A 144,179-nucleotide genomic window follows, 5' to 3' on the forward strand; every position below is an offset into this window, starting at 1 on the left:
TTGTTTGTGTTAAAATGTATCAACAGTGCACCCTGCTGGAAAGAAAAGAAATACACATGTACTATTGTAACTGAATTAAACGTATATGTTTTGACAAAGGATGCTGGAAGAGAAGATGTTAATCTAAAACTTCAAAAATAGTAAGAAAATTAAACTACTGGGCTTAGGCCATAAAGATGTTATCTCACAATTTTGAATGAAGCTAGAAATGCAATGTCTGCAAGAAGTATGGTTTATTAGCCCTGTAGGAAGAAGGGAAATGTTTTATGGTTTTATGACTTCCAGCAGCTGCACCAGATCTGAGCAATGCTCTTGTGTGTGTATTATTGACATGTAGATGTTAAAATCCTAGCAGCTTCTAGTGTTGGTGATAGCATGGGAATCAGAAGTCAGATGTCCAGATGTATGTGATGTCATTCTGTACAGAAATAATGTTTTAATATTAGAAGAGACTGAAGTCTCAGGAGCAGTCTGTTGTTGGAACCTGACAAAGGACGCAGATCAGTCACCAACCTCATCTTGCCTTGCACTCGTAAGTGACCAGAGATAGTAATTCTCTAAATCAGTTTGGAAAATATAGTGAGAATAGTTAAGTATTGTTTTTCTGTAAATGTGTGAACCTTTTCAGCTGTGTTATTTTTAATATTTCATGTGACTGAAACTCTGGTGTTTACTGTAAAGAGATATTTAGTATTTTCATGTTCTTCTATTATTTATTATTGAATATATTTAAACTTTACCTTGTGGCTGGTCCTTTTAGGAAAAATATTTAAGTTTTGAGAGTATTTGCACATATTTATTTAGTGATAACTCTGGCCACTCCTGAAAGCCTTGCTATTTGATCAACATTACCATTTGTATTAATATTAATTTCACTCAGTATAATTGGGTACCCTTGCAAGAGCCTTACATAGCTGGTTTTGTAGTGCCTGGTAGCAGTGATAGCTACCTTATAGTCTGGGCAGAAGGGGGCATAGCTAGTAAACCTGTTCCAGCCTTTCCCAGGTGTGTGTGTGTGTATGTGTGTGTGTGTGTGTGTGTGTGTGTGTGTGTGTGTGTGTGTGTGTGTGTGTGTGTGTGTGTGTGTGTGTGTGTGAGTGTGTGTGTGTGCACAAATCAAATCTCAAAGTGTGTATGTGTCTGGTACTTGGAGCAGGGACACAAAGCACTGGTTTCACAGAGAGAGTGATAGAGGAGTTCACCTGGCCACTCAACTGAGGACTTAACTCTGAAGTTGTACCAATGAGAAGTCTTACTGGGGGACCTGGAGGGAGACAGATAGAGAAATCCAGACCCCAGGCTGACTGTGTTCCCTGTGTGCTCTTAAGGGAAATTGTGCTTGATGCAGAGAGGCTTGCATCTGAAAATAATGAGTGTATCCATTTGTATTCCAACTAAATGCCCCTTTCCAGGGTCAGGGGTGACAATTCAGACCCCTTGATTACTAGCCCAGAGTGGGGACATCACAGCTCCATTGAAACTTTGTTCCTTATCTGTAACAAATACAGCACCAAGTTTCAGAATAAACCCCTTAGGTGTAAGCATAAACAAGTTGTACAAGAGACAAAAAAAATCTCATTATTGTAACAAATTGATCCACACTTCAGAACTATACTCAAAATGTTTAACAAAGAGCATAGAAACAAAATAAAATCTTACAAGGCCAAGTATGAATTCTAAATTTCCTCCTCTGTCAAATATTATCTTAAGTCCTTTTTTAACTATATCAAGCTATGAGATGGTATTTAATGGTTCTACCTACTGTTTCCTAGAAGATATAGCTGACCTTTTAGCAGATAAATTTAGTTTGAACTTTTCTCCTCTTCACCTAGCCAACATATTTTTGACATTGTGTCACTTCCCTCTCACCTTGTAAATATCACCCTGGAACAAGTCCTAACTGCTCTCCTGGAGGTGAAAATACTACCTCCGTGGGCTTGACACAATGTATCAGAATGCTTCCTTGCCAGCATAAATACTGTTTTATTGACCTGCTCCAGAATCTATTCAACTTCATTCTCTCATCAGGCTTTGCATTTGTGGCATGGAGAACTGTTGTGGTCATTCCTTTACTGATTCTGATAGCTATAGACCCATAAGGCTTACAAGTCTTAACTGTAAGGCAATGACTTGCATCAGTAAGAACCTCAGAAACATGGACATTGGCAACCTAAACTCTCTTCACCCAAATCAGCTTGGTTTAGGAAGTGTAGAAGTTGTCTGCTTAACCTGGTCAACTTCTTTGAAAAAAGTCACTGAGATCCTTGATAAGTGTAGTTCAGTACATAAAGCTCACCTCAACTTGACTAAAATGTTTGAAACCAATCCTCAATCTGGAATCATAGATACCTATATTAAACTAAATACTACCCTACCTTAACTTAACTGGCAGATAACAAACTGGCTTATAGACCAAACCCATCAAACGAAGATGGAGGCACACCCAGCTCAGTACTAGAGCCCCTTCTGTTGGAATTTACTTCTATAATATCCAAGTTGACATCAAAGGTCTTTGGTGACTAAGTCTGATGATAACTATAATCATAAAGCTTCCATCAACTCCACTGGGAGCTCCCTTATCCTACTGAAATACCTTTTCTCCTGCCTCATTAATGGTACAACCCACCAAACAGGCAAATTTATCAGAGAGCTGGGCACATTTTTGAAAATGAGCTCTCCTCTGACCATCGTATAATTATGGTTATTAGGACATTTTTCTATGTGGCCCAGCTGATTACTAAGGGTATCTCCTGGAAATCATATCTCAATATACCTGTCTTATTATGAATATAATTGAATACAGTTTTCTTGTTGGCATGTATCTGTCCAATCATATAACCCAATTCAAAAGATTCCAATGCTTTTTCATAAAGAAAAATGTGTCCAGTGTCCACATACATCAAACAGTGCCACTTCCTCACTCTTAAACAGCAAGAATTCTTGGCAGGCTGGAGCACAAAAACAAAAATGTGGTCACTTACAGATAAGATTTTTCTTGACATTAATAAAGAAAACCTTTTATGACCTTTACCAAAGCTTTTTTCTTATTCTTTTTTATTTTTTTATTCCTTTTCTTATTGACCACCTCCATCACTTCCTCCAAGAGATCAGAGTTAGCTCTGGATATGTTACCTGTTCCCAAGATTTCTGAACAAATATGTATGTTAGAGTCAAAACTGTCTCCTCCCTATCACCTCCACCACCCCTTAGCAAAGGAGTGCCTGAGGGCTTCATACTCACCACTATGTTTTTTTCACTCTTTAGTAACAAACTTCCCTCCAAACTCCTCAAGAGTTGCATTAGATCCTATACGTGTTGCACAGATGATGTGGTTATCCTTTGATCCAGTCCTTCAAATTCAGCTAGTTAAAATCTACTTCTGTCTGACCTCCACTCCCTTAACTCTTGGCTAAACAACCATATGCATCTCCTTAACCCAAACAAAACCAAAAAATATGATATTTGGAACCTCACAAAAGCCAGAAAACTTCTAAAAATCTTAGCAGAGCAGATGTCAATGGTACCCCAGTACAAACAACCATATCATTTAAATAGAGATTTATGACTAGACCAGTCACTTAACCACATTGAAGACACCAAGAAAATTATCAATTCTTGTTTATTCTGTTCTAGAAAATACCTCACTTTCTCTCCAAACCAGCTAGAGCTGCAGTAGACAAAGGAGTTCATAGGTTCATAGGTGTTTACTAGGCTAACAACCACAAGGGCCTTTTTAAGCCTACGCCATGCATCCCAAATCTCTGACAAGTTCTGATACCCTTGATAAGTGTAAACATGGGCCTGGGAGATGAACCATTTACAGGTTACCTGTTTGCATTAGAGACATAGGTGCCAAACCAGGGATAAATTTCCATTCTCCTTGCTCAACTTGAATACGGGTTTCTCATCATAGCCACAGCCTAAACAAACTCATCCACGCAAGTCCATTGAAAGATCCGCTAATTCATTTCTATCTCCTCCCCCTCAGGAACACCACTTCCCCACCCCCTCCAAAGCCAGATTTCTCCCAGTCTCCTACAGAGCTGAGCTACTGCTATGGGCTCTACTTTTCAAACTACTTCAGCCAGGACTGTTCTTCCCTCTTACTGCAAAACTCAGTAATAAAACCATACCCTCTAACCTCTGCAAACCCTCCCAATTAACTTCCTCACTTCAGACCTGCAAACCAAGACAAACTGCACTGTACTGACCACTCCTTCTCCATTCTTGCATCCAACCTCTGACAGCCCCCCCATCTAAAATAAACCTCCTCTTTTCTCACTTTCAGAGCACATCTGAAAAGACACCTAGATCAGAAACCTGACTGCAAGTGTTTTTTTCACTTCACACATTACTTAATTCCCCCACATACGTCATTTCTACTTTGCCACCCTGTTCTCTCCTGCTGCTTACCTTTCATATTTGCTACTAAAATTACTCCACATTTGTTTTTCTAGTCTGCTAATAATATATATGTTTGTATTTGTGTATGAATGCATGTATATATTTATTTATTTATTGATTAGCATTTGTTACCAACATGGCCTGATTGGGAAAAATCCCTTTTCAGCAGAGGCCTAGGCAGAAAAGCTCCAGATTAGATTACACAAAGTTTTACATTTTGTACATGGATACTTCATATATATGTTACAGTGTTATCAGTTTACATTACTATTAATGATAACATGACATAAGTGAAAATAAAATAGGTACCAAGTATGAGTAAACATGTACAGACCTATTTAAAAATTACTTTAGATTATTTATGCAGTATAACCAGCAATAAAACATTAGTGTGTTGTACTAAGTATGATAAAACCATCCATGGAGCTTGACAAAGGATGAGAGAGAGAGAGAGAGAGAGAGCATGGACAAGTGATTATACAATTGGAAAGCTTTTTTAGGTAGGTAAAAAAGAAGAGAGAAAGCATGCATAATACTTTGTAGAGGATCAAGGTAAGAGTAGTGCATAGAAAGCTACCTACAGTTTTGAGAAGTAGGGGAGAGAAGAGAGGATGTAGAGATCCAATAATGAAATGCGAGGTACCGAAGAGAGACTGTTATGAGAACAATCATGTGCAGAAGATGTAGAGGTTGCATTACAGGTTAATCAGAAAAGTATAATATAGTTAAGGGCTGTTATAGTTGAGATGTAGAGGGGGAGGAAGAAAAGGTACGGAGGTAGAGAGGTTGTACAAGTGAAAAGGAAGTGATGAAGTTTAACTGATTAGAGAAACAGAAGCAGCTATTTTAGAAGTTAAATAGTAAAAAGTGTGTGTTTATAAGTGAAGTCTGCCTGGGATAGGCACATGAGTGGAACCAAGGGTCTGTAAGGATTTCTCTTAGTTGGGTCTTAAGGACTTAGGGTTTTCTTGGTCTGGTGTCAATTATGGTGGTGCTCCATAATTTGGAGACATAGTTAGAATAATTATGTTTGGTGAAGGTCAGCAACATTTTATCACTAGGAATATAGTGGCGTACAAGTTTTTTTTTGGCTAGGGCAGTTACTTGGTTTATATTTAAGTTTAGAGGTTATGATTAGGATAGCTTAAGGCAGTGTTTAAGTTCAAGCCAGTTTAGTTGCTTGGAGGTCGGATTTTAGTTTTTCATCAAAGATAACACATAAAAGTTTTTTGTGGATTACTAGTTCTATTATTGTTTTGTTAGAGGAGGTTATAAAAATGTAGTTCTTTTGTTGAGATTGCTGTTTAGGGGTGAATATCAATGTTGGTTTCTTGGGGTTGAAGTTAGGTTGTGAGTCACTATAGCCATGCTTCAATAGCTGACAGGGACTCTTGGGTGATATGTTATAACTTATCAAGTGTTTCTGCAGAGCAAATAATAGTGGTGCCATCTACATAGTGGATGACGGTGGAATTTTTGGAAGCTGTAGACAGGTTATTTATAAATATAACTGGACTAAGGATGGAGCCTTGAGGGACCACAGTGGATACTAGGAGGAAAGAGGAGATATTGTTTTCTCATTTTACAGCTTGTTGGTGATTTGAAAAGTAACCAGCCAATGGAAGATGGCAGTGGTCATGGAGAGGATAGTCTATGATATAGTTTCTGGGTGTGAGACCAAGTCAAAGGCTTTACACAAGTCTAGTAACACAGCTGAGACAAGATTGAGACAAGATTACCTTTGTTTCTACTCTCAGTTGGTGTTGAGATGAAGTTAAGTTAGGCTGTGGTGGTATGGTGATGGGATGGAATCCATACTGTGTGGGAGACTGTAAATTTTTTTGTTAGCAATGAAATTCAGTACTACGGTGGTGGTGCTGCGGTAGCGTTGTCGCATCACAGTAAGACGTTGTCCCGTTCGATTCTCAGAATAACAAGGCAAACAGCTAGTAAAAACAAAAAACAGGTTCGGAAACAGCCAACAGTCCAAGTAACACGTTTATTACCAACAGAGTTTTAAGCGCATTTCATCAGCTCAATCAGCTGACTTTTTCAGAAACAGTTGAAACCAATACAAAAGTTTCCTTATTTATAAAACGTAAGCAATTAAGAATCTCATTAACATTTTTCCATTTAAAATCACAGTAACCAGCTTTTTTCAGACTTGAAAATGACAAACTGATAATGGAAGTGTACATCAATAAATAAAAATAGGAAGAAATAAAATAAAACAATAACCCACAGTTACTGATGTTAACCAGAGGTTTAAACAAACAATGCTAATATAGGTTCTATAATTATAATACATTAAATTATTACTACTAAAAAATCACTAAGAAGGGGTATTTATACCAAGTCACCTATTAAGGCTATTCAATTTCAGTACACTACTAATAAAACAAACGTAGTTTAGCCCAGGGTGACAGTAAGCATTTAACCTCACTTGCCAGGCTAGTTCTAGTTCTTCAAGTTTAAGTGGTCTTGGGCCACCCCTACACTACTAATAGAACAAGAGTCGTTTAGCCCAGGGTGACAGTAAGCATTTAACCTCACTTGCCAGGCTAGTTCTAGTTCTTCAAGTTTAAGTGGTCTTGGGCCACCCCTACAATCCATGTTGACATGGTCAATAGCCACAAATTTAAAGATATGGTTGTTGTAAGCAGAAATATGCTTTGCTAAAGCGTTTTCATGTTTACTTTTCTTTATGGCATATAGATGTTCCTACATCCTGTCTCTCAGTCTTCTCTCAGTTTTTCCTATGTAGAAGGCTGGACAGGATGTACATTTAGCCAAATATATAATAAATGAAGAATTACAGTTAAATCTATATTTTAATTTAAATGACATACCATTAATCTGAAAGGAATTTGTTTCCTCCACATGTCTAGAAAAGTTACAATTGTAACACTTTAACATCCCTGGATTTCGAACTAGGGGCAAGTTGTGATTTTCCAAGAGTGTTTTAAGGTTCTTTCTTTTCCTAAATATCACTCTTGGACTTTCCCCTAGTGCTTCAAATACGAGTGGGTACATTTTGAACACTTCCCAGTTTTTCTTTATAATGTCTAAACAAACGTGACATTCACTACTAAAAGTGGTGATGAAATTTGTTGTGTTTTTAGTTATATTCTTAGTTTTAATCTGAGTCACATCCTGACTTGTAGGTCGTGCTACGTTTGTTAGGTCTTCTTCTGACATTGAACCTGAGTTCGAAAAAGTCGAAGTGTTCTTTACAGGTAAAAGGGGCTTATAGACGTTGTCACGTCTCCTCCCAGTCACCTCTTGTATAAGAGTATCCAAAAGTGGTTTGGGATAACCCCGATGTAAAAACATGCTCTTAAGAACTTCACATTCATCCCAGAAGTCTTCGTCTAGGCTAATCATTCTGGGTGCTCTTACCAGTTGGCCTTTGATGACAGACCTCTTTTGATGGAAAGGGTGGCTACATGTGAAGTGGAGGAATGTGTTAGAATATGTCTTTTTTCTAAATATCTTTGCTGTAAAACAATTCATGACGTAATTTAATTCTTGTTTAAACATACATCCAAGTAAGCAATACTGTCTGGGTTAAACGTGGACGTAAATTGGAGGAAGTCAGTGGTACTATTGATGTACTGTAGTACTAGTTCACTCACACCCTCATCTCCATTAAACAAAATGAAAATGTCATCCAGGAATCTGGTGTAAAAAATAAACCTATTGTAAAACTTATTGTTGTTAAAAATGAACTCAGATTCCCAGTGTGCCATGACCAAATTAGCTATACTCCCCCCACACGGTGACCCCATTGCAACCCCTACTTTTTGTAGAAAAAACTCATTTTGAAGTGTAAAGTAGTTGTTTGTAAGAACTAGCTCACTGTGTACAGTGACTAGGTTGATTTCCCTGTTGGTTGCATTACTCTTCTTTAGCCTGAACGCCACCCACTCAAGTGCTTTTTCGTGTGGTATGCACGTATACAGATCCCTCACATCAATGGTTAAAAAACTGTAGTGAGGGTTAAATTCTAGAGATCCTATTTTTTCAAGAAATGTCCAAGAGTCTTTACAAATTTGAGGCTCATTGGGTAGGTACCTCTGTAATATAGCATCCACAATCTTAGCACATGAGTAGGTTGGTGACCCTCTACTGTCCACCAGTGGTCTCAAAGGGGGGTTCTCAAAACATTTATGAACTTTAGGGATACCAAAAATACATGGGTATCTTGGGAACAAAGTTGTTAACAAATTGTATGTCTTCTGTTCGATCCTACTCTCTATAAATAAGTCCTCAATACAATCCTTGATGTTCTTATACGCCTTGTTAACTTCTGAGCGTGAGCTACTGACATATGTTTCAGTTTTGAGTAACTTATCCATACGTTCTTGATAGTCTAAGGCACTAAACACAACTAACCCTCCTCCCTTATCAGGCTTACAGAACCTAAAGTTTTGTGTTCTAAAAAACTGTAAATAGTCATGTTCTGTTTGGTTTATGTTAGGAGCGTTAACTAGTGAGGATCTAAACATATTGGCATGTCTAATGTCCAGTTCACAACACTTCTCAAAAAGCTCCAATACAGGATGGAGGGGAGGGTTATAAGTGCTAGGAATGTGCAACTTGTCACAATAGCTAGGACTCGAACCATTACCCATTAATAAATTGAAGTTAAGCTTTCTAGTATACTTCGATTTGTTCGATTCTCAGCTAGAGCGTCTTCTGTGTAGAGACATGCATGAATGGGCGTACCTTCATTGAAGGTTGTGCGTCAGAGCTGGCAACTTGGCACGTAAAAATCTACTGCCAATCATTAGCGGACCGGAGTTCCGCTGTGGCGACCCCTAACCGGGAAAAGCCGAAAGACACAACAAGTAATGAAATTCAGTTTCTGAGTCTGGGCACACTTTTCAACTATTTTGGATAATGCTGACAGAATTGCTATGGGTCTGTAATTAGATAGGTTTATGGAGTTACCTCCTTTGTGCAGTGGTAGTATATAGGATTTTTTCCATAGAGTGGGGACATTAATGGAGTACTTTATTAAAACTGAAACTCTAATTTAAGGTATTCATCGGAGAAATGATCTGGACTAGAGTAGTATTTTTTTGTTCAGACAGACTTTTTTTTTATTGTTGAAGTAGGAATGGATTGGAGAGATTGAGTATTTGTTGTAATGTTATGTTCAGGTTGCTAATATTTGTTAGAAGGTTTGGGTTCATGTGATAAAATGATATCGGGGGCGGGTGTGTTACTAACAAGAGATGTTACTGTTTGTATACAGTTGGTGATGAATTGACTAGCTGGACTGTTAGTATAAATAGTGAAAGATAGAATATATTGGGTGGTTTGGCCACAGTTTAACAGCTGACTGATACAAGACTGGAAAGCTTTTTAATGTTTTATAATTAGATGTCTGAGATGTTGTGTACAAATGTTATCAGGTCTAGCTTTGCTCATTGTTTCAATTGTTTGCAAGTCTCTCAGCCTTATGTAATTACTACATGTTTGTGAATTAGTTCTGTTTTATTTTTTCATGAATTTCTTTACCTGGAATGTGCCTGCTAATGGTCTATTGAGATGAGTGTATTACCCTGGTAAACAAACTAAATAAATAAAAAAGTCATAGGGCCTGTATTCAATTAACTCTGTAGAATGTCTTAGAACTGTATCAATCTTCTTTGTCTGAAACTATCACCTTAGTAATGATCTCTGTCTGACCTACAAGGCCTTAACCTTTGCTTTAGCATAAACTGAACCTGCTGGTCTGATAGATACCTCTCTTAAAAAATTTCTGTCTTGTGGATAGACTCCCCCTTTATATTAAAGAAAGAGATTCTGACACCGTCTTCAAACACAACCTAGATGACTGAATTAGTAACCCCAAATATATTCCTTATTTTACCCCATAAGCCCTCATGGAAAGGTGTAGCAAGCAATGAGAATTATTCTGGGTAGGCTACAATAAATCTACCCGATCAATTGCCAACATCAACCTATTAAGTTTTTGCTGCTTTTCCCATTTTCTTCCTGGGTATCTCTTTTAGTACTATTTCTAACCCTTGAAGTATTATCAGCCTTGGAGTTAGTTCAGCAAAGTTAAGAAATGTAGAGTGGGTTATAAAAATGTATTTTCCATGTAAATAAGTTACCCTGGAGTAACACCTATTTACAACACATTATTCAGGCTAAATAACTCACAATGAGAAGTGAATCTTTTAGAATATCTAGTTACAATCATCACCTATCACTAAAACAAAACCGCACTTGCAATGTATGTTATTTATTTATCATTTCATTGAGTGGGATAGTCAGTTCTTTTCACGGGAGACACAAGATGGTATATATTCTACTGGGGGAAATTTGACCAGGGTATCAGGAAAATTCCCCTCCTCTTTTCAATAGTGCCATGGGATTTTTTACACCCACCTGAGCTAGCACCATAGCAGCTGGGACCTCGATTTAACATCTCATTTAAAGGATAACACACTTAGGAGTGCAGCACCTCCTTATGTTGCACTGCATTGTCAGCAATTGATCTACCTAGTCTGCACCAAAAGCAAGTGTGCTGCCTGTTGCACCACTGAAACTGCATATGGCACATGCATATTATTTTAGTGTGACTCTCTAGGGGTGTCAGTGCCAAGACAATAGATGGAAATTCCTTGTGTCTTAAGTTCTTTCTAGAAGGGAGTCAGATGTACAGAGATCCACACACATGCTTGTACTCTGATGAAATTACATGGCATAGAGTGTGACAATGCTCCACTTTCCTCCTTAGACTGACACCTACTCTTATGCCATCTATCAGTGTGGCACAAACTAGTGGGTAAAATGTTCACCTTAAAGAAGCAGAACTGTTCATAGAGTGCATAGTTTACTGGGATGGTCTGATTGGGCCAATCGCCTTCTGTCTTGCCATCAAAATCATGTGTCCTTGGAGCTTGAACAGTGCCTACTCAAGTTTACTGCATATGTGTTCCTCCTCTGCATCCCACAAAAATAATATTTGATAGTACTGTCATCTCCTCTTCCAAAGACTTCTCCTCAACATATTCTCACATTCTGTGTTACTTTCAGCTATATTATAGTTTCTTTCATACTTAACTATGTCTACAATCATCATTATATGCAACTAATATAAAAATAATATACAATAAAACAAAATTAAAATAAATGCCTTCATATACCAAACAGCACCACTCCACTGGCACCTACCTTCTCCAGCATCTTTGTTCTATAAGAAATTCATCAAAAGACTCAGTTGATCCCTTTTACAAACACCAGCTGCTTCACCTCCACAATTCTTGATAAAACCTTCTTACATGTTCTCCAGCACCCTGACATTTGCTTTGGCATCAACATTTATAAACAAAGTAGGCTTACAGTTCACAGGTCACCAGTACCCTCCAGTTTACCACTACACAACAACTCTAATTTCTTTCAACGATGAAGGTGCCCCTTCCAAATCCATGGAACATCTCTGTCATTATACCTACTTCTCATCTTCCAACCACTAGCTATGATTTGACTGGAAACTACCATCTGGGTCATGTGCTTTCCCACTTTTTGTGGATCCAAGCACATATAGTGCTTTGTTTCACTCTGATTTCCAATATTACTGTTTACTCTCCCTTTCCATAACCAGGCTTTGCCACAGTTTCTCAATTTTCCATTTCTCCCATTCCCTCTGCACATTTGTTCCTCACATATAAACTGTCATAGAATGCCATAAACATCTTTTACATTCTTAACTATCCCTAATTTCCTCCCATCCTTGTCCTATAACACTAACTCCATCTTTCCTTCCCCTTTCTCCTCCACCTTTGCTGGAAAATATTTTATATCCACCTTTCTCCTTTGTTCACACATCCTCCTCCTTCCTGTCCTATTTCTGTTGACTAATGTCCCTTTTCCGTGTCTCATACTGTAACGATAGATCCCTTTTCTCATTTCTCGTTTGGACTTTCTACCCTCTCCATATTTGTCTGTGCAATAATGGCTGCCATTTTTCTTGTCCCTCAACATCTTCTTTGAAACACTCTTATTTTCCATTATTCACCCTCTGTTGTCTCAGTCCTATCCTGCCAGGCCACTTTCTCCTACACATCTGCCTCATTCACCTATACTGCATCAATCATATGTCTGATACATTTCACTTCTTCTACTCCCTCCATTTTCCCCTGTTCCTTTAGCGCTCATCTTTGTTTTACTTGCACATGCTCTGTGAAGCACCTTTCTATTATTTATTCTTACCTATCTTCACTTCTCAACCTCTTTGCCAGAATTACCATTCTTCTCTTTCCTACCCTTTACTAGTTCCTTGCTCTGTTGCTCCCCATTGTCAACAACAAAAAAATCCAATCCGCTAGTCTGCCAGTTATCATATCTCATAAGATATACTCCCATGCTTTCCACACTGTACCCCTTATACATGTACCAAGATCTAATTCTGCAGAAAAAACTCTCCTCATTTTTCTTTGCCCTTCCTTGTGAATGTTTACCTCTCCAATGCTTCTGTAATTTGCTACATCTCGCACCAGATTAAAATTCCTCACTTCCACTGTTAGTCTTGTTCCTTTTCCTCCTCACATCTTAACTTCTCCCTCAGAATTTGCACCCCTTTCTTTCCTAGCCATTTAGATCAATCACAATCACTGTAAGCTCACTAGTCCCTTCCTTTCTTGCCTGTCTAACAGATACTGTTGTTTTCTGCATCATAGTAACTCTCACCTTTTCCCTGCCTTCTTCGATCTCTCTATCACCCTATGCCATTTGATTATATTATTACTTCCTGCACAATTACATGTTATTCAATACATCATTCACTCCTCCTCCCCAGCTTCATTTCCCCATATCCTTGAACTGCTACGATGCGACTTTCCTGTAGTTGAACCTATCATACCCTTAAACAGTCCCTAAAGGGATTTTGATATTAACTTGTGATGTGCGGTGCTCATATAACTGCCAGAGTTCATATCAGGCTTTAAATCAGTCTCTCCTCGCAGACTCTTACGTCCCAGGCTTCAATACCCAATTTACCTACACACTTGTATCTTCTGCTGATTCTTGTCTCTGAGCACTCTAATTGTATTACTATCCAAACATGTTCTCACCTCCTTCTACTGCTTTCTACCTCTCTCTGCTTCATCTTGTCACTCTCCCTCCTTAGCTCATATCCCCTCATCTACATCCCATCTTCTCAGTTATTTCCTAAAAGACACCTAATTCTCCTCTCTCATCTCCATAAAACCTACCATATCAGCTCACAAATCTCCTATCCAACTCCTATGGTGCACTAATCCTTGCTTACCATCCCTTTATTTCAGTCATACCCCCCCCAGTTTTTTTGGAATGCTGTTGAACTTTGGTCAGAAACAAACACATCACCACTATTAATTTAACATGACCATCCAACATGAAACTAGATCATACATTTTACATCACATAAATATTCAGTATGTCTATTTCATAATAATAACAATGCCGTCACCATCAGTGTTGCATTCCATGCTTATTATTATGACAGTACAAAGACAGCAATAACTTTTATTACCTTGCATCCATTACTGATAATGTGTAAACTCATGTCTACCATGTCTACTCCTGTACCCACTAACGTCATGAAATGCTTTTCACTTAATATCCACGGGCCATCTTCTTATAGCCACTGCATAAATGCCTTCACCCAGTCTCTTCTTACTCTTTTATATTCCCTAATCATGGTACCTGTAGTAAAACAGAAAAAAATGAAATGTACATATATATTACTTCATCTTTAGTTACACATACATGTTGTCCAACATTTGTCTAGACATTGCACAGAACACTTTATTTCTGTTGGAGGCTCTTCTAGACATGCTGCCTGTAATTCTTTCTGTAACTGCATACATACGTTACCAGGCTTTGACAAGTTTTGAGTCACAACTGAATACTCTTTTCAAATACTTTAAAACAAAAGATCACCACACATCATGTTACTTAAGTGATTTTATGTATTCTTTGTTGACCAGGTTAGTTCCACTAGGCTAGTGGCTTCTTTTCAGGTGAGAACCGAAGTGGTATTTATGCTACTAGGGGAAATTGGCCAGAGCATCAAGGAACATTTCCTGCTCTTTTTTGATAGGTGCAATGGGATCTTTTAAATCCACCTGAGCTACCACCATCTCAAGCAGATGGGACCTCAGTTTAACATCTCATGCAAAAAACAACACACTCAGGGGTGCAGCACCCCCATAATGCTGCAGTGCAATATCAGCAATCCAGTAACTTAGAATGGGAACAGAATCCATAGCCTTCTGGTCTTCAAGGCTCCCTTTGCCACTGACACTGCTATCCTGTACTTCTGTCTTTCAAATAGTGTTTCCCTCATTGCTCTAAAGGACATCTACAGCTACATAAAGTATTATATGAAAACAAATGTCCACAATTATTTGCTTATTTTTTTACTTTTCAAGTTCTTATTTAGGAAAATATCCCTTTGTCATCAATATCTTGTAGTAGTTCCTACCCTTATAAAATGTTTCTGTCAAGTCTGATTACATTCCTGTGAAAGTGTTTTAAGAACCCCCTGGACTGAATCAATGCCTTTCACTGGTCATTTTGTATTTTTGCCCCTTACAGTCAAAAAATAACAGTGGTCAAGACATCAAAGTCATAATCAATCAACTCCTTGATTAACTGATCCTTGTTTAATTGAGGAAGTTGATTCACTTGTTTATACTTCCTGATTCCCAAGGCAGCTCTTTTCTGGTCATGTTTGAGATTTATCATTCGCTGTCCTGTCATATTTTGTTCTTCTGCCTGCTGACTCTTAAACAATTATACTCCTCCTTCTCTACAATATCATCATGTCTATCCCATCACCATGTCTGAATGGAGAGATGAAAAGTCAGCAAGCAAAGGAGAGTAGTAGTGCTGAAATTGAATTCATTCTCAAGTCTTAGGGAGTCCAAATGGAGAGATGAAAAGTCATCAAGCAAAGGAAAGTAGTAGTGCTGAAATTGAATTCATCCTCAAGTCTTGGGAGGTCCGAATAGGGAGTTGAAAAGTCAGCAAGCAAAGGAGAGTAATAGTGCTGAAATTTAATTAATCCTCAAGTCTTGGTGAGTACCTTCATGAGGTGGACCCTGTTTTCACAAAATCTCACCAAGGCAACACTGATATATAGACTGTATTTATATAGCATATATCATGAACAGAAGTATTTCAAAAACTAAAAAAGATAGCTGAGTGCACAATACCCAGGATAAAAAAGTGCCCAACCCTGGTAGGCACACTGGTGCCAATACTGGAAAAGATGACAGTGTAGAATCCTCAAAATGTGGAAACATTACTACAATGGGGCCAGGCCCGGCCCAGGGGGAGGATGGCCCCCCTGTTGTAGGAAGAAGTAGCAGTCCACAAAAACTGATAGGCCAAAGAAGAGCCATAAAGACAATAAAATGGATTATTGAGGATAAGAAAGAAAGTATGTATTGTTATTATTATTATTCTGCAAAAAGCCCAGAATTTCCAGACACAAAATATACAAAATGATTAAGAGAGAAATCAGAGGAAAGAAAAATACGTCCACGAGGAAAACTATCAGAAGCTTTAAATGAAAATTTGTGTTCATTAATACAACAAATTTGTGAAAAGCAGAATATAGATCAAGAAACCTTGATCTGTTTGGAAAAAAGAAGCATCTGAGGAAGTGCACAAATATAAATAACAAAACCAAGAGATATTTGAAAAGGATAAAAAAGAAATATGGACATGGTAAAGAAAGAGAGATTTGATATGGTGCAATATTTATACAAAGGAGAAAGCCAAATTAATCAGTGTAAAGAAAGCAGTCCCAAAGATATTCGAAGAGAAATACAGACAAAAGATATGGCAAATTTCACAATAAACAAAATAATATCACGAAGATGGAATATAGAAAAGAAGATTATTAAAGTAGTAGTTAAAAAAATAGAAGTATAGAGTACCTGCAAAGTGAAAGATTTGGTGTAGAAGGTCTAACACAGGTTACATCATAGGAGGATGGAGTGAGTCCCCAATGTAGGGAGAAACACGAAGATCAGGAAAAATCTGATGAAGAAATATGGACATGGAAAAGAAAACAAGATTTAATATAGTGTAATATTTATGCAAAGGAGAAAGCACAACTAACCAATACAAAAAGAGCAGCACCAAAGATATTTGAAGAAAAGTACAGGCAAAGGAATCCAGACATGGAAAACTTTAGAATACAAAACATAAGAAGACAAAGAGGAAAAGTAGAAAAGGAGATTAGTAATGGAGAAGTTAAAGAAACAGAAACTGTGGTTATGGAGTATCTGCAAAGTGAAGGATTTAATGTATAAAATCTAATTCAGAAAGGACCACAACAGGATAGAGTAATGGACATCCAAACTAAGGGGTTACCAGTGGAACAAGAAGCAATTAGTCAAGTGCCATATGAAGATAATTTGGAGCCTTCCACAGGAAACCAGTATAAATGTTCACTTGAAGCTAGACAGCAAGGGAAGGAACACGCAACTGTGGAAACTTGGATGCCGTCAATGTTGAGGAGTGATAGGCCAGTGAGTTCCCATATGATAGAGCAACAGAAGGCATACCATAATGTGCCACAGGAAGATGCTATAGAACCTTCTATAGAATGCCTGCAGAAATTGGAAAACAAGGGATGTGCCCTCAGTTTGGAAGAAAATGAGCAAAGAGAAGAGTTGCATGATTTAATAGACATAGACAGCTATAGCAAGATCAATGAAAGAAATAGACTGCAGCAGATTAGTAAAACCTGAAAAGTCAGAAGTCTGAGAAAATAAATGAACACAGTAATTAGTACTGTTCACAGAGATCCATACGATATAACAGAAGTAAACAGGCTACATTACTGTGCAGCACATTAATAACTGATAAAGTTCTACCGCAAGAACAAAGGGTAGTGAGGGAAAGGAAGGGAAAAAATCAAATACCATCATGGAAATATCGAATAGAGAAAACTATAAAGCAGTTAAGGTAAGAAGTGTCACTGTTAGAAGATTATAGAAGAATGAACAGATCTACAAAAATACTAAGAAAGATAGATATGATGAAAGCAATATGCAATATTAGAACAGACCAGGATCTATCATGCACTATTGCAAATAACAAACTAAAAACTTCAGCAGAAGCAGAAAGACTTAGAAGGTACGAAGATAAATATAAAGGAAAAAAGTTTTATAGAGAATTGGAAATAAAGTAAAAGGAATTGAAAGACCACCAATAAAAAGAAGAAATCAATACATTTTGGAGAATTATGTATGAAGATCCTGTGGAACATAATGAAAAAATGAATAGATGAAGTTAAAGAAAGAATAAGAGGTTTAAAGGTACGGGATATGAAATGGAATGAAGTAACAGCCAGAGAGATTGAAACAAAGTTAAAAAAAGCCTCTAATTGGAAAACTCCAGGCCTAGATACAGTACCTAACTTTTGGCTGAAAGTATTAACATCTTTGCACGAAGATTTAGCCATGGGTAAGAACTATTCATATGCACACCCCGAACAGACACCAACTTGGTTAACAATGCTTCTACTTAAGAGTCAACCTACAAGCTATCCTAAAAATTATAGACCAACAGCTTGCCTTCTGACGACATATAAACTATACAAGAGAATTGATGCCGACAAAGTTTATAGTCATTTAGAAGAAAACTCAATTATGGCAGTAGAACAAAAAGTCAATAAAATAAAGTCATACAGAACAAAGGATCATTTGTTATTAAATAAAGTCATAGTGGAGAACTGTAAAAAGGGGAAGAATCTAAGTATGGCATAGATTGACTACAAAAAGCATTTGATAGTATCCTACACTGATGTGTAAAAGAGTGTTTAAAAATTATAAGATGCATGGTATGCACCCTACACTGATCGACTACATTACAGTGACCATGAAACAGTGGCAGGCCACTTTGCAATTAAGCCATGATAAAGGACAAATTATTATCCCAGGGGTAAAAATTCAAAGGGGGTATTCCAGGGTAACTCTTTGTCACCGCTGCTATTCTGTATTGCCCTTAACCCATTAAGCTGTCTACTTAACAGTTTAGGCCAAGGTTATAATTTGGCTCCTAGAAAAGAACAAAGTGTAAGGACTTCTCATCCTCTCTTTGTCAATGATTTAAAACTGTATAGCTCATCAGATGAGGAACTGAAAGCACAACTGCAAGTTGTCAAAACTTTTTCAGATGATATAAGAATGTTGCTTGGTCTTGATAAATGTGCAAAAGCAGCCTTTAAAGCAGGAAAACTGCAACACCAGGAAAACATCAGTTTGGGACGAGAATGTGATATAAAAGAACTTGAGCAAGAAGGAGTGTATAAATATTTGGGAATTGATGAAGGATTAACAAGACACGAACAGAAAATCGAATAAAACTTAGTAAGGAATACTTCAGGAGACTTAAATTAATCCTGAAAACAGCATTGACATCTAGGAACAAAATCCAAGCTATAAACCAATTTGCTCTTCCTGTCCTAACTTACAGTTTTGGAGTGATTGACTTCCCCCAAAATGTGTTGGATAGATTAGATAGGAAAACAAGAAGGATGTTTCATGCTCACCAAATGATTTATAAAAATCAGTGTATACCAAGATTATATATTCTCCATTCTGAAGGAGGTATGGGCCACCGTGAAATTGATTACATGTATAGAGCTGCAATCTTAGGATTCCACACATATCTGCTGACCTCATAAAATTCCCAAATGTAGTGAAAGTTTTGAAACACGAGGAGAATAAATCTAAGATGACTTGTCTGCTTAATCTAGCAGAAGCATATCAGTAACAAGCAGGAATGGAAATTAAATCAGAAGCAGATAAAAATCAGGCAGCAATGAGAAGACAAGAAATGTGGACAATGCATAAATATAGTAGCAAGTATAGAAAACTTCTGGAAGAACCTCATGTTCATCAGGAATGAATGCAGGAATGGTTAAGGAGAGGCGAATTCAAACCAAGAGATGAAAGGTTAATATTGCTTGCCCAAGATAGTGGCCTGCGTACATGTTGATCTACAAAGTCCATTGGACATGTGGGAGAAACAGACAGATGTAGGTTTTGTAGAACCAAATTGGAAACAGTCATACACCCCATTGCTGGGTGTGATATACTAATGGCAGAAGGACTGTATACTGAAAGGCATAATAATGTGGCAAGATTGTTGCATTGGGGATTGTGCAAACATTATGGTATTGAAGTGGCTGAAAACCACTGGAAACATGAACCACAAAGCATCATAGAAAATGATGATGTTTATATCACATGGGATCAGCATTACCACCAGTTCAAATGATAGCTGCTAGAAAACCAGATATAATGGTTTAAGAAAAGAAGATAAGTAACATTGATCATTGAAATCGTCATACCCAGTGTGTTGCGTACAGAGAGAGACACAAAGTCATAGAATCTCAGGATTTACAGGCAGAAACAAGAGCAATGTGGAAGAAAGATACTCAGACAGTTCTGAAAGTAGCAGGAGCAATGGGTCTTATAAAAAAGAATTTACAATCGTATTTAAATATGTTACCAATCCACATAACCCCATATGAATTGCAGAAGGAGTCATTACTGGGCAGATTGTGGGTGCTGCATTCAGAACTCCTGGCTGACATCAAAGATTGAAACAATGCTAATTTCATGAACTTTAACCGTACTTTGACTTAGGAATGGGGTCCGTTCCCATCATGGTATTAGAAACCCAAAATACTTGGAGAAATTAAAAAAGACTGAAACCATATCTCCTCATGAGGACAACCATCCCTCAGGCAATCAGTTTCAAAAACCCTGTTGTCAAGTTATGTTTCTTTGATTGTCCATCTTTCCAGGTTACCAATCTAAAAACTCTGTCTCTCTCAGGAAAAGCATTGTCTACTTGGACTCTTCTTTCCACATTGCAGGGCTTGTCAGATGCCTCATCCTAATCTGCTTCAATTTCTCCGCATTCCACATGGCAAGGCCCTACAGACACAATCATCTACACGTCCACCTCTTTCCTATACAAATGACCTTTTTTCTGCCCTCTCCACCTTATAAAATCATACTGTTCAGATGCATAGTGCTGAGTTCTTTTACATCACAATTGTGGGAAAATCAGGTGCACCAGTTTGCTATTTTGTCTCATGTTTTAAAAAGTGAATCCAGCTTCATTAACATTTGATGTAGCATTGATGTTAGCCAAGGGTCTCTTCTCAAGACCAACAATGTACTCAAATTACCTGTTTTTACAGTTCATACAGGGTTACATTCATTGTGAGCAGATTTAAGTACACTGTTAAATTTATTTGTATTAATACTGTTACTGCTAATGTTATTGAAACTGTAAGGGTATCGTTCTTCCACTTTGCTCTCATTTCTGCTAGTGCATCCTGGTATTTTATGACTTTGTATCTCTTGGTTCATAAGACACAATACTTGTTGGGTATAGCAATTTCAATGATTAACTCTACTTTTGTCTTTTTCTCTTGGACTACTGTATCTGGTTTTCTTGCATCTATTTTGATACCTGTTGGAAATAAGTGATTTCATATGATATAAACATCATCATTTTTGATGATGCTTTGTGGTTCATGTTTCCAATGCTCCTCAGCTACTTCTATATTGTAGTGTTTCCACAATCCCCAATGCAACAGTCTTGCCACATTATTGTGACTCTCAGTACACACACCCTCAGCCATTACTATACCCCACCCAGCAACAAGATGTGCTACTGTTTGCAGTTCTGTTTTACAGAACAGGCATCTGTCTGTTTCTCCCACTTTTATCATAGACTTTGTAAACCAATGTGTACATGGCCCACTGTCTTGGGCCACCATTATTACCTTTTCATCTTTCACATTCACTTCACCTTTCCTTAGCCATCTTGGTCAACATGTGATTGTTCCAGATATCCTCCATAGAAGCCACTATATGTGTAGACTTTCCAGTTTTCTTTCCATTTCTTTTGCTTTTCGGCACTTTCAGTTGCTGTCTGATTCTCTTTTACTTCTGGTTGGATTTTCATTCCCAATCTGTTCTGAAATGCATCTGCTAAACTAAGCATGTCATCTTAGACCTCTTCTTTTTATACTTCAGTGCTTTCACTATGTTTGGATATGATGAGGTCAAGCCAGGACTGCCAACATATAAGTGTAATCAGTTTTGAGGAGGCCCATAACTCCTTCACAACGAGAGAGAGAGAGATGATATTCTTGGTATGCACTTTTTTCAGCATATCCTTTGACAAGCATGATGCATTTTTCTTGTTTTCTTGTCCAATTGACTCAGTGCTGTTTGGGGCCAGTCAGTCACACCTAAGTTGTAAGTTAGAACAGGAAGAGCAAATTGATTTACAGCCTGAAAGTTATTCCAAGATGTTAGGGCTGTTTTCAATGTTATCTTTGGTCTTCTGAAGTATTCCGTTCTGAACCTTGTTTTCATTTGCTCTACCTTGAACTAACTTTGAATAAGTACCCTAGACTAAACCACAATTCAATACTTCATTTAACCCTTCAGCTACTCTTCTCTCATCTCTTTCTCACAACCTTTTTCTCTATTCTCTGACCCACTCACCATAACTACTACCTCTCTCAGTCTTTCCATCTCACTTTATCATTCTTACGTTCACCTGTAGAATCTTCCTTTCCCCTCCATCTCCTCCTCCTTCACATGTTCAGTCACTTCTAGTCCTTCTCCTTCAATCAGTCTCTTGTTAACTGCACCAGCTGCTAATTAGTAAATAATAATAATAATAATAATAATAATAATGATAATTGTGATGCCCACCAATATGTAAGAATATGTGATGGTCATCACTGGCACCAAAATGTGACATCCCCATGATGGGCCACTAATCAAAGAGCCTGAGACCATCACTGGCACCAAAATGTGACATCCCCATGCTGGGCCAGTAATCAAAGAGCCTGAATCCTCACCATTGACACTGGAGAGAGACGTACACTTGAAATAGAAATGGATAAACTCAGTATTTCCAGATGCATACTTCTCTACATCAAGCACAATTTCCCTTAAGAGCACACAGGGAACACATTCAGCTCGGGGTCTGGATGTCCCTATTTCTGTCTTGGTCCAGGAACTCACTAAGACTCCCTACTGGTACAGTTGTAGGGTTAGATCATGAGCTAGGTGTCCAAGCCAAGTCCTCCAGCACCTTCTCTGTAAACCCATTGCTTTGTGTCCCTGCCACAAGTAGCTGACATAAACATACACACACACACTCACACACGCACACACACGCATGCACACACACACACAGACACACACACACACACACACACACACACACACACACACACACACACACACACACACACACACACACACACACACACACACACACACACACACACACAGCTAAGACTGGTGCAGATTTACCTGCTGTGCTTCCTTCTGCCCGGAGTATAAGTTAGTTATCACCCCCACCAGACACTCCACAATCAGCTACTCTAAGGTCCTAATCAAAGTGTGTCCAATTATGCTGTGTAATATTAATGCTAATACAAATTGTAGTAGCTGACCAAGGTGGCTAGGCCTTCTGGAGTGGCTCACACAATGTCTCCAAATAAATATAAGTACTCTCAAAGGTTAGATACTTTTTAAAAGGACCCACCACCATAAATGCTTTAAATATATTTAATAATAAATAATAAAAAAGCATGAAAATATTGAGTATATATTTACAGTAAACCACAGAATTCAAATCATAGAAAATGTTGAAATTAACACTGATGTACAGAGTCATATAAATAAAGAAAAATACTCTCTAAACTAAGCTTCACTATATTCCTGACTGAACTTAAGATAATTTACTGTTCCCTAATAACTTGGGCAAGGCCAGATAAATACGTGAGCAGTCTTTCTAGTCAGGGCCCCAAACAGAATACCCAATACTCTGAAATGTCTCTTTGCAATATCTAAAATATAGTTTCCAAGAGGGCTGGCAGAATGGCCTCATCCGGTCCCCTGACTCCAGGTTCTCACAGTATTCCCCCTTGAAGCTGACACAGGAATTTAGCATAGACGGCTACAATACACATCTAAGTGTTTATGGCAGTGCCTGGGGCTTCCCCTCTTTTTGCTGAGCTAATGAACAAAGGCTTTTTCCCAGACTTAGCATCTCCATTCCTTATTCAGCACTATGGAGTGCCATTTTAATGGTTTATCCACTTCCCTTATTTTTCTTAAAGTAAGCTAGCTGGTGCATTTAATTCAGTTGCGATAATACATGTACATTTTTTTTTATTCCAGCAGGTTGGACTGTTGATGCATTTTAACACAAGTAAAGCTCACAAATAGATTTTCAGCACAGGCATCTGTACAAATCAGTTTGATATGCAAATGACATACAGTTCTAATACATTTTGTAACAAAAGCATCTTGTATAAATCAGTCTGAAATTCAAAGGACATATTATTCTTTACAAAACTTCAGCTGCCTATGCTGGCACTTGCCCATATCATCACATCTCTCCCCCCTCTTGAAGACTCAAGCTAGTTTTTCAAGTGACCCTTGAGAAATGTGGCTTGAGAGAAATAAGCCTATCTGGGAATATGTTACCCCATTCCCTGTCTTGAGAACCCATCTGTGTTGGTATTGCTGGCCCCACTTATGGTGTTGTACTGTTATGTCATATGCCTGAAATCTTAAGCTCCACCTTAATAACTTGGCATTTTGCTAGCTGGTTCTATGTAGCCATGTTAAAGGATTGTGGTCTGTAATTACAGTGAATTTCTTTCCATAGAGATAAGGCTGAAGGTTCTGCAGTGCCCATACTATGGCTAGACATTCCTTTTCTACTACTGCATAAAATTCCTCCCTGGGTTGGAGTCAATGACTGAGATATACCACCAGGTGCCTTGTCCCTCTGAGGAAACCTGGCTAAGTACAGCCCTCACCCCATGGTTTGAAGCATCCACCTGCACAACAAATTATTTGCTGTAATCTGGACTGGCTAACACAGGGGGCCCTCCCAACACACCTTTAAGCTTCTGAAATTCCTGCTCACATGCAGAGGTCCACACTACCTTATCTGGCCTGTTTTTTCCTTGTCAGATCTGTGAGGGGAACAGCTATGGTAATGTAATTGGTGACAAACTTCTATAGTACCCTGCTGTCCCTAAGAATGTCATCACCAGCTTTTTGGTAACGGGCAGACTACACCTGAATGGCTTCCACTTTGGCAGGTTCTGGCCTAATCTTACCACTCCCCACTAGATGTCCCAGGTAGGAGACCTCTGCCATAACCACCTGACACTTACTGGGGTTAATGGTCAACACTGCCCTCTGCAGTCTGCCCAGCACCTCCCTGATATGCTGAAGGTGCTCTTGCCAGGAATGGCTGTAAATGGTAATATCATCCAGGTAAGCAGGGGCATTTTTCATCCCATAGGGCATCCTCATGAACTCATACAAGCTGAAAGGAGTCACAAAAGCTGACATATCTCTAGCGCTGGGGGTCATGAACAACTGCCAGTAGCCCTTGGTAAAATCAGTAGTGGTCAGATGCTTATCCCCAACCAGCTGCTTTAAGGCTTCATCCTAGCCTAGGCATGGGGTAAGCATCTAACTCTGTGTGACTATTTGGCTTCATGTAGTCCACATAGAACCTGCTGCTGCCATCATGTTTTGTTACCAGCACCACTGGGGAGGCCCAGGGACTGCTGGACACCTGGATTAATCCCAGTTCCAACATCTTCTGTATCTCCTCCCTCAGAGTCTGTCTGGCTTGCTCAAGCACCCTGTAAGGGGCCTGTTTTATAGGTCTTTAGGGCCCTGTACCCACATGGTGCTGCACCAGGTGGGTGCACCCTGGTTTTCCAGTGAACATGTCCCCAAACTCCTGTAACACTGCATGAATTTCTCAAACCTAGGTAGGTGATAGCTACTGGGACATTGCTACTCCTTCCACTGAGGTCAGTCTAAGCCTCATTGAGGAAATCAGACATCAGATCCCCCTCAGACTCCTCCTGCTAGCCACTGCAAATACTCAGCACAAGGGCCTCCCTATCATGGTAAGGCTTCATCATGTTAACATGGTAAAATTTGTGCCCCTGGCTCCTACCTAGCAGTTCTACCATGTAGTTAACATCACTGATAATCCTTACTACTTACTTACAAAGGAGATTTGACCTTGGCTGCCTGCAGCTTATTGTGTCTGACAACAATGAGAACCATCACCTGCTCTCCTACAGCATACTCTCTGGCTTGAACATTCCTGTCATACCAGACCTTTTTTCTCCTGTTGGGCTCCTGCCAGAATTTCCTGGGCTGTGCCCATGAGCTCCCTAAGCCTTGTCCTGAGGTTGAGGACAAATGCCACAACAGACTCCTTGTGGGATTCCACCTCACCCCTCCACTCATCACAAATCAAATCTAAAGATCCCCTCACCCTATGCTCATACAACAACTCAAAGGGTGAAAAACCTGAGGATTCTTGGGGTACCCCTCTGTATGCAAACAGCAGATGGGTCAAATATTGGTCCCACTCTCTTATTACATCCAAGTGATGCCTCCAGGTGCATCTGCGGTTAACTCCTACTGACGCCTCTAGGCATCAAATATTGTTTGTTCATATTTGCATCAGTAATCCCAAAACCAAGCTGTGTAAAAGGTTTTAAAATATTTCATCTTAAAGCTTACACAATAGAAAACTCAACTGCATTAATATTTGACCTCTGTCTAGTGCAGATAAAGAGGTATTACCTGTTGTTTTTATGATATTAATTTATATAGATATAATTTTCCCATTTCACTAAATATCTCAACAACCAAGTAACACAGGCAGAACTCCTTAGCCTCATATGAAAGCTCTCAGCTAGATGAATAAAATGCTGACAGTATGTGTGTAACTATAATCGTTGCTGCGATATTGTAAGTTGTTTACAAAATATTATAGACATAATAGTTACTGTGTTTACTGTGACTTATAAAATTTAGTTTAAGACCTAGAACCTAAAGAATACTATCACTATAAAATAGTTTGTGCTGAAGGGTTTGCCTATAGTTCCAGAGATATGAACATTTATTTGAAATGTGAGGATATAATTTGCTTCTGTCAAAAGGCTTAGGCTCTGCCCATTGGAAGATACAGCGCAAGCTTCCTTAGCTCCATTGGAGTAAATGAGTTAAACTGCTGTGCCAATGCCTGTAGCATGGTCTTTAGTATAGAGTTTAACCTCTCCACAAGAACATTGGTCTGGGAATGGTAGGGGGTTGTCTTTAGGTGCTTCACCCCACAGCACTCTCACAGACAAGCCTGCAAGTCTGATATGAAATTAGCACCTCTGTCAGTCAGTATTTCTCTTGAGAAACCTACCCTGCTGAAAATCTCTAGCAAAGCATTTGCCACCTTCTCTGCTTTGATGGAGGACAGAGCCACCACCTCAGGGTTTCTAGTAGCATAATCTACTACCACTAGGATATACTTCTTCCCTGTGGACCTAGGGGTATCCAGAGGCCCCACAGCATCCATAGCTACTCTCTGAAATGGTTCCTCAATCACAGGCAAAGGCATCAAAGGAGCTTTGACCTTGTTTCCTGCCTTGTCTACTTTTTGGCACTGCTCACAGAACTTGCAGTACCCTGTTACATCCCTGGCAATCCCAGGCCAATAAACGTTCTGCATAATACATCTTTTGGTATGCTTTCTGCCTATATAACTTGCAAAAGAAATGTCATGGGCTATGGCTAGAAGTGCCAGATGGTAGGCTCTGGGCACTACCAACTGCTGTGTTACCTCAACTTCTATCCCTCCTTCAGAACTTCACTCTCTGTACAGCAACTCTTTGTACCAGTATACAGAATCCTCTTTTCCTTGAGAATCAGTTGCCTCCCTAGCTACCTCCCTCAATCCTTTTAATGTATGGTCTGTAGGGTTGCCAGCTCCCTTTGTGGCTTAAACTGGACTAAGGTCACACCCCTCACATCACCCATAACTCCACCCAATTCCACCCCCTCTCCCATCCATGCCCCATCCATTTTGTGACATCACTGTTACATCAGCTGATGGGAACGCCCTCTTTTTCTGTTCCTGATGCCTGCAGAGCCGTATGGTGAATAATCTACTCCTATTGGTATATTGAGAATAGGGGCACAGTAAGCAATGTTATCCTTACTTCATCATTAACACTCAGTACCAGATGGTACAATTTTTCCCAACACACACACACACACACACACACACACACACACACACACACACACAAAACAAAATACACGAGTAAACTCAATTACACAGAAATGTACACCGACACATACCTTACCTAACAAAAGTTGCGTCAGAAAGCCGTGTACAATATTTCTTTACCATTATCCCTTGTATGAGTTAAGAAACTGTATAAGGCCATAACATTTGGTTTTGACCTTGCCTGCATTCTGACTATTGCATTGTTATTTAAAGTTGCAGTAAAATGTAATTGTTTAAAAAGGGGAAACTGTATTAGAGAGTCATTACAATGCTAATCTGCCATATTATGTAACATTAATGAACTGCATCATCTAACAAAGGAACCAAAGTTGTTCAAAGTTCTAACATTCCATATCCCTATGCAAAGTTTACTAGCAAATCAAATGTCAATGTATAGAGCATCTATAACTGTTCAGACAGATTTACTGAATGTGTCTGATATAAAAAAGAACAGTCTTTTCTCTGGAGACTTATTAAACCTACTGCACAAATCAATAGTCAGACAACTGTAGCCTCCTAACATTCATAAATATATTATATGATGGTTCAGCTTTGATATTGGCAGACAAATATTGATTCAAAGATGAGAGCTAAGTTAACTAGACTCACTAAATAATGTTATTGGCTTTAGCTAGAGAATTCTTACAATGAGAACAGATATTATATGTCTTCAGTCACATAAAGATACAGGTACATTTATCCACCCTTGTTTGGACTTCTGTTACTCACAATCTTTTACATAAATGGATAGACAAGTAAAACGTGTGCTTGCTTCTGTCTAAACTTACATTCTACATAAATTGCCCTTTGCTAAAAAATATGAAACCCATGTCAAATTCACAGAATGAATGTAATCAATAATATATGACCCTTAGTGTCAATCAGGAGTCATTTTATACTAATTAGTTCAATTTATCAATCTTTATTTGCAAGCTTATTGAAGCTGAGCAAGTTTGTTAAATCAACCCACACTATATGATATGAATAACAGGCAATCAGTGAAGGTGAAGTTATCAACTGCTGTACGTTCAACATTAATACAGCAAATGGGTTAGCCACTGAACAACTTGTTAAATGAGGAAGAGGACAAACACTAATAAAGGTAACTGAATTTGGGAGAATGGGCAAGAATTTAGGATGAATGGCTATGAAATACATTTTATTTTACATGGAATCAATAGGCCAATGGATGCAAGGGAAGTGAACATAGAAATAATTAAAATAACTAAGAAAATGCAAAAGGATGAGAAGCTAAATAAGAAATGGAAAGAAAAAGAAGCATCTATCAAAGGTCAGAGAAAAAAAACAGCCATCATTAAGGAAATCAAGCTGAACATGGAGATGGCTAAGAGATATGAAAAAAATGAATATAAATTAATTGCCGATTAATGTAGGATAAACTCATTGACAAACTGAAGTACTTAAGAGAAAAAAGAAAGGGAGTGTTTTATGGTTGTAAACTGACAGTTAATGACTGTTGCTATTCATAAAAAACAAGAGCAGAATGCAATAATTGTTGGTGAGAATAAATGAACAAATGGGAAAATGAACAAGGAATGTGTAAAGAATGAAAGGGGATACTAGGAAACTAAGATGTAGAGACTGGATGAGCTGCCTCCTTCAGTATTTAAAAGAACTAGCAACAGTGCATATTCTCTCCTTAGAAACTAGGCTGGTATAGCAAGATTTGACAGCATCAATCCACCCCTTGCAACACAACAACATACCTCTTGCATGAAAGATGATCTTGATACATGGAATGAAATCCTGCAGACAAGCAACATAATTTTATATAATAAAAGATATTACTTATTCGACTTGATCACACTCTACTGTAACTTGCAATCCCATATCCTAGCTCCTGTGCAAAAGTCCGTCCATTACACAGGCATATTCTTACTCAATCAACTACTTACAAGGTAACCTCAACAGACATACATGGATTTAATACAGAAGTACACAAATCAGTGTAATTATTTCCAGCTTAATATTAAAATATGGAACTATGCTCCTGTAACAGTAAATGCTCTGGTGTATCTGTTCAATTCCACTTTGCTTCGTTTCTATACATATCAAGGAGCACCTTCATCCATCAGGTCTATTGCTGTGAGCTAAGTAATCAAGCAGAGAGAACATAAACTGATCAGCCAAGCTACTGATATGACAATCATGCCCCACTACAGAGTCGGCAGTTTGTGAACTTTTCCTGCCTCAACCACTCCCCAACAAACTCTAATGTAAAATAATAAATCGAACGCTGCTCCAAGTCCACAAACAGTGTTTTATTCAATCTGTGGTAAGCGCTAACTATTAGAAATGAAAGTGCTTACCACAGATTGAATAAAACAATGTTTGTGAACTCAGAGCAGCATATGTCAACACAAAACATCAGCATACCTCCCAGCAACTCTTACCTGGAAGCAGCAAAAACACTTAGGCAATCGGACAGCAATGGCATATGTAAACTCTCCATGAAAGCTGTACTGTTCTTTATTTTAAAATTACATGGGTGGCAGGAACACACTCAAACATAGATTTACTGGACTGTACTATGGTTTTGCAGCTGTAAAAGTTGGGGGGGCTCCTCCCCCCTCACTCTATGTGGTTCCTGCCACTGGCGCCTATGTGGCAGTGGCACAAAACCCGGACTTCATGTGTCCAGTTTTGAATTAAATTTGTAACCGGACATTTTGTCAGAAAACCGGACAGTCTGGTCAAAAAACGGACAGCTGGCAACCCTAATGGTCTGAGAGCTGAGCATGTCTCAACTCTCTCTTTGTAACCCTTCCCAGCTCACCTTCCACAGGAAATCTAGTCTCTTCTGAATGCTGTGCCTCACTGTCAACCTGGGTACTACTACTCACCTCTGCCCTTGCTGTCACTCTGTCCATGGGAACATCAGTACTCACCAGCAGCTGTGGATCACCTTCAATCTCACTGCTACAGGGTAGCTCCCTCCCTGTAGTAGCCATATCACAAGTCCTGGCTTCAGGTGTGCAGTCTACCTGGGTCTCTCCCAGGCTACCAGACCCACGTGCCTGTCTCTAAGCCTGACTGCATGTCACTGCATGCACACAAGGTACTGCATTATCAAAATCATTCCTATCAAGACATCTGCAGGGATATCCTCAAACACACCTACTTACTTGCTTCATTTTCCACCCTCCTAGACAAAGTTAACCCTGGTCAAAGGCATTTGAAATGGGATCCTTCCTAAACCTCTGACTGGGGTGGGCTGCCCAAGTAAGTACTGCTCCTCCTTAACCGCTGCAGGCTTCACAATGGTTATATCAGAGGATGTGTCTCCCTCCCTTGGCAGTGGCCTGCTTTCAATCCACCAAGATTGGATATAAATTCTGCTGATAGTTGACCCCTGTTTTCTCCAGACAATGTAACACTGGCATTATCTTATTCCAGCATGCTGGCTCACCCACCTTTTGTTCCTCACCTTGTCTCCATGAACATCTATGTGCTACATGGCCTCACTGATTACATTTTAAATATTTAACCCTTGATTCTGGCTGTGTACCTGAACTAGTGGCTTTCCCTGTTACTGGCGGACTCTGTTGGGGCAGTTTAGGCTGCCGACCAGTGGTTCCCTTATATCCAGGTGCAGCACTGGGTATGCCTTTCCTATGCAGTGATACCCTGCTTGCTAGGTTTAGATCCCCTTTTTCCCCAGTTCATCTGCAGAGTTGCATTTCCCTGTCTGCCAACCAGATTTTCATGTCCTCAGGCAAAGTGCTAAGGGCTTGTTCCCTCACCAAAAAGTCTGCCAGCCCTTTAAAAGTGGTGACCTGACACCCACTCACCCACCTATGAAAATAAGTGTTTAGCTCAGTAATATAATCACATACACTTTCATCTGCCTTGTGTCTATACTCACAAAACTTTTCTATAAGCTTCATGTGTTAACTTAAAACACTCCAATAAACATTTTTAACTGTATTATAATTTAAACAATCACTATCAGAGAATTTAGAAACAGCAGTTGCAGCTTTATCATGGAGTAAGGGGGTCAGGAACCATACCCAGAGCTCTTGCTCAACATTATACTTTTGCATACCCTTTCAGATATATGAATAAAACTATAAAAATTATCACCCTCTGTAAATTGTGGAAGAAATTTACTGACCTTTATTGCTTCTGGGGTTAGGTTATTCCCTACCCAGCTACCAGCCCCCAAATGTGACTCAAGATGCCCACTTCACCTTTCGGGACCTCTTTGAATCTATCAGGATTCGATCCTTTACCCTGATCCTGGGTGAATTTAACTACCCAAACATAGACTGGAAAAACTACTTATACCAGAACACAAATGCCCAGAAATTCCTCAATTTTATCAATGCAAAAATCTTGGAACAGCTAGTTGATACCCCCACAAGAGGTGATATTATCTTGGACTAAGTATTAACCAACATGAGCAACCACTGCAGCACCCCTACAGTATCATCCTCCCTGGTAAGATCCGACTATAAAGTAGTTACTTTTGAAGTCACCATCTACCCTGAACCCCTTCTAGCTAGGGTCAAACAAAAAAAAAAACTTCTCCAAAGCTGATTACAACATCCTGAGGGATGGTATAAACTGCTTCACAGCTCCCTCCCCCTCTATAGGAACTAGCACCAATGTCCAAATCTATACCACAGTACTATACAAGCATTTATATAGACTCATGGAATCAGGAATACCCGACAGGATAAAATCATCCATCACAAGGAAGAGTAAACCTGTCTGGTGGACATCTACAATAAATAAACTATACAACAAAATGAAAAAAATTGCTGTCCAGGACAAAGAAGGAGTAGGTGCCCAACTGGAAGCAATCTGTCCTTAGCCTGAACAAGCAAATAAGACCACTAGTGAAATTCTCTAAAGCCAATGTCTAGTCCAAACTGGCAACATCTACGAGAGACAATCATAAGGCCTTCTTCACATATGTCCACAATCTCAAAGGAAGCACCCAGATCTATTCAGAACTGGCGGTCAAAGACACCACATACACAAATGCTGTAGATATAGCCAACCTACTGACTGACAGATTCAGTGAAAAATTCACCCTCTGTCCCCCCATCAGTAAATCAGGTCATCCCCAGTACCTGCCCCCCTTATCTCTAGAGAACAGGTCATCACTGCCCTCTCAAAGGAAAAAAAAAACAGTCTCCATGGGACCCGATAACATCCTAGGCTGCATCCTACATGAACTCAGGCATGAACTCGCAGCACCATTAGGCACCCTATTCAACCAAAGCCTGGTTTTGTCCCAGCTGAGTGTAGGACAGCCACTGTAATCCCATTACACAAAGGTGGAGTGTCCACCTATCCAGAAAATCATAGACACATCGGCCTGACTAACCTGGTCTGCAAAGCCATGGAATGGATTATCATGGACCTTACTAACAGGGACATTGGCAAAATCCAAACACTCAACCCCACACAGTTTGGCTTTGTGAAGGGGAGGTTATGTATGTTAACTCTGGTCGACTTCTTTGAGACAGTCACCAAAGCCATGGACAAGGGGAAGATGGTGCACATCACCTACCTTGGCCTGGCTAAAGCCTTCAGCACTATTCTCCACTCTGGCATAATAGATAAACGCTCTCAACTAGGCATTAATCCATATGTTAACTGATGGGTAGTAAACTGGTTCACTGACAGAACCCACCTAATCAAAATAGGGGACGCCAACTCAAGCAGTAGACCTGTAACAATTGGCATACCGCAGGGATTGGTCTTGGGGCCCCTGTTATTCAGGATATATTTCTCTGAGGTGCAGGCCAAAACCAGTGGGTTATGGCTGACCAAGTTTGCAGATGAGTGCAAACTGGGTGTGGTCATCAATTCTCCAAGTGATGTGGACATCCTCCAATGGGGTCTCACCCAAACAAATGACTAGTGCCTGAAACATGGCCTCAAGCTGAATGCCAAAAAATACATCATCATACCCTTTGGGGAGAAGTGAAGGCCCCACATATTATCACATTAATAGCAACATCCTAAGCACGCAATCAGTGGTGAGAGATTTGGGCACCCAGGTTGATAGCAACCTGACTTTTGACCACCATGTTGCTTCGGTTGTATGCAAAGCTTTCTACATGGCCTACCTCATAATTAAGGGTATCTCATCCAGGGACAAGGAGGTCATAACATCTCTGTATTCTTCCCTTATAAGGCCAGTTATTGAGTACAGTGCCCCCTTCAGCATGTACCTCACAAAGCACATGCAGCAGTTGGAGAGACCACAAAGGTTCCTCACCAGAAGAATTCAGGGCTTCAAACATCAACCCTACACAGATAGGCTAAAAGTCCTGTCCCTCTACTCAGTTTCATAGAGACTCCTCAGAAGTGACCTCTGTCTGGCTTACAAAGCAATCTCAGACCCTGCCTTGATGGGACTGCTGCATATCCACAAGTCAAGCTCCACTCAAGTAACCTGCATGCACAACCTCAATCTGGCCTGTGACATCAATAGGACTTGTTGGTGGGACAGATTTGTGTCCCAGAGTCTTCCCCATCTGTGGAATAGACTCCCTCTCCACATCAAGCAGAATACCTCATTATCCCTTTTTAAGTGCACCCTGGATAACTGATTGGGAAACAGAAAACACACCCTTGGGATTCCACCTGTGTCCCTGCTGGACAGGGGCTTTGGGTGCTGACTTGTCTAACCATGGGCTAAAGTCTTGGCTAGGCCCCAGTCCTTTGGCTTGGCACATCTCAGCCAACTGGTTCCTTGTCAGCTTGCCATAATCCTCTGCTGACATCTTTGCCTGGTCTCCTTGACTAACTACGCTAACAAAAAGTAAATAAATAAAACTATTGTGATATGAAACTCTGTCTACTTTGTGGCTGCTTGAGAGTACAAACACCTTCATTAGTGACAGCTGCTTACAGGCTACAGTAATTCACTATCCATACCACTGCTCACCAATATGTGAGTATGTGAGGGTCCCACCACTGTCAACAAATATGTAAAACCTAAAAAATGTGAGAATATGTGATGGTCACCACTGCCACCGATATGTGAAATCCCCACACTGGGCCAGTAATCAAGGAGCCTGAATCCTCACCACTGACACTGGAGAGGGGTGTGCATTTAGAATAGAAATGGATACACTTAGTATTTCCAGATGCAGACCTCTCTGCATCAAGCAGAATTTCCCCTAAGAGCACACAGGGAACACATACAGCCCAGGGTCTGGATGTCTCTATATCTCCCTCCAAGTCCCTAATAAGACTACCCACTGGTACAGATGTAGGGTTAGGTCTTCTGCTGAGTGTACAAGGCAAGTCCTCCTGCACCCTCTCTGTCCACCCAGTGCTTTGTGTCCCTTCCCCAAGTACATGACACACACATACACACACACACACACACACACACACACACACACACACACACACACACACACACACACACACACCTGGGAAAGGCTGTAACAGATTTACCTGCTGAGACCCTTCTGTCTTGAGTATAAGATAGTTATCACCACCACCAGACACTCCACAATTAGTTACTCTAAGGCCCTTAACAAAGGGTGTCAATTATACTGTGCAATATTAATGTTAATAAAATGGTAGTATTTGACCAAGATGGCTGGGCCTTCTGGAGTGTCCCACACAGTGTCACCAGATAAATATAGGTATTCTCAAAGATTAGGTACTTTCTACAAGGACCAGCCAGAATAAAAGTTTTAAATATATTTAATAATAAAAAATAAAGAACATGAAAAATATTGAATACATATTTACAGTAAACCACAGTGTTCAAATCACAGAAAATGTTGAAATTAACATTCATGGACAGACTCATCCAAATAAAGAAAAACACTCTCTAAACTAAGCTTCAGTATATTCTGACTGAATACAAGAAAATGCTCTGTAATGTCTTACTTGGGCAAGGCAAGATGAAATACATGAGCAGTCTTTCTAGTCAGGCCACCAAACCGAATACTCAATACTCTGAGATTTCTCTTTGTAATATCTAAAATATAGTTTCCAAGAGGACAAGCAGAATGACCTCATCAGGTCACCTGACTCCAGGTCCTCACAGTATTCCCCTTTGAAGCCAAGTAGGAATTTATCATAGATGGCTACAATATACATCTAAATGTTTATGGCACTGCCTGGGGCATCCCCTCTTTTTACTGATCTAATAAACAAAGGCTTTTTCCCAGACCTAATGTCTCCGGTCCTATTTAGCACTAAGGGGTAACATTTTAATGGTTTAACAGCCCATTTACAGTTCCCTTATTTTTCTTAAAGTAAGCTAGCTGGTACATTTAATTCAGTTGCAATAATACATATACATTTTTTTTCATTCCAACAGGGTGCACTATTGATAACCATTTAACACAAGGAAAGCTCATAAATACATTTTCAGCACAAGCATCTGTACAAATCAGTTTGATATACAAGTGACATACAGTTCTAATACATTTGTAACACAAACATCTTGTATAAACCAGTTTGATATTTAAAGGACATATCATTCTTTACAAAACTCCAGTTGGCTATGCACACACTTGCCCATATCATCACAATAATAGTAATAAAGGATGCTGTTTTGATACAACTTTTTCTAGTTTATGTCTTTACTATGAAAATGTTTACTAATTTATACAATATTACTGGTCTACAGAAATGCATGTCTGTATATTCGATTGTGCTCATCATCTTCTTTTACTCAAAACAATTATCTTATTGTGTTTTATTGTAGTGCCTGCAATGATGACATTACTATGCAAACTTTTAAATGTCTTTATTCACTAGACAATGTATACACTTGTAAAATGCTTTGTTTTTCTTTTTGTATACTCTATATAATTTTAATATGAATCATATGGAGCTTTTTTCCCTGGGCCTTTGCTGAAAAGGGACTCTGTGCCCAGCCAGACTTTCCCAATCTACAAATGCAACAAATAAATACATTGTCTGTGTTTTATTGCAAATTGTTCACTTCTCTGGAAAATCTCCTACATTATACCAATACATAAAGGGGGCAGCTCCACTGACCTAACAAACTACCGCCCTATAGCTATACTTTCCCCACTGGCTAAAATACTGGAAAAATGTATCCACACCCGGGTCTTACCACATCTCCTCTCCAACAATCTTCTTGCCAAAACTCAACATGGATTCCGCCCCAACCATAGCACTACCACTGCACTCATATGCAATGCAACATTGGCCAACTAGTGTCTGCAGTTTTCCTTGACTTATCAAAGGCATTTGATACAGTCCCCCATACAAAACTAATAACATCACTCTCAGAATTAAAACTACCTACTATTATGGTTTCAAGATTATCTCTCCCAATGCCAACAAGCTGTTCAGTGGAAAAACTCCCTTCCCCCCTACTTCCTGGAAAACTAGGAGTACCCCAAGGATCAGTCCTAGGACCCCTACTTTTCACTATATTTACAAATAGTCTTCACAAAGCCGCCCCTCTAGCAAACCTGATTCGATAGGCTGATGACTCCACCTTAATCTGCTCTGCCCCCCTCCTCCAAAAACTTCAAATCAAGACCCAAGAAGCCTTTACATCCATGAAAACCTGGCTAACAAACTCCCAGCTAATACTAAATCCTAAAAAGACCCAATGTATGCTCTTTCATCCTTCCAAAGCAGCAGCACCTACTCCCCTGTTCTCTATTTCTGCATCAGATAATACCCCTATCTCCCCCATCACACAAACCAAATTACTAAGGGTCATCATTGACAATAATATGAAATTTGACAAGCATATAGCTCATCCAATAACCAAAAAAAAAAAAAAAAACTAGGTGATCTTTGCAGATGTAAAACTTCCTAACCATTAACAGTAAAGTTACCGTAGCTCATACCCATCTTCTCTCTACCTTACTGTATGCTCCTCCTGTCCTAATTAATCTATTCGCCACAGACTCCTCCTTCTTCACCCACCACTGTCAGGCCCTAAAACAACTTTCCTGGCTGGAACTCCCTAACACCTTAACTCTAAATCAACTTCTTCTAGCTTTCCAAATACTGTACCAGTATGACAAAACTCCAGCCTTACAAGACCTGATCACCCTCTTCTCCAATATCTGAGAACTTAGATCCAGTAGCAAGGCACTAATCGCAATCTCCAAAAGCCATTACAGCTCTGGTGATTCCCCTGTATTCTAGCAACATTGCCAAGACTGCCATGCCCTACCACTACAAATCAGGTTACAACTTCACAAAACCATCTTCAAAAAACAGCTTATTTCCCACCTAAACAACTCCTGCACATGCAACTGCCTAGCACCTGGCTGACATATTCTAACTCCTTTCTCCTACCCACTATCCAACCTCCTCTTTAAAACTCCCACAGATTCACTATATATTATCAAACATTACTTACCAACTCACTGCCACCTGCTCCCCACTGCCCCATCTATACCCACTAACTGTCCCACAGAGTTGAAAAACTTTCCCTTAAAATGTCAATGCAGCTCCTATGAACTTGTCTATATTTTCCTCCATTTTTAGTTTTTCCTTTCTTGTCTTATCTTCAGTACATCTTCAAGATTATCTCTACTAAACATACTGTATGAACAACCATCATATGTTACTACTTGCTATACTTTTAATTGTATGTCAAAACTACTATGCTTATGTAAATATCTTATGCAATCATATGTTATTATCTGCTATATTTTTATAAGTGAATGTGTAAAGCACAATGCTCATGTAAATTTAAATGTCTTCTGTATAATATGCTAGCAATTGTTCTGGAGCTTTTCTCCCATGGCTTATGCTGAAAATGGACAGTTCTGTCCAGTTGGACCTCCCCGGTAAACAAATGTAAAATAAAAATAAAATAATAAAAATAAAAATATTGTTGAATATTTAAACTCTCCTTCCTGTTCAGTTTCCTTTCAAATCACATTCTTGGTGCTGCTGCTTTCCATTTATAAATGCTGCTTTTGCATATTCAAGACCAAATGTTATTCATATTATGTGAGAAAGTTTTAACCATTTGCAGTTGTGCTTTCACGTGAGATGTCTTTGAACAAGGTTGGTTTCTGAGAGATAAGCTGTAAGTACAGCTTAATCAATTAAGTAAACAGCAAAGGTAAGAAAGATCAGCAGCAACAATGAATGTCTAGAAATTCCCTCTTTGAATTTTTATCCCACAGATAATAACTTGTTGTTTATCATAGCTTAGCCTTAAAGTGGTTTGCAACTGCTTCATAGTCATTGCAATTTAATTGGTCAATGTAGGGTGTATCTTATACATTAGAAAGCATTCCATTATCCATGAATGTGGCTTGCTGTCAAATGCTCTTTTGTAATCTATCCACAGCATACTTAAGATTATTCACCTGTTTGCAGCTTCTGTTATGGTTTGTTTAACAATACAAACAGATGGCAAGAGTATGAAATAACAACTGTCCATGGTTCATAGGTTCATAAGGGTACACTAGCTAATGGCCATTGGTGCCTTTATAAGCCTTTATAAGCCTAGCTATGCATCCCAAATGTATCCTGTAAGTGTTTTGAGTCTTAGAGGTTATTTTATATGTTAACCAAAGTATGATTTGCAGACTATCTCTGTCCATTAGAGACTTAGGTGCTGACCTGTGGTGAATTTATGATTTCCCATCCACTGGTCTGGGTTACATTTGAATAGGGTCCAGGAAAATTTCTACTTCACATCAGTGGGAAGTTTGTTCCAGAGGAGGAGAATTCTGTTCCTTCAGCATCTCCTATGTATGTCTTAAGTAAAGTTCCCAGATTGAGTAGTTCTGATGCTGTTGGTTTTGCAGATATGAAAAAGGTCAGTCAGAGTGGGCTCCAAGGATGCATTTTATGCCAGTCGCACATAACCTCTTAACAGCCTGTAGGACACTAAATATAGAGACAGGGCTTAGAGATGATCTGCAGAGTACATGCTGTTTAAATACTTTATTCTTTTTGTGATGAGCCCATGTGCATTCCATCTGCTGCATGTGCCTAGTCAGTCATATACTGAGGGGGTGTGGTATACTCAGTTGTCTCAGATAAAGGGAATAAATTGCTTATTACAAATATATTAATGCACAAAATAATATAAATATGCTTGTCATCTCAACTGAGTTGAAACATAACATACTAAATGATTCAAACTTAATTGCAAATTAATTTAATAAATATTACATCAAGGCAGTTATTGAAAGAAGTAAATACACGAATATGTTTGTTAAACTAGATAAACAACACCAAGAATGCCCAATAATATAAATAGAAAGAGTTGAAAGGATAAAGCAGATTCAGTCTAAAACATCAGTAAGACCAGATAAAAAAACTGTCATGTTCATAAAAAACAAAGGGCAAAATTAAGTTACTAATAACAAAGTTATTTAATATTCTGCTTAAAACCTGTAAGGACCCTAATTCATGGAAAATGTATGTTATTGCACCAATATATAAAAAGGGGAAAAATAACATATATGATCAGCTATTGACAAATTAGTCTTACTTCTATAACTGGGAGGTATTTTGAAAGATATATATTAGAACTTATGGATATTGTAAGAAGGAAAAATAATATATATATATATATATATATATATATATATATATATATATATATATATATATATATATATGACATCGACAATATGGTTTTACAAAACATGGCTGCACCTTAACCAGTGTCATAAAGTTCTATGATTAATCATTTTCCCTGTTAACCATGTTGGTGTCTGTTCAGGATGTGCATATAAGTATTTTTTACTTAAGGCTAACTCTTTCTGTAAAGATGGCAATGCCTTTAGTACAATTTCCAGTTAGAAGCTTTTTAAATGTTGTTTTAGTTTCATTGGGTGTTACTTCTTCTCATTTATATCAATTGCTTTTTAATGTTTCTTTTCATTCTTTTGTCAATTCAACATATTTGTTATGTTCAACAGGATTGTCATAAATGCTTCCCTAAAATATATCTGTTTCTTCTCCTTTGGTTGTGTTTCTATTCCTTTTGCTTTATTTCACAATTCTCTATACAACCTTTTTGGTTCATCAATTAATTCCTTATTTTGTACTTTTCCATTACATTTATCCACATACCTGTTAGCATTGCTATTTTAAGTTTATTTTTTTTAGAAATAGCATACGACTCTTTTAAGATTGTGTTGCTTTTATCAAATCTTTCCTACTAATAATTTATGATAATCTCTTCCTTTCTCTGCATTCTTCAAACAATGATATATTTTTCTTTTCATTGCTTTATCTTCTTCTCCTTCTTTCGGCTTTTCCCGGTTAGGAGTCGCCACAGCGGATCACCTTGTCCGCTCATGATTGGCAATGGAGTTTTATGGTGTTGAGTTGCCAGCCCGGCACCCAACCTTCCACAGAAGGTACACACATGCACACACTCACACCTAGGGCCAATTTAGAGTGTGCAATCCACCTACAGCATGTCTTTGGGATGTGGGAGGAAACCAGAGCACCCGATGGAAACCCACGCGACCACAGGGAGGACATGCAGAATCCGCACAGAAGGCACCCCAGCCGAGGATCGAACCGGAGAACCTCTTGCTGTGAGGTGGCAATGCTAACCACTGCACCACTGTGTTTTTCTCTATTTGATGCATCCATGGTGGCATTCTACTTGTTCCTTTCCTTCCCTTTACTACTTTATATTTTTGTGGTAACAATTTATCTGTTATTAGCTTAGCTGCATTACTGTGTTCATCTATTTACCAGTCTTCTAAAATGTTTGGTCTTATTTACTTTCTGCAGTCTCATTCTTTCATCTATCTCAATATGTCTAGCCATCTTTATAAAATTAAGTAGGTCTTCCTTTAGATCATTTTCTTCTGGACTTTTCTTTGCTGTCTATTTCCTGTTGTTTCCCTTGCTGTACATTTTCTATGGGAAGTCATCTACAGAGGACTCTAGAATATTGCACTGTGACATATCATCTTTAGATTCATCCTGCTCCATCTGTTGCTCCACCATGAGGATCCTCATTGGCCCATCACATTGCAATATAACCTGTGTCACAGTTTCTACGGTTTCTTGCTGTTTCCCTTGCTGTCCAGTTCTAAAAGTACTTTTGTGTGAGTCTCTTACAGAAGGATTCAGAATATTGGCCTTTGACAATCCTTTAAAAGCATCCTTCTCTATCTGTTGCTTCTCTATCTGGGGAGGTAGTGATCTTTTATCTAGAGATAGTGGCTGTGTTGGAGTATCTACACTAAATCCTTCACCTTGCAGATGACCTATTGCTTTGGATTCTATTTGCTTAATTTCTACCTCACTAATATTTTTACATGATCTTTTATGTTATCTTGATTTTTGCATTGTGAGGTTTATCATATCTGCGTGTTCTATTCAAATATTCTGACACCCCATTCTTTGTATTGATTAATTTGGCTTTCTTCTTTGAATATATATCAAACCATATCAGATTTTCCTTTTTTTCTTTCCTGTGTTTATGTTTATTTTTTATACATTTTAAAAATATCTTTTTGTTTATCTTTTCTTACTTACCCTATTGCTTCCTCTAGCACTTCTTTTTCCAGGCAGCTTAAAGCTTCTTCGTCTAGATAATGTTTTTCATAGATTTGTTACATAATGGTTATTAAATTATTTATCTGTAGCTTTTAACAGTTTTTCTTGTGCAAGTAAATGTCTTCCCTCTAATTTCTCACTTACTTTTTGCTACATATTAACTGTCTGATAATTCTGAGTTTTTTGCATAGTAATAGTAACAATGCATCATCTCTTTATTATCCTCAACAGTGCACTTTATTATCTCTATGTTTCTTACTTGGTCTGCCAGTTTTTGTGTTTTTTTTTTGTAGATTAATTCCTTTTACCACAGGGGAGCCACTTACCTCCTGAGTTTGGCCTAGTCTGTGTTAGGAATTTTTTCATGTTCTAAGGATTTTACACTGCCTTTTTTCCAGTTCTGCTACCATTGCATATGTGATATGCCCCCTCTGGATCAAAAATCAAGGTGCCTGAATCCTCAACACTGACACTGCAGAGGTACGTTCACTGAACAAGAATGGATACTCACCGTATTTCCAGATACAGATCTCTGCATAATGCACAATTTCCCTTAAGAGGACACAGGGAACACACTCAGTTTGGGGTCTGGATTTCTCTCTCTGTCTCCTTCCAGGTCCCTAGTAAGACTCCCCACTGGCACAGCTGTAGAGTTAAGTCCTAAGCCGGGTGTTCAAGCCAAGTTCTCCAGCACCCTCTCTGTGAAACCAGTTCCCTGTGTCCCTGCTTCAAGCAGCTGACACTCACACACTCTTTCAGATTTGATCTTCACACACACACACACACACACACACACACACACACACACACACACACACACACACACACACACACGCACACACAACTGGGAAAGGCCTGGCACAGATTTACTAGCTTGCCCCTTCTGAACAGACTATAAAGTAGTTACACTGCCACCAGACATTCCAAAGTCAGCTACTCTACGGCTGTTACAAGGGTACCCAATTATACTGAATTAAATTAATCTTAATACAAATTATAGTATTTGACCAATGCAGTAAGGCTTTCAGGAGTGGCCACAGAGTCAACAAATATATATAAGTACTCTCAAAGATTAAAATATGCTGGAAATGACCAGCCACCATTAAAAGTTTAACTATATTTAATAATAAATAATAAAATAACATAAAAATATTAAATATCTATTTACAGTAACCCCCAGAGTTTCAGGCACAGGAAATATTAAAATAACACAATTGAATAGATTCACACAGATACAGAAAAACAGTACTTAACTAAACTCATTATATTTTCTTGACTGATCTAAAAAATGACTATTGCCTAGTTCACTTACTAGAGTAAGGCAAGATGATGTATGTGAGTAGTCCTCCTTTGTCAGGTTACAAAAACAGAACTGCTGTGAGACTTCAGTCTTATCTAGTATTAAAACATGATTTTTGTCCTGGATTACAGAATGACATCACATACATCTGATCATCTGAATTCTGGTTCCTATACTACCCCCTTTCCTAGCAAATGACCCATAATCTCGCACATATGTGCCAATAATACACACACACATAGAGCTTTGCTAAGATCTGCTGCAGCTTTTGGAAGTCACAAAACAATAATTATCTCTTCCAAGCTCCCCTCACCAAGCACAGTCAGCAAAATGATGCACAGCAGCAAATTAATCTGTTGACAACCCTGGACAAACAGACTGCCATCCAAGCGCTCTAGCTTCCTAAGTCAGACACCTGAGCAACATGTTCCACCTAGCAGTAACAGCCCTCCCAGCAACAGTTCCTCCTTTGAAACTTGTTGATAACCTTGGACAAACATACTTCCATCCAAGTGCTCTAGTGTCCTAAGTCAGACACCTGAACAACTGGTTCCACCTGGCAGTAACAGCCTTCCAGCAACAGTTCTTCCTTTCAAACTTGTTGATAACCCTGGACAAACAGATTTCTGTCCAAGTGTTCTAGCATACTAAGTCAGACACCTGAACAACTGGTTCCACCTGGCTGAAACAGCTGTCCTAGAAACAGTTCTTCCATTCAAATTGTTGAAAACCCTGGACAAACAGGCTGCTGTCCAAGAGTTTTAGAGTCCTAAATCAGACACCTAACTAACTAGTTCCACCTGGTTGTAGCAGCCCTCCCAGCAACAGTTCTTTGTTTCAAACTTGTATGTTCACCCTGTGTTACACTGTACCAGTTTGTTAGCTTCAAACCAAGTATGCTGTACATCACTGTGCTGTGCTGACTTCACTAATCTCCACCATCTCTTGCTTCAGCTCCCATACTAATTCCCTCTCTCCCTCTCCTCTGCTCTTCTAAAATCCTACTGCCTACCTATGGCCACCTGTATCACCTACAGCATATAACTCAAAAGACTTTCCTGTACCTTTCTCCTTTCTCTTTTCTCTCTCCCTCAGTCTTTTCCTCTGCTACCTTCAGAATACTTGTATCCTGCCTCCATTAATATCCATTTCTCTGTAGCTACACTTACCCTTCTGGGCTTCTCTGATTGTTTTTCTTGCGCTGTGCTGAGTCGAGGCCTGCCCACTCCATTCACCTTCTCTACACCTGGGCTCACAGTCAAAGGAAAAATATACTTTAAAAATGATCAAAACATGGTAGGTTCAGGTTAAGGCACTTTAATCTTGCAGCAAGGAGACAAAAACATGCTAATACAGAGTTTGTCTAACTAGAATCAGGAAATGCAGGCATTTTTATACATTTTCTAATGAGACATTGCCTACCAAGCTGACGTAGTAAATCACAAGTTTTGTCATCATCATTTTGTAGTGATTGCTTTTACAATATTCTGCTGGTACTATCAATTTTTGTGAGAAACTTCCTAAGAAAAACAATGTGGCCTTGGCTACCACTGGTTAGATATATGCAATGTTACCATTCAAGATACTATGGCTAATTCGAGCACAAAGCAAGTATAGATTGCAGTTCATTTTTCTAACAGTCCTTTGTCCATGTTATCTCTAATTTCTGCAGCTGTGCATGTTCTCATACTTCGAACAGAGCTGATTGTTTAAAATCATTACATTACAGAATATTGCATTGTTCATTCATTTCTTCCTGACCTAGTAGATAATCACCTGCTTCTCAAGTACATTTCCAAAAGGCATAAACATGAATATTGCTGGGCTAGCAATTACTAGGTCAGAAGGCATCTTGCAAGTTTCAGAAAGCACACTGCAGTTTCAAAAAGCACCTTTTAGTCTCATATGAAACTCAACTGTATATAAAACAGTGCTTATAAAATAGAATGAAAAATGTGTTAACTTATTCAGTTTCTAATTAGCATTAAGCACATACATTAATACATATTTTTCTGACATTTCCCCCCTGTTAATACTTTTTAATTCTACTTTCAAAAGAATAAACAGTTTGCTTCTTTTCCTAACCTCTTCCATTCAGGATTTGCAGTTAAGAGAGTCATTCAGTTTAAACTTATGAAAGTGTTTCACATTCTAACAATTCTTCAATTTCAGTACTTTGATACAAAGTCTCAGAAACTGATATATCTATAAATTCTTTGATTAGCTTTTTCATGCAGAGAATACCACAACAAATACATGCTCCTAATAGGAGTAATCCCACACAAATGGCAATCAGGATGTTCATTAGGATGGAACCCCACCCCCCAAACAAATTCTGGAAAAAGTCCGTCAAATGGTTTGGGCCTGGTTTGGTCATAGCCGACACTTGCTGTATCACCTCAAGGTGGTCGTTTATCTCATGTTGATGATCAGGTATATACGCACAGCACTCTTCTTTGATTAAAGTGCACGTACCACCTCTCGCCGCTAGGGTGAATTCAAGAGCCATTCGGTTCTGGAGCACTACAGTTCTCATAGCATTCAGTTCATCAGTTATCAATTCAAGAGCAGAAAAAGTTGCATTACTCATTACTTCGAGAAGTTTAGACAGTTTTCGCAGCTCCCAAATTGATTTCACTGTGCCATATGCAGGTAATATGCCTGCCCACGATATGACAGCATCACTCAAGTCCATGTGCATCAGCTTGGTACCCATGGTATGATGGTCTTTCCAGCCCACCTCGATCTGTCCCACTGGATTTTCAGGCTTCCTGACAGCTTTCTTGGCTACATCTTGGGTATTTCGAATATTTCCCTGAGGCAGAACTGCAGTGTGTCGTATGGTCGGAATCAGGTACCCCAAAAAACAACTGCCGGACCAATTCTCAGGTAACCATTTATATGCTTTCTTACCACACACAAAATAACAATCCTCTACCTTAGTAGTTACTTTGCTATGAAATGGCTGCCCTGCATGAAACATTTTCCTATCTATTACAGATAGTTGCTTAAAAAGTACAGGATTACGTTGCACTTGATCAACAGTCTTATGCATGGACTCAAGAAATGAGTCAGAATTCGAATTACAAACTGTACCCATTTTGTTTGCTTTGGTATAATATTTGTAATGCACAGTCACATTGCACCTACTCCAACCCACTTGAATTGTGTCATTCTTATAAAAACATACAATTCCCTTTTGTGTCACAGGCAAATACAGTGCTACTTTATCATATGCTTTGATAGCTACAGTGTCATAAACCAAATTTTCCCAGTTCTCATTGACCCCTAGGGGGACTGCAGTCATTAATAACCCCACGTATGCTGTTGGTATGGCTGTGCAAATCCAGCAATTCAAAACATTAAAAGTCTCAGCATACACACGTGTAATTGCCTGATAAGTGTTAAAGTTCGGGTGCCAGTCTATGGTCATAATGAGTCATAATTCGAATTACAAACTGTACCCATTTTGTTTGCTTTGGTATAATATTTGTAATGCACAGTCACATTGCACCTACTCCAACCCACTTGAATTGTCATATGCTTTGATAGCTACAGTGTCATAAACCAAATTTTCCCAGTTCTCATTGACCCCTAGGGGGACTGCAGTCATTAATAACCCCACGTATGCTGTTGGTATGGCTGTGCAAATCCAGCAATTCAAAACATTAAAAGTCTCAGCATACACACGTGTAATTGCCTGATAAGTGTTAAAGTTCGGGTGCCAGTCTATGGTCGGCTCATCACGTTTAATCAGTTCAACTTTTGTGGTTGGGAAAAGGAAAGGCCACAACAAAAAGATCAATGTTATCAGTATAGCTATCAGAATAATTATGCAAGTTTTCTGAGGTTGTTCTGCATCTCTGTTTGCTCTATACCTGGTCATTTTGTTCTCGTTGTACAAAAGTAACAAGGTTTTTGTCCAGTTCAAAGTTCTTAACCAGTTTACAGTGTGTCAAATGAATCCAGGACGCTTGCTCCGCGATCTTGACTGCAGTGGGTGTCGACAGTAGTACCTGGTACAGCCCTTCCCACTTCGGAGAACTCCAGTTTTTTCTCTTCACCACTTTCACCCAGACCCATGCGCCTGGGGCTACTGCTGCTTCCGATGGTCTGGTTTGCTCTTTATCTGAAACAGAATTTAACTGCAAAAGTTTGTTATTCAAAAAATCGCCTCATATACCCTGCAAGTGAACTGTCAGCCTCCTGCTCTGCAGGCATGAGAGGTTTCCATTGAGGTGTATAATATGCCCTCCCAAACAGAACTTCAAAAGGAGTTAACCCTTTTGCATTTGGAACAGTTCTCATGCTCAACAGTGCCAGCGGTAAACAGTGCACCCAGTTCTTTTATGTCTCACTAATTAATTTTCTAAGCTTATTTTTCAAAACCCCATTATGCCTCTCTATTAGTCCTGCAGATTGGGGGTGGTATGCACAATGATTTTTTAGAGAAATCCCGCAATAATGGCTAAGTTGTTGTATAGTTTGATTTACAAAGTGTGTGCCATTGTCACTATAAATCTTTTCCGGTATGTCAAATCTAGGAATAATTTCTTTAACGAGGACTTTTGCAACAGTAGCTGCATCTGGATTTTTAGTTGGAAAAGCTTCCACCCATTTGGAAAACATATCTATAATGACAAGGCAGTACTTCTTATTTTCGCATTTGTTCAGCTCTATAAAATCCATACAAATAGTATGGAACGGATACGGTGGTATAGGGAAACTCCCTTGCTTAGGTTTCAATGCCCCTTGTGCATGATGCTTGTTACAAACATGGCATGCTGCACAAAAAAATTTTGTGTAGTTTGTAAATCCATACGTCGTAAACACTCGATTCACTAACTGTACCATCCCCCCTGTTGAGACATGGCACAGCCCATGGCTCAACAAAGCTGCATATCTAAATAAATTAGATGGTAAAATCAGTTTCTTTTCTTTGGAGATGTGCAGTCCCTTCTCAAGGATTGCTCCTCGTTTTATCCACTTCTGTTTTTCTACATTTGTAGTAAGTGTCTGCATTGTTTTTAACATTTCTAGGTCTAAGATCTCAGATGGATGTAATTCCTCACTCAAAAGAAAAACTTCTGAAGCTGCTTGTTTTGCAGCTGTATCAGCCCTCGCATTACCTTTTGAAATCCTATCCTGTTGCTTGGTATGAGCTACGCATTTGCAAATAGCTACTTTCTGAGGTAACTGAATAGTCTAACAAGTCTAAAATAAATTGCACATGGTTAATTGGTTTACCAGTAGATGTTATCATTCCTCTATTTTTCCACTGCTGCGCAAAAACATGTACAGTAGAAAAAGCATACTGACTGTCAGTAAAAATGTTCACTCTCTTACCTTTTGCCAAGGTACATGCCCTTGTCAAGGCAATCAATTCTGCTGCTTGTGCAGATAAGTTGTGTGGTAAAGACTTTGCTTCTAAAATCTCGGTATCAGAAACTACTGCATACCCCACTAGATTCTGTCCTGTAGGACCCCTCCTGCACGAGCAATCCACATAGTATGTCACCTCGGCATCATCCAAGGGAACATCTGTGAGATCTTTTCTAGGTAATGTCTTTTGCTCAATCTCCTGCAGGCAGCAGTGTGGTTTGCTATCTGCAGGGGTTGGGAGCAAGGTTGACGGATTCAAAGTTGTATATCGTTCAATTGTCATATGAGGTTGGCTCAACAGTATAGTCATACAGGAAAGATGTCTAGCAGGAGAAAGATATGCTACTTTTTCTTGCAGTAAAATAATCGCGACTGCATGAGGCACTCTCAATGTGAGAGGGTGGAACAATACTACTGAGGCTGAAGCCTGCACTGCCATTGCAGTTGCGACTACTGCTTGTACACAGTGGGGCAAGGATCATGCCACTGGGTCTAGCTGAGATGAATAGTAAGCTATGGGGTGTTGTTTGCCCCCATGCTGTTGTGTTAACACTGATGTTATATACCCTTGCTTCAATGTACAGTTTGGAAAAATCATTTATGATAGTTTGGTAATCCTAAAACTAAGGAAGAAGCTATCAGTTGTTTCAGTTTGCAGAAAGCTGATTCTGCTTCTGGTGTCCACTGTAATAAATCTTGTGCTGCCATTGGCTTTTTGAATATCAAGTTAGTCAGCGGAGCAGATTCCGAAGCATAGTTTGGAATCTAACTCCGACAAAAGTTAGTAGTACCCAGGAAGGACATCATTTCCTTCTTGGTAGTTGGTTTAGGTGCTTGTAATATTGCTGTTTTTTTCTGTCTTCATCTAATATTCTACCTTCTTTGGATATTACATATCCCAGGTATTTGACCTGTTTTTTCCAAAGTTGCAGTTTGTTTTTGTTTACATTGTGACCTTGAGTGGCTAAAAATTATAATAATGCTATGGTATCCTCTCTGCATTCTTGCTGGGTGGGGGCTGCCAGCAGAATGTCGTCTACATAAAGAAAAATCTGACTGCCTTTCGGTGGGATAAATCCCGCCAGGTTACTTGCCATTTCTTGTGCGAATATCGTTGGACTTTCACAATATCCCTGTGGTAGTCTCGTATATGTATACTGCTTCCCCTAAAATGTAAATGCAAACCAATATTGGCTGTCAGGGTGTATTGGTATTGAGAAAAATGCATTGCTAATATCTACCACAGAAAAATACTTTTGCTGAGGTTTCAAATCATTCAATAAAGTGTGTGGATCTGGCACGTAGGTGCCCTGGGTATAACTGCGTCATTTACAGCTTGTAAATCTTGGACCATACGCCATTCTCCGTTTGCTTTCCTAACAGGAAATAAGGGTGTATTACATGGTGAATCAGGAGATTCTATTAAGACTCCTTCCTTAAGTAAGGCTGCTATTATAGGTTTGATTCCTATTTCTGCATCTTTTCTTAAGGGAAACTGTCTCTTTTGAGGTCTAAATGCTGATTTTGGCGTGATAATAACTGGTCCTGCTGTACGAATAAGTCCTACATCTGATTTCCCTGTTGATCAGAGAGTCTCTGGTATGTCTCGTAAGGCTTTTTCCTCTTCCTCTAGTAAGAGTGCTACTCAGCTATCCTCACTTGCCTGTGAGTGCACAGCTGGATGTGTCTGTGTTATCCAATTTAATTTCTGCTTTTGTACTCCCTGTTCGGAAAGTTCTAACTCTGTCTGCTTTTCCCACCTTGTGACTTTTTCTCCTAGGTCTGCCCACTTCAAATTTCTATCTTTAGTTAAACTCACATGTGGTAATCGATTAGATTTGTAAAGTGCTAGAAATTCCTGGGGCAATGAACAGCTTACTACACTGTTTCCTTCTGTGTCCCAGTACAAGTTTCATAATACTAATCTATTATCATGGTTTCTAAACAGTTCTTGCTCATATTCTTTATCAGGTCCTGGTCTGTTACAGTAATATAGAGTACAATGCAACAAATGCTGTTTATCAGTGTCAAGGGAGGGGGATTTACTGATGGCTACATTCATCAGTTGTTCGGTTACTGCCCCTGGACCAGTCATAACTAAGTCCTGGCTGTACCAATAAAATGTTTCAGCCTCTGGTCGCACTACAAAAGTATCCATTTGTCGCTGTGCCTCCATACCCTGCATAGTTGGAACTACGGCTATGCCAAATATCTGCATTAGGTCTCTGCCCAAGAGATGCACTGGGCATTTTGCAGAAACAACAATTTTGCTTTTCTGGGCCATCCCTGAAACTAGGTCAGTTATCGCTATGTTGTGGGAAAGTGGCTCCCGATACAGCTGTCCATTAGCTGCTTTCACTAATATGTAGTCAAGTGATTCTGAATTGTCTGGTAGTTTGGAAGGATGTATCAGGGTTCGTGAAGCCCCTGAGTCACACAGGAATTTAACTTCCCTCCCCTCTACCAGAAGTGTAACTTCCGGTTTTGCGTCTGCTAAGTAGATCTCTAAGCTCAATAATGCTAAGTCCAAAATTTCATTTTCTTCATTACCTGTGATTTCATTTACATCCTCTATTTCTTCTGTCACATCCTCTACCCTTTCTATCACATTTGCATTTGTCTTTTCTTGTTTATTCCTATCCAGTGATTCTTGACTATCATATAGTCATTCCTCACCCTCCTTATCTTCTGTGGTTACCTTCTTATTTTGCCTGCAATCCCTTGCTAAATGTCCCTTTTTCCCGCATTTGAAACATTCACCCCTTTTCTTTCTCTCCTCAAAGTCCGCTGATCGTTTATCAGATTGTTTGTTTCCCTGGGTATTTTTCTTACCCTTCTTCCCAGTTTGTACTACAAAAACTGCTGATCCATCTTCTACTGTAAATACTTGAGTTTTCTTTTTCTTTTTGCTATTAAAATGCCTTTCGGCATGTCTTGCATATTCAAGTAGTGACTGTAATCTACTTGTACGATGATCTACAATGTGCTTTGTAATAAAGCTGCTAATGGGTGCAATACTACATTTTAAAAATGCATTCTTTAGCTGTTGCTCATATGGGGAATCATGTGTTTGGTCTTCAGGTACCTGCATTCCACAATGGTTATTAAAACATTCTAATAATCTGGCATAATATCTATCAACAGTTTCACCTTCTTGTTGTATGCACTGATTAATGCAAGTCCAATCAGCCCTAGGCTTCCATTTCTCAGAGATTCGGTCTGTCAGACTTTTCACTCTGTTGTCCAGTTCTGTGTTACTATGTGGGAGTGGTCTAAGCTCTGTGTCACGGGGATTCCAGTTGCCACTGATCATGTGCCAATCTGGACCTACGATTTTTCCAACTACTTTCTCTACTTCTTCTTCATTCAAATGGTAACTTAACCTCATGCCCTGTAAGTCTCCTAAGAATTTCCTAAAATTAACATTTGGATGGGGAATTCCCTCTGTGGCTTTCCGGATGTCTTCTGGTCTCCACGGTCTATATACTAGAAGAGTTGGATCCTGTCCTGCCTGCAGATTTGGTACTTCTATGAGTGGACATATCTCTTCTTCACTCATAGCTTGTGAATTTTTATTCATTTCATACAATTCAATATCCCCTCCTAAATTGCGTGTTCGAGACCTGGTCTTGATAGGATCTCTGACAAACGGTTTTGGCTTTGCAGGAACAGCTGGGTATAGCGGAGGTGGATCAGCTTGTCCACTCGCTTCATATTCTGGTAAGGAAAGTGGAGGGGGCGGAGGAGAGGCTGTCGCTATTACCAAGTTATTGTCTTCTTTGTCTAAGAACATTGCTTTTGAGTTTTTAATCTTTTGTTCCCTGCGGTTTGCTTCCTCAAGCCACCTGTGTGCCTGAGGGACTCCTAATTGACGCTGCTTTTTTAGCTGACCTTTCACGTCTGTTTTAAGTTGTCTAACAAGTTTAATAAGTGAAGGTTTATCTAAATTACCATCAAATTTGTATTTAACAACCCATTTTGTATAATACTTAACATTATCGGCATGCTGTAATTGCATATATTTCGCGTCTTCGGTTAAGGGCGGGTCTTGGGAACTTTTCATGCACTGAATTCCCATGTTGCCTTAGCTAAGTTAGAGATTGTTACGTAACCCTTTTTATCACGTGGTACCACGATTTTACACCTTTTCACAGTTTATTTAGAATAACTGCCTACCTATTCTGTTTCCCTGATCTATGACAAGACAGCAATCTTTTTGTCCCTGATCTGCACATGCAAATCTCCCTGACAAAGCAATACTGTAACAAGTCCCTGATCTAAAACAGAAATAAGGTAAACTCCTCCTTACGTGACCCTCCGTGCGTTGATCGACCGGAACGTTGACTCGTCCTCCAATCCCAGATCAGAAACAGTGGCTGGCCTCTTTCAAACGACAATTCAGTCAGAGGTCTTTCAAAACAGAAGAGCCAATGTGGCCACTTCTCCGTACAGGTACATGCCACCGGGCCCAATTCTGACCTGAGCCTAGAGTGAGAGATACTTTCCGGTCCGAAGGACCAAACTGTCAAAGGAAAAATATACTTTAAAAATTATCAAAACACGGTAGGTTCAGGTTAAGGCACTTTAATCTTGCAGCAAGGAGACAAAAATGTGCTAATACAGAGTTTGTCTAACTAGAATCAGGAAATGCAGGCATTTTTATACATTTTCTAATAAGACATTGCCTACCAAGCTGACGTAGTAAATCACAAGTTTTGTCATCATCATTTTGTAGTGATTGTTTTTACAATATTCTGCTGGTACTATCAATTTTTGTGAGAAACTTCCTAAGAAAAACAATGTGGCCTTGGCTACCACTGGTTAGATATATGCAATGTTACCATTCAAGGTACTACAGCTAATCTGAGCACAAAGCAAGTATAGATTGCAGTTCATTTTTCTAACAGTCCTTTGTCCATGTTATCTCTAATTTCTACAGCTGTGCATGTTCTCATACTTCGAACAGAGCTGATTGTTTAAAATCATTACATTACAGAATATTGCATTGTTCATTCATTTCTTCCTGACCTAGCAGATAATCACCTGCTTCTCAAGTACATTTCCAAAAGGCATAACATGAATATTGCTGTGCTAGCAATTACTAGGTCAGAGGGCATCTTGCAAGTTTCAGAAAGCATCTTTTAGTCTCATATGAAACTCAACTGTATATAAAACAGTGCATATAAAATAGAATGAAAAACGTGTTAACTTATTCAGTTTCTAATTAGCATTAAGCACACACATTAATACATATTTTTCTGACAGTCACTCTGCTCCCTTACCCTAACCTGATTCAATTTCCTTTATAACTATCCATTACCCCACCCCACTCTCTACTCCCACATCCCTAACCATCAGCCAATCAGATCCCTACCCCCTCCTACTCAGCTCCCCACCATCCTACCAACTCTAACTACTCCGACCCGCACCCTCCAATCCCATCCCCCTCCACCCATAATTATTCCACTCACCTCCCTTCCCTCACTTAGATCCCAACCTCTCTCTATTACTCCTTACCTAACACTATGTTCCTCCATCACCTCTTATACTTTTTTCTCCTCCTTCTCCTCCTATCTTACCTCCCCTGTTATCACACTCAACTTAATTTGCATCCCAACTCCCCTAAAACCTCCTACATCACAAGTTCCATTACCCACTATTCCACTCCCATATCACCCACTCTCTTCTCCTGCCCAAGAACACACTCTCTCCAAAATCAGACTCCTTCCAAAAAGCTTTCCATCTCACAAGTGCAAATCAAATGTCTCCCCCCAGTCCCACTAAATCACTTCTACTCCACCTCTTTAACTCCCTTCATTTCTCTGATGACATTCACCCCAACCCAGGCCCCCACAACAACTCATCTACCCCCACCTACACTACTCACACACTTCCACAAGCACCACACTCTACTCTCAAAATTATCTCCTTTTACTCCATCAACATCCACAACATTCTTAACAAGATAACAGAATTCCACTCTTGGATAGCCCAATACTCTCCTAACATAATCCCACTTTCTGAAACATGGCTGAAACCTCATTACACAGACAAGGAATCCCCCCCAGCTACAACATCTTACTCCTTGATAGAATGCATCTTTATCACATTATTGGAGGATGACAAGAGTAAATGCTCTTTCATCGAACCGATAATGTCGAAACCACAAAAACGTGAACACATGGAACAGCAAATTTTTTCCCAGGAAAAAAAATCGCTGCTCCATAAAAAAAAAGTTTAAACACATAATTAAGTGGGGGCTTTGCCCCCACACCCTCAATGTGGGGGCTGTGCCCCCTATACCCCCTCTACTTAAATATATCAACTCCAAGATCGCACCATAGTGGAGTAAATGGCAAAATCTCAAAGACAGCCCACCGATTTTTTTTCCACTGGGAAAAAAATCGATGGTCTGTGACTTCTCTATTTTCTCCTTTCAACATTATCGGATTGAAGAAAGAGCGTTCGCTCTTTTCCTCATCTGATAAGACAATATAGACCTGCTAGAACACATAAAAAAGGTTGAAGGGTAGCCATCATATACTCAGACCTCCTTACCATATTCCCTCTAACCAACCACCCCCCTTTTCACCCAGCTGAACTCATCATTGCAAACTGCAAACTAAACAAACAAAAAACCCTAATAATAGTTGCTATCTATATACCGCCTGGTGACAACATACCCTTACTAGAACAAATTCTTCACTAGACAACTGACACTATATCAAACAAAACTATCATACTAGGTGATGTTAATATCAATTGGCTTGCCATCACCTCTAATTCCTGTACCACCAGCATACACCTATAGGGCTACACCCAGCTTATCTCCACTCTCACTTTCCTCCATAACCCTACTAACTCCAGTTCTATACTTGACTGGATTCTTTTCTCCCATCCCAACCTCTATCACCACCCCGAATCCCTAACAGACTCAATTAGTAATCACTCCCCTATATGAGTACAAAGATTATCCCCTCACCTCCCTAGACCTCATAAATTCATAAAATGCCATAAGCTTACCAACTTCATCCCTGAGACTTTCAACAACCATCTGTCTGCAATTGACTGGTCCTTTCTCTCTGACCTCTCTCTTGATGAAGCCGTTCTCAAATTCAACTCCATCTTCTTAAACACCCTTAACTCCCTAGCACCACCCAGAATTAATAGAATCAAATCATGCTGTTCACTTTGGCTTACCAAGCCTATCCAATCTCTCATACAAAACAAAGATTCTGTATGGAAATTCTGGATCAAAATAAGTCACTCGCACATTTCCAAAAATGCAGGGAACTCCATAACCTGGCCAAAAAACACATAAACATTGATAAAAAAAAAAACTTCTACCACACACCCCTGACCACACAAAGTAAAAATCCCCATTAATTCTGGAATACTGTCAACCAGATTCTCCACTCTGGAAATCCCTCTACACCCAACCCATGCCCCAATAACTCTACCCAAGAAACTGCTTCTATCTTCAATACCGACTTCATTGACACCATTAGCAAACTCATGCCAACCTCCAACCAAACCAATCCCTCATCTCTCGCCACCCCCTCACTCCAAAATTGCCCTTTCTCACTTAATCCCATCCCCACTAGTTACATTAAAAACCTCCTTCTTAAACCCAAACTATGTTCCCCATTGGCCGACAACTTGCCATCTACCTTCCTAAAGGCTGCTGCTAACTCCATAGCATACCTAGTCTCCATCCTCATTAACCACTCTATTTAACAATCCACCATCCCAACTCTTTGGAAGAAATTCCACACCATACCCATCCACAAAGCAGAAACTCTGTTGAACTCTCCAACTATCACCCTATTGCCATATTTCTCCCCTCTCCAAAATCCTTGAGTACTGTGTCCATAAACAAATATTGTCTTATCTCACTCAGAGAAACCTCATTACCCCTACCCAGCATGGCTTCTACCCCCACCACAGCACCACTACTGGTCTCATTTTCTTTACCAACTCCATTTCCATAGACAGAGACAATAACAAATTAGTGTCATGCCTCTTTTTAGATCTCCAAAGCCTTTGACACCATTTGCCACTGCATCCTCCTCTCTAAGCGTGCTCAGCTAAACCTCTGTCCCACAACTATCTCCTGGTTTACAAGCTACCTGTCTAACAGACAGCAATCTGTCAAATCGCTCTCTGCTCTATCTCCCTTTCTCCCCACAAAAATGGGTGTCCCACAAGGTGATTTCTAAGCCACCTTCTTTTTAACATTTTTATCAACCAGCTCCATATATCCTGCCCTCAGTCATCCCTCATACAGTACACAGATGACTCCACTATCATCACCATTGCAGACAACCTCACTGACCTGGTCACCCTAACAAAAACCTCTTTTAACCTGACTGAAACGTGGCTCACTAACAACCAACTCATACTAAACCCTAAAAAGACAAAACTCCTATTCCTACCTAAATCTCTCAATCATCTTAAATACTCTTTCACCATCTCTTCTATTAACAACACCACTGTCTGTACTGAACTCCACACAAAATTACTTGGAGTCATCACTGATGACTAACTGAAATTCGATATCCATATACACCACTGCATAAAGAAAACCCACCAAATACTTGGCCTAATCTATAGAAACTAAAGGTTCTTCACTCCCAACTTCAGAATCTGTCGTGCCCAGGCTTATCTTCCCCCCAACCTCTACTATTGCTCCCAAATCCTCTGTACTATCCAAACTTGAAACCACATACAACAAAGTAGCTAGATTTGCAGCTAACATGCCACCCAAATCACAACACCACTGTCTTGCTCTCCAAACACTCAGCTGGTTATTATTACCTAGCCGACTTTTATTTTTTCAACTTCTCATCATCCACACTATCCTAAACAAGCCAACCTCCTGCCTTGGCATGTCCTTTCTTGTCTCCCTATACAACCAACCACAGATTACAGATTCATAAACCTAAAAAATCACTTGTACAAAACCTCTATAGCTACCTTCCTACTCTAGCATGGAATAAGCTTCCCATGAACCTCAAAAATATTACCCATGCACATAACTTCAAGACAGCTCTCAGAAATTGCCTACACAGCACCTGGAAATGTCACTGCAATCACCCCACTTAAAAACTTCCCCTGTCTCTTTCCTCTTTCATTCTTCTCCCTCTCTCACTTTCATTACTACCTTCCTCCTTTCCCACAGTTATGCTATCTAGTTTAACTGCCAGTCTATTGCAATAATATTCAGCTATTGCTCCCAATACCCCTCCTACCCCTTGTAATATGATAATAATTTCCTTTACCTTTCTCTCCTAGTTCCCCTCTAACTGTAATATGACTAAATTGCTTCCATGATTCTAATACTTCACCTTCTACTATGTTTCTTGTGTACCTGGCCACTTTGTACTTACTAACCACCTCAATTCTCACTCTTACTTTTGTTATGCCTCATTAGCTGAGTTCTGCTACTCGCTCCTCAGTTTACTCATCTGTTGAAACTATTTGTATATACTTTTATTGTATTTATTTTATTTTACTTTAATCATGTTAATTCTTCACTCACAAATGCTGTACTGTGAATTCTTTACTTGTAAAAGTTGAACTGTAAATTTTTGTTTTACTTTTTTAATTTATACTGTGGAGCTTTTCTCCCCAGGCTTCCCGCCAAAAAAGAGCACAAGCTCAGAAGGACTAACCCAGTCAACAAATGTTTAATAAATAAATAAATAAAAATCCACTCTTCCTACAGGAGCTAATAACCCATACTCTGGCACAGACATTTTGTCTCTGGCTGCAATCAGAACTGTAAGATACAATCTTTATGACCTAAATTAAGTAATTTAATTTCATAGTATTTTTCAGAGTTAGCTGGAGCTGAGCTTAACCTCTTCTCTTCCAGTATTCTCTGTTACAATATTAATTGCAATAGTCTGACATGTAAGTGTATTTCTTTTTCTGTCCAGCAGGACACACTGTTGGTACATTTTCAACACAAACAGCTTTACAAATACATTTTTTAACACAAGCATCTGTATAAATCAGTTTGGTATACAACTGACATATATTTCTTTACAAAATTCCAGCTAGCTGTGCTGGCATATGTTACACATCCACTGCCCTGTTTCTAACATAGCTGGCTATACCTCATATTGTCACAGCATACACTAGGAGTGGGCACTTTTTTATCCTGGTACCTGAGCACCCATTCTTTATTTTATTTTTTATCTACCTTTCTTCATTCAATCCATATATCAGAGTCACCTTGGTAAGACTGTGTAAAACAAGGTGCACCTTGTGAAGGTACTCACCCAGACTTGTGGATGAATTCAGTTCTAGCAATACTACTATCCTTTTCATGCCAATTCAATCTCTCCATTCAGACCCCGTTTTTCCCCTTGGGTATGTGGAATTTTTGCATAAGATGACAAGATTTCTTCTGATCCACACACAAACACATCCTGCCAAACATCTGGCTGCAGTCTACCTTGTCATTATTGAAGTCCTATTCAGTAGTGGACTTGGTGGTAATTGTTGAGGATGATGATGACAATGATAATCTGAAATTAATGTTTTATTTTTCCACTTGGAACTGTTAAATCTCTGTGCACTCCTTTTCTTCCAGTAATACTCTCCATTACAAATTATTGCACCTGCTCCATTATTCCAATTCACCTTACATTGCATAAAAATTTCCAAGCCTCAGTCCATTTTAATCACTCCTTCCTATCGCTGTTGTACTGTCAATATCAAGATTGTTCTGCCTAATACAGCACAGTTACTTCAAACCACACTTCTTTAAGTCCAAAACAAGGATACTATCTCAAAAGACAGGCCATTCAGTCTGGCCAGAAACTTACTGATTTTCTTTTCTCTGACCTATAAGAATATTGATGCCCTTAAAATGAACTCATACCTTCATTTTTATCCTTTTTTTCATCCACCAGCCATTTGCACTACCCTATTCTTGAAGACCTATACAAAGTTTAAGAGATTCAAATGACTATAATAATATAGTATGGTGCATAGCAGTCTTGAAGGAAAAGCTGCAAACTGTTGTGTTGAAAAGCACATTACATGACATTACATATTTATTTATGCATTTCTTTACATTTCTGTATTTATTTATTTATTTAAATTTATTAAGCACGGTAGACATGTGATCACAATGGATCATTTTCAAACACAGCCAAGGTGTATAAGACAAAGTCAAAGAAATACAGAAAACCATGTTTTACCTTAGAAACACAAGGTGCAGGGTTTGATTCTGACAAGGGGTAATTGGCTAGGCTTAAAATTGCCCATAAGGGCAGTTAGCCTAGTACTCACCTATGAACCTATGAACCTATGTAAATAATGTGCAGAAAAATGCAAAAAAATGTATACAGCAGTTAGATAAAATATAAATAAAGTTTACAGTCTGTAGTAACATAACAAACTATGTAGGTTGTAACATGCTATTTAAGAGTATACCATGGTAACTGGGATGAGATTTTACCAGTTGTACAACTGAAGAGTATTAACAGTGATTAAATGCAAAGGTAAGTCATGGCTATGTAAAAAAAGTTATAACAGTTCCTGCTATGACTTACACTCAGTAAAACCGGTGGAAAAATCAAAGAAAGACTACTCATTGCACAGTCTTATCCCATGGATTCGATTATTAAGCAAGAACAAAACATGTTTGTTTCAAACCAAGGATGCGAGAAGCAAGACATTTGGAGCTGGTTTGTGAGAGCTTTGTTGAGCCTGCCTGCCTGCTTATATTATTCTTTTTGCGTAAAAGCAGTGGCCTTTCTCATCCTTGGGGATAAAGTACTTAAGTTGCTTTCAAAGGAAGTAAACATCTGTATATCGTTTAAATAATTAGTCAGAAATTCTCACTACTGGTGGGAGGGTGGTAGCTTTCAGCCATGTTTGGTGGAATCTAATTGTTTTTTGTAATGTCTGTAAGGCTTATTCTGAGTTGGGAATGCATCTGAAGTGATGGCTGGCTTGACTAAGGATAAATGTGCAGCAAGAGAAGGGAGGGGGTTTTGTTGTAAGCATTTGTGAATTAGAGTATGTACAAAGGAGTAGTTTGGATCTATGCTGCAATGAAAGCCATTTTGTTTTAGTAAACACAGAGCAATAGTGTTCTCTTTTAGAGCAATTAAATAAATTTATAGATGTTGTTGGAAAGGGTTTGCAGAACAGTTGTGTTTTTCTTGGATGCTAAGACAATGACGGGTAAGTCATACTCAAGTTGTTACAAGAGTACTCCTTTTTCAATAACTGATCTTCCTACTGGTGAGAAAAAGTGGGAGATCTTTTTTGTCCCTAGTAAGAGGCAGTTGACATAAGCTTTAGTGATGGTAAGATGATGTTTGAAGTTCTGATTCTGATTTAATCAGATTGCAAAATATCTGAAGGGTTGGCTGTTTCTAAGGTTCATAGGTTCATAGGCTGGTACTAGGCTATCAGCCCTAGGGCCTATACAAGCCTAGCCATAACAATTCCCTGGCTATTTCTTCCCACACTATTTACTTCCCTGGATTTGGTATTTTTATGATAAATGGACAATGTGAAGGAGAGAACATTACATACTGAGTGATGAAGATCATAGCATCAGTGGGGGTTTTGTTGGGTGTCAGAACTTAGGTTTTTGTTTGTCAGACAATGGAAGGCACAAAATAAAAACTGAATATAAAAACAGAAAGCAAAAGCCGAGCTCAAAGGACAACAACACAGCCAAACTTAATATACAACCTACATTTAATACGTTAGTGTTTTCATTTTTAAACTTTAAAAACTTCTTCATAGTTTTACAGAAAGAATACTTCTTAAATATCAAAGAGAGGCAAGTCATGTGATCGCTAGCCCCAGATGAAAAATTTAAAGACATATCATTATACTATATACATACTTAAAACAGTTTATGTTTAAAAATTGCAAGCAATAATAAATAATCCAAAGATCAGTACCATAAACACAAAAAATTCAGACAGCCTGTATATATTATCTAAATACTTTAAAAATACATTCCTATCTAAATACATATAATCTACTCATAAAGAATAAATAAAAACCTTTGAATTCTTTTCATCTCTCAAAAGTTTTTAACTTTAACATAGGGGCTATACTAACTGCTTCATTAATTAGTCCCAGATGTCTATAGACTTCAAGTCTTAATTGCCATATTAGCTCCTGTCTCTCCAAATAATACTGACCAAGGACCTCCCCTCGGATTCCTCTCCACCTTTTCTGACACACTATATTTAAAAGTGTGTTCAGGGAAGTTCACCAAATGTCTAAAAAGAGCGTTGTATTTTTCTTCATGTCATAAGTATGCTCATAAATGTGACTACATAATTTGAGCTCAGTTTTTCCTACATAAAAACCTTCACAATTTAGACATCGAACCCCATAAATCACCCCCATGGTGTCACAGTTTTACCTCCCTTGAACTTTGATAGCCTTCCCTTTTATTGTTATACTATCACCCTCCAAAACATATCTACACATACTACATTGCCCACACTTAGTCATTCTTGGATGAATAACCTTTTTAATTACTTTTCTTTCCACCATATTTTTATATATTCATCCCCCTTCTGTAAATAATGGTGGGTTCACTTTCCAAGGCATTTAATATACTAATATTCTCATGAAAAATATTCCAGTTTTTTTGCATTATCCACTTAATTTTAGAACTATCCCTACTAAATGCAGTCACCAATGTACTAGTGTAGTTCTTTAAATTACTATTCTGATCAGCAGTTTTTCTGTCAACTACCCCCTGTCCTGCCAATATAGGTTTGTAATACCCTGTCTCCCTTTTAAAACAGACCTCATCAATTAATTCACACCATTGGATGGGGGTAACCCTTCCTATCGAACATGTTCGCTAATGTTTCACATTCCTTTAAAAAGTCATTGTCCAAACTATTTATACGGGCAGCTCTAATGAACTGCGCCTTTACCACTGCCCTTTTCTGTTTGAACGAGTGACAGCTTGAAAAATGTATGAACATGTTCGAATATGTGGGCTTCCGATACACACTGGCAGTGTATCTTCCTAAATCCCTATTTTTTTTCTATCAGAACATCCAAGTATGGCATGCTCTCCTAATTATAAGAATGTGTGAAAGCCAGGAAGTCTGTGCTTCCATTAGTGTAGTAAATAAATTCCATTAATTCAGGGGCCCCTTCACTCCAAATAAGGAAGATGTCATCCAGGTAACTTAAATAAAACTTTATAGCACTATTGTGCTGACTACTAAAAGCATACCTAAACTCCCATTCCAGCATGACAACATTTGCTAAGAAAGAGCCCAGCAGGGACCCCATTGCTGCCCCTTCTTTTTGTTTGAATATATTGTTCTCGAAATGTATGAACTTATTCTTCAAAACTATCTCTAATAATTTGATAACATTATATATGTTCCCTTGTTCAACTCCATTTCTTTGTAAATAATCTTGTGTCCATTCTAAAGCTATATTATGTGGAATGACAGTATAAAGATCCCATACATCTATAGTCACCATAAAATCATCTTCATTATAACTTACATCATTCATTTTATTCAAGAAATCCCAGGAGTCCCTGCACAGGTACATTTCCTTCCCAAGTAAATACTTAAACTTACTGTCTATGTATTGGGGCCACACCACCGTTACTGATCCTCTCCCATCCACTATTGGTCTAAGTGGTGGATTTTTTATGGATTTATGAATTTTCAGAATCCCAAACATCATAGGTGCTCTAGGGGCTAAGATATTTAAATATTTGAACTCATCTGCTTAAATTCTTCCCTCTATAAACATGTCCCTTAGTTGATTGTTAATATTAACATATGCTCTGTTTAATTCTGGCCCACTGATCAATCCATAAGCGTCACTCTGCAATATAGTGTTTATACGAATGTTATAATCATTCTGTGTCATGATAACAATACCTCCCCTTTGTCCAGTTTCATGGCTCTTAGTTTATTATTTTGGATGTAGCTTAAAATTTCATCTTCTTCATATTCCTGCCCATCAAATTTTCTTTTATTATTTTTCAACATAGCATGCAAGTCAATTTCACGGAGCTTTTCAAATACATACAATATAGGATGCGGTGGGGGATTGTACTTACCCTAAGAGGGTCTAACACAGAGTTGTTTTCTTTAAACAAGATGTTAAAATTCAATTTACTCACATACATTTTAGATCAATAAGTACATTAGTTAAATTTGCATCTTTCATAGGGACAAAATTCATACCTTGGGCAAAAAATTCAGCAAACGTAGTATTCAAGTCCAAGTCTGTGAAAATAAACAATTTAAAGTCTCCTTCTGTGTTGTAGATAATATCAGGTTTGTTTATTGATGAATAGACCTCATAAGGTGACATTTCATACTCCTGCTCATAATTAGATTGGTTGTTCTCTAAGTTCTCCTCCCTGCATAAGGTGGACCATCAATAAATAGTTCTCCCATAAATCCTGCAAGTCCCTCTCTCTTGGGGTAAAACACCCTCTGTTGATTCCTGATGCTGTCTGACCTCCTCATTTGGGGAAAATCCCAGTCATACTCCTAATTTTCACCTTCCATCACATTATGTAACCGATCTCTATCCTCTTCCCGCTGTGTGTTGTAGCCCTGAAGGATGTCCATTTGTGGATTCCACTCTTTCCTCATAATAATTGGCAGGCTCTCAATTCTCCCAACTCTGAGATTCGGGGGGGGGGGTAAGCTGTTCTGTCTTCATACTCCCTCCTATCCCTTTCAAACTTTTTCATCTTATATCCTTTTGTCTTGGCATTGCTTTGCTCAATGCTGCAAAAATTCCACCCATGTTCCACCTTGAAGTTAGTATAACTGCTATCTCTCAGAATACTGTCATTAACTGTCATGAAGTAACCTCTATGGCCAGGTGATTGATGAACCTCACATTGTGTATTATAATAAGCATCATAAATTCACAGCCTTGTTTGTCAAACAAGGCTAGTAAATTTCTATGCAAGGGTGAGTTCTTTTCTAGCCCATTTGGGTATCTCCACTGCCGAAACCCCTTCGGTACTCATTTGACCTTTACATTCTCAGCAAGATAAACATTCTCCAGTTGTACTAATTTGAACAACTTATGGTCTAATTGCTCCAATCTGCTGTTCATATCCACATTTCCTTGCCCAGGAACTGTGTGAGCAAACCCCACACCATTTTGTATCCACTCTTGTAGGTTAGGTACTGCATTTCACTTGGTCAAGTGACCATGATTAGTATCAGCTGCCCGTAACCCACCATTTTGATTGTTTCCTCGTATATGGGTAGCAACAGTACCATTTACTGTAATATGATCATTCACAGTGATAATACCAGCAGTTTATGGCGAAACAACATCTTGCCTGTTCTGCTGAACACTGTTGTAAATAGTGTTAGATGCCAGTCATTGCAAAAGCAAACCTTCCACTCACTGCAACAACTGATGCACAATTAAGGTCAAATTCCCAACTGTTTGTTGTAATGCTGAAACTTCACCCATGAAATTGACATCATTAGTCCCAGAGAAAAGCAGCTGTGAAGAGGTCTATGCCCCAGCTGCCATGACGAATACAAACTCAGAAAACACACAAAATAAAAACTAAATATAAAAACGGAAAGCAAAACCCAAGCTCAAAGGACAACAACACAGCCAAACTTAATATACAATCCACATTTAATACGATGTTAGCTCTTTCGTTTTTAAACTTTAAAAAGTTCTTCAGACATAGTTTTACACAAAGAATACTTCTTAAATATCAAAGAGGCAAGTCATGTGATCGCTAACCCCTGATGAAAATTTAAAGACATATGCTTATACTATGCATACTTAAACAGTTTATGTTTAAAAATTGCAAGCAATAATAAATAATGCAAAGATCAGCACCATAAACATAAAAATTCAGGCAGCCTGTATATATTATCTAAATACTTTAAAAATACATTCCTATCTAAATACATATAATCGACTCATAAAGTTGAAGAGTAAATAAAACCTTTGAATTCTTTTCATCTCTCAAAAGTTCTTAACTTTAACATAGGGGCTATACTAACTGCTTCGTTAAGTCCTGGATGTCTATAGGCTTCACTACTGCACTAATAAAATTAACCCAGGATGCCTTCTCCTCCACAGAACAATGGATGCTAGAAAACCATCTAGCACTAAATGCTACTAAAACAAAACTTATGCTATTTTCCCCCTCCAAATGTATTACCCTAGACAAAAGCTCTTTTTCCATTACCAGCAAAGATAACACTCCTCTTGAAACAGTCTCCACTGCTAAATTACTAGGAATACTCTCACTGATGACCAACTCAAATTTGACAGCCATATCCAGATGAACATCAAAAAAATTCACAAAAAACTCGGCATGCTTTATCGCTTCATCTCTCCCTCCACCCGACTTACTCTTGCAATCACATACCTCATCCCCTCCCTCTTGTATGGTGCCTCCATGCTTACTAACCTGCAAGCCTCCCTCAAATCTAAACTCTCCTCCTGTTACTATAAAATTTCAAAATTTGCAACGAGCCACAGGTCCAATACCCACCACTGTATCTCCTTGCACCAACTTAACTGGCTCGAATTGCCCAACTATCTTATCTACATGCAACTTATACAAGCACACAAACTTATTTTTAAACCTCATCTCTGCCCCCCCCCCTCTCCTCTACCTTCAAAATGCATCTTCCAAAAAAAATGCCTTCTATCCAGCTTCCAAAACCTAATAGAGCAGCACAAACCCAGCAGACCTCCTGGTAAAAATCTTCTCTCCTTCTGCTTGGCTCACCATTGGAATTCTCTCCCACCCCATATATGCACCACCAATAATCTCGCTGTCTTCAAAATTCTTCTCCACTCACACCTAACCTGAAAATGGGAATGCTCCTGCTCCCATCCTACATAACATCTCTGTCTGTTTACAATTTTTTCTATCTGCCAATAGCCTCCCTTAGCCATCTAACTCCTGAATACACCTCTTTAGCCTATTCCCTGAACAAATCAGCTCTATTCTATAATTCTGCAGACTTCTCTAATAGGAGACTTCTCACACTCAATCCAGCATATGCCAAGTATTGTACATATAGTAAATAGTGTTGATTTTGATGTGGCTCAAATGTAGAAATTATGTAATTGGTATTTGCTACTCTGTAACTCTTTTACTTATTATTTGTTACTCTGTTAGTCTGTAAATCTGTAACTCTTTTACTTATTACTTGTATTTTTTGGAGCTGTTCTCCCCAGGACTCAATTGAAAACGGGCTCCTCATGGCCCAGTGGACCATTCTGGTAAACAAACTGCAAATAAATAAATAAATAAACATTATATTAAATGTGAGTTGTATATTAAGTTCAGCTGTGTTGTTTTCCTTTGAGATCAGCTTTTGCTTTCCATTTTTATATTGTCAGACAATGGGCCAGGCTGGAAAGTCCTGTCCAAGGAATTTTTGATAGCTCAGTGGGACTGGTGAGTTATAATGAACTGTACACAAATTACATAGGGATAACAATTGCCTGTAATCTGCTTATACTTTTATAATTATTTGAAACTTGCTTGAGGTATTGTATCAGTCTTCATGGCTATTGTATATGATCGAAGGTTGCCCTTATCATGTGGCTCATGTTTTGACTGAAAAAGATCAAAGGATCGCCACACCATCCAGTTAATAAATTCTAACTAACTAAAATGGCCCCACTGGCACTCCCTTAGTCTGCTTTAAAGAGCATTAAATATTTTCTTTATTTCTTCCTTCTCCTTACAATTTCACCACCACACCCAAGCTCTCTTGGATCGCTTCATGGATTCCTTTTTCATCCTCATAATGGCCATCTATTCCATTTGTCCACAGTCTTCTCTGTGAAGAAGTACTTTTCCAGATCTAGGAAGGAGATGATCTCTCCAGTCATCTGACTGTACTCCCCCTACATCTGCCCTTTATGTTCAAGATGACTCATTCACATTTATTTCACAAGGTCTTTTGTAAATATGACTCCTGTTCTCTTTTTGGTCTCCTGTGGAAAGGGATCGAGCCCCTCTTATTAATGTTCATATGATTTTCTTCTCCATGCCATGTCCTTCTGGATGAATTATTCTGATCTCCTTCCAGCAACCCAATATACCTCTATTTGTATGGCTTGAAGTATAGTATGAACTACACAACATGTGGCCACACCAGGACACTGCAAGATGTGGAGCATCACCTCCTTGTTCCTGGATTCTGTCTCCTTCGGATATACCCCAACAATCTTTTTTTGGATGACAGAACCCTCTTACTTTACTCCTAGCAGTTCTGTCAACATGTGATGAGCACTCTGTGACCATCACTTTCTCACTTCCTAGTGACAGTGCATTTACTGTGTTGAACCACAAATACCACCTTTTAGCCCACATGCTTAGGCTTCCCATATACTTCCTTATAAGCCTCACTCCATCTTTCACTGTTGCACTAATATTTTTGTTAGCATCAGGCAATTCCTTTTCCCATTCCATTAGGAATGTCTGAAACTAACACACTAAAGGGTATTGAATCTAGGCTGGATCCATGCAACTAGACAATCATTGCTTTCACCACAGCCCTGTATGTCTTGCTGCCTCACAAAACTAGAATCTAGTTCCTCTTCTGTCATATTGCACATAAGTCCTGCAGTACTCTTTGCAGCTGTTTGTCTGCAACGAAATCAAAAACCTTGGTGAAGCATTAATATTCAAAGTCATGTTTTGCTGTAACACATTCATACACCTGCATCAGGCTAAAATGACAGCTTTATCTAAACCCATTTTGGCTGTTGTTACCTATGGAAGAAACACCCTTTCCCTCAGGATTTTCTGTATGACTTTACCCGCAACTATTATTAGGATGCTAGCAGTCCTATAGTTCCTCAGATTCTTTCTGGTTTTCCTCTATTATACAGGGGTGTCTGTATCAGAGAATCTTCCATTATACTACACAGATGCCTGAAAACCCTGAGAAACTGCCTATCTGCTCATTTTCTTTTATATGTGCTTAGGGCAGGCAGATTCCTTTTCATTTCCCTTCCTCTGTATTCTCATGTTTGTCCTTTCCCTCTGCACTCTGATCTGCCTCCCTCCCTGCATGGCATTCTCTCCTTGTTTCCCTTTATGAGGACTGAAATAAGATACTCATTTAGTGACCTTGATGCTTTGCCAGAGATGGCCTGCATCTGTCACCCCTGGGCTCCTGGATACTGGCCAAGGTTCTTGCCACCCCAATAGTGCCTTTTTTAGGTGGTGTTCCAAAGACCAAATTATCACCATAACAGCTACAAACAAATGCAATCTGAGGGTCATGCTGCTCAACACTAGAAGTCTAAATCTCAAAATGCACTCACTCGAAACACTCCTTAAAATGGAAAACATTGACATTTGTGCTGTAACAGAGACCTAGTTGAAGGCAGCAGAAAGCATCCCTACACTACCAGGCTATAACTCATTCCACACCATTTGCCCCAGAACTTGGACCGAAGCTCCAAAGGTGGTAGTGTTTCCATATTCATAAAGGATGCGCACACCTCCAGCCTGGTAGCCCAACATAATGCATCAGTGATATTTCGGGTGCAGATAACATAAGGTAAGACAGCGATTCAGGTCGTAGCCTGCTATAGGTCCCCAACCATGTCCCAAGACTCACTCTCCATGTTCCTAAGCACCCTGGAGAATATTAGGGTCTAACCTAACACTCTCATACTAGGCGACTTTAACTACCCCTCTATTAACTGGGAAAACTACTCATGTACCAATACACTTGCCCAATGTTTCCTGGAGTTCATTAATTCCAATGTCCTGGACCAGCTCGTTCTTGCCCCCACTAGAGGTAGAAACATCCTTGACCTGGTCATTACAAACATAAGCGACCATTGCTCTACACCAATAGTCAGTTCCTCCCTGATTAGATCCGACCACAAACTAATAATATTGGAAATCCACCCCCCCCCCCACACACACACACAAAGGTAACCACCATGAAAAACTACTCCAAAACTAACTTTGGGCTGCTAAAAACAGAGGTGGCTAACTTCACGGCACCCATGCAAATGGACAATAGTTGCATGACCGCCGAGTCATACACCAATGCACTGTATGAACACGTACACAAATGCATAGATCTCACCATACCCAATAGAACCAAGGTGCTCTCCTCCAAAAAACAAAGCCAATTTGGTGGTCCCCTGCCATAAACAAACTCTACAACAGAAGGAGGAAACTGATACGGAATAAGGTAAAGTCCCAAGACTGGAAAAACTCCCTTATCAGCCTCAACAAAAAGTTGAGATCCCTCATCAAATCCTCTAAAGCTAGCTATGAAAACAGAATTGCAGCAAATGGTAAAGACAACCACAAGGCCTTCTATAGTTATGTAATGAATCTCCATGGCAATACCAGATTTGCTGTGAGCTACTGCACAATGATACCTTCTATACCGAGCCAACAGATATTGCCAATATGCAGGCCAACAGATTCAGTGCCAACTTTACCCCCCCCCCCCCCAGGACCAATCACAATACCAGTAGATTGCCAGGCACCCTGTATTACTGCTGCACAGGTTAAAACAGCACTGTCCAAGACCAAGAATACAGCTTCTATGGGACCTGACAATATCTCTGGTTGTGTTCTACATGAACTACAGAGTGAACTGGCACCTCACCTGTGTGCTCTGTTCAATCACAGCCTCACCTCAGGCTTTGTCCTTACTGACTGGCGCACTGCTACAGCCATCCCTCTCCACAAAGGAGGAGTGACTACAAACCCTGGGAACTATCACCCCATTGGCCTGACAAGTCTGATATGCAAAGCTATGGAACACATCATCATGGACCTAATAAACAAGGATATAGGGAATCTCCAAACTCTATATCCCACACAGTTTGGTTTTGTGAAGGGCAGATCATGCTCAACTTGTTTGACCTCTTTGAGTCAGTCATCAGAGCTGTGGATGAAGGTAAGGTGGTTCATACAGACTACCTTGATCTGGCCAAGGCCTTTGATACCATTCCCCATTCAGGAATTATAGAAAAACCCACTAAGCTAGGCATCATCTCCCTGTATCACTAGGTGGATTGCAAACTGTCTCACAGATAGAACCCACAGTGTGAAAGTAGCAGACTTCAAGTCAGACTGCCAACTAGTCATGAGTGGAGTCCCATATGGTTTGGTCCTGGGTCCTCTCCTGTTTGGTATCTACTTCTTTAAAGTCCAGGCCAACAGGAAGGGACTCTGGCTGACAAAGTTTGCAGATGATTGCAAGCTGGGAGCTATTATTAACTCCCCAAGTAATGTTGACATCCTACAGAATGGCCTCACTGAGACCAACTACTGGTGTCAGAACCATGGCCTTAAGCTCAATGCCAAAAAATGTGTCGTCATCCCCTTTGGGAAAAACCCAGTTCCCATGAAATACCACATTGATGGTAGTCCACTAAACACAGAAGGCGTTATAAGAGATCTGGGAACACTCTCTTTTGATCACCACATTGCCACTGTGGTCAGAAAGTCCTTCTATGTGGCACATCTCATTACTAAGGGTTTTGCATCCAGGAAGAAAGAGGTCATTGTCTCCCTCTACTCTTCCCTCATTAGGCCAATCATCGAGTACAATGCCCCATTTGGCATGTACCTCACTAGACACCTGCAACAACTGGAGAGGCTGCAAAAGTACCTCACAAAGAGGATCCTAGGCCTTAAACACTTGTCCTATATGGACTGACTCAAAAAACTTCAACTATTCTCTAATATCACCTATTTAGAGGCAATCTCTGCTTGAGTTATAAAGCCATGTCAGAACCAGTTCTGTTAGAAATGCTTCCTCTAAATAAATTCGAATCCCTCCACACCATACGCTCCAGAGATCTCAACCTCATTACCACAATCAACAGAATGTACTGGAGGGACAGGTTCATAACCTGGAGACTGCCCATGCTATGGAATAGACTTCCCATACATGTCAAGCAGAGCACCTCACTGAACTTCTTCAAGAGAAATCTTGATGAGTGGAAGGGAAATAGAAAATTCACCCTGGGGATAACTCCAGTGGCTCTACTTGACAGAGGCACTGGGAACTAAGGTCGGGTAGCACAATGCCAGAGTAATCCTATGGCTAGGCTTGTAAAGGCCCCAGGGCCATTAGCCAAGTACGCACCTATGAACCTATGAACACTGCTTTTTCCTCTTCTTCCATTATCTCTATCGCATCTTTTTTCAGCCTGGTCAGACCTGTCCCTCTGTTTTTCTTTTCTGCAATGTATCTAAAATCATTTGTTCTCATTCTTGACCCTTACTGCAAACTCGCTTTTTACTAACTTCTTTGCTGCTTTCACCTCCTTTGTTATCGTTTTGCTTATCTCCTTTTTCTGTGCCACCTCCAGCCTACCCCACCCCATTCCTTCCACTTGCTGTTTCTCCCCTAGTTTACTATAATTGTTTGTTTTACATTACTGTGTAGTGACATTGGTATTCTCATATTTTCCTCTGTTTTACATCTATCTCAAATCTTTACCCACAGCTGTAAATAATGCACCTACCATTTTTGCTTTTGGTTCTGCCAAGTGAGTCCTTTGTTCTGCTGGTGAGCTTAAGTCATGCGTTTGTTATGGCAAGCAGGCTCATATCAAAAATGATTACTCAGAGGCATGTTGTTTGTATTGTGGAGAAGGTCACAAGAGGGATCAGTGTAAAAATGTATGGTGTAGTTTATACTACAAGAAGGACGTGATTTCAAGTACCGTGTAAAATCTGAAGTCATGCAAAAAAAATGATGATGTACAGCTTAATCAAATTGTCCTCGCAAATAAGAAGTGGAAGGAGTTTTTCAGCAACAATAGAGGACTTAAAAGGGGATTACACCTTTGGAAAATAAAAGGAATGGAAAGAAAATACCCAAAGCACAGGGCAATGCAATTTCTGCCCTTCATTGGAAAAGCCATTAGTTGTGAGGATGTGCACAAGTTAAATAGTGGGTGATTTCTGCTGTAAGTTAGCTCACCATTTTATATAAAAAGTATTGAAACTGAAAAATATAAGGTAGAATAATACAGTGATGAATGGGTGAATGCTTCTGATACAAAAGTGCACTGAAAGGGTAGCCTAAACAACGAAAAAGTGGAATAATAAAAATATATGCCTCTCAGTCTAGGCAGTAAAATTTAGAAATGCTTCAAACTTTTGAATCTTTTTTTTGTTTGTTATAAAACATGTGTGTCAGGGCCTTAGGCTAAGAACCGGAAAGATAGTGGGTACAAAGGCAGCCAGGGCACTGCTGATTACAATGTTTGCACAGTGAAGGCCGATGCTAATTAGGAATGAATGCATGTCGGTGACTGAATGAAGTAGCAAGATGATGAAATATCCCTCTCATGGCTGCAGGAGGGACTGGGGGAAGAGCTCATAATGCTACCTGGTGGCCTAAGGAAACTAAAAGGAACACCTATACTGATCAGTAGTGCCCTTGCTTTCTTGAGGTTTTTTGAGATCCCATGCACAATGCAGTTGTAAGAATGATTACTAACTTTGATGCATTAAAGGGCCATGAAATGAAAAAGAGGAAGTAAGCAGAGGGCTGAATGGAAGATAAATAATTAGGAAATGAACAGGATGGAGGTGGGAAAACAGGGAATTTTTTCAGCTATATATATATGTATGGCAATTGCCTGAATGGCATAAATATCGACAGCAAAAATACTAGCACAAAAATACCTAATGTTCAAAATATTGACGGTCAAAAAAATACCTAAACACAAAACACCTGCAATACCTAACCACATCCCAATTCAGTGTTGCAGGAGGCCAGGCCACTTTGCACTCCTACACCCCCTACTAATTTTATATACAAACTCTGAAGTCGCATAACAGTGAGGAAAGGGCATATATACAATTCAGCACAAAAAATAAAACTCGTAAGAAAGACACACTCACCTGCTCGCAAAGACTCCAACAATGCTCTGAAAAGGGCTTCAAATAATCCACTTAAACCCACTTATAGTTCACAGAAACGATTACTAGACCAAAAACAAGATGCAGAATTTGAGCATTTTCATTTTTAATTGCATGAAAACTTCCTCAGAATGCAATTTACACATTTCATAAGTGGTTTAAAGTAGATTATTTCAAATCCTTTTCAGATGAATGGGCATGTACCCTTCCCTGGTGTAACTTCAACTTTGTTAATATTTTATTTAGGTCCTTTTGACTGTCAATATTTTGAACACTAGGTATTTTTGCTGTCAATATTTATGTCATTCAGGCAATTGCTATACACTTACATATATATATATATATATATATATATATATATATATATATATATATATATATATATATATATATATATATATATATAAATATATATATATATATATATATATATATATATATATATATATATAGTTACACTTTAGAATCTGGAACTACTGAAATATCGAACTTCAGTAGCTTGAGACCGAAGTGTCGAAACTGCACTTGCATGAAAGTGCAGAATACAGAGTGCGGAAATGCCGAATGCGGAAATGTCAAATCCGAGGTGTGGATGTAGCTGGAGATTCAGGTAAGTGATGTTTTACTAGGGGTTTTGGGTAGGGATTTTAGTGTGTGTGAGTGTGTTTGGAGTTTTGAGGTGTGGTTACAGTAGGTAGGTAAGATTGTGAGTGTGTAAGTGTTGCGAGTGGTGGTATTTGTATGTATGTGTTGTGTGTTTGTGCAAGGGGAGTGTAGAATGCATAGTGGTGGTTTTTGTGTTTTTAGTGTGAGTTAGTATATATAAGTAGCGGGGGTGTGGGGGGTGGAGGGGTGCTTGCCCCCCTGCTTAGATGTAGGGTCAGTGCGTGTGTTTGTTTTGTTGTGTCTGTGTATGTTTTCTTGGTTTATAGTGTGAAGATGTATGTGTGCTTGTTTGTGTGTGGACTGTGTATGTAAGTAGTCGCGATTTTGAATTTCGCGCTTTTCGGGTTTTTTGGTTTTTGGCTTTACAGTCTCAAGATACTGAATTTCGATATTTCAGTATTTAGGGATTTTAACGTGAAACTATATATATATATATACATATATATATATATATATATATATATATATATATATATATATATATATATATATATATATATATATCTGTGTGTGTGTGTATTATTGTTTTATATCTAAATCTATATCTATATCAATATATATATATATATATACACACACACACACACACACACACACACACACACACACACACACACACACACAAGGAAGGAAGGAAGAAGAAGATATGAGGGTTAGGATAGGTGGCAGGGAAAGACAAACATAGAAACAAACAGAACAAATGAGTTAATGCTGACACACTCAGAGATGAGGAAGACAATGTAAAAGGGGGCATCAAACAAACAGTGAAAAGACAATGGTGATGGAGAGGATTGGACAACAAACAGGGACCGGCATAGACATAAAAGAGAGGGGGGATAGGATGGGGTATGCAGCTGTAGTCCCTGACAGCCATGACCCAGTGGGAACTTATTCTATATATTAGTCTATGAGGACCTTAGAAAGACTTGCCTTGCATTCCCATGTAGTTAATAGCTCTTACATTTTGCAATAGGAATATCCAAATAAAAAATACATATTTATAAAATTACATTTTCCCTATCCATTAGTGTCAGTGGTGCTAAACCGGGGTGAATTTATCTTTTCCTATTCATTCATCCTAATTATGTTTGAAAAGAGTAAGAGAAGTATTGTGTTTATGTGGAGATTGCATCAAAGAGGTTTTCTCTGTGATACATGTTTATCCCTCAAGCATATACTGCTAATTTTGCAAAAGAGATTGAGGTCTCAACAGAGGGTATTTATAATACCATTTGATCCGTGAATGTATAATACGTTGGATAGAATAGGCTCTGTTTTGTGTCTTTCGGCTTTTCCCGGTTAGGGGTCGCCACAGCGGAACTCTGGTCCGCTAATGATTGGCAGTAGATGTTTACGTACTGGCTTGCCAGGCCTAACGCACAACCTTCAATGAAGGAACGCCCATTTACGCATGTTGCTACACAGAAGACACTCTAACTGAGAATTGAACGGGCAACGTCTAACTGTGAGGTGACACCGCTACCACAGCACCACCACCGCAGTCATAGAATAGGCTCTGTTGAGGCTCTACATCCAAGAAAGAAGCCTATATGATACTGAGAAGAAAGACAAGAATTTGAGTCAACCTGCATAGTTTTTAAGACTTGGGCTCTTGTTTTTCTATTTATTTATTTATTTTTTTTAATAAGAAAGCGCTGTTGTGATTTTTGTTGTGGCAACTGTTTGGAAAGGTACATACCAAATGGGTAATTATATTCAATAATCAGGCTGATGATTGTTGAGTATACTGGAACAATTACATGCATGGATCTGGACTCCATACCCTTAGAGATAAGGGGTCTATATTAGATGCACGAAGAGACGTTTCATTGAGTGCCTCTTCATCGACCCGTAAACCACTACAACACAAAACAGCGAATGTGCATGTAAGCAATTTCTTTCCCTGGGAAAGAAATTGCTTACCTTAAACATGAAAATGCATCACTATGTATAATACAAAGTGGGGGGCTTTGCCCCCACATCCCCGATCATGGGGGGCTGTGTCCCCACCCCACCCCCAACTAAATATGCCAATTCCATGATCGCACTACAGTGGGGAAAATGGCAAAGTAACAGAGGTGGCCAAGCGATTTCTTTCCCAGGGAAAGAAATCGCTTATATGACCATTCATTGTTTTGTGTTTTCGTTATTTAATGGTCAATGTGTTTGATGAAACGTCTCTTCGAGTATATAATAGGAACCTGTTCTAAGCTGTGCAATGGAAAAGGATTTCCTTACAATAGTGGATACATAGTGATCCAGGACAGTTCATTGTCAACATAGGTTCCTAGATCTCTAACTACAGAATCAGATATTAGGGAGGGTGTTGTCAATGGATAGCTACAAGGTGAGCCATGCTTGGTGAAGGATATAATTATACATTTCTTGACATTTAGTTTTAGTCCATGGTTTGGTCACAAACTATTTGATTGGGACAGCATACTTGTAGGAGCTTGATATCCTCTAGAGAGTTTATGTTGAACCTAGTTTCAGTCATCTACAAACGTGATCAGCTACAAACCCTTAACTTTAGCTTTTATCTGTGAGAACTAAATGCCAAACAAGAACAGATCAAGGACTGAACCCTCTGGCACTCCGCAAGTGACAGGTCGTTTGGAGAAGGTACAGCCACTCAACATCACTTGTGAGCCAGTCTGCTATCCAGTGAGCTGCACAGGGTTAACATTCAGCCTGGGGGGCTTCCTCTGCCATTACTTAATTCTACCAAACAAACCTAAATCTGTTCTTATCCAGTTGTTCAAACTTTTAACTACTTAATTCTCCCTCTTGCTCTGTCTAAACTCCTTAACTACTCCCCCCCCCTTCTCTCCCTTCTTCCACTTTCCTTCTAGTATCTTTTTCGTTCTCTTTTCCTACTGTCCATTCTACTTACTTTCTCACTTCCCTATCTTTCTTCTTCCTCTTTTTCTCTTTTCTTTCTTACTACCCTCTCCCCTATATTTATAAGCACTCCTCTTATGTCTCTCTCTCTACACATATGCCCTATTGTATATATGTAACACCTGAATTTACATGCATTACTTGATGCTCATAACTGTATAACATTGATCAATTTTGCTTTCCCTAGTATTATGCCATGTTATTATTCTCTCTACTATGAATGTTCAATCTTGCTGTTAGTATAATGTTTTATCAGTTTTTAACTACTTTTTGTAAATTTTGATAATTCCTTTTATGCAATTTTCTTGATCTTTTGAAATTGTTTGAATCTTTTTCTGAAACTTTATGTAATGGCTTATTGTTACATTGGAACTTTTCTCCCCGGGCCTCCACTGGAAATGGGCCTATTTTGGACAAGTGGACTTTCCTGGTAAACAAATGTCAATAAATCATAATTAAATAAATAAATAAATATTTGATGCCTTAGTGTGGGATTGTGTTAAGCAGGGGTCCAGGGAAGTAAATAGTGTGGGAAGAAATAGCCAGGGAATTGTTATGGCTAGGCTTGTATAGGCCCTAGGGCTGATAGCCTAGTACCAACCTATTAACCTATGAACACTGTGAGGTCCAGATATGCAATATGTCCACTGATTTGCTCTCATCCATACAAGTCAACTGTACAGATTTTTGCAGAATGTCCAGATGCTTGCTTCACATTTTTGGTCTGTTCCTCATATAATCTGTGGTTTTCTGACAAATCACTGAGGATTGAAGTCACCAGATAATGACAAACATTTGACTTTCAGACTTCATATCCTTTGGAAAATGCATACTGACAGAGACCTTGTTATTCTAGCAACTTTCTAAGTTTCTAACAGAAATATTTAAAATGTGTCCCTGTTCTTATGCCTTTCTCACCCCATTATTTCAGGCTTTGTCCAGATTTTTTTGTGCTAAGAGGTTGAGAGGTATGCCCTCATCTATTACCTGAGACACTTTTTCAAAGAAGCTAAATAGACAGGACCTGCCCTCACATAATCTGAACTGGATTGGGTTAGGAGTCTGTAGGTTACAGTCACTGATTATTAGCTTTATAATGCTTCCTTTCCATAGCCTTATATATGAGACTGGTCATGCTCATAGGTTTATAATAACCCAGGTCCATTGAAGCTCCACCTTTTTGTAAGGGAATGTCTGTTATCATCCCCCATTCTTATGGCACAAAGTCTGTTTTGAGACTAATGGTGAATAACACCTCTGGAAGGTTTGACAAGTCATGTTCCAGGTTAAACATTGGCAGCCTTGCATGTTATCCAGCCCCATAGATATTTATACTACTAGGGGAAATTTGGCTAGGCATCAGGAAACTTCCCCTTCTATTTTCAATAGGTGCTGAGGGATCTCTTACATCCACCTGAGCTGCCAGCAACTCAGTCAGATGGGGCCTCAGTCTAACATCTCATCCGAATGACAGCACACTCAGGAGTGCAGCACCTCCCTTATGCTGCACTACAGTGCCAGTAATTGATCTACCTTGTCTGGGGAAAAGAACACATAGTCTTCTGCACTAAAGGTGAGTGTGCTATCTGTTGCATTACTGACACTGTGGTACAACAGGGTGGTGCAACAGGGATGAACTTATCTTCTCATAGATTTGCTATGTTTTCTGGGTCTGGGATTTGCAACTAGCTCAGAAGAGTGCTGTGTACTGTTTTTCATAGTTCTAATGCAGTTAAAGAAGTCTTTGTGGTGGTCTTTCATGTAGGTGGCTATTTTTCCTCAAATCTTTCCGTAGGATCATAGGATCATAGGAGATTACTAGGCTAAAGGCCCTGGGGACCTTACAAGCCTAGCCAAGATTTATCCCCAAAAAAGAAACCTCAATTAGCAACTGTTGCCCCTGTCAGTGAAGGACACAGATGGAAACCCTGGGATAAATTTGTGGTATCCCATCCACTCATCACGGATGAGCTTGAAGAGGGTCAGCGACATACTTTGACATGTATGGGGGGGTCTATTATAGAGACAGAGCAGCCTCTTTGAGACAAATCTGTCCCTCCAGCAAGTTTTATTAATGTCACATACCAGGTTAAGGTCTTTAGATCGAGTGTTGTTAAAGCTCCAAGCTTGTTAAAGCTCCATGTTTTGAACAACAATAGTTTAATGTTGTCCAGATTGTGTTCAGTTAGATTGGAAGCTTTAGAAGACTGACATTGCTTAAAAAAGGCACTATGGAGGCAGACAAGGTTTTAGCCAATATACAGAAGCCGTGTGGGAGTGCTGCAGGCCATCTTTGACAAAGCAGGAGTGCGTAGCTAATTTAAGGTTCTAAGTGCCTATGTCTATATGATTTATGGTTAAATGTGGTGGCAAATATAGGTAACTTAAAATAATACAGAAAAGTACAAATATTCATATGTGCCCACTGGCCAGTAACAAAACAGAACACTTCATAAATACCTTATCACAGATCTCAATTAAAAAATCATTGTGTGGTAACATTTATGAATTCAGGTTATGAAGTGCTATAACTCCATAAACTACTGCAGCTGTCCTTACCAGCAGTAGTACTGAATAACACTGTCTACATACTCAAGTTCCCTCCTAAAAATTCTATACTAGCTACACCCTTCCTAAGTATTCAGAAAGAGCTTTTGCTATCACACTACTGATGAATGTTATCACTTTACTTAACATGTATGACACTTCTTGTATTGATATTTAATTCATTTTTTTTTATATTTTTTTCTTAGTGTTTTATGGTTATTCTGCTTCACTGTATGAAAATATCTACTATTATTAATTAACTGAAGCATCTAGTGTTAAATGCAGTCCCTTACTATCACATGGCAAGGGCCAAGTTTGGAAATGGTCCTTAGACGAGCCCTGCCATTTGATTAACAAACATAAAATGAATATAAATAAACAAATAAATAAATACAGTTGAGTTCTGGTGATGACAGAATTAATTAGTTTTAGTCAATTACCTAATTAATTGTGATAAGTGTGTCTCCGGTATGGAATGGTGAGTGTGAATGTGGGTATCTTCCCCCAGCACAGTTTGGTCTGTTGGTTGTAAGTGTCTTCACATTAGTGGATTTCAATGGCTTTATTGATCCAACTATTATGCATTACACTTCAGTAATAATTACATAGTATACGCAGGCTCTGCTGTATAACATTTACTACAGTTTAGCTGTGATACAACAGTCTACAATACTGTCTGAAATCTATTAATGCTGCAGCTGACATAGACTAGGTATACAGACAGCCGTCTCTGTTTCACGGCACTGCTTGAAATGTTTACCATACTGAAGTTCTCCTCATATGGGATAGAAAGCCAGTGAATAAAATGTATACAGGATAGAAGTAACCCTAAGGCAACCAACATTTGTATAGTCTGTTGTGTGCATTTGTCCTAACATCATTCACAATAAAAAAAAAAGCATAGATACTGGAGCAGCTATTTAACGCATCTTTACACAAAGACTTCTGCTTTGTGAAAGGGGTGCACAGCCATGCATGCTTATTTATCTGGGCATAAAATAATGTAAATATGTAATGCTCTTCCTCTTTTACAATTTTACTAGCTACAAAGAGCAATTTATATGTGTGAGGAGAAGCAAATTCCTGGATAACATTTTATTCTTCCAAATTTCTTTCATATACATTTTTATTTTGCTAAGCAGTGTATGTTTATTGGCAGATATATCTTTCCTTATAATTTTTGTAACATTTATTCTAAGTTTGTTATCTAACATTTATTTATGTATTTATTTATTTATTGATTTATTGACATTTGATTACCAGGAAAGTTTGACTGCGTAGGAGCCCATTTTCAATGGAGGACCAGGAGAATAACTTCAATACAAAAACATTTAAATACATTAACTACAAAAATACCATATACTTCCTCACCCCTTGATTTAGTCAATGAGAAAAACTTAAATGCTTATAATTCTATCTCTGTGACCCTTCTGGACTCGTAACAAGTTATGTCCTTTGGGACTGTCTTTCACTGGGGACACTGTAACACTAGTATTTGTGTCAATCAGTATTACTGGTTGACTTTTCTCATGACACTGGCTATGGTTCAAGAACTAGTCTATAATGTAATATCATTCTGTCATCATATATTAGAGCTAGCAATAAGCAATAGCCTGCTCTGTCAGTTCTGTTGGGGTATGAGTCTGGGAAATCATTTCCCCTGCAAAAGGGTCACAGTCATTAATCCTTCTACTGCTAATCATGCATTTTTTGGATTTAGGCTGTTGGGGAATACTTCCACTAGATAGATAGTGGTGGTAATCACTGCTTTGTTTTCTTCATGCATGTCAAGCTATCCTTTCACATTCAGGTGGAAGTAGACATTCTCTCATTGAGCATGTCTTAAATGATTAATGCATCTTCTCCAGCTACCTTGTCTTACAGTAGAAGTATGCTCATTGGGCGTGGTCCTCATAACGTTATGGCCCCCAGTCAGCACTTTCAATCCTATACTAAACTCTTCCATTGTTTTTTTCACACAATAAATAAATACCTTCTAAAGATAAAACTGACTGCCATGCATGGCACCAGACCTTCTGCCCAGTAAGTTCCTAAAACTGGCTGCTGTGACTATAGCATATACAGCCTCTATCCTTGTAAACCTCTCAGTCTTTGAAAACTACATTCTGACTCTCTAGAAAAAAATCTTTTATACTACCCCTCCACAAGGGTGGAAATCTAAGCGCCATTTGAAATTATAGGCCAAGAGCCATACCTTCCCCTTTACCCAAAATTCTTGAATGCTGTATCCACACCCAAGTCCTGCAACACCTCTAAGAAAACATTGCCCTCCCTCCTACACAACATGGTTCCCACCCCACCCATAGCACCAACAACAGCTCTGATAAACTCACATGTCATGTAAACCAAAACAGAAATTCTGGCAAACTTATATTCTCTTTTTTTTTCTTGATCTTTCTAAGACTTTCAACCTAATACCTCACCAAAAGCTACTTCTCAAAATTTCCCACTGTGGCCTCAATATTTCTTCCCTCAACCAGTTCTGTAGCTTCCTTACAGGTAGATAACAAGCTATTAAATGGCAAACTAAACTCTCCTCTTTCCTCCCAGTAACCACTGGAATACCTTAATGGGCCATACTCCTCCCCCTATTATTCAACATTTTCATCAACAAGCTGCACATCTTCACTGAACATATCAAAATAGTACAATACACAGATGAGTCTACACTAATCTGCTCAGCCTAATGTCTAACTAATCACCAGAAACAAACACAAGAATCCTTTTCAGCAGTCAAAGCATGGTTAGAAAACTCCCTGTTACCGCTAAATCCTCAAAAAGTCAAACTAATGCTATTTACTCCAAAACACTTTTCCAAACAGCACCCAATTCTGTAAACTCTAACAAAAACACTACAGTAGAAGTAGTCACTCAAACTAAACTAATTTGTATCGTAATTGACAATCATATGAAATTTGACCGTTATATCCAAGAAACTATAAAAAAACACCAACAACTCCGTTCCTTCCAGGGAGTAAAAGAATACCTCAAAGACATACTTCTCCCTGTACCTGAATCTGCAATCCTCACAACTGAACCAATTAGAACAATGTTACAATAAAACAGTTAAATATGCAGCAAATCTCTCCTACAAAAAAATCACCACTCTCTGGCCCTAAAACACCTAAAACTGGATGAGCTTCCTCACCACCTAACCTACTCCCAGCTGGTTCTCACACAAAACCTCATCTACAAACCACTAAACTATCCTGCTCTAAAAGACATTGCCCAACCATATTCTCCAAGCCATGCCATGTAGTCTAGTAACCAGCACCTTCTTGCCATAAGCAAAGCCAAAAATGCATCAGGAGAATTTCACTTTCCTCACTCTGTCTCCCAAAACTCGAACACAATACCCATTGTTGTAAGACTAAAGAGCAGGCTAACATCCTTTAAAGCTCAGTTAAAACAACACATGGCTATGCTCATGCTCTTCAGCTGGTTAATTTTACCCCCGCTCTTCTCCCACTGCTCAGAGTCAATCACTGTACTGGCCCTCCACCATTTTTAACTTCATAATTCCACCTTTCCATCACTCTACACATTGCCCCCTCTTTCTCCCTCTCCTAGCCCCCCTTCACAAAGAAAATAATAATAATTCTGCAAATAAAAAGACTGTATACTGTACTACTGTATTTTGTAATATCATGCCCAACCATATTCTCTGAAAAACTGCTACTGCAGGTCACAAAGGCACATAACTCTTCAGGAGGACATATTTTCTCACACAAAATATCCAAAATTTGGAAGTTTATCCCTCAGCATATTATTAGCATAAACAAACCAAAGAACTTCAAACTACTACTTATAGACCACTTTAGCAAAAACTGGTTCTGCTCCTGTACTAGTCCTAGGTAACACTAGTTTGCCTATTCCCCCACACTCCTATGCCCCTAGTACAGCTAAACACCTGCTACTCCTTATACTCTCTCTTTGTATATCATAGGATCCCCTACCTAAAAGCCTGTCACTGTTAATGCTTGCACTACATAGTAATAACCATGTTATTAAATTGTCTCTTAATTGTAAGTTCACACTGCTACTGCCTAAAAACCTAACATTCACTTCTTACACTGCATGCAAACTACTTCATAATTCTTACACAAACCGAATAAGCTTTTGCTCTGACAGATTTGTGAACTTTTGAACAATGTTGTAAGGTGTTTTTTCCTTCTGTACTATGATGAATTTCTTTGTAAATTGTTTCTTTTGTGTGAATTTTTCAAATTATATTGAAATGTGATCTTATATACTATGTATTTTGTGATGTACATGGAGCTTTTCTCCCAGGGTCTCCTGTGAAAATGGGTTTGTCGCCCATTCGGACACTCCCGGTAAAAAATGTTAAATAAATAAATAAAATCTTGTTATTGTAATTTCTTTTTGGACTTTTCTCATCTTCTAGTGATATATGTGTCATGTTCTGCATTTTCTTTTTGGAGCTTTTCTCCCTGGGACTACAACAAGTCAGACGTTCCCTTTAAACAAAAGCAATACATAAATAAATGAACACATCTAGTATAGTACGAATTGCTGCATGGGTTGAATTCTTATGAGCAAGTGCAAAGTGTCCATCTTCTGAAGCAGGGACTTAGAACTGTTTTTGTTTTCTTTAAAGAATTCTTTTAAATGTTTAAATATTTCTAAGAAAATTCATCCAATTTATTTCCTGTTTAACTGTCTAACTGCATATATGAGCTGATTAATGCAACATTGTTTAAAATGTTTAAAAATCTTTAGATTTCAATTATGGATAGTTACAGTGATAATTATTTGGTTAAGTTATTCCTTACAAACATAATGCCAGACATTGATATTACCTTTCCTATCATCACTGACTCCATACAGGTCAGTCTTGGTCCCTTGGAATTTGCATAAAAGTGATTTGGAATAATGAGACTTTGATAGGCATCATAATGTCAATTCAAGTGAATTATTGTCGATCATCACAAATGACAGCCATCCCAGTGCTCCATGATCTGCACTGGGTCTACTGGCATACCAGTCTTACCCCCCTGTCAATGCCAACATTTTGCCAGAGGCCTGCATGGAACTTGGGTCTATATTATATCCTCGAACGCTTAAAAAAGCAAACGCTGATTGATCAAACTTATTTTCATGAAACTGCAAAATATCGAAGCAGCAGAAACTCGAATTTTTTCCTAGGGAAAGAATTCGGTTGTCCGTTTCTGTTGCTTCGGTATTTTCAGTGTTATGGTGGAAAGTTACCAGTCGGATTCAGGTAAGTGTGTGATTGTGTGGATGTGAGTGTTAGGGTGATTTAGGTGAGTTAGGGTTAGGGCTCGGGTTAGGTGTGTGTGCAATTGAGTGGACATGAGGGTTAGGGTGGATTTAAGTGAGTTAGGGTTAGGGAGCGGGTGAGGTGAGTGTGCGATAGTGACGGACCTTAGGGTTAGGGTTTTGGTTAAGGTAAGTGGGTAGTTAGTGGTGTGTGCATAGTTTAGTGTAGGGTTAGGTATCAGATTTTAGGTTTATGTGTGTGGATTTCTGTTTGTTTGGTGTGCTTGTGTTGTGTGTATGTATTTTGGATCAGCGATTTTTTTCCCTGGGAAAAAAATCGCTGATCTGACAGTTCGAGATTGTAAGCTTTCACTTAAATTAGGTCGATCAATCAGTGTTCGCTTTTTTAAGCGTTCGGTGATATAATATAGACCCTGGAACTTAAGGGCATCCAGGGGGTCATGCTGTCCATATCATTGATCTGTGTTTTTCTTTTATATGACCTACCCACAATCCCCCTCAGTAAATTGGTGATATATCCTTAGGTGAGCATGTAATGGGAGACATTGTGGCATATTACCCTGCCTCTGCAGGAGCTCAACCAATCCAATCACCCACCCACTCACCCACCATTAGGACTATGCCTCTCAGATCATCACATCTGCAGTCTCCACTAGAGATTGCCACAAGAGATTCCCCTGTCATCAACTAGCCTCCTGGGATGGTAATGCTCATCCCTTCCTGCCTCCCTATCAGTCATCTGAGCCACTAATCGAACCAAGGTCACCTGAGCTGTAGCTTAAGCTTTATCCATCTGCACCACTGGAGCAGCTAATCTGCTCAGTTGTAGAGCTATGCACTAATAAGCCCAAAGGCACTCAGGAAAACAACTCACAACACCACACATACTGCCATTCTCAGTGGAGCCCCAAACACTTAGCCCCTAAGGCAAGCAAACACACTTCCCAGGCCTGTCATCCTAGAGGACTCCATTTCAAGATATACTGATGTCCATGTAACTAGGCTGAACAAGGAGAAGATAACTGTTAGTTGCTTATCTGGAGCCAGGATCTGCCAAATCACGTATGGGCTCAAGTCATTACACCACAGGTACCAGTGTGATTCCATCATAGCCCATATTGGTGAAAATGACCTGACATGTACCTCACAAGACTATATGAAAAGAGACACTATGGATCTTTCAGACTATGTGTCTCAGGCTGGTATAAGCCTAGCACTGAGCAGCATATTACCATCACCAAGTTGTCATTCTAAGGGGATCCAATATTTGTCAGCTTGGAGGTCATGGTTAACAGATGCCATTGCTTTGCCAAGGATGGTCTGCACCTTCCCTCCTTACACTTTTGAATATTGTTTAAAACTTTATCCACCTGCGTAGTGCCTTTTTAGGCAATGCCAAATTGACAAACCTACTAATATAGCAAAATCAACTCAACTGAACCTCACAGTGTTACTGCTCAGTGCCAGGAGCCTAAATAAAAAACTACACTCCTTCAAGCCTTCTTCACAATCAAGAATAAAGACATCTGTGCAGTTACCCGGACATGGTTTAAATTGACACAGAGTATCCCAGCAGTGTAAGGTTTCAGTGCCTTCCACACTTTTAGACCAGATGCTGCACAGACAAAGGCTAAAGGTGGAGGTGTCTCAATAAATGTCAGTAACAAACATACCTCTAGGGTGGTCAGACAGGATGATGTGTTGGAGTTCGTCCACATGCATATCACCATAAAAAAATCCTGCACCATATCCTAACCAACTACTGGTCACCCTTCATGTCCCAAGTAGCTCACAATACATATTTGGACCTGCTGGATTCACCTACCATTCAGCTTAACACCCTACTCATGGGAGACCTTAATTACCCCTCGATAGAGTGGGAATCCTACACGTCCTTATATCTGTAGGCACAGAGATTTCTAGACTTTGTAAATACAAACACCCTTGACCAAATCGTGAATACACCCACTAGAGGTTTCAACATACTGGATGCCATGCTCACAAATATGGATGAATGCTGCATACCCCAATGTCTCATCATCCCTGGTAAAATCTAACCATAAAGCTTTCTCCTTTAAAATCATAATCAATTTGCTAATCCCATTAAAAACAGTAATAGTTAAGAACTATTCCAAGACAAATTACCTTTTATTAAGTGATGCATTATCAAAAATTCAATGCTCCTCCAAACTCTGAAAACACAGCAGTTTATGCGGAGTTGCTCTCAGAAACTCTGTACAACCACATCAATGGCTGCAAAGAGGCTGCTGTATCAACCTGACGTAACCTAGGACTAGGCCCTGAAACAAAATACCCTGGCGGCATCCCAAATTAAACAGGATATACAACAAAAGGAAAAACATATGACAAAAATCAGGAAGGGTAATTCCCATAAAGATAAAAACTATCTCATCAAACTAAATAGGGAACTATGAGGGCAAATTAGATCAAGTAAAGTCAACTTTTTAGGTTAAAATAGTCTCTCAGGTGATAGATAACCATAAGACCTTCTACAGATATGTCAGAAACCTCAAGGGTAGCACATAACAATGTGCTGAACTGGTGGTTAATAGAGCCATATTTACTGAGCCTAACGATAAAGTGAACCTGTTAGTGGACAAATTCAGATCCAGTTTTACTTCCCTCTCACCCCCAACCATCCCTCAAAAACTACCATCTAGCATAACCCCTCCAACTATAACTAGGGTGCATGTATTGACTGCACTCACTAAAGCCAAGAACATGGCCTCAATGGACCCTAATAACATCCCAGGATTATTCCTTAACAGTCTAAAACATGACTTATTGGGACCCCTGGAGTCATTATTTAACTATAGTCTTAAAACGGGCTTTGTGCCATGTGAATGGAGGACTGCAACAGTCATCCCCTTTCATAACTGAGGACCTTCAACAGTTCCTGGAAACTACAAACTCATTAGTCTAATTAATCTTATTTGCAAACCATGGTAAGAATTATCATGGAAATTATCAACAATGACATAAAAGATCACCAGACAGTGGGTCCCTCCCACTTTGGCTTTGTAAAAGGATGTCATGCTTACTGAATCTAGTGGACTTCCTTGTAAACATCACTAAGGCAATGGATGAGGGGAAAATGGTGTATACTGCCTACCTAGATCTGACCAGAGCATTTGATACAATACCCCAGTGGGGCATTGTCAACAAATGTTTGGGACTGGATATAAACATCTTTGTAACATGTTGGATAGCTATTTGGCTCACTGACAGGACCCAGGAAGTTAGAACAGGTGAGGCCACCTCCACAAAGAGGTCAGTCAGCAGTGGAGTGTCGTCCAGCTCCCTGCACTAGACACACTCTTCTTTGGCATCTACTTCTTGGATATGTCAAAGCCAATGTCAAAGGCCTGTAGTTAACCAGGTTTGCAGATGATTGTAAACCAGGAGGAGTCATTGAATCCCTCCTAGATGATAACACCCTTCAGAAAGGTGTAACGTAGACAAATGCTTGGTGCCAATGCCGTGGCTTAAAATGCAATACCATAAATGCATTATAGTTCTTTTTGGGAAGTCTGCCACCCCATGTAACTACATCATCAATAAAACACCCGTAAAAGTTGATTCTGTAGTCAGGGATCTGGGAACTCATGTTGATAGTAATCTAGCCTTTGACCAACATGTGTCCAAGGTAGTAAGAAAATATGTCTATGTTGTTCAACTTATAAACAAGGGCATGACATCTAGATCCAGAAAGGTCATCATACTACTGTACTCAGCCTTTATCAGACTTATCATAGAGTATAATGTGCCCTTTGGTATGTTCGTGATCAGATATATACAGAAACCGGAATATCCACAAAAGTTCCTTACAAAAAGAATATAGGGGAATAAACACAATGTTCTACACTGGTCACCTCAAAGCTCTGTCTCTTTAGTCTGTTTCCTATAAACTTCTGAGAGCTGATCTTTCCCTGGTATACAAGGCATTCTACACATCTGCAAAACAAACAGCATCAGAACTGCTAGATTAGAAGACCTAAATTTGCTTGCAACATAAATATATGAAGCAGAGTTCTTCCCTATCCCTATTTAAGTGCAGCTTTGACCAATTAATGGGTTATCAGAAATTCACCTGTGGTCTGACACCTATGTCTCTGATGGACAGAAATGGTCACTAAATCACCCCTATGTAAATCAAATTTGTGAGTAACATTTGGGTTACACAGCTAGGGTTATAAGGTCCCTAGTGGTTGTTAGCCTAGTATACACCTATGTAGCTATGAGTATTTGACATGCACTGAACTAGGTCATGCCTTTGGTTTCTGTGATTCTTTGAAAAATAAATACACACCTTTTCCAGCACCTAAATGATTGCCCTAGACCATCCTTTTGCAATTAATTCATGCAAATGTGACAGTAGCTGGTCATTCCTAGTTTTTCTTTAGTAAACAGCATCTGTTATTAATAACTGCATAAAAATAACCATACGTCGATGATTACTTACCCAGTAACTGGCAGTTCCTCATAATATCCATAAAGTAGTCATGACAGTCCAATAATATAATGATGTAAGTTCATTTTCTTACTTTCAAACTCATATAGTTTTGAACAGGAACTTCTTCTGTTACATGTCTCCTTTTAATAAGGGCACCGCATTTACTGGGCTAAGAACCATTCATAGTGGTCTATGATCCAAATTAGCATAAACCTTTTTTCCTATAAGTAGTGGTTACATTTCCATAATCCAAAACTCAAGTTGACTGTGTTTTTCCCTCTCCCTCTGCCTCTCACTCTCTGGACATATTTACATTCAGTTTACAAAGTAGTCTTGAAGAAAAAATTATGGGTCTCTCTAAACCGTCCTGGGGCTCATGAGATAACTTAATTCCTGTTTTACAAACTGATACATTGCATGACAACCTGCCACGAAATGATGGATCAATGAAAGAAAACATTTTGATTGACAGAATCAATTCTTATGAATCATCAAAAGCATGTTGTAATGGAATAACCCTTTATGTGCATTAATTGCCAGGGATGTCTTAGAACTCACTTCTACTGCATTGTGGGAATTTATGAAAACCTCTTCCTCTCATCCCCATCTATTTATAGGTACATAGGTGTTTACTAGGCTAATAACCACAAGGGTCTTTTTAATCCTAGCGATACACCCCAAATCTCTGACAAGTTCTGGTACCCTTGGTAATTGTAAGCAGAGGCTTGGGAGATGAAACATTTACAAGTAAGAGCCTGAGAGATGAACCATTTAAAGGTTGTATGTGTCCATTAGAAACATAGGTGCCAAACCAGGGATGAATATCCTGTTCCCATCCAAATGTCCAAGTTACGCTTGAATTGGGTTAGGGAGGAATTCTGCTTCACATGGATGGGGAGCCTGCTCCAGAGATGGGGTAGTCTCTGGGATACATACCTGTCTCTCCAGCAGGTCCTATTTATATCACAGTCAAGGTTTAAGTCTTTCAAATGGGTAATTCTGGTGCTGTTTGTTTTGCTGATATGCAGGAGGTCCATCAGAGTGAGGTCTGACAATGCCCTGTATACCAGGCATAGATCTCCCTTCAACAGTCTGTAGGAGACAGAATACAGGGATAGGGCCATGCTTGCTGACAAAGATTTTAAGACAGAAGTGAAAATAATTTTGAAAACCCCACATGCAAAATTTATTTTGATTTATTGTTATTCAATACAGCCACTATAGCTATAAGGCTAATCACTGCTTTTTGATGTAGGTAACACTCCAGCATTTCCCCTACTGTTTAGTTAACTTCTATTATGTAGTAGAAAACCATGAGGCAGCATCCTGGCTTTGATGACTTTTGTGATGGTGTTTTGTTCTAATTCACTTCTTAATTTCCTGTATCTTTAGAAAATATTTACTTTCTAACTGCAAGTTGTTTTATACATTCTCTGTCGTGTAATGTTTTTCACCAACCTCATATACATGTAGTTGACTTTGTTTCTTACATTCATGTTACTGTAACTCTTCATTTACCCATTGTAGTAACTTGTTCCCTTGGATACATCTTTAGTAATGTGGTATGTATGGAAATAATTAATTTCATTCCTCTACAGAAACTGATGAAAGTATTTCTTACACTTAATTCCATAACAAATTTCAGTTCTGATACTTCAGGAATGTACCACTGCACTTCTCACTTAGTTTGATTTATGTTGTTCAACCCCAGACCCCTCAAGTCATAATATTCATATCTGACGTTGTTAATCTTCATTCTATCTATCTAGCTAAAGCTTGCAGCCACCAAATCTCTCAAGCGTTTCCCTTACCCACAATGCACCTACCCAATTACCTCAGATCTTGTTTGCCTCTTCTAACTATCAGACATGGTCTACCAATTTCTCTCGAGCTGTATTAGATAAGTTTTTGTTTTGAATATTTTCCTTTAAGTAGTTTTTGGTCTTTAGTCTTTAGCCTTTAGTTTATTGTGGTTAATATCTATGCTGTTCTCTCCCTTCCCCTTATGACTTTGTCGTAAATTCTTACATACCATTGTTGGTATTCCCTTGTTTCTTTTTCTTATCTTGGTATAGTTGTAACTTTTTCCCTTTTTGCTGCTGCTGCTGTTTTTCTGCCCTTTTCCTTTGCATTCTTGTTACTGTTAGATACTATTGTTAGCACTTCCCTTCCCTTATGACCTGGTCATAACTCTTCATGCCATTGGTGGTATCCCTCTATCTCCTTTTCTTTCCTGTTATTAAAAAAAAAAGATTATCTTTTCTAATTTTGATTGCCCTTCTGTTTAAAATATTACCTATTAAATGATGACTGACAAACCTGCGGGTTTCAAGAAATGCTCTAAATGTGGGCATAGGTTGCTGCTCTCGGATGCACACATGCTTTGTGTCTGCTGCTTGTGTATGTTACGTTTACAGGAAGACTGCTCTATTTGCCATGGATTTAATCCGTGAGCTTTAACAGAGCATAAAAACAAATTAATATTGAAAGGTCTCATCCCTTCCTCTTTTGGAGAAACCATATCCCATTCTCCAAATCAAAGCCTTCCACTTTGTCTAAATCTTCCTCATACTCTTCCCGGAAGAGAAGTGCTAAACATCTGGTCTCAATCCCAGAGCAGAAGAAAATGAGAATTCAGGAGCCAACTCTCCCTTGGATCCTACAACATCCAAATCAAGCATTACAGATCCTGGACTATCCAAGTCAGATAAGAAGACAAAATCATTGGATCAGACAGAACCTTCGGAGACTCTGTATTGTCCTTGGACAAGATATTCTTCTTTGGTGGACCCAGATCCTGACAAACTTCCATCACCTTTTTTGCTTTATTAGACTTCAGACAGATTTGACCAAGGAGTCATCAAATACTCTCTCAGGAACAATTTCTGCAGAGGTTCGACATTCCTTAACTTCTCAGTTGGCAACCCTACAGGCAATATCTAGTAATTTCATGAGGGTAGCTTCCAACATAGTGGAAGGGACCTCAAGAGCTGTGGGTTCAGACATTTCCATGAGGAGACATGCCTGGATGTGCTTGTGTGATTTTGCAGAGCCATTTATGTCCAATTTCATCTATGCTCCCTTTGCCAGAACTACTCTTTTTGGCCCTAAGGTGAAAGAAATGCTGTCCAGATAGAGTGGTCAGAAAATGTGGTTCAAAAAGTCTCAAGGTCCTTTCCATGGCAAATGTGGAGGAAGTGCCCCCATGGGGCAGAGGGAGGAATTGCAATGGATGTTGTCACCCTCATGGCAGAGGTGGCATGCAAAACCAGAGTTCACAAGAATCTTTCTTTGAGAAGCCCTAACAGTCCTCCTGAATGAAGGCATAACTGTCAACCTCTGGAAGCACTTGGGGTACAATTATCCCTGCACCAGAGAGCCTAGCTAGAATTAACAAAAGATACCTAGGTGCAGAGGATTATATCCAGAGGTTATATAATATCATTTTCCCTACCACCACCAATTCCCAGAAAAATTCCTGATGTTCCACCCAGTCAGAGGGATCAAGCAGCAATCCAGATTCAAAAGCTGCTAAAAAAAAGAGTCATCCAAGAGGTCCCACCAGAGCAGATAGGATCCAGAACTTACTCAAGGTACTTTTTAGAGCCAAAGAAAACAGGGGACTAGAGACCAATTTTGGATCTCACAAATCTAATCAAATCTGTTCACTAAACCAGGTTCAGTCCATTCTCCCTTTTCTAGGCAAGGATGACTGGATGTGCTCACTAGATCTTCTGGATGCCTATTATCACATAAAAATGAACAGGTGATCCAGAAAACACCTATGCTTCTGGCTGGGAGCCAGTCACTACCAATTCAGGGTACTGCCCTTTGCATTCACCACTGCCCCCAGGCTGATCACCAAATGCATGGCAGTCATAGCAGCTTACCTCAGGCTGCAGGGATTCCTGGTGTTTCCCTATCTGGACGACTGGCTCATTACCGCTCCAATCAGGCATCAACTGATTTATGCAAGGCATCAGGTTCTCCACACCTGTGCTCTCCTAGGAATAACCATAAACCACAGCAAATCACTACTACAGTCAACTCAGACTTTGGAATTGATTGAAGCACTGCTCAGTACAAAGACTGCCATTGCTTCCCATCCACCATAATGGGGTCAGACTATAAAGTCACAAATCAAGAAGGTTGTAGGAAACACATCAATCTCAGCCAGCAAAGTTCTGCAAACTCTAGGTCTAATGGTAGCAGAGATAACCTTAGTTCCATTGGCCAGATTGTATATGCAGATCCTTCAATGGTTGTTAGCTACTCAGTGGTCAATCTTCCATCAGTTAATGTCATTCCAGATAAAAATTACCTACACTTGCAAAAGAGATCTCTGTTGGTGGATCCAATCTGATCAACTGTGCCATGGCTGTCCCTTCATCATCCAGCAGCCCAAGGCCATAGTGACCACTGATGCTTCCCAGATAGGGTGGGGGGCATTATCTGCGTAAGACAGTCCAGGGTACTTGGTCCCCCAGAAGAGACTGATTTGCATATAAATGTTCTTGAGATGAGAGCAGTGCTCTTGGCGTGTAAGCATTTCAAGATGGTCTTCCCTCCAGGACGATTGTGATTCAAATGGACAATATGTCAGTCATCTGGTACATCAACAAACAAGGGGGAATCAAATCTTATACATTGTGTCGAGAAGTTCTCATGGTCTGGCAGTGGCTGATCTCATCTCACCGCTTTCTTTTAGCAATGCACATCCCAGGGGGATCCAACGTGATTATGGACAAACTGAGCAGCTGCATTCTTCTTCACATGAGTGGTCCCTCAATGAGAAAGTAACAGACAAGATTTTCCATCAATGGGGCCAGCCATGCTGTGATCTTTCTGCCTCTCCACTAAACAACAACTACTTTGCTCTGATTCTCCCACAGGGCAGTCATCGAAGAATGCTCTACTTTATGATTGGTTCCCTGGTCTCCTTTATGCCTTCACACCAACCCCATTGATTCCCACATTTCTGCAGAAAGCTGCCAGGTTGAAGAGCACAGTAATCATCATTACCCCCTATTGGCCTCGACAGATTTGGTTCCCCTTCCTATGGCCTCACCTGTTTCAACCCCGCATGGAACCTAGATCAGACTCCAGACATCCTGTCTCACCCAAAGGGTATGTCACACCCCGATATACCAAACCTCAAGCTGACCACTTGGCTTCTCCAGTTCCCTTAGTAACCAGACAATCTATGCTCTCATCACCTGTCTGACGTATAATTTTATCTGCCCATAAGCCCTTCACAAGGAAAACATACTCCAGTAAATAGAAAAGGTTTGCCCTTTGGGCTCATTTACATAATCTTGACCCTTTTTCAGTTCCCATCAATGACATTTTAGATTTCCTTGCTCACCTATTTCAGAATGTTGCCAGAACTTCAACCGTTAAAGTACAGCTAGCAGAAATTTCAGATTACCATACAGGATTTAATGGCGCATCCATAGCTTCTCACAAATTGAGCAAGGCCTTCTTGAAAGGAACACTTCTCCTAAAGTCCCCATTTAAAGACCCTACACCTCCATGGCACTTAAATTTAATGATTCAGTCTCTCACACAACCTCCCTTTGAATCAGCAGCTACATGTGACCTTAAATATCTTACATGGAAAACAATTTTCTTGGTTGTCATTACTTCTGTAAGATAAATTTCTGAGATTCAAGCGCTAAACCTCCTTACTTAGTTTTCCAGAAAGATAGAGTGACCTTACATACCAATCCATTCTTTCTTCCAAAGGTGGTGTCAGAATACATCAATAGTACTACCAATTTACCAATGTTTTTTTCGCCAAGTTTACCAACAAAGTAGAATATATCTTACATTTACTGGATGTTCATAGACAATTGTCATTCTATCTGCATAGAACAGAAAAAATCAGGAAAGCAGACCAACTGTTTATCCCCTTCTCTGAACCAAAATTGGAAAAAACAGTTTCCAAAGTTACCCTATCAAAGTGGCTGATAGATTGCATCTTCTTTGTCTATGTTAAATTGGGCATTTCTCTTACACATTCTTTGAAAGCACATTCTACTAGATCTTTGGCTACTTCAATGGTTTTTCAGTCAAGGATGTCTATGGATGATATTTGTGCAGCAACAACTTGGGATACTCTTCATACCTTTATTACTCACTACAAGTTGCATCTAGTTTCCAGAGGCAGGGCATTATTTGGTTCTATGGTGCTCAGGAATATCTTTCTTTGAGTCCACCCTGGATGCAAGTAGATAGGGACACTGTTCCACTCATTTAGGATAGAATGAAGATTAACATCAGATAAAGAAGTTTTGTACTTACCATAACTTTCTATCTGTGCTGTCGATCTTCATTCTTCCTCAACTCCCCTCCCACCAACCTCCGTCATTGGCTTCTGGAGGAACGAGTATTTGCATACATTATAGGTACCTTTACACACACACACACACACACACACACACACACACACACACACACACACACACACACACACACACACACACACACAGTCACACACACACAGACACACACACACACACATATATATATATATATATATATATATATATATATATATATATATATATATATATATATATATATATATGTATACATACACACACACACACACACAGATATATGTATATATATATATATATATTTTTTATGTATCTGAGCTTCCTTACACACGTTTTGTAATAGTATCTACACTTGCTTTTGTATATAAGACTTTTATACATTATCTGTATGGTCTTTACGTGCATATTCCCTTACTTATCTACTAATGAATATATTAATGAACACTTTAATGTTTTTATGAGGGTTTGAGTATGCAAGTATATTGAACTACAATATGTTTGTTTTTGTAGAATAGTAAGTGACCATGCAATATTTTATAAATGTAGTATTTTTTAGTATATTGTTTTAAATTAGTGTGAGGATTGATATATGAAAGTTTATTGCAATATATAATGTTTGTTTTTTATAAATTATAACAAAAATATAACATTATATAATAATTATTATTTTTTAGTAATGATTTAGAATGTATTTTGTTGTCAGCTTCTTGGGAGCATGACTTTAAATGATGGATCGTTTTTAATTGGATGAGGAGGTTACACTTTATTTAAATTTGGCGCTTTACTAGCGCATAGCTGTTTGTCTGATGAAGCAGCATTTTGAGTTGCCGTGAAAGCGCTTACAAATAAAGTTTTGGTTTTATTTTATCTGCATCGCTACTTTGGATCTATATACACCTGAAGTTTTAGAAATTTTCTGTAGTTCACAATTTGCCTAACCGAATGGTTGTTTTTGAAGACTTCTAAAGAAACGGACTTTGGGACATAGAAAAAGTGAACACTATTACCATTGACTTATTTGTTTGTTGCTTGGTGCTCCTGATTCTTGCTGGGTGGCTTCTACTTATCTATCACACTGTTCGACTGGGAGGCTTCTATCATAACCACGGGACATGGCGGGAGCGGAAAGCAACCGGAATGTAGCTGCGATTTCCAATTCATTAGGTGCCCGTTTTCAGGCCTTACTGGAGGATGGGGCAAATCCTCTGGCTAATTTTGAAGGTACGGACTACACTGATCGTATGGAGAATGAATTGAAAGATGAAGTTTTGATTAGATCTCTAAAAAGAGATATGGACAATGAGCTGTACAAATTTAAACGTCTGCAAGCACAAAGGTACCACATGGAGGCTTGTCTGAAGAAGGGGATTGTACCGAGAGGGTTACGCATTCTAAACATGCCCACGTATGGCAACCAGTATCCGGTCTTGTTGCAGAGATGGCAACAGATAAATCTGGAAGCCAGTCGGGCATATATAAAGCTACTTATTGACTTTTTTCTACCAGTGGAAGGAGAATGTAAGGTGAAAGCAGCTGGAATTCAGGAACGACTTGTAACCATCTTAGGTGAAGGGGCAACAGAGCTCTACATGCAGGAATTATTCGATAGAGTGGGTCGCTATGAAACCAACCTACTTAACAGTAAAAGGAAGAAGAGGTGTAGGGATATCAAGGATCTTGCGGAACAACATGTGTTCGTGTGGCCGCGTACTGCGCCCGTGGGAAGGGATGCGCAGACAGCAGGTAGGAGGCCCGAGGGCACTTACATGAGACATACACATGATAGAGCTAGTATTAATATGATTCATGAAACAGGTGTTTTGAACAATGATTCTAATACCAATGGAGTGAACGTTGATGACAATGCCGAGGTTGATAAAGAGGGGACCAATAATGTTATTGGCACTTCCAACTCACCCTCTAATGTTGTAGTAACTTTAGGGGAGGTTGGGTCTGTTGCTTGTTTGCCACACAATGTCACATCTCCAGAGGAGAATGCTGTTCCCTCTATGTATACCACCCCCAGTGAAGGGGTAGATGCTGTAGTGCAAACCAAGGCGCTAGCCACTATTTCAACTGATAATTATTCCTCTAGTCTTGCGGGTGCAGTGAGAAGAAGAATACAACTAGAGAGGGTTGAAACACACAATCCAACTGAGGCCCCTTTTCCGATTCGTCTGAACAGAAAAAGATCGTTGGAGAACGATTTTGTGAGAGGGGCCAAATGAAAAGAACAGCCCCAAAACCAACAACAAACATTCCAGAGTTTCTGGGGGTAGGCAACCTCGTGCACAATATTTCATCTCATGAACTAACGATGTCTGAAATTGAACTGCTGAATAAAGGCATGTCCTTCATACCTACATCAAGCATTGACTGTAGTCAAGCCATCATTTCATTGAGAGTATTTGCAAGGAATCTCTGTTTGAAACTTTGTTTTCAGGATGTTGAGGACTATTCCAGGTCCATGCATAAGAAAAATAGTGTCTATATGCCGCCTATGAATTGCAATGTTGATATTTTTGTTAAAGCGTTAGAGAAGGAGCTATATGATTCGAATAGATTGTGTAGTAATGATATAGCTAGCAATTTAACTACTTCTCAGAAGGATGCTTTGAAAAGCCTCAGGAGTAATAGCCAGATAACAGTGCGGCCTGCAGACAAGGGTGGTTCCATTGTTGTTCTAGACACCCCTTTCTACCATGCCAAAATGTTAGAGATGCTCAGTAATGAAGCGTATGAGGTAGTTATGATAGATATGGTCTACCATATGAAAGCCCATATAGATCAAGCACTTTTAGAATGTGTTCTGGCAGGTTATATGACGGAAGAACTGTTTAAGTACATGCAGGTGGAACACCCATTGGTTCCAACAATATCAGGTCTTCCAAAAATACACAAGAATGAGACATCACCGGAGCTTAGGCCTATTGTAGCTGGCTCCGGATGGCTGACAGAGCCAATGTCTATATATTTAGACCAAGAATTTAAACAAATGGTGTTGTCCTCTGATTACATCTTGCTAGACTCTGAACATCTATTGAGAGAACTGTATGTTAAGGTATCAACTATTTCACACGCTGTAATTGAGTCAATGATATTTGTTACAATGGATGTTACCTCACTGTTTACATGTATACCTAACAGTGAAGGTATATTATCTCTACACAAATACCTGACTGAACACTCGGGTTTTACTAGCAGTAAAATAGATTTTCTATCGATGCTAATGGAGATGGTACTGGAAAATAATCTATTCATGTATGATCAAACATGTTATAGGCAAATCAAAGGGGTCGCCATGGGCACTAGCTGTGCTAACAGCTATGCCAATTTAGTCATGGCGACCTTTGAGAATTTATACATAGTTGATAATCCTCACGTTTTGTTCTACAAACGATTTGTAGACGATCTCTTCTTCTTATGGGGAGGTACCATAGAGGAGCTACATATTTTTCATTCCTTTTTGAATTCCAGTAGCTCCTTCTTGAAATTTACTATCAAATATGATACTCACAATATTGATTTTTTAGATGTTACGTTGTATAAGACTTCCAATGCTATTAATACCAAAGTTCATCGTAAGCCCTGTTATAGATCGTCCTTTCTTTATAGAGAAAGTATGCATCATCCGCACATCTTTCAGAATATAATCAAAGGTCAGGCGATGCGGATCTCTAGACTCTCCACTAGGGTGGAGGACTATGAGGAGGGAATAGAAAGCCTCCATGAAAGTTTCATCACAAGAGGCTATGAAGAGGCAGAAGTACAGAAGGTACTGAAGGAAATGGATCATCTTAGGAACAATAGAGCTAGGCCGTTTTATTCAAATCAAGTGACTGGTCAGCAACAAGATTTAGCAGTAAGTAACGGCCCAAGATCCATGGGATTTGTAATACCCTATGGTTGTGGTATTAGTAGTGTCCAGAGTTCCATTTGGAAACACTGGAACATACTGACCACTGATGACAAGATAGCGAGGATAGTGGGGCAGACTCCCTCCTTTATATATAGTAACATGCTTAGTCTCAAGAGAATTCTATGTGGTACACGTAGTCCAGTGTCTGTAATTAGGACAGGCCTAGAAAGGACACATAAATGTGGACTATGTCAGCAATGCATCTCCATAGATGAATCTCACTATTTCAGACACCCCACCACGGGCCATCTATGGACAATTAATTGCAACAGCGATTGTAATACCAAGAATGTTGTATATGTGGCCCACTGTGTCCACTGCTTTTCCTTCTATGTTGGAAAAACTAATAGGACATTAAGGGAAAGGATACGTGACCACGGCTATTGTTTAGCCAGAGGACAAGAATACAGCGCACTGGCCAAGCACACCATAAAAGAGGGGATGACACACAGGTTTTATTTCAAGTATTACAGGTTATCAATACCAGTGTTAGGTTGGGGGACATTGTTAACCTTACAGAACAAGCTGAATTGAAATGGATTTGCAGATTAGCGGCACATAGGGATCGGGGGTTGAATGAGATACTTTCCATCAAGCCCCATCTGAAAGGTAAACCCCTTAGATGATATATAGTGATATTTTATGATGTAGTCTAGACTTAGATTTAGTGCTTTCTATCAAATATTATGGATAGGTTTAGTTTTTATTTTCCAAGTATATATTTTAGATTGGCTTCATTTTAGCCTATGTACTAGGTATTTGTATTTCATATATTCATAGGATTGATTATTTGTATATATATTTTTTATGTATCTGAGCTTCCTTACACACGTTTTGTAATAGTAACTACACTTGCTTTTGTATATAAGACTTGTATACATTATCTGTATGGTCTTTACGTGCATATTCCCTTACTTATCTACTAATGAATATATTAATGAACACTTTAATGTTTTTATGAGGGTTTGAGTATGCAAGTATATTGAACTACAATATGTTTGTTTTTGTAGAATAGTAAGTGACCATGCAATATTTTATAAATGTAGTATTTTTTAGTATATTGTTTTAAATTAGTGTGAGGATTGATATATGAAAGTTTATTGCAATATATAATGTTTGTTTTTATAAATTATAACAAAAATATAACATTATATAATAATTATTATTTTTTAGTAATGATTTAGAATGTATTTTGTTGTCAGCTTCTTGGGAGCATGACTTTAAATGATGGATCGTTTTTAATTGGATGAGGAGGTTACACTTTATTTAAATTTGGCGCTTTACTAGCGCATAGCTGTTTGTCTGATGAAGCAGCATTTTGAGTTGCCGTGAAAGCGCTTACAAATAAAGTTTTGGTTTTATTTTATCTGCATCGCTACTTTGGATCTATATACACCTGAAGTTTTAGAAATTTTCTGTAGTTCACAATTTGCCTAACCGAATGGTTGTTTTTGAAGACTTCTAAAGAAACGGACTTTGGGACATAGAAAAAGTGAACACTATTACCATTGACTTATTTGTTTGTTGCTTGGTGCTCCTGATTCTTGCTGGGTGGCTTCTACTTATCTATCACACTGTTCGACTGGGAGGCTTCTATAATAACCACGGGACATGGCGGGAGCGGAAAGCAACCGGAATGTAGCTGCGATTTCCAATTCATTAGGTGCCCGTTTTCAGGCCTTACTGGAGGATGGGGCGAATCCTCTGGCTAATTTTGAAGGTACGGACTACACTGATCGTATGGAGAATGAATTGAAAGATGAAGTTTTGATTAGATCTCTAAAAAGAGATATGGACAATGAGCTGTACAAATTTAAACGTCTGCAAGCACAAAGGTACCACATGGAGGCTTGTCTGAAGAAGGGGATTGTACCGAGAGGGTTACGCATTCTAAACATGCCCACGTATGGCAACCAGTATCCGGTCTTGTTGCAGAGATGGCAACAGATAAATCTGGAAGCCAGTCGGGCATATATAAAGCTACTTATTGACTTTTTTCTACCAGTGGAAGGAGAATGTAAGGTGAAAGCAGCTGGAATTCAGGAACGACTTGTAACCATCTTAGGTGAAGGGGCAACAGAGCTCTACATGCAGGAATTATTTGATAGAGTGGGTCGCTATGAAACCAACCTACTTAACAGTAAAAGGAAGAAGATGTGTAGGGATATCAAGGATTTTGCGGAACAACATGTGTTCGTGTGGCCGCGTACTGCGCCCGTGGGAAGGGATGCGCAGACAGCAGGTAGGAGGCCCGAGGGCACTTACATGAGACATACACATGATAGAGCTAGTATTAATATGATTCATGAAACAGGTGTTTTGAACAATGATTCTAATACCAATGGAGTGAACGTTGATGACAATGCCGAGGTTGATAAAGAGGGGACCAATAATGTTATTGGCACTTCCAACTCACCCTCTAATGTTGTAGTAACTTTAGGGGAGGTTGGGTCTGTTGCTTGTTTGCCACACAATGTCACATCTCCAGAGGAGAATGCTGTTCCCTCTATGTATACCACCCCCAGTGAAGGGGTAGATGCTGTAGTGCAAACCAAGGCGCTAGCCACTATTTCAACTGATAATTATTCCTCTAGTCTTGCGGGTGCAGTGAGAAGAAGAATACAACTAGAGAGGGTTGAAACACACAATCCAACTGAGGCCCCTTTTCCGATTCGTCTGAACAGAAAAAGATCGTTGGAGAACGATTTTGTGAGAGGGGCCAAATGAAAAGAACAGCCCCAAAACCAACAACAAACATTCCAGAGTTTCTGGGGGTAGGCAACCTCGTGCACAATATTTCATCTCATGAACTAACGATGTCTGAAATTGAACTGCTGAATAAAGGCATGTCCTTCATACCTACATCAAGCATTGACTGTAGTCAAGCCATCATTTCATTGAGAGTATTTGCAAGGAATCTCTGTTTGAAACTTTGTTTTCAGGATGTTGAGGACTATTCCAGGTCCATGCATAAGAAAAATAGTGTCTATATGCCGCCTATGAATTGCAATGTTGATATTTTTGTTAAAGCGGTAGAGAAGGAGCTATATGATTCGAATAGATTGTGTAGTAATGATATAGCTAGCAATTTAACTACTTCTCAGAAGGATGCTTTGAAAAGCCTCAGGAGTAATAGCCAGATAACAGTGCGGCCTGCAGACAAGGGTGGTTCCATTGTTGTTCTAGACACCCCTTTCTACCATGCCAAAATGTTAGAGATGCTCAGTAATGAAGCGTATGAGGTAGTTATGATAGATATGGTCTACCATATGAAAGCCCATATAGATCAAGCACTTTTAGAATGTGTTCTGGCAGGTTATATGACGGAAGAACTGTTTAAGTACATGCAGGTGGAACACCCATTGGTTCCAACAATATCAGGTCTTCCAAAAATACACAAGAATGAGACATCACCGGAGCTTAGGCCTATTGTAGCTGGCTCCGGATGGCTGACAGAGCCAATGTCTATATATTTAGACCAAGAATTTAAACAAATGGTGTTGTCCTCTGATTACATCTTGCTAGACTCTGAACATCTATTGAGAGAACTGTATGTTAAGGTATCAACTATTTCACACGCTGTAATTGAGTCAATGATATTTGTTACAATGGATGTTACCTCACTGTTTACATATATACCTAACAGTGAAGGTATATTATCTCTACACAAATACCTGACTGAACACTCGGGTTTTACTAGCAGTAAAATAGATTTTCTATCGATGCTAATGGAGATGGTACTGGAAAATAATCTATTCATGTATGATCAAACATGTTATAGGCAAATCAAAGGGGTCGCCATGGGCACTAGCTGTGCTAACAGCTATGCCAATTTAGTCATGGCGACCTTTGAGAATTTATACATAGTTGATAATCCTCACGTTTTGTTCTACAAACGATTTGTAGACGATCTCTTCTTCTTATGGGGAGGTACCATAGAGGAGCTACATATTTTTCATTCCTTTTTGAATTCCAGTAGCTCCTTCTTGAAATTTACTATCAAATATGATACTCACAATATTGATTTTTTAGATGTTACGTTGTATAAGACTTCCAATGCTATTAATACCAAAGTTCATCGTAAGCCCTGTTATAGATCGTCCTTTCTTTATAGAGAAAGTATGCATCATCCGCACATCTTTCAGAATATAATCAAAGGTCAGGCGATGCGGATCTCTAGACTCTCCACTAGGGTGGAGGACTATGAGGAGGGAATAGAAAGCCTCCATGAAAGTTTCATCACAAGAGGCTATGAAGAGGCAGAAGTACAGAAGGTACTGAAGGAAATGGATCATCTTAGGAACAATAGAGCTAGGCCGTTTTATTCAAATCAAGTGACTGGTCAGCAACAAGATTTAGCAGTAAGTAACGGCCCAAGATCCATGGGATTTGTAATACCCTATGGTTGTGGTATTAGTAGTGTCCAGAGTTCCATTTGGAAACACTGGAACATACTGACCACTGATGACAAGATAGCGAGGATAGTGGGGCAGACTCCCTCCTTTATATATAGTAACATGCTTAGTCTCAAGAGAATTCTATGTGGTACACGTAGTCCAGTGTCTGTAATTAGGACAGGCCTAGAAAGGACACATAAATGTGGACTATGTCAGCAATGCATCTCCATAGATGAATCTCACTATTTCAGACACCCCACCACGGGCCATCTATGGACAATTAATTGCAACAGCGATTGTAATACCAAGAATGTTGTATATGTGGCCCACTGTGTCCACTGCTTTTCCTTCTATGTTGGAAAAACTAATAGGACATTAAGGGAAAGGATACGTGACCACGGCTATTGTTTAGCCAGAGGACAAGAATACAGCGCACTGGCCAAGCACACCATAAAAGAGGGGATGACACACAGGTTTTTATTTCAAGTATTACAGGTTATCAATACCAGTGTTAGGTTGGGGGACATTGTTAACCTTACAGAACAAGCTGAATTGAAATGGATTTGCAGATTAGCGGCACATAGGGATCGGGGGTTGAATGAGATACTTTCCATCAAGCCCCATCTGAAAGGTAAACCCCTTAGATGATATATAGTGATATTTTATGATGTAGTCTAGACTTAGATTTAGCGCTTTCTATCAAATATTATGGATAGGTTTAGTTTTTATTTTCCAAGTATATATTTTAGATTGGCTTCATTTTAGCCTATGTACTAGGTATTTGTATTTCATATATTCATAGGATTGATTATTTGTATATATATTTTTTATGTATCTGAGCTTCCTTACACACGTTTTGTAATAGTATCTACACTTGCTTTTGTATATAAGACTTTTATACATTATCTGTATGGTCTTTACGTGCATATTCCCTTACTTATCTACTAATGAATATATTAATGAACACTTTAATGTTTTTATTAGGGTTTGAGTATGCAAGTATATTGAACTACAATATGTTTGTTTTTGTAGAATAGTAAGTGACCATGCAATATTTTATAAATGTAGTATTTTTTAGTATATTGTTTTAAATTAGTGTGAGGATTGATATATGAAAGTTTATTGCAATATATAATGTTTGTTTTTATAAATTATAACAAAAATATAACATTATATAATAATTATTATTTTTTAGTAATGATTTAGAATGTATTTTGTTGTCAGTTTCTTGGGAGCATGACTTTAAATGATGGATCGTTTTTAATTGGATGAGGAGGTTACACTTTATTTAAATTTGGCGCTTTACTAGCGCATAGCTGTTTGTCTGATGAAGCGGCATTTTGAGTTGCCGTGAAAGCGCTTACAAATAAAGTTTTGGTTTTATTTTATCTGCATCGCTACTTTGGATCTATATGCACCTGAAGTTTTAGAAATTTTCTGTAGTTCACAATTTGCCTAACCGAATGGTTGTTTTTGAAGACTTCTAAAGAAACGGACTTTGGGACATAGAAAAAGTGAACACTATTACCATTGACTTATTTGTTTGTTGCTTGGTGCTCCTGATTCTTGCTGGGTGGCTTCTACTTATATATATATATATATATATATATATATATATATATATATATATATATTATATATATAGATGTATATATATAGATATATATATATAGATATAGATATATATATAGCTATATATGATTCTGGATATGGCTCTTCCATAATTCTCTTAATCTTCCTATGCTAATGTAGCAGCAGACAAAATCTGAGGTAATTGTGTAGATGCATTGTGGGTAACGGAGAAGCTCGAATGATTTGTGAACTTTAGCATCGGCCAAGCTGGAGGAAGAATGAAGACTGACAACACAGATGAAATGATATGGAAAGTACATAACTTCTTTTTGCTCACTTCCAATTTTCTGAACATTTGTTTTACTTACTGCTTCCAACACTTTCTAGATCTGCAGCTGACATGCATCTTCTACCTATTAATTTTTCTTCTTATATTCTCTTTGTGAGGATTTTCACTGTTTTCTACATTTTATGTTCATACAGCACATGTCAGCTTTCTATTATACCCTACCACACCTAAAACCAAAGGATGGACATCTGTTAACAGCATATTTATAACATCCAGTTGAAGATTTAAGGTGGTTTGGGCTGTTAATTCCATTGATACTATTATGTTTAGTTATTGTTCAGCTGTTAAATCTTTCCTTGAAAGTAACCAGTTTTGCAGGCTTTCATAAAATATGCTACCACATACCTGTATCTTACTGTATTTATGAACCCTCCTGCAAAACTGCAGCTGTCGACAATTCATTGAGTCTACTATATTAAGAGTCTCTTTCAGTTATTTATATTTGCAATGAGTACTTTCATTGTTTACCTGTACTCTGTAATTTTTTTGTGGTATAATGTTTGTTTTTCATATTGTTGAAGCTTTTCTCCCCGGGCTTCTGCTGAAAATGGGCATGTGTCCAGTCAGATTTACCGGTAAACAAATGTTAAATAAATAAAAAATAAAATAAATATACATTATTAGGCTCCCATACATTGTTAGGCTCTTCATTCATCAAAGATCTTGCACTGAAATGTTTCTGTAAAATGTTCACAGTTTATCTCAATGACTTTTAGATGGTCTGTGTAGTGCAACCAGCATATACAATAGCATGTTATCTCTGGTGTCTAGTACATTTATCAACTCTGGAATATCTTTTGCTGAATAATGTAGTTCCAGTCTTTCAATATATATATATATATATATATATATATATATATATATATATATATATATAGAGAGAGAGAGAGAGAGAGAGATGCAGACATATACATAGATATATTTACACTAAAATATCTCAAATGTTCATCTATTTATAACTGATACAACGACATTTACATTCAGCCACTTTACTGTTCATGGATTCAGACAACACCCAAAAAAGTACACAAGCACTTGCTCATGCATTTATTTTGAATTAGTTATTGCTTTGCATTAATCCACACACTTTTATAATACTGTACTTTTTCTGAAGACTATATTGCGTTTTATTTAGTTTAAGGTGCTACCAGTTAACTTACATGCTTCCAAAATCATTGTATTTTTATAATTTGGGAAATGTTTCAAGTTCATATTTATTCCAATGCTTAAGAAAACGAAGAGTTTAATTATACTTGTTTGTTTGTCTTTCGGCCTTTCCCAGTTAGGGGTCGCCACAGTGGAACTCCGGTCAGCTAATGATTGGCATTAGATTTTCACGAACGCCTAGGTGCCCGCTTGATGTTCAACCTTCAACGAAGGCATGCCCATTTACACATGTCTTTTGAATGCCCACCCAACTGCAGGGAGGACATGCAGGCAACACACAGAAGGCACTCCCTGCACCCCAGCTGAGAATCGAACAGGAGAACCTCTTGCTGTGAGGCAACAACGCTACCGCTGCACCACCGCAGATTGAGTTGTTTTTTTTTTTTTTTTTTTTTTTTTGCTATATAGTATAATTAAGAGTTTAATTATACTATACAGCAAAAAAAAAAAAGAACATTATTGGACTATGACATAGTAAACACAAAGTTTTCTAAATGAAACAATAAATCACAACACTGTGGTGTTACAGACTTTCAATCCATACTGCTGGCACACAATAATATATGAGTGGTAATTGACCTTAAGAACTCATGGTAAATGGGCAGCGCTGCCTCAGGTAATAATTAACACATGCCACACCTAAATAAGCTTTACAATGTGCGTCTGCAGCAGATCAGAGTTATAAGCACTGGTTACCCAGGATTTCACACACTTCAGAATGAACCTAGTGCCTCCAAGGGCAATCTTACCAAGGGTGACAAAGATTATTTTCCATATATATATATATATATATATATATATATATATATATATATATATGCACAGTGTTATTCAAAGGGGTTAATGATATATTTTCTGTACCAGCATCTCCCCTTTCTTTATAGTAGTGCTGCCTCCAGCTAGACTACTTCATAACAAGATGCACACAGCTGCTCTTTATGCTTAAAAGAAGAAGACAACCATTAAATACTCTTATGACAACAGTAACTCTTCAGTAACTATTCAAAATGTGAAATTCAATAGTGTGGAAATCACCATGTTTAGCAACTAACCTTATAAACATTATTAAAGAATGGATGACCTGCATATTGCCACCCTGATTAGAGAATATACAGACACCAGCAGGGCGTTAATGTACAGGTAATAATGCCCACTGAAAATCAAGTCTGTCACTTCAAAGCAGTATATTAAACTCAAGCAGTAAAACAAGCAAATGGCCACCATTTTTATACTTAGGGGTAAAATAAAAAAAGTAAATAAAATAACAAAAGAAAGGAAGGAAAGCATTTCTGTGTATGTAAGTGTTTGTGTGTGTGTGTGTGTGTGTCTGTGTGCATATGTGTGATTGTGTCTTTGTGTGTGTTTGTGTGCATGTGTATCAGAATCAGAAATACTTTACTGATCCTGCAGGAAATTGCTTATGTTACAACCGCACAGATAAACATATACACAAATGTAGACCAATTATATATGTTACATAATTAGCTATCACAGTTACTATACTCAACAAATGCACTAAACAAATGCAATAAATAAATAAATATAAAATACTCCCTTATGTTACCCCTCATATATAATAGCAACGCATGACGTAGGTACACTGTTGCCCACAGCCAATGTATTAGATGAGTTTGAAACCACATATAGCATTGATATGAAATGGGGAACCTTTCCTGTTAACAACCACTCACACTAGGATATAGGGTACTGCCCATTATGATACTTTAAGGCATAGCATATTGCACAAAGGATAATTACACTGATGATTAATATTGCTCTGACAAAAGAGAGAGAAAAAAGAGATTAAAAAGGATGGGGAAAAACAAGCAAAAAAAAAACATGGGTAAGAGTTTAACACTTCATTATGTTGTCTCCTTCAGTAGTGGGGGTCGTATGTGTGCTTATATGAGTGCAAGAATGAAAGAGACCATAAGCAAGGGAGTTAGTGACTGAGACAGCACTGACTGCAACAGGAAATCCATCAGCAGTAAGAAATATGATACTTTGAAGTCTGGCATTATCAACTGACTTTACTCCTCCATGGTTTACCAGATACTTATTCATTCTATGAGGCACACTGAAACAATATATGCAAAAACAGTGGCAGTAAAGAGGCATGGTCTGGAGTTGTAATGTCTTGTATTGTTTGATTTTTTTTTCTTTTTTTGCTCACAATGAAATACCAGAGCTGTATTCAGTCAACAAAACAGCTGCAACTACTTGGTATATACTCACGCTCGCTTGTGTTTTCTGTTTGATTGTGTGTTGTGTTGTCACCACAAGACCTCCTTTATCATAACTTCCCTCGATAACACCTTAATAGAAGTAGCAAAATACACTAAACGCCTGGAATTCATTGTTGATGACCTACTAAAATTTGATCTTCATGTCCAAAATTGTATAAAAGAAACTCACCAAAGAATTGGCATGTGTTACAGAGAAAAATAATTCCATACAAATGACTCTAGACTGTCCCTTACTACTGCCTATCTCTTTACAACTGTTCTCTATGCTTCATCTGTTTTAACCAACCTCCAATCCACTTTCAAAACAAAACCAGAACTCTGTTACAATAAAATTGCCACATTTGTTGCAAACCAGCCTTACAACTCACACCACTGCCTATCTCTAAAATCCTTAAACTGGCTCGAGCTCTCGTACCACCTCCTACTTTCTCAGCTGCTCCTCACCCACTTCATAATCAATAAACCTAATTCTGTCCTGCTATATCACTCCTCATCAATTATACTTCCAATCACTCTCTCCGGAGCTCTGATCAACTTCTGTTGGTTATCTATAAGCCTAAAAAGTCAATAGGCCATAGCTTATACAGCTGTATAACATCACTAGCCTGGAACAAAATTCCTATAACCATCAGATCTATCCCAAATACTCTCAATTAAAAAAAAAAGATTCTTAAGAAAGACTACTAAACTCCTGGCTATGTTCTTTCCTCAATCCTGCCTAGTAAGTCTCTATATACTGGTAAAAAAATCAATTGTTAATTGTATATGTACCAATATCCTCAATTTTTCTTTCTTTTTGCTTATATCTCACTACTATGTGCTAGTGTTACATTATGTGTTCACTAGATATATTTGTAAGACACCTGATGTTCTTTTTGTGCATGGAGCTTTTCTCCCCATGGGTACTCTGAAAATGGGCCCATGGCCAGTCGGACTTATTCCTGGTTAACAAATGTCAAATAAATAAATAAGCAAATATTAAATCTTTATATAACTTTTATTTTAGATGTGAAATACGTCCTCCTAAAACAAGCATGTGTTACAGCAAGTTTGAGATACTAGGCAGAGGAGCTATTTTACATTAAAATGTAAAAAAAAAAAAAAAGTTTAAAGTAAAAAAAAAACAACTACAAATAACTACAAAGCTATTTAACAGATTGTTCATTCTCTGAGGGCAATAATGTCTTTGAGGATGTGTGTTATTGGGGTAATAAAACCCTTCCAGGGGTATAGCAGCTCCGGGGCCTCACATCACCCCTGGCTGGACATTATTTCCCCAATAACACAGAACTTGATAGCCAGTATTGCTTGCATAAATCACTACCCATAAACATTTCAATCTGAATAATAAAGTTCTTTACTTGAAGTAAATAACATTACCTAATGTGCTTTGTAAAATCAGATCTACAGACAGTTTTAAACTTACCCAAAGAAAATCCAAAAAATAAATGGTTTTTAATGTAACAGATGCTATACATAAAAACTCTAATAACAACTTACCTGTTTCTAACGGTAGTGACATGTTTACTGATTTTGCCTACTTCTGGCTTGAAATTCCTTTTGGACTTCTAACCCTCAGCTTCTTTTTGTTCCCTCCCTCTCAGACCAGAATTAATGCCCCATCTCAGCCAACTTCTCATAGCTGTCCCTTAAAACTGTTTTAAAAAGCAACTGCTAACAAGTTATGTACTGTTACTGACCTGTTGTAGTCCATTTTACAGATTGTTTTCTAGATTCTTCTTTCTCTTTGGCCATTTCGTGGCTAGGTGCTGCCTGCTCAGTTTCACTCTCACTCCACTCGGGCTCAATCCACTCCCCTACCCCACCCTCATTCTCACCCACCCCCACATCAATTACGTTTATATCCTCCATAAGCTCCTCCCTTTCCTGTCTACCCACAATCAAAACCCAGACACCTGCACCAGTATCCTCCTATTCACTCCACCCTAATTATCTTCCTTATTAACATCTTCCCTTCCCGAATCTTCCTCATTCTTCTCCGTTGCTATAGTATCACAACCATTTCCTAACATGTACTATACATCAAAACCTTGTACTACCTTAATCTCCTTTACCTCCATTCTTCTTTTCCTATCCTGTACCACCTCCCTACTTACTATATTCCACTCTCCAACTTTAACATTTTCCACATCACCCATTGCACCCTATGCTAAGACCAATAGTTTCACTGACATCTCACCCTCTTTATTCAACTTCCATATTTTGCATCTTACAAGGATTAGATCCTTTATCATCATAATCAAACTAGAATTAATTTTCACTCCCCACCGTAGGCCTATCTTCATTAATCAACATCCCTCCATAATTACATATCACTACCAGGGCCCTCTCTCTATGTGGCGACATTCACCCTAACCCTGGGCATAACAACCATTCTGCCCAAAACCGTTTTCTAGCACCAAAAACCTCTGCTTCACTACAATTAACATATATAGTATTTGTAACAAAACCACCAAATTCCATGCCTAACTCTCTTACTACTCCCCATATATTGTAGCACTCACAGAGACCTGGGTAAAACCACATATTGCTAACACCAGATTAATCCCTCCAGGATATAACATACATAGAAATGACCAGCTACATAAAAAAGGTGGAGGTGTCTAATTAATCTACCATGACACTTTAGCTGTTACACCATATAATAAACCTATACCAACATTTGGAAATATGGAATTATTACTAGTTAACCTTCACATCAACAACAGAAAACAATTATGTATTGCTGTACTCTATATTCCCCCAGGTCAAAACATACCTACTCTGGACGATCAACTATTCTGGACCACCCTCAATATATCAAATTAAACCATCATTCCTGACGACACAAATATAAACTGGAAAACTCTCATGTCTGACCTTACACAGGTTTACTCACCTCATATCTAACTCCACTCATAAGGTAAAAAAAACAAACAGAATCAACCCTAGACTGGATACTAGTCTCACAACCTCAAAAATTCACCAAAGCAAGACCCTACCCATTACCTTTAGTGGCCATCTTCCTGCCTCTACCCATAGAACCCAACCTCAAATAGACAAACTGCATTGTGTAAGAACAACTAGAAATCTTACCCATTTCAATGAACAACTATTCTTAGAGACTCTAAAAACCCACAACTTGTCCCCTACCAAATGTCTCCCACTGGATGAAGCAGTCAACTATTTCAATAAAGTCTTTTTAGATATTCTAGACAATCTTGCCCCCACACGTACCAAAAGAGTAAAGCCTAACCATGCCTCATGGCTAACTAAACAAACTAGTTACTTACCTCCAGAGATAAAACCTGGAAGAAATGGCATAGAAATAGAACCCCACAAGTTGAACTCAGATATAAACAACTCTGTAACAATGCCAAAAAGCAAGTCATCGATAAAAAAGCTATTTCTTCACTAAACTCACTATGCAAAAAAAAAACAAAAAAATAAAGAAACAAAAACAAATGTTCTGGAACTCTGTTTCATCTCTCCTAAATCCTGGTACTCTACACAACCCCTCCCGATCTCCTGACAAAGACCCTCAAGAAATTGCCCGAGCCTTCAATTCTCGTTTTATTGATACTATCCAAAAACTTGTTAGTGATTTCTCTCTACAAACTAACAAAAGTATAACTGGCAACATAAACAACAATACACCCTCTAACCACTCCCCCCACATCAATTGCAATTCCAGCAAAGACCCATCCACTAATCTATTTACATTACAACCACTACCCGCCTCTCTAGTTCATAAACAGCTCTCAAAACTAAACCCATGCTCCCCCTCTTTCGATGACCTTCCAGCTGACTACCTAAAACTTGCAGCAGATTCTATAACTCTTCCAATTAGCATTCTCATTAACTGATCAATCTCTGAATCATATGTCCCACAACTAAGGAAAAACTCAATTATTACTCCCCTTCACAAAAGTGGTAACACCAGTGATCTATCTAACTACCTGCTCATCTCAATACTTTCACCTCTATCTAAAATTCTAGAAAAGCGTATTCATTCTCAACTGCTAAAACATCTCACAGACAATAACCTACTTGCACCTACTCAGCATGGTTTTCGGCCAGCAAACAGCACAACAACAGCCCTACTGTCATTTACCAACACTGTATCCAAAGCTCTTGATGCAGGCGTACTAACATCAGTGATCCATCCTACTAGACCTATCAAAATCTTTTGATACAGTATTCCACTCAAAACTACTTTTACAACTTGAGACCATAAACTGCTCCCCACACACACTAAACTGGTTCCATAACTATCTACACAACAGAAAACAACCTGTTAGATGGCAAAGCAAGCAATCCTATTACCTAGTTAACAACACAGGTGTTCCCCAATAGTCTATTCTTGGGCCCTTGCTTTTTAACATATTTATTAATAATCTCCATAAAGCATCCCTACAAAGTACACTCATTTAATATGCAGACGATTCAACAATAATTACATCCTCTAACAACATCTCAGATCTCCTAATGTTAACATAAAATGCATTTACTTCCATCGGATCCTAGCTTAACGAAGCTTAACTGCTACTTAAGCCCCAAAAATCAAAACTTTTACTCTTCACAACCAAAACTTTAACTCTAGACTTTAAAAATATTCTCTCAAAACAATACAGAAATTTAAATTTTATAAACAGCTAAACTACTTGGCATCACAATTGATGATAAACTTTCTTTTGAAAATCATATACACAACTCAATCAAAAAGACCAATTTTAAGCTTAGCAAACTCTATAGGCATAAACTCTATTTGGACAAGTCTACCAAGCTTAAACTAGCTAATAGTCTACTTCTATCATCCCTCCTCTATGGTTCCCCATTTTCACTAACCTACACACATCTCTCCTGAACAAACTGCAGTCGTGCTACTATAAAATAGCTAAGTTTGTCTCCAACATGCCAACTCGCACACATCATTGCCTGGCCATTAAATCTATAAACTGGTTTGAGTTCCCTCATTACCTACGTTACTCCCAACTTACTCTCACCCACAAACTCCTAAATAACCCAAACTACTACTCATCCCTGCAAACTATAGTACAGACACATACCCCTACTCAATATCTTAGGTCCTCTAACAAACAACCCTTAACCATAACTAAATCAACAAAAGAGCTGGACAGTGTCTCTATTCCCATGACGTTGCCAAACTTTGGAATGTGCTCCCTCTCTCTATTAACAAACCAGACTCTTTAAAAACATTTAAATTTGCGCTAACAGAACACTATGTCAAAAACCTTGTCTGTACTTGTAGTCACATGATTAAATCACCTCAAATGGTTTGGCCACTATACACTACAAATACTTTCACTAACTTAAAATAGTTGCAATTTACACTATCCATCTTTGTATCCAATCTCTCTTGCTTTCTTAATTTCTGTGACTGAATAAACATTGAGTCCTGTCTATGCCCTGCACTGGCATTAACATCAAAACAAGGCCATAGTGGTGAGGGAGCCCAGGGTGGGGAATAAGTTCTTCCCAGGTTGTATCTATCAGGGAATGCAGCTGTGCTCTCCATCCTATCTCCTATCCCAGTGTTCCCCTCCCTTTTGTGTCTGTGCTTCCTCCTGTTTGTTGTACAACAATCCCCATCACAACTGTATTTCCTCTGTGAGTCTGATGCCTCTTTCTCCATTGTCTTTACCATTCCTGATTGTCTGAACACCTCCTCTCAGTCTCGTATGTCTACAATGTTTGTTTCTATGCCTCTGCTACCTCCCCTAACCTTCTTACCTTACTTGTACTTAACTTACTACCCTCCCCAACTTGCCTTCTTTTCATAAATAAAATGGGTTCCTGCCCCCAAAACATTCACTTTCTTTCCCCACCACCATCCTGCTCATGTCATAATTGTTTACCTTATGTTTTGTCCTCTGCTTGCTTTCCCTTTATCACTTTCCTATCATCCCATTTCCAACCTTTAATTGGTCAACAAATATATCAGCACACATACTCTATAGCACTTTAAAGCTGACATATAACTTCTCCTTCTTGCTGCTACTGTGTATGTGTGTGTGTGTGTTTGTGTGTGTGTGTGTGGGGGAGGTTGTGCAGGTCATCTGTGAGGTACGAGCACAGTTAACAAACACTGGTACTGCTTCCATTTTCCTGCTGCCACATGTTACTACTACCAGCTCTTCCTGCAGACCCTGTGGATATTTAATGAGTTGTTCTCCTTGCACTCCTTCGTCCACTTGTTCATTCTTAATGACTATTGGGGCTCATCCAGATTCTGCTACAGTTTGCTGTGAGGGAAAGGTTAGTTTGCTTTTTATTTGTTGTATTCTGTATTACTTTATTGCTTTTTTCTATTTTCTATACCGTAATTTGTTTTCTTGCACTGTGTTTTACTTTTATTCTGCTTTTAACTGCATACTAAAACTTGAAAAGAGACCACAGCCTGTCTCTTGTAAGTCAGACAAAAATTAGAAGAGGTCAGTTAAGGAGTCACACATAAGTTAAAAATGGTCAGCTAAGGTTAATCATCTGTGAACCTAGGGGGTGGGGCTAAGAACTAAACCTTCTATTTAAGGGGTAAAATAAAACAGTTCAGAGCTTTACTGGAAAGGCTCATCCAGATTCTGCTACAGTTTGCTATGAGGGAAAGGTTAGTTTGCTTTTTATTTGTTGTGTTTTGTATTACTTTATTGCCTTTTTCTATTTTGTATACTGTGATTTGTGTTCCTTGCACTGTGTTTTACTTGTATTCTGCTTTTAACTGCACACTAAAACTTGAAAAGAGATCACAGCCTATCTCTTGTGAGTCAGACAGAAATTTTCCCACCCTCCTACCCTGTTACTGTTGTGTTCTTAAACACCGCTTTCTTTTTAGTTGCCTGCCCCTTACGTTAATTTGACCATATATCTCATTTCCTCTCTGCTTTTACTGGCTGGTGTGAGTAAGCACAAAATTTTCATTTTGTGAAATCACTCCCCTTCAACTATTTAAATTTATTGTCAATCCTACTGCATTCCATAGTACCAGAATACAAAAGTGACCACCCCCTTTCAATCTATCCTGCTGTTTTAAAAATATTGACTCTCCACTAAAACATAACTTTTAGACAAGTAAAACTTAAGTTACCCACTTTCACATATAACTCCTCTAGTGCACACTGCAGCATTTAGGATAAACCATTTTTTTCATCTTACCTTTAAGCATCTATTGCAAGACCACCAGTTATTGTAGAGCCCACATTCTGCCTCTCAGTATTCATCTTGGGATTAGTGCTTCTGTTTTCTCCTGGTGAGAGAAGGAGTGCAGTTACATTATTTCCTGGAGACTGCTGCTCACCAGAAAGCTTAATAACAGCTTTATAGGTGACAGCTTAGAATCTATGCTTATATTCTGATCCTGGTGAGAGTAGGAGCAGAGTGCATTGATTCCTGACTGCTTCTGGTTGGAGAGTGAGTGTCTGTGCTTAACATACCTGATTGGTCTGGTTGCTATTTGAGGCATCTACCAGAAAAAGGCTACAAGCCTGCAGACCCTTGTATCATCTGAGACAAGACTGTGGATCTTCTCTTCTTGGGATTGATGCTAAAACTAGCTAGTTTTAGCTAGAACTAGCCATTTTTTTTAGTTTCAACACTCAAAACTGTTTCTTTGTGCTCAGCACTTGCTCAGAACTTGTAAGCATTAAATAAACTACAAATTACTACAGCACTTGACTTTCCTCACTTGTCAAGAGGAAAACAATTCTTAGTACTTAAATTAATAAGCACCTATCCAGGCATGTCAATGGGTCAGCTCCTGGCATTTTCTCCTCTCCACCTGATGAATCTGGGCATCTTGGGGCAATGTAGCAATTGCCTTATGTACACTGACAACCCTCTCCTCCTACCAGCCAACACTACAACCTGTGTGAGATGCACTTATATAGCCAAACTGGAAGCCAAGCTCTCTCCAGCCAAGACTGGACTAGACAGCCAAGAGGAGAAGATTAACACCTGCACCACACAACACTCAACACATAGTCCTTCAAAACCCACACTACCAAAACTCACACATAGAAACACAAAGCACACACCCACATTCATGGAGGCTCTCAATAAAAATCTGCCCAAGCAACAGAGACCTCCCAAGCTGAAATGTAGACCACCACCCCTCAACACTACCCAAATGACACATAGCTCACAAAATCAATGTGCCACTCAACCTCAGCCCATAAGGCAAAACAACATACCCAACACACTAGTCATAGGTGACTCTATAGTCAGGCACACTGATGTCCCACTCACCGGTTAAATAAGGAGAAAGTTACTGTCACATGCCTGTCAGGTGCTGGGATCTGTCACATAAAGCACTCACTCAGGTCACTCCACAACAAGTACAAATATGACTCTGTCATTGTCCATGTTGGTGTAAATGACCTGAGACATACCTCCCTGGACTACATGAAAAGAGACATGGAGAAGCTCTTGGATCTTGTAGCCCATGCAGGTATGACCCTAGCCCTGAGTAGCATCCTGCCATCGCCCATAATGATACCACAGTACAAGGCCAAAATGATTGACTTCAACAACTGGCTAAGCTTCTGGTGTCATTCTAACGGGTTTCCAGTATCTGTCTGCTTGAGATGACATGGTCGACAGACCTCAATACTTTGTCAGAGATGGCTTGCACCTGTCGACCCTGGGATTCCAAATACTGGCTAAGGCTCTTGCCACCCCTATAGTACCTTCTTTAGGCAAGGTTCAAATGCTAAATTCATCACTGTAACAGGTACAAGCAAGCAAACTCTGAGGGTAATGCTACTCAATGCTAGAAGTCTAAACCTGCACTCAGTCGAGATACTCCTCAAAATGAAGAACATCAACATCTGTGCAGTGACAGAGACCTGGTTCAAGGCTCCAGAGAGCACCCCTGTGTGAGTGCTTTATGTGACATGTCCCAGCACCTAATCTGGACCGAAACACTAAAGGTGGAGGCGTGTCCATATTCATTAAGGATATTCACACATCCAGGCTAGTTGCTCAACATAATGCATCTGAAATTATCCAAGTGCAACTAACACTGAGCAAGACTGAAATCCAGGTTGTAGCTTGTTACAGATCCCCCACCATGCCCCAGGATTCCCACTCTTCATTTCTTAAGATACTGGAAAATACAACCCAATACCTTAATTATGGGTGATTTCAACTACCCCACCATCAAGTGGGAAAACTAATCATGTACCAACTCATTCACTCAAAGTTTTCTGGAATTCATAAATTCCAATGCCTTGGATCATCTTGTCCACACCCCCACCAGACCTGGTCATTACCAATATGGGTAACCGATGTTCCACACCAGAGGTCAACTCCTCGCTGGTCAGATCAAACCACAAGCTAATCACACTAGAAATCTATATCCCACCCCCCCCCCCCATTAAGGAAACCACCTTCAAAAACTACTCCAAAGCCAACTTCATGCTTCTTAAGACAGAAGTGACAAGCTTCACAACACTCATGCAGACGGAAAATAGAGGTACGACTGCTGAATCTTCCACAAATGCACTGTATGAGCACATACATGAGTGCATGGATTGTGCCATCCCAACAGAACCAAGACGTTATCCTCCAAAAAAGGAAGACAATCTGGTAGTCCCCTGCCATAAATAAACTTTACAACAGAAGGAAGAAGCTGTTGCAAAAAAGAGTAAAATCCCAAGATTGGAGGAACTCCCTGGTCAGCCTCAGCAAGAAGCCGAGATCCCTCATAAAATCCTCCAAAGTCAGTTATGAAAATTAAAATTGCCACTGATTCCAAAGACAACCACAAAGCATTCTACAGCTATGTCAAGAATCTCAATGGCAACACTCAGATCTTCTCTGAGCTACAGCACATTGGCACTAAGTATATAAAACCAACCGGTATTGCCAACATCCTGGCAGATAGGATCAGTGCTAACTTTACCCCCCTCTCACCCTCCAAAGGGCCCATCTTAATACCAGAAGAATGCAAAGCCCCTGTAATCATGGATGAGCAAGCAAAGACTGAACTCTCTAAAGCCAAGAATACAGCATCCATGGGACCAGACAATATCCCAGGCTGTGTACTGCATGAACTACAGAATGAACTGGCACCCCACCTAAGTACCATGTTCAATCATAGCCTCACCTCAGGCTATGTGCTTACTGAATGGTGCACAGTGATGGTTATCCCACTCCACAAAGGGGGTGCAACCACAGACCCTGGAAACTACTGGCCCATTAGCCTGATGAGCCTGATCTGCAAGGCCATGGAATGTATCATCTTGGAGCTTATAAACAAAGACATAGGTAACCTCCAAACCCTGGACCCCACTCAGTTTGGGTTTGTAAAAGGTAAATCATGTCTACTAAACCTAACTGACTTCTTTAAAGCAGTCACTAGAGCCGTAGACAAGGGCAAGGTAGTGCACACAGCCTATCTTGGCCTCGCCAACACTTTCAATACCATCCCCCACTCTGGAATTATAGATAAACTCACTAAACTGGGCATAAATCCCTATGTCACAAGATGGGTGGCCAAATGGCTTACTAACAGAACCCACACAGTAAAAGTAGCTGACTCCAAGTCTGACTTCAGACTAGTGATGAGTGGAGTACCACAGGGTTCGGTCCTAGGTCTTCTCCTGTTCGGCATCTACTTCACTGAAGTGCAGGCCAACACAGATGGTCTTTGGCTAACAAAGTTTGCATATGACTGCAAAACTGGGAGCCATAATAGAATCACCTAATGATGTAGACATTCTACAAAAGGGCCTCACAGAGACAGATGCTTTGTGTCAAAGTCATGGCCTCAAGCTCAATGCCAAGAAGTGCATTGTCATCCCCTTTGGGAAAAACTCGTTACCCATGAACTACCACATAGGTGGTAGCTCACTAAACACTGAAAGTGTGATAAGAGACCTCAGGACACAGGTGGACAGTAGTCTCTCCATTGATAACCACATTGCCACAATAGTCAGGAAATCATTCTGCGTGGCACACCTCAACACAAAAGGGTTCTCCTCTAGAAAAAAGGAGGTAATTATTCGTCTCTACTCATCCCTCATCAGACCCATTATATAGTACAATGCCCTGTTTGGCATGTATCTCACAAGATCAACGATAAAAAAAGACAAAGCCAACTGCTACACAAGGAGGAGCCAGGGATCTGCACACCAAATTCGAAAATCCATAAAAAATGTCCAAACCAAGTAAGTAAACTTGTACTCAACGTTTATTTAAGCCACAAAGTTTCTGTTTAGCTTTTTGTCGGTGACTCCTCACCAACTTCCTCAGAACAGGAAATAAACACATTCAACACATCCTGTTTAAATACTACAATATAACTCCCTACTTTTGCCACACTGCCACCTGTGGTCAGAATACAAAATTTCAATATATTAAAAAGAACATACAAAAAGGCATAAGACTATTTAAAAACATATGTAAATATAAAACACTCCCTTAACAATATAGGATTAAAAAACAATATGTCAATAGCCAACAGGCTTGACTTGGAAAAAAGAAACCAGAAATAGGTATTAAAATAAAATAAAATAAATAACTCACTTCATGGTTAATAAATTGAACCCATGATGGAGCAATGCATGTGCAAAAAAATTTTTAAAACAAAGGCTACTAAAAAACATGTATCATAATTTTGCATATTAACGTATGAAATAGCAAAACTACCTTATCGAACTTTTCAATTTCAAAACACAGGAAATTGATAACATGTTGTTCAAGCCTGGAAAATTGTATGTTTCCAGCCTCAATTGCCAAAGCAAATCTCTGAGTTCCAACAAATAGGAAACAGGGCCCCCCTCTTATCATGCACAGTCTGATCAATCACTATGAAGCTAAACCCATGCGCCGGGCACTCGCTAATGTGTTTAGCAAGTGTATTAGCCATTTTTTCTTTCTTAATGGCATTTAGATGTTCATATAGGTGCTCATGCAGTTTCCTGTCAGTTTTCCCTATATAGAAAGCCGGACATGAAGAACACTGTGCCAGGTAAACCACATGTGTGCTGGCACAGTTGAACCTCCCCTGGATTTTGTACTTTCTCTCTCTGACCACAAAATAAGTTCCCGCTTTCATGTATTGGCAGTATCTGCACATGATACATTTGAACCTGCCCAAACGTGCCTGAGTAGGTCTAGGTTTCCTTTCAAGGATGTTTTTTAAGTTGGAACCTCTCTTGTAAATGACTTGAGGATTTAACCCTAAAGCTGAAGGATCTTGATTGTCTGGTGAAAGAAAACACCAATTCTTCATAATAATAGAAGCTATAGCCTCTGCATCCAAACTGTAAGTAGTGATGAAGCTGCAGGCATAAGTAGATCTAATCCGGGTATCGTCAACCAACACACCTTGATCTGCCATAGACTGGCCCAAAATGGGGAGATATACCCCATTCTCCCTCTTGCGACTTACCTCATTACAGAGGTCTGAAATCAGATGGCTGGGATAACCCCTATTCAAAAAGAGGTCTCTGATAAACTCACATTCATTTAAGAAATCACTGTCCCTTGTCACCATCCTGGCCGCCCGGACCAGTTGGCCCTTGACTGTCGACCTCTTCTGATGAAAGGGGTGGTGGCTTTCAAAGTGCAAATATGAGTTTGAAAAAGTAGGTTTGTGATGGATGTTGGCCATATAGCAACCCCTGTAGTTGTCCTTAGACAGATCGATGTCCACATAAGCAATTTTCTCCATGGAAAAGTTAGAGGTGAACCTAAGGAATTCAGTTAATGTATTAAAGCATTCCAGGATGGAGTCTGCTATTTCCCTCCCCCCTTGGAGAATGATGAAAATATCTTCCAAAAATCGGGTATACAATAGGACTTTCTCTTTAACTAATGGGTTAGGAAAGACAAACTCTTTCTCCCAGAATGCCATCACCAAATTTGCTACACTGGCCCCACAAGGGGACCCTATGGGCACCCCTATCCTTTGATGGAACCATCAGTTGTTGAAGGAGAAATAATTGCATGTAAGAACTATGTCTAAGAGTTTTCTGACCATCAAAATTTCTTTGGCAGGAGCTTGTTTCGAAATCAAAATCACTTGAATCCATTGCAATGCTACTGAGTAGGGGATAGAGGAATACAAGTCTATCACATCAATAGTGAGGAAGTGATTCTCGGTTTTGAATGGAATCTGGTTTGCTTTGCCTAAAAAAGACCAAGAATCCTTTGAGATATGCTCCTCACTGATGACATACTTTTTCAAGATAGTGTTCACAACCTTGGCTCCAGCATACGACATACTCCCCCTAGTGCTGACCAACTGGTGCATGGGGGGATCCAACATATTCTTATGGATCTTAGGGTTACCAAATAAAGCTGGAATCTTAGGGTTGGATATAGAAATATAATTGAACACATCCAAATCTATCACCCCATTGATAAACATGTCATCGTAATAAGAACGGACACAAGATATGTTGATATTTAACTCATTTTTAGATACCTCATCATACGTCTCAGAGGACAGAATAGCTTCTATTCTCTTAATATAATCCTTCACATTCATAGCCACTAGACCTCCCCCTTTGGCTGGCTGCATCACTCTGACCCCTGAGTGACATAACAGATCAAGCAAAGCCAATTCCTCCTTGATAGTATTGAAGCCAACATTCTTCTTGGTTTCGAGAGTAGCACGAATGCCTAGATCACATAGTTGATCAAAGATGTTGACTGAAGGAAGCATGGGTGGATTAAAGGTGCTGGGAATGGAAAAAGCCTTTGGAGAAGAACACTGGTCCCCTAGTAGGAGATGTAAATTCAGTTTCCTGGTAAATAATTTTAGGTCAACCAACATGTTAGCCAAATTGGCCCTGCGGGCCGGTACAAACGATAGGCCCTTAGCCAGAAGATCAACCAGAGGTGGAGGAAAAGAAAACCCGGAAAAATTATAGATCTTAAAGTCCCTTCCGGTGTTGAATATTATCTCAAAGGAAGACTGCCCCGATTTAGAAAGACCAGCCTGTATTCTAGTCAGTTCCTCCTGTTCCTGGTTCTGTTCTTCAACTTCTGTCCCAGAGATGGTTGGGGTGACAAGGCTGGGTTCCAAAAATTTGAGCCCTCACCTTCCAAAGGAGGATTAGTTGATTTATTAAGTGAAGCTATCCGGTCACTCCTTCGAACTTAATTATATTCAGTGGGGTCATCTGAAAGGCTCCCATCATGGCCATTATTAACCATATCAGATCTAACTTCTTCAGTTCCATTCTGATCATCTGAATGCCGAGCTAATGTGCCCAAATAATTGCCTTGGGACTTAGGAGGCTTGGGATAAGCTAAGCCCTCCTTATAAGCTTCAATGTCCCTTTGCAACTTTTTAACTTTGTTAGCAGTTATTTTGGGAACATGCTGATCTATACTAGTATAGATCAGATTGTAATCAAATCTGTATCTAGAAAAATTAATGTCCTTCCTGATGGCTTCATCTAAAATAGTAAGATCCTCTGAAAGAGAGGCAGCTGCCTCCTGGTAATGATGGCAGATTAAATTTTACGAGCTCAAACCCATGCTTATCAAAGAGAGAAATGAAATCTTTATGGAAGGCCGAGCCTTCCTCCAGGCCGTTAGGATACTGCCATGAATGGAGCCCTTTGGGTACTATTTTGGAATGTTGACATTCTTCAAAATAGGCAACCTCTAACTGTAACTTTCTTAGCTTAATTAATTTTTGATCGAACTGATTTAATTTCTGACGTAATTCAATGCTCCCCAAACTACTCTGTTCAAAAGCAGAGTCTCTAGAAGTATTATGGAAGCAAAACGGGTGCTTCAACCAATTGTTTAGAACCGGCTGTAAAATATTTTGATCCACTCCATTAAGGTTACTAGTGTTCAATGGGGCCATCACCCCCTGGGCATTCTGGCCAGATCTCAGCATATTCCCCAAAGCACAAGAATCCATTTGGGCTGTTCTCTGCTGAGATCATGGCATAACAATAGCGTTACTTCCCCGAAAGTCTGATATTACAGCCTGTGATTGTTGCAGCCCATTCACCTCCTGAACAAATGGCTGTGTGGGAGTTGAAGAAAGGCCCACCAAGGACTGAGAGGTTCCCATAAGACCATCCATCCGTTGGGATAATGACTCAACCTTTTGGGTCAAAAGATTTATAAGTAAGGTTAAATCTCCAGCTTGTGTCAATGGTGAAGAAGGTGTAGATACTGGTGCAGCGATCAACATGGCATCCGAACAAAGAAAACCAGCTTAATGATAAAAAAGACAAAACCAACTGCTACACAAGGAGGAGCCAGGAATCTGTACACCAGATTCAAAAATTCGTAAAAAAATGTCCAAACCAAGTAAGTAAACTTGTACTCAACATATATTTAAGCCACAAAGTCTCTGTTTAGCTTTTCATCTGTGACTCATCACCAACATCCTCAGAACAGGAAATAAACACATTCAACACATCTTGTTTAAATACTACAATATAACTCCCTACATTTGCCACACTGTCATCTGTAGTCGGAATATAAAATTTCAATATATTAAAAAGAACATACAAAAAGGCATAAGACTATTTAAAAACATATGTAAATATAAAACACTCCCTTAACGATATAGGATTAAAAACAATAACCAGACAATCAAGGTCCTTCAGCTTTAGGGTTAAATCCTCAAGTCATTTACAAGAGAGGTTCCAACTTAAAAAACATCCTTGAAAGGAAACCTAGACCTACTCAGGCACGTTCAGGCATGTTCAAATGTAACATGTGCTGATACTGCCAATACATGAAAGCGGGAACTTATTTTGTGATCAGAGAGAGAAAGTACAAAATCCAGGGGAGGTTCAACTGTGCCAGCACACATGTGGTTTACCTGGCCCAGTGTTCTTCATGTCTGGCTTTCTATATAGGGAAAACTGACCGGAAACTGCATGAGTGCCTATATGAACATCTATATGCCATTAAGAAAGAAAAAATGGCTAATACACTTGCTAAACACATTAGCGAGTGCCCGGGGCATGGGTTTAGCTTCACAGTGGTTGATCATATTGTGCATGATAACAGGGGGGGCCCTGTTTCCTATTTGTTGGAACTCAGAGAATTGCTTTGGCAATTGAGGCTGGAAGCATACCATTTTCCAGGCTTGAACAACATGTTATCAATTTCCTGTGTTTTGAAATTGAAAAGTTTGATAAGGTAGTTTTTCTATTTCATACGTTAATGTGCAAACGTATGATACATGTTTTTTAGTAGCCTTTGTTTAAAAAATGTTTTGCACATGCTTTGCTCCATCATGGGTCCAATTTATTAACCGTGAAGTGAGTTATGTATTTTATTTTATTTTAATACCTATTTCTGGTTTCTTTTTTCCCAAGTCAAGCCTGTTGGCTATTGACTTATTGTTTTTTAATCCTATATCGTTAAGGGAGTGTTTTATATTTACATATGTTTTGAAATAGTCATGCCTTTTTGTATGTTCTTTTTAATATATTGAAATTTTGTATTCAGATCACAGGTGGCAGTGTGGCAAAAGTAGGGAGTTATATTGTAGTATTTAAACAGGATGTGTTGAATGTGTTTATTTCCTGTTCTGAGGAAGTTGGTGAGGAGTCACCGACGAAAAGCTAAACAGAGACTTTGTGGCTTAAATAAACGTTGAGTACAAGTTTACTTACTTGATTTGGACATTTTTTATGGATTTTCGAATTTGGTGTGCAGATCTCTGGCTCCTCCTTGTGTAGCATTTGGATGTATCTCACAAGACATGTACAACAATTGGAAAGACCACAGAAATACCTCACTAAGAGAATTACCGACTTCAAACAGATGCCATACGCAGACCATCTCAAAAAACTCCAGCTCTACTCCGTCACATATTGCCTACTCAGAGGCGATCTCTGCCTAACATACAAAGCTATGTCAAACCCAGAACTGTTGGACATGCTACACCTAAGGAAATCCCAATCTCTCTGAACCACACGCTCCAGGAACCTAAACCTTGTCACTACACTAAACAGAACATGCTGGAGGGATAGATTCCTGTCCCAGAGACTTCTCATACTCTGGAACAAACTACCCATTCATGTCAAGCAAAGCTCCTCATTGGCCCTCTTTAAGAAAAATCTTGATGAATGGATGGGAAATAGAAAATTTAGAAAATTTACCCCAGGAATCACTTCTGTGGCACTGCTTGACAGGGGCACAGGAAAATTATTTTTTTGGGTGGCGAAAGCCAGGGAACCTTTTTGGCTAGGCTTATATAGGCCCCAGGGCCGATAATCTAGTATCTACCTATAAACCTATGAACCTAAACACAAGAAATGCAGGTGGTCTGACTGTACCCATGCCTGTACTCTTTCTTAATTCCAGAGTATGTTTCTGTTAACCAGTCAGTAAGCTCTACATTTCTTTAGCCTATTGAATTATAGTCAGTTGAATACTTGTATCAGATACTGAGAAAATATATTTATTCCATTCTTCTTTTATTCTTTATTGAGCATGTGCATTTCTAATCAGAACTCCAGCTATATGTTTCCCATGATGTCAGTAACTTATAAAAATAAGGAAATGCAACCGGTATTTGCATATTCTAAAGTGGAAAAATGTCTACTATTTTTCTACTAACCTCAATTAAAATATTCATTACTCTGTCTGCATCTACTCTGTCTGCATTTCTTCCATAAAATAGACCACAGCACAATAGATACGAGTTATGGTGAGACATGCTTACTCCTGGGTTGAAGAATAGCTACAGAGAATCAAACTCTGGCTCACTCCAAACTATGTTTGCCATTTGACCTTCACTATTACAATCAATGAATGAGAGATGTAAATATACCATGATCCACATAAACTAGCAATGGATTACTGCTAATTTTCAAGCTGTGCAAGTAAGGATCGTGTAGCAGTACTCCGATATTCTCACTGTGAGCAGAAGAAAGGACCGTCATACACACTTCTTTTCATGAAATTATTACAGTTCAACTATGCACCAGGCCATTCCACTTCAGATTAAATTTCTGCTTGCTCCTAATGTCGACTCCCTTCATTTCACCTTGGTCTAGTTCACCTCCACATGACAAAGGTCATGACCAAGTTGCAAGGGATTCTAATGCAATACTCACCATGTAACAAGAAAGGATTACACAGATAATTCTTTTTCATTAAGAAGGATTGGTCAGCCTACTGAGAACAACCCCCAAAAAAAGTATACCCATAAGGAATGACAATTCTTCAATAAGTTGGCAAATGTTCCCAACCTCAAGTATGACAAGAAACCTACCACATCCATTGAAACACAATGTAGCCTACTTCAGTACTCAGAAATCATGGATGTCATATATCAACATTATCTGTTGATGAGAGATGGTTCACAAACTATCTGTTGGCAGATCAGGTTACTTGCCTTAACTCATCCACTCTTGTTAAAGTCACATTTCCACAGATTTCCTCGGTAGAAAGTTTGCACAATGTACAACTCTCCCATTCTCCATGCTTCCAACTTAGTGTTACAACAAAAAGCAAACCGAAACCCTGTTGGACTGCCTACTCTGTTTAAAACTGTCCAAAATCTTCGAGATTGCTTTGTGCATAAAAATCTTAAATGGCCACTTTCCCTTCATCTGTGTGAGAAAGCATAAATGCATAATTTACAGTACTTAGGCTCTTGTTAGGGTTTCTACCCAAAGACATGAAAAACAACTCGTACCATTGTATTGTAGAAAAAAATGTTTGCGTAGCATGATATATAAGTCTTTAAGGAGATAAAAGTCATCACAGTTTAATTATTAAATACAAAAGCATATCCAACAATAATATTACAGATTCAATCAGATTCTCATGATGCTAATTTATAAAAAATGTTTCTACTCTTTTGAGAAACATTGTAAGGACATTCAATACAGATAGTGCCTGTATATTGTATTTGTGTTTATATTGGAGTTTCTAATCCTAAAACATTGAGACAGATTCTAATGGAGTTGCTCTCAGTGTAAGTCTGTCCCAATTACAAAAGACTTGCTTTCAGTGTAAGTGACTTCTTACTTTGGTATAAGACCTGTATGTAAACAGGCTTACACCAGGGGTCAGATTCCCGCAGACCTGCTCTCAGTGTAAGTGGTCAGTTATACTGAGAAAATGTCTTTTGGAATTGGGCCCCTTATATCAAATGAGAAATAATATGCAACTAAGTCAATTAAAAGGATTGTAAACCAGATCAGAATTTTCTTTAATGATGCTTTCATTAGAGCTCCTGAAATATTCTGCCTCTTTTCAAATCCAGGTTTTGATTCCCTGGCCTGCATATCTACTGAACTACTTCTTGCATTATTCCTAGAAGTTGCCTGTGGGTAGTGTTTCACACCGCAAAACCCACTGCAGGTCCTCCATGCTGACTAAAACACAGCCTCTGTATTGTATGATGCTAAGGGAATTATTTTTTTTTAACTTAGTCAGAGCTGAATGTCATAGCCGATTCTTCCAGATAACTGTTGCTGTTTACTATTAATGATCACATGACCCTTTCTCAGAAACTCATACCAGGAATCATACTGCCATGACTCATCCTCTTCTTTTATTAAATGACTCTGCCTTTTCTTCTTCAAAGACCTTATCTATTCACAAGCTTGCAAATATGTTCTGAAATTCCTGCAGTGCAAATCAAATAACTTCCCTGATTCACTTGTTATAAATGTTAAGTTCTGCTCTATTTTAACAACAGCTCACATGGAAACCTTCAAAACCATAAAGATCATGGAGATGATTAATAGTTTCACAAAAATAAATAAGTAAATAAATAAATAATGCAAGTTACATCTATGGCACTCTGCAATTCAAAAACACAAATAATTATGCTGACACTCAAAATGATTGCTGTAGCAACTCATTATAGTTTACTTTCCTCTAGGTGAAAGACAGACAGACACACACACACACACACACACACACACACACACACACACACACACACACACACACACACACACACACAAAGACATGTATACACTCAGATACATATGAGGGTATATGCACCCACCCAACCAGACACACAGACACACACTCACAAATGTAGCTGTCTAAATGTTTATTTATTACATTTGTTACCAGGAGAGTGCAAATGGGAAAACAGATACCCCTTTTTCAGAGAAGGTCAAGGAAGAAAACCTCCATGGTAGTTAAACAGATAACAATTAGGTATTTAAAACTAATAATATGTTACATATACATATAAGCATAGAAAGAACTTAGTAAAGTACATACAGTATCTAAAAATTACTTACAAGATTTATATTTAGATATCGAATTTGTAGCATGTTTTCCAAGATGTATTAGGAGTTGTGGCAGTTAGAGCTGACAAACAGAGTTAAGTAGAAGCTGATGGTGGGGGCTAGAGTGGTGAAGTAGAGAAAAGGACATAGATGAGTTTGCCTAAATAGTTTGAGTTGTAGGAAATTATAGGCAGAGTTAAGGTAAGGCGTTAGACCAGAGTAGAGCATAAATGTAGGCATGCTATCAGATAGATATTGGACTGGAAGCAATAATATCATGGAGGCCAGAAAAATGTATTACTCTAACCAGCACTCACCTGTATAACACACAAGTGTTCTTCAACTTTCTAGCTCCGCAGGATGGAATTTAGTTTTGGTCTATGGGTGTTGTCTTGATGGAGTTGGTGTTTCTTTTTAGTGAGCATGTGTGTTTTTCTTGGCTAGTTCTATTTGCTCCCATCTCCCAAAAATGTCTTACTGACATTTACGTACTACGCAAGAAAATTCTCTCAAGGATTATTTTGTGCAACTTCTCTGCTCAGGAAAGGATCTTTTTATCCAATAATCAAACAATGAGGTAACAAACACAGCTGAATGGAACACACCAAACCTTTAATAAAATAAAAAATGTGAGTGCTTTCACGTCTATCCAAGACTCTTCATCTGACATATCAAATAAACTAGTAACAGTGGTTTAAATACATCCAGAAAACCTTGCAACCCTCCTTTGGGGGTTACTTCTTTTCCCCTTTTCCAGGAACTATTCAACCCATCTAAGGTGAGACTTTAACAGCCTCCGGTGCCTATGTCTACATCTGGCCGATGATATGTAAGGCAAGGAGACACAATTTCTAGATGGGAAGGAGTAAGGAAGAGTCACTTAAAGGTCAAAGTCAGAGTGTTTAGTAATATAATATTAGATGACTTGCAGCGGTACCACCCTCTGCACAAACTGTCAGCTCTTTGAGCAGCTGTGAACAGTGGGACACTATGGAGAGCATTTCCTACAGAAGATTTTAAACTGGAGAGGTTTGCTTATATGCAAGCATAGGGAACCGTGTTTGCAATAAAGTTAAAAATAAAGCTAATCAGATAAAAACACAATAAGATATCTTACACAAAATAATGTCACTACACATAAAAGCACATACACGGAAGTACACACTAAAAGTCTAACAAAATAACAGAGACATCCCAATCCCACACCACCCACACCCACCACTAAGCAGAAAGAAACCACAACACCTATCAGCACACACAACTGTGTCTGGCAAAAAACATCAAATCTCCTGGTTCTAAGTGACTCTATAGTACGAAACACAGATATCCCTTCACCAGAATGGACATGGAAAAGGTCATGGTCTGCTGCCTTTCAGGTGCCAGGATCTGACAAGTCACTCAACAAGTACTGTTATGACTCTGTCATAGTCCATGTTGGAGTGAAAGACTTGAGACATACCTCTCTGGACAATATAATCATAGTCCATGTTGGAGTGAATGACTTGAGACATACCTCTCTGGACAGTATGATCATAGTCCATTTTGGAGTGAATGACTTGAGACGTACCTCACTGGACAACATGATCATAGTCCATGTTGGAGTGAATGACTTGAGACATACCTCTCTGGACAATGTGATCATAGTCCATGTTGGAGTGAATGACTTGAGACGTACCTCCCTGGACAATATAATCATAGTCCATGTTGAAGTGAATGAGTTGAGACATATCTCTCTGGACAATATGATCATAGTCCATGTTGGAGTGAATGACTTGAGACATATCTCTCTGGACAACATGATCATAGTCCATTTTGGAGTGAATGACTTGAGACATACCTATCTGGACTATATGAAAAGAGACATGACAGAACTCTCTGTTTATGTGTCCCAGACAGTTATGTCCATAGCCCTAAGCAGTATCCTTCTCTAACCCAGGATGATGCCACAATATAAACAAAACATGATTGAGTTCAACAATTGGTTTAGCTTGTCAGTCCAGGGGGATTTAGTATCTCTCAGCCTGGAAGGATATGGTAGACAGAACTTGCTGCTTTTCTAGAGATGGTCTGCACCTGTCCCCCCTAGGCTTTCAGATGCTGGCAAAAGCCCTTGCCTCCCCCATAATGTGTTTTTTAGGCAAAATGTCAAAATAACACATTTTCCAATGAAACAAAAGCTAACTAAGACAAGCTAAGGGTAGTGTTGCTTAATGCTAGGAATTTAAACACAAAACTGCACTCCCTGGAAGCACTCATCACCTTGGAGGATGTTGGCATCTGCACAGTTACCCAGACATGGTTCAAGGCCACTGAAAGCATCCCGCCTGTGCAAGGCTACAATGCCTTCTACACATTCAGCCTTCAAAATGAGTGTGAATGAACAAAGGATGGAGATGTATCCATCTTCATTAAAACCAAATACACTTTGAGATGAGTCAAACAGCATGTCTCTCTCAAACTACTCCATGTCTAATTAACTATTGGGAAAGTACCATACCAAATCATTGTTAGCTGTAGACTCCACACCATGGACCAGGATAGGCACACCACCTACCTCAATTTACTGGAATCCCTCAACATACAGCCCAACATCTTAGTCATGGGAGATTTCAACTATCCTTCCATAGAGTGGGGGACATACATGAGAAAAAAAGATGCTCACCCAGAGGTTCCTGGATTTTGTTAACACAAATGCTCTGGAACAGATAATCTGCACCCCACTAGGGCTCTAATGTTCTTGACATAGTAGTCACCGACATGGGGGGGGGGGGTCACTGTGCTTCCCCATGTGTGATGCCCTCCCTGGTTAGGTCAGACCATAAGTAAGTCTCATTTGAAGTAACTACTGGAAATGAAACCCCTCATAGGAACAAAAATTATAAAATTATAAAAAACTACCAAAGCTAACTGCAGTCTACTAAGCAATGGTATAAAATGTTTCATATCACCCACAGTCTCAGACATCAATGATCACTATGCAGAAGTGTACAACAAATGCCTTGTACAAACACCTAAGCAATTGCATAAACTCTGTTGTACCTGACTGGATCAAAACTGGACTTCAAGTATAAACAAGTTATATAACAATAGGAAGAAACTGTTGTCCAAAAGCAAGAGGGATATCACTCTGCAGAGGAAGAGTTCCCTCCTAAGCCTAAACAGGAAAATCAGAAATCCTGTAAAGTCTTATAAAGCAAATTACAAAACTAAAATCACATCCCTAGCCAAGGATAATCATAAGGCATTATTTAACTATGTCCATAGTTTAAAAGGGAATTCCCAGCTAAGTGCCAATCTGGTTGTAGATGGGATCACTCATACTACAATGGAAGATATTACCAATCTTTTAGCTGACAGATTCAGTATAAACTTAACTCCCCTATCCCCACCTACCATATCTTAATGCATACATGACACCAGCCCTCTGCCTAGTATCTCTAGAGAACAGGTCATCTCTGCGCTCGACAAGGCCAAAAACACAGCCTCAATGCAACCAGAGAATATCCCAGGTTGTTTACTAAACAATCTAAAACAAGACCTAGCAGACACACAGTCTTCTCTTTAATTATAGCTTAAAAACTGGTTATGTTCCTGCAGAACTGGGAACAGCAGCAGTAATCTCCCTGCACAAAGGGGGAGGGGCTTTGATTGACCCTGGGAACTACAGACCATATGTCTAACCATCCTCATCTGCAAGACCATGGAAAGAATTATCATAGACCTTATCAACAAGGACATAAGTGACCTGCAAAAGCTGGACCCAACCCAGTTTGACTTCATTAAGGGAAGCTCATGATAATTAAACCTAGTAGACTTCTTTGAGAATGTCACCAAAGCCATGGATAAAGGTAAGACTGTTGCCACAACCATACCTTGACCTTATCAAGGCTTTCAACACAATTCCTCCTATGGCATCATTGAAAAACTCTCCAGATAGGGATTAACCCTTACATTACTAGATGGGTCAACTGGCTCACCAACAGAGCACTTTCTGTCAAAACTGGTGACTCCACTTCCACAAGTAGACCCATCACCAGTGGAGTACCACAGGGGTCTATGCTGGGCCCCTGTGGTACTCCACTGGTGATGAGTCTACTGTTGGAGGTGGAGTCACCAGTTTTGATAGAGAGTGCTCTGTCAAAACTGGTGACTTCACCTCTACCAGTAGACCTGGCACCAGTGGAGTACCATAGGGGTCTGTGCTGGGCCCTTTACTGTTTGCATCTATTTCTTAGAAGTCCATGTCAAAGTAGCTTGCCTTTGGCTCACCAGTTTCACTGAGGATTGGAAATTGGGAGCAGTTATTGATTCCCTCTGTGATGTCAACATATTACAAGAAGGTGCTAAAGCCATGGTCTAAAACCAAATGCAAAAAAATGTATTATTATTCCCTTTGATAAAATGGAATTCCCTACAAATTACCATATAGAAAGCACACCCCCCCGAGTTCCAACCCAGTGAGACTTGGGAACACAGGTTGATAGCAATCTGAACTTTGACCTCCAAGTTTCCACAGTGGTAAGGAAAGCCATCTATGTAGTGCACCACATAAGCAAAGGCATAGCATCCATGTCTAGGGGTGTTATAACTCTACTGTTCTTGACCCTTACCAGACCAATAATAGGGTAAAAAGGACCCTTTTGCATGTACTTCACCAGACATCTGCAGCAGCTGTTGAGACCTCAGAGGTTTCTCACTAAGAAAATACAGGGGACTCCAAACCATGAACTACATGGACAGGCTGAAAGTGCTGTCACTTTAACTCTGTATCTTATAGGCTGCTGAGAGGTGACTTGTGCCTGGTCTGTAGGTCAGCCTCCAAGCCTGCCGTAGTGGAAATGCTGCACGTTCACAAGTCAAATGGCACAAGAGTCACTCACTCTAGGGATCTCAACCTAACTTATGACATTAACAGAACATGTTGCAGGGGCAGATATGTTTGCCAGAGACTGTGGTTTCTCTGGAATAGATTTCCTATTCACGTAAAACAGACCTCCTCACTAACCCTATTCAAAAGCAACCTGGAAAATTGGATGGGTGACTGCAAATTCGACCCTGGGGTGGTACCCATATCCCTCATGGGCAGGGGTAGCTGGTGTTGATCACAGAAACACTCTGTTTGTAAATCCATTCTATGAACTACCCAACATGGCTAGGCTTGAAAAGGCTCCAGGGCCACTAGCTTAGTAACCACATATGAACCTATGAACAGGCCCGCCTGCTGCATATAGGTATAGGAGTGAAGCCCTTGGAGAACAATATTGCACTAAATTGTTCATTCTGTCAACTGGATTCAATGCAATGGGCACAGCTGAGAAAACAGATGATTAACCTTACTGTATTCCTCAAATTTTTCATTGCTGACCTTTTCTACATATTTCCTCATTACAGGCAAATAAATAAAGGTATATGCAGTAATGGCATGATCCCATCACACCAAGAGGTACAAATATCTTTTTTCTCATGCCCTTTCTGTGACTTTCTTTCATAATGCACAATGATGAATGATATTAGTATGGAAACAAAGCACACGCCTGAACACATATGCCTCACTAAAGAGTTCTGCCAGTGGCCTCCCACCTGATATGTTTGAAACCTGAGTTTCAAAAGGCATTGCATTGCTGAGCCAGGTAGAACAAAAGCTGTTGGCCTCTCTAGTGAGCGAGAGAGAGAGAGAGAGAGAAAGGCTGGCTTTTACTCACCTCAAAATGACATCCCCCAGTCACCATGCACTCAAGTCATTAAAGTCAGTAGTAGGTATTATGTCTGAACCTCTGCATTAAAAAGTGAAAATACATAAATATATATCAAGACGTATTTTGTGCAGTTCTTGTAAAAAGAATTGATTATAATTCATAGATGATGAAGTAATGAACAAGAGACAACCTTAGTAACATAATCAGCCTAGAGCTTACACTTTTCTGGGTGTGTAAGCTCATTCCATAAGCTTTCCTAGGTGAGGAGTGGCCCTGGTGGCATGTCTAACAGTAAAGCCACTGAAACATTATTGACTTCCATAAAACAATTTCTATGGGGAAAAGCAGAAGGGAAGTTACAATCTAACTAATAGTCTATGTACAATTAATTGGTTTTGTGTCTTTGTATACCAGTTTGTGGGAAATAATATCCTCAAACAAAGGAGTCGTGAAAACTTTGAGAATTAAGTTGGTTCTATCTTGCATAGGTCATCGTTTAATCCATGCTTCCTGCTACATGACTGCAACACAAGTAAACAAACAACAGGATGTCTCTTGTACAATCCCCACTACACTAGGTATCATGCAGAATGGTATAAGGTCACAGAGTGTGTTTCAAAGGGCAAAAGCAGCAAAACAGGGGTGATCCAGGCACACTCAACTTTTTTCTTTATTTCTTTAAATGACCAGTGTGTCATGTTGCTATTAGTAACAGCTCCTTAGGTAGTAGTACAGCACACAGTATAAAGAGGTGTAAAGAAATTACCAAAATCATATGGAACTCTATCCTGTGCAGTAATACCAACCCACTGGTAAGTAAAGTCGCATGTACTCATGTAGAAAATAAAATATAAGGGCAGTTTCACAACTAACTGGCATAGTCCTTAGTCCCATAGGTGATCGTACTGATTTAAGTTTTAGGAGACATTTGCATGTCTGTAATTTTTTTTTTTTTTTTCAAAACAAGTTTATTGTTTTAACATATAAGAGAAATATCATAACAATTTTATACAAATAATTAAAAATAGGTATTATTATAATATTCAACAAAACAACTAAAGTATTTACAAAGACATCCACTACAATCAGATCAATTAATTAAACTAAAATACTGTGCTATTGAAATTAGAATTTTTTAACAAATTTTGTAAATTATCCCATACAATAAAATGTGATGTTTTTCTAGTTGTTCTCATTCTAATTGTGCTTATTTCCATATGACACATTATATTCATAACATTTTTAAATTCATTAAACGAAGGAGGTGTATCTGAAATCCAATTTCTAGTTATTATTTTCCTAGCCACTGCTAGGATAGACCATAACAAGGGAAGCTTAATCTTTTTAACACATTGAGGTACAGGTGTGTTGAATAATATAAGAGACTTAGAAATAATGAAATTATCTGTAAAAAGAGCCTGCAAAAATTCATTAATTGACTTCCAGTATTCTTTCAACTTCATACAGTCATAAAACATATGAGCCCAGTCAGCATTAATTTCTACATTACATCTCTTACATAGATTATCTTTATTATTAATTTTATTCATCATCAAAGGTGTATAAAAAGATCTATGTAAAATTTCCATGTATAAAGTCTCCAGACAATGGAAGATGTAGTTCTATAAGCAGATTCCAATATATATTGTTTATCTTGTTGAGTTGGTGGGTCCCCATTAATAGAGGTGAAATAATTCCAGTATGAATCTACATTGTAAAAGTTTCTTGTCTGATAATTTTATGTATATATGAAAGTTTACCTTTATCAGAAACTTTATGCTGTAAATTTATTATCAAGTAATCAATCAGTTTTGGAATAGATTCTTTAACTGTTATAGACATTAGATCTATTCTATCAATGAGATGTTGTCTAAAGATCTGAACCTCTAACCAGCAAGTTTCTCTTAGATCAAATTCTTGTTTTAAGAAATCTAGATTTTTAACTTTATTATCAGATATCAGCTGATACCAGTACTTTAGATTATTATCTATAGCTAAATGAGCTCCTTCAGAAGTAGATGACATAAGCATACCCTGAGTATAAATTATAGGAATACAATAAAATTCCATTCCTATACTTAGGGTGCATGAATATAAAGTTACGATAACTAATAATAATATTTAATGGGTAACAGACCATATGTTTAGGTGTAATAGGTGAAGTACAAAATTCCTTTAGCAACCACAACATGGAGTTATTTATAATCATATTTTTATGTGTTAAGGAGATTTTCATGAAGTGCATACTAATTAGCTCCCAATAATCTTTCCATTTTGCGATATATGACCAATCTATTAATAAAGTAATAACTTTTATAATAGAAGAGATAATATATAAATTAAAGTCTGGAAAAGAAATACCCCCTTGAGACCAGCTATTAGTATGTTTCTTTAATGCAATCCTAGGTCTATTAGGTGCCCATAAGAAATTTAACATTAGTGTATTCAGTTTCTTGATAGTTATTTTTGTAGGTGAAAGTATTATTGATTGTATTAAGTATAAAATCTTGGGGAATATTATCATTTTAATAATTGTAAGTCTCTCCTCCATAGTAAAAACATATTATTCCAGGTATTAAAAAGATTTTGTATATTAAGAAAACAGGTATTATAGTTATTATATATAATAGATTTAATATCTTTAGATAGTATTATACCTAAATAAGTTATCTGACCTGAGTTGGGTACATATTTAGTAAAATCACTAATGAGAGTATTTTTCGTGTATATATAGGTAGTATTTTAGTTTTTCTTCATTGAATATTAAACCAGAAATACTTTTAAAATTCATCATTTTATCAAATAAAGACTGCATAGAAGAATTAGATCCTACTGATGTAATTAGAACATCATCTGCAAAAAGTTGAATTTTTGATGTTGTATTTTCTTCTATTTCAAAACCCTCTATGTCAGTACTGTTTCTAATCAAATTAGCCCAAGGCTCCATTACTAAAGTGAATAATAGTGGAGAAAGTGGACATCCTTGCTTTGTACCTTTAAGAATGGGTATTTTTTGTGAAACATACGTTCCTACCTTAATATAAGCCAGCGTTCCTTTGTATAAATGCTCAATTAAATTTACAAATGCATCAGAGAAATTTGTGCTTTTCAGTAAGGTAAACAGATAGTCCCAACTTACTGAATCAAATGCTGAACCTATATTAAGACTAATAAGTGTTAAATCTTTCTTTTTCCTATTTGCAAAATCAATTAATGTTAAAGTTCTTCTTATATTATCAAAAGTATTTCTATTTACAATGAAGCCCGTCTGATCTATATCTATAATGCCGGGGATAATTGTCTTCAATCTATCAGCAAAAATACTCATAAACATTTTATAATCAACATTAAGTAATGAGATGGGTCGATATGAAGAACATCTAGTTGGATCTTTATTAGGTTTTAGAATTGGTGAAATAAATGTATATTGCCAAGATGGGGGGGTTATTAACTCAGTTTGGGCCAGAATAAAACCTTATGTATTAATGAATATGTAGTTTTAGAAAGGATTTTATATATCTCTGGTATAATACCATCATTACCCGGTGCTTTGTTTGATTTAAGCTTATTTATTTGTGTAATAACTTCTGTATATGAAATACTCTTGTCCAATAGTTTAATCTGTTGTTTATTAAGCTTTTATTCATGTTTGTGGTTATAAACTCCTTTATTTTATCTTTAGGTTCCATGTTAATGTTGTTATGGTTAATCTTGTGAAAGTGATTTCTAAATTCGTCCAGTATTTCTGGTATACTAGAAATATTCTTCTTTTCCTTAGAGAAAAGATTTCTTTGATATGGTTTTGTTTATTCAATCTTTTGTTTTATTTTTAAGTCTATGTAAGTATTTGGGGCTTATTGAATAAGACAAAAACTTGTATTTCTCTAAAGTTATTTTAACTTTATGAGTTAAAATTTCTTTGTATTTCTCATTTAGTTTGTTTATTTCTTCAATAACTTTCTTGTCCATAATATTTTCTTTATTATTATGCTTATAAGAGTCCAGTTTACTTTGAATATCTAACAATTCCTTATCCCAAGATTTCCTTTTGTTATTATACCATCTGATACTTTGTCCATATAGATATGATTTTAAGGCATCCCAAACATAGACAATGGAGACTTCAGGAGTATTATTTATGTCTAGAAAATGTTGTACTTCTGAAAGTATATATTCTTTATAGTCTTTTAGCTGAGTTAAGTATGCTGGTATCCTTTTGATCTGAACATTATGAGTATTTTTATCATGAATTCAAAAACAATTGAGTTATGATCAGATATAGGACATGAAATGATTTTGGAATTAATTAAATCTGTTACCATCTGGTTAGAAATAAAGACCCTATCTATTTTTGAATAAGTTTTGTATCTGTTAGAAAAAAGGTGTATGGTAATGATTTTGACTCTATCTGATTATTAATATCATTCAAATGATAAGAATTAGCAAAATCATTTAAATGTTTTGCATTAGATGTAATTCTTCTTTTCTTTATAGTGGTAGTATCACTTTCATGTAGTATACAATTAAAATCACCAGCTAAAATAATATCCCCTATAGAGAATGATATGATCTTATCAATATGATGTTTCACTGTATTAATACCAATTCCAGGTATCCAATATACATTAATTAAAGTGTAAGTCTTCCCATTAATTTGTATTGTAACCATACAAAACATTCCTTTGTCATCCTGATAAGACTTAATGGTTTTAGGAATGGGCATACTTTTATTCCATAAAATAGCCACTCCTCTTTTTTTCTGAGTGTGCTCTGAACTAACCAATACTGTATACTTATTAGTAGCTAGTTTATCAATATCTTTTTTCAAGAGATGGGTTTCTTGCAGGAAGACTAGATTGGCCTTGTGTAGACTAATGTATCTTATTAGGCTTGCCCTTTTACACGGATTATTCAATCCATTAATGTTTAAAGAAATTCCTTTTAAAGATGTCATTTGGCATTTTTAAAACTCAAGAATCTTATGATCGAAATAACAAATAACCAGATAAATAATGTTACATCTCCTCTTTTAGGTGTACCTTTAAATATAGCTGTATTTATTAAATCTCTTATGGGATTTTGTATAGGATTCAATTTTGTTTGTAGTGACAATGAGTGTACAAAATATATTGTGGATGTCAAAACTATATACATATAACAATGAACAAGTGAAAATAATGTAAGGATTAAACCTTGCATCCTGCCTGGAGTTGAAAACTCCAACTTAGAGCAGTATTTACTACTCAAGTTAACCCCCTACCCTAAGCAGCAGTACCTCAGCTACCACCTTATCAATTTAATACTAGTTATATTTAACTGAGGTTAACAGTTTTCAATTCAATTATCTATCAAGACAAAACTACACATTTGGTAAAACAGCATCATATAAACTAAAATAAACTTTTTTTTTTTTTTTTTTTTAAAACTGTTCATACTATTATATAGATCTATGTAATATATAACACTTGTATTCTAATAGCATTCAAATAATCTTAATGTTAGAAATCAAGAGGAGAGAAAATTATGTTCTAACATTCATTTAAATCAAAAACTTTGGCTAATATGATTCAGACATTACATGCATTAAGATGCATCTATTTTCTGTCATGTGAATTCTATCAACAGCTTCCAAAAAATCTTGAATTGTTTGTATATGAGCATTTACTTAAACTCATTATTGTCAATAGAGTAAAATATTGTATTCATAAAAATTATTATAAATCATATTGCATAGTTATGCAGATTCTCAGAAACACCTGCGTTATTACCTAAAAAAAAAAAAAAAAAAGCCATCACACACATAAACACAGACACACACACATACATATACACCCACACATATACACACACACACACACACACACACACACACACACACACACACACACACACACACACACACATACATATACACATACACATACACATATATACATACATACACACACACACACACACACACACACACACACACACACACACACACACACATACATATATATATATATATATATATATATATATCTGATCTCACTGAGTTGTGTCTTTGTAGAGCACAATCCTACTTGCTGTCCCTAGAATAAATCTGTCTGCTTTATACAAAATAATGCACAGCAAACACATATTAGTAACCAGATTTTACAATCATGCTAACCTACTGCTTTAAAATATATCACATGACATTTCTTCCAGAATAGAGTTATAAGATTATTTATGCTTGTCAATCAGATGAATTAAATGAGTTATAGTAAAGTATATGTTTGGGACACAAGTTTTTAACACAGATTATTGTGCTACTGTTAAGTAGATTTTCAAAAACATTTAAATAAATGTTTCATTTTCTATGCCTTCTAAAATAAGATATTTACTTGCTACAAGAAACTATATCATCTAAACTCATCATAACTGACATATTTTATGAATAGAGTATTTTTCCTGAATCTGTGGTATGTCAGTGTGATAACCTTGTCAATGTTTATACCAACTACTTTCAGTTTCTCTGTGAAAATTCTGTGAGTGAAGCTTCTGAGGAAACTCATGGACACTATGCATGAGACAGCCCACATCCCAGATTGTCTCCCTTAACATTTTGGCGGGAAACTTATTAAAACTTGTGGCAAACATTCATTTTGTCAATAGAGTAAAATATTGTATTCATAGAAATTATTATAAATCATATTAGATAGTTATGCAGATTCTCAGAAAAAAAAGCCATCACACTCACACACGCACACACACATACATACACACACACACACACACACACACACACACACACACACACACACACACACACACACATATATATATATATCTGATCTCACTGAGTTGTGCCTTTGTAGAGCACTGTCCTACTTGCTGTCCCTAGAATAAATATGTCTGCTTTATACAAAATAATGCACAGCAAACACATATTGGTAACCAGATTTTACAATCATGCTAACCTACTGCTTTAAAATATATCACATGACATTTCTTCCAGAATAGAGTTATAAGATTATTTATGTTTGTCAATCAGATGAATTAAATGAGTTATAGTAAAGTATATGTTTGGAACACAAATTTTAACACAGATTATTATGCTGCTGTTAAGTAGATTTTCAAAAACATTTAAATAAATGTTTCATTTTTATGCCTTCTAAAATAAGACATTTACTTACTACAAGAAACTACATCATTTAAACTCATTATAACTGACATATTTTATGAACAGAGTATTTTTCCTGAATCTGTGGTGTGTCAGTGTGATAACCTTGTCAATGTTTATACTAACTGCTTTCAGTTTCTCTGTGAGAATTCTGTGATTTGAAGATTCTGAGGTAACTCAAGGACATTGTGCATAAGACAGCCCACATCCCAGATTGTCTCTCTTAACATTTTGGCGGGAAACTTATTAAAAACTAGTGACAAACATTCATTTAGCAGTGTAAATGCATCTAAACATGACAGAACCTCCACAATGTATTCCACAGATCATCACAGCCTCTAAGCAAGTGAAATTAAACTCAAAATTACCAACAAGTAATAAAACTCAGCATTCTTCTCCCAACTCAATTTTCATACAAATCCTATTATTCACTGTGCCCACACAGTCAAAAGCATTTCTATATATTAATAAAGAAAAGAAAAGAGAGTAGAAAATAAAAAGCAGTGAGGCAGAAATAAAAAAATGTAAGAGAAAGCTGTAAGAAGTATATACAATGGAATGTTACTTACTGTTTATATTAATAGAGTTAAAAATAAAACATATTATTTACTCTTATTTAGTTCTGATTATTATTAGTTAAAGCATGACAGATTATTTACAAACAAGCATAAGCAGTATAATCAAGAAAGTATAATTAGAAATAGCATTTGAAGAACTTATAAACTTTTACAAGAAATAAATATGTTATTATTCTATTAATGATATTTTCATTGCTGTTCTCTCCCTGCCCTCCCCGACCCTTTACCCACTACATAATCTAAATAGAATGTCATTGTTTAAACAAAGAAAATAATAAAAGAAGAAGGAAAAAAAGGTAAAGATAAAAAAATGTATCAAATTACTAACCTTACTTTTTCAGAAAGAAAAACAAATCGAGTCACAGCCTGCCATTAAATCCTCAGGCATTTTGACTGGTTATGAAACAAAACATTTCTTTGCACATAGAGAATAACTTTGATTAAATCTTTTCCAAAATATTTGTGGCTTTCTGGAAATGCAGGAACTATATTCAAAAGATTAATAATGAACTAAAATGATGAGAGAGAAAAAAAACATATAACAAATCATTTGTTTTTAGTCTCTTCTTCTTCTCTGAAGTCTTCCAGGAAGCTTCAGTTGCCAATCTCTTTAATGAAGAACTAGCCCATTCCATTTCTTCTATTTTATCCAAAATCCTTTTTCTTTGACAAACAGTAAAGCAGAGTCTAAATCATCAAGACCTTAGGACCATCAGGAAGGAAGATTTTAAGCTTGGCAGGAAACAGAAGGTATGTTTTAAACTGTGCTTTTAAGCTCCCTTATTAGTGGCAGAAAAACTTTTCTTTTAGCAATTACCATGGAAGAATAGTCATTGTCAAAACGCACAGTTGTCTCATTAAACTTAACAGGAGCTTTAGCCCAAGCAGATTTAAGAACCATCTCTTTATCAAAGATGATAGAAATCTAACTATAACTGATCTAGGATAGTTTTTGTTAGAGTTAGTATTAGCTATAGATC

Source organism: Protopterus annectens, chromosome 2.part1 (genome assembly GCF_019279795.1).
Source record: "Protopterus annectens isolate FY-2018-M chromosome 2.part1, PAN1.0, whole genome shotgun sequence".
NCBI lineage: Eukaryota > Metazoa > Chordata > Ceratodontiformes > Protopteridae > Protopterus > Protopterus annectens.